Genomic DNA, 144,179 nt, shown 5'->3' with positions numbered 1-144,179 from the left:
CAAGGAGAGATCTCTAAGTCTTACTAGAGGAAGAGGAAGAGGAAGAGGAAGAGGAAGAGCGGATGTCTTAGACTCGTGATGATGATCAGGGTGCAAGAGAGGAGTCCCAGCATGTTGCTAAGCATCAGCATGATCGGACTCATGAGGAGGATGTGGATTTATTCAGGACACAGATGCAAAGTTTCATGAGTGCTTTCACGCAGTTCACACAGGATCCTTGCTTGCAGAAGATGCTGAATTCTGATGTGCATCCGAAGAAAGGAAGCCCGATGATGGGGACGGGGATGTTGAAGCTAACAAGAGACCACATATCAGCTTCCAGGATCAGCCGTCTCAAAAACTCTATGGTCTGTAGCAGCCCAATGCTATTCTGTGGCCAACTCAAGGTAATAATTTTCAGTCTATGGTTTCCGAAGAGCAAGGAATTATGGCAAACCCGGTGCAACCAGGTTATTTTGGTGGTGATTCAGTATTTCACGCCATGGTCAGCCCACAAGCCCAATTTTCAGGTATGCTTGCTAGTCAAACAGTTGGGTTTCATCCTAGTTTACAGCCCATGGGACAGAATATGATGTATGCAAATGTTGAGCAGCCCCAGGGATGCAAACAGGTATGCCCAGTGCAACATCAAGTAACCTTGGTTTGGGAAATATGCAAAATATGGATGCTGGTCTGAATAATACAGCTTTTCCCAATGCTGGTAGTGTGGGAGATAGAGTGAGTGCTGCAGTCCCTTTTGCCCAGGCACCTATATACGATAATTTGGCACCTCAAGGGAAGATGAAAGACTTTAAAGAGACCGGTGCAGCAATAAAATTTGAGACATTTAGTGGGGTGCAGGATAAACTTAAGGCCTTGACCTTTTTGCAGCAGCTTGATGCAGCCTACATAGGAGGGAATTTCATAAAGTCATTCAAAATACACAGGGCTGCAAGTTTTCTAAAGGGGAATGCACTTCAGTGATGGACCACTAGGCTTATGCAAAACACCGCACCAAACACGTGGGTAGGTTTCAAATAGGTGTTTTCAGCTGCGTGGCTTACCACGCCTTTTAAGTGGATATCATGATTGCTTGGCATGAGCTGAATTCCAATAATTGCCGCAATTTAGAAGAGTATATCAGCAAGTTTTGGGCAGCTTTGTTGCCTGATAGCTCCTACCGGATTGTTCCTTTTACTAAGCAGGTTGAGAAATATTGGTGTGGGCTGCCAGAGTTGAGAGACTACTAAACCAACACTAAAGTTTCCAATATGTCTCAGGTTATCGAGAATGCTAGCACGGCATATGCTTTGATGCAAGGGAGGACCTCTGGGTTCAAAGGTGGACAGAAGCACGAATCTAAGAAAGACGACACAGACAAGAGATCTGGATTCTGATTTTCCAAAATAGAGAAGAAAGCTGTGTTTGTTGCAGGGAGACGACAAAACAATAAAAAATCAGCTGCGTATTTGACTCCAGAGGAGCGAAAAAAACTCTATTTTAAATGCAAAGAACCAGGTCATGTATGTCGGGATGGCCCAAAGTGGAATGAGGAGAAGGCTGATGCAGGCAAAGGAGATCAGAAGGGGAAGAAACAGAAGATCATGGCTGGTTTGATGCCTAATGTGATCAGCCCCAGGGAGAGGAAACTGAGTTATGCAGAGCTTGGGGTAAGGTTCGGGATCAAACGGCCTTTATTTTCTTTTATCCACGTGCAAAGGCCAACTTTATTTCTCTAAAGATGGCAGCGAGATTGGGCATTCGAGCCGAGGACCGAGCTATGAAGCCGGTATGGCTAACCCGGAGTTCACCACTCCTGTCACACCTATTATAGGGAAGTTGTGCTTGCATATTCAGTCTTTCGTGGACAGCGAAGACTTTTATATTATGCCCCTTACAAGTTGTGACCTTTTGTTGGGTATGCCATGGATGCATCGCTAGGATGCGGTGATAGAAGCCAAGAAGAGAAAAATTACAGTTTCACGTAAGGGGAAGACCCATGTAATTGATGCAAAATTAAAAGGGGAGTCTGTTCTAGTTGTAACGGCTTCTGCCATTAATTCTATAATGTAAAGCCATATTTCCACGTACATGGTTTTTGCTAGAGAGATACCCCTCGTAAATGAAGAGCATACGGTTTCCCATTTGGAAAAGCAAAGGACTGTTTTTCTAACTGAATTTTCAGATTGCTTTTCTAATGAGTTGCCTAGTGAGCTTCCACCAAAAAGGCCAAAGGACCAGGGATTGACATCATATCTGGCAATAGTCCACCCAATAAACCACCTTACAGAGTTAGTGCGGTGCAGCATGAGGAGATCATGAGCCACATAAATGAACTTTTGGAGAAGGGGCTGATTCAGCCTAGTTATTGCTCTCCAGTTCTGTTGGTTCAGCAAAAGGATGGTCTTGGCGTATGTGTATTGATTCCCATGCCTTGAATAAGATCACCATTAAGAATCGCTTCCTTATACCCAAGATAGACGACATTCTAGATAGGTTGAAGAGGGGAGCTGTTTTCAGAGGCATTGATTTGAAGAGTATCATCAGGTTCGCATACATCAAGAAGATGCGCATAAGACAACGTTCAGGACTTCTTTTGGGATGTATGAGTTTTTGGTTATGCCTTTCCGACTCACCAATGCTCTTGCCACCTTCAATCGCATGATGGACAGGATCTTTCAAGACCACAGAGCCTTCGTGGGTATATTATTTGATGACATGAGGCTGTACTTTATGCTTTATCCTCTTGGAAACATTATCTTTTGGGAGCTGATTTTACAGTATAGATGGATCATCAGTATTTGCGCTACTTTCTGATGCACTCTAAGCTGTCCGAGAAGCACATGAGGTGGCCAAACTTCTTGTCAATGTTTCCTTTTCAGATTGTATATGTTGAACGCAAGAAGAATGTGGTTGCAGCTGCTTTGTCCAGGAAGCCACTCATCAATGCTCCTACCACCTTCAATCGCATGATGGACAAGATCTTTCAAGACCACAGAGCCTTCGTGGGTACATTCTTTGATGACATGAGGCTCTGCTTTATCCTCTTGGAAACACTATCTTTTGGAAGCTGATTTTACAGTACAGATGGATCATTAGTATTTGCGCTACTTTCTGACGCACTCTAAGCTGTCCGAGAAGCACATGAGGTGGCCAAACTTCTTGTCAATGTTTCCTTTTCAGATTGTATATGTTGAACGCAAGAAGAATGTGGTTGCAGATGCTTTGTCCAAGAAGCCACAAGTTTCAACTGTGACAATTGCTTCACAATGAGTTGGATGTAATGAAGGATTACTATGCGGAAGATGAGCAATTTGCTGAAATATATGACCAGCTTAATAATGGACAGAGACACGAGCATTACGTGCTTAAGGATGGGTTTATGATGATGCATGGCAGGTTGTGTGTAACTAAGCAGCTAAGGCAGAAGGTCATGAGTGAATGCCATGATCCACCGTATGCAGGACATCGAGGTATTGATGCTACAGTTAAGGTGGTGGAGCATTTCTTTTATTGGCCTACACTGCGTCCCGATGTTAAGGAGTATTTTCGCACATGCTTAACCTGTCAGAAGGTGAAGTATGATCGCAAGAGGACTCCTGGACTGTTTCGTCCTCTGCCCATACCCGATGGACCATGGGAGAGCATAGCCATGGATTTTATTTTTGATATGCCGAGGACACCTGTAGGTAATGATGGAACATGGACGATCATTGATCGCTTCAGCAAACAGGCGCACTTCATCCCTGTACGGAAGATTATTAGGGCTGATCATATAACAAAGTTATTTATGCAAAATATCTTTAAGTACCATGGTATGCCAAAGTCCATTGTGAGTGATAGGGACCCGGGCATGACCAGCTTGTTTTGGCGGGGACTTTTTGAGAATATGGACACTACTCTCCTATTTTCTTCTGCTTTTCATCCACAGACAGATGGGAATCAGAGGAGGCTAAATTCCAGAGCTCTAGATTTGCTGAAATTCTATGTTTCGAAGCACCAGTCACAGTGGGAGAAGTTTTAACCATTAGTGGATTATGCATACAATAACACAGTACATTCTTCCACAGGTAAAGCTCCATTTGAGATAGTGGAAGGCCGACAGAAGGTGAAACAAGCATTGCAGAAGTCACAGGAAAAGCAGAAAAAGGTAGCAGACAAGGACAAGCGTGACGTTGTCATCAAGTAAGGTGATTATGTCTTGCTGCGTTTTCAGAAAGCAAGGCTGAAAAGTACACAGGGTCGTACTCGGCTATTCCCTAAGCTAAGTATGAGGTACTATGGGCCTTCCAAGGTAACTCAACAAATTAATGATGTAGCATTTCGCTTACAGTTACCTGACCATTGGAAGATTCACAACGCTTTCCATGTGCCTACTGATATGCCTTCAGAGATCCAGCCAGAGGTGGAAGACTTAGATGAGATCCTTGTACCCAAGTAGATTCTAGCACATAGGGATAAGAGGAGTTGCACGATGCTACTTGGTGAAAGTCTGTAATTATTCATCATTGCATGCGAAGTGGATGGACGAGGAAGAGTTAGCAGATACTCCTCATGTGTTACAGCTTTACCTTGAGGCTTTCCAGTTGGAGCCCACTTTGCGTGGCACTCATTCAGGTTCAACAGAGCGCCAGGTGACTGTAGCATTACCTGATGCACAGGGGGGGAGTTAGCACTTTCATTCCTTTGTACAGACCCACTCATGTATCTAGAGGACACTTGGTATTGCATTTTGTTTCACCCGAGGTACTGGTTGCTGACAGTATCTTCGCGGTGAGGGCCTCTATGATTGGTCTATTAGTCACTTGGTTATGATGCGTCTTTTGTGCAATGTATTATGTATTTGTTACCATGGCTCTACAGATACATATTCATTGTTGGTTGCCCTGTTGGCGGCATTGGTACGTTGTCCTTCCAGGTTTGGTTGGTCTGTTGGGTCGCTCCCATTTCAGACTTGGTTGATCTGTTGGCAGCAATGTTGGTTGTCTTTCAGATTTGGTTATTTGGTTATTTTTATATTTCAGCTTTGGTTATTTCATTTGCTTTTGATTTTTCCATTGCTATTATTTCTTTTTGTTTGGTTTGCAAGCAATCGAGGACATTTGCCTTCTTTCAAGAGGGGCGTCTGTCACGAGGACATGAAATTACGAGACTTTCGATTTTCGACTCCCGTAATTTGAACGTGACTGCCTTGAGCCTCTAGGACACGAGGGTCCGGCCATGTGTGTGGGACTTGGGAAATTAAAATGCCCTAGTGGGCCCTTGGGAATTGTGAATGTGCGCCCAATGACTAGGCAATTAATTCCTAGGGCCAAAGTGTGCAACAGGGTGGCCAAAGGAGTGGTGCAATTAAAAATTGCTAATTTTAGCACAAGACTCCAAAAAGAGCAGAGAGCCCTATTTTTGGGGGCAGAAATCCAAAATCAGTTCCAAAGGAGCCAATCATCACTTGCGAGTTGCCAGAGCCTTCCAGGTGCTACTAGAGCCAAATCGCCATCTGCCAAGAGCTTTCACCCTGCCAAGGGAAATCGCCATCAACCAAGGCCATTTCCAGTTCATCCAAAGTCTGCCAGGAGAAATCGCACCTGATCCAAGAGCTTGTTGCAGATTGCAATTTCTGCCAGGGTGTCTTCTTCAGATTGTGATTTGATCTCCAGGTCTTCCGAGCTGTTCCAAGTGGCTGCGACTTGTTCCAGGTGATTGCAACCTATCTGGGTTGCTGTTGGAGATTGCGATTTGCTTTCCAGGCTGTCCAGGCTCCACAGGGAACTTGCAATTTGATTCTGGGGACCTTCTGGTTGCTGCTGCTGATTTTGGTAACTTTCCAGGCGTGGGCGCTCTCTTCTAAGCTGCTTCTGGGGCTGTGCCAGAGCAGAATCATCTATTCTCTGCAGGATCTAAGGGTTTTCTAGCCCCGGTGACCTATCTTCTATGGATACTGGGTAGAAGCAGGCTTATTTTTGCCTGCTTTTGCCATTCCCTGATTGGTTATTGGCTAGTTATTGCGTTTGGGTTTCTTTCCTCGCGAAGAAAGGCTGATCTATGTTGTTGGACAATGGCTAGAGAGGCGATAGATTGAGGCAACCTGTTTGGAAGTAATATGTTGATTGATTGCATCAGAGTTTGGCAGTTGAGGGCCTGTCTTCAAGTTGTACAGCTGTGTCTGGGTGGTTGGGCACTTGGCTCTGCAATTGCACGTATGGTGCAGACACTGGATGCTTTTGGGGTCTCTGTTGCATGCTTTGGTTGGCTAAGGATAGAGGGTTGTCTATGGTTTTCGGATAGCAAGGAATTATGGCAAACCCCGGTGCAACTAGGTTATTTTGGTGGTGGTTCACTGTTTCAGGCCATGGTCAATCCCCAAGCCCAATTTTCAAGTATGCCTACTAGTCAAACAGTTGGGTTTCAGCATAGTTTACAGCCCATGGGATAGAACATGATGTATGCAAATGTTGAGCAACCCCAGGGATGCAAACAGGTATGCCCAGTGCAACATCAAGTAACCTTGGTTTGGGAAATATGCAAAGTATGGGTGCTGGTCTGAATAATACAGCTTTTCCCAATGCTGGTAGTGTGGGAGATAGAGTGAGTGTTGCTATCCCTTCTGCCCACGCACCTGTATACGATAATTTGGCACCTCAAGGGAAGATGAAAGACTTTAAGGAGACCGGTGCAGCAATAAAATTTGAGACATTTAGTGGGGTGCAGGATAAACTTAAGGCCTTGACCTTTTTGCAGCAGTTTGATGCAGCCTACACAGGAGGAAATTTCACAGTGTCATCCAAAATACACAGGGTTGCAAGTTTTCTAAAGGGGAATGCACTTCAGTGGTGGACCACTATGCTTATGCAAAACACTGCACCGAACACGTGGGTAGATTTCAAACATGTGTTTTCAACTACGTGGCTTACCACGACTTTTGAAGTGGATATCATGACTGCTTGGCATGAGCTGAATTCCAATAATTGGCGCAATTTAGAAGAGTATAACAGCAAATTTTGGGCGGTTTTGTTGCATTTTAGCTCCTACCGGATTGTTCCTTTCACTAAGCAGATTGAGAAATATTGTTGCGGGCTGCCTAAGGAGTTAAGAGACTACTGCACGAAGACTAAAGTTTCCAATATGTCTCAATTTATCGAGAATGCTAGCACGGCATATGATTTGATGCAGGGGAGGACTTCTAGGTTCAAAGGTGGACAGAAGCAGAAATCTAAGAAAGATGACACAAACAAGAGATCTAGATTCCGATTTTCCAAAATAGAGAAGAAGGCTAATCGTCAGAAGGCTGATCGTCAGAAGGCTGCGTTTGTTACAAGGAGGTGACAAAACAATAAAAAGGCAGCTACGTATTTGAGTCCAAAGGAGCGAAAAACTCTCTATGAGAAAAAGAAATGTTTTGAATGAAAAGAACCGGGTCATGTATCTCGAGGCTGATGCAAGCAAAGGAGATCAGAAGGGAAACAAACAGAAGACCATGGCTAGTTTAATGCCTGATGTGATCAGTGAATAGCCCCAAGGTGAGGAAACTAAGTTATGCAGAGCTTGGGGTAAGGTTCGGGATCAAACCACCCTTATTTTCTTTGATCCAGGTGCAAAGGCCAACTTTATTTTTCCAGAGATGGCAGCGGGATTGGGCATTCGAGCTGAGGAGATGGGATCGAGCCGAGGAGATGGGACTGAGCTGTGAAGCCGGTATGGCTAACCCGGAGTTCACCACTCCTGTCACACCGATTATAGGGACAAGAGTGCTGTGTTGATTGATTGCATCAGAGTTTGACTGTTGAGGGCCTGTCTTGCAGTTGTGCAGCCGTGTCTGGCTGGTTGGGCACTTGGCTGGGCAATTGCAGGTGTGCCACAGACAATGGATGCTTTTGGGGTCTCTATTGCATGTTTTGGTTGGCTGAGGACAGAGGGTTGTCTAGTAATTGGATGCCATTCACCATTTGGAGTTGAGCAAGGAATTACAAGGTGGGCTAGACGGGGAGTCTACAGGTGTTGGTTTGTCTGTGGTGCAGCTTCCCAGAGACCTTTGTAATCAGCCACTTGGCTTTGAATGAATGTTAAATAAATACCGCAAGGGGCGCCAACATTTGGGGCCAATCGGTGTCATTGTATCTGAGTAGGAGCGCTCTAGCTCACCTGTGATCTGTGGTGCATAATTATTTGTCAAATTACTGTGTATGCTGTAATTAAGTGGATTCTACCACCCTTTACGTTGTTGAGGCTGGTTTCAGCAAGGCTCCTTCGCCTCATTGTGGCTTGTATGGGTCGCTCTTTGATTGTGCTTTGCCTAATAGGCTCGTGAGGCCCCTCAAAGACATAAACCTCTCTCTCTCTCTCTCTCTCTCCACACGAGCAATGCCTCTCTTTCTTTCTTTCTTTATTGTAATATCTGTACATATGCATTGCCGAGGCTCTTAATAGTCACCATGACATTAATAAACATCAACTCCATCGTTCAAAACAGGATAGGTACGATGACATATCCCATGTAATCATCAGAACCAAACCATATCAGATGCATGTTGATGCTTCTTTTGGCCTCTACAGCAGACTTCAAACCTGCTGGTCAAGTCAGCACTGCTAAAATACGACCCTGTGACAAAATCCCAAACTAAGAACCAATGTGAAGAAAACAACTGCCTCCTCCTCCTTCCCCCCCAAACACACACACACCGAAAAAAAAAAAAAAAAGAAACAGCATATTGGACAAGATGCCTGAGAAAGTTTTTAAAATAAGAGCAACACACAAACAAGCCTGAACTGAGAGGTCAATTTTTGAAATCGAGCATTCTAGAACAACCAATGGAGTATCTAACGCATCCTATTTCCACAACAATAACCTGTGAACTATCATTGTACAAGAAGTCTTCTGTAGTGCTGTAAATACTATAATTAATCTTCCTGCGAAGGAGAGGAGCTGTTGCATCCAACAAAGGTCAAAGAAGCACTTGACACATCATCACCAAAAGTCGCTCCACTCGCTTTAAATTATTGCTCACCTCAGTTTCCAAGCAATTACATGGGCCTAGTTATTCAAGCTCCTAAACTGGCTGGCACCACTTCTGACTTGCAGTGCAATATCGATTGTTTGAAAATAATTGTGCCGGTAACCCCCTTTCTTTCAGAAACTTGAAGGCCAACTCTCATGAAAAAGCATGCTGGCAACTATATCTTGCGAAATGCATGTCTGCCAGCAGCCAAACACAGGAATCCATGTGCTGCCCAACTGTAGTAACCTTGGTTCATCTGTTTTCGTAATACATTTTAGTAACACTTTTACCCTTGACAAGATCTAAAGTTGGAAATATATGCCGCTGAATTCTGTAAACTACCTGCCAACCATCTTTCTCTATCCAGTATATTTTCTTTTAAGCTGAGCTGGAGATGAAGCACTTGACAGGAGTCAAACTGATTGTCCTTTAGCAAAGAGCTGTCATCATGTCGCTCCTCTGAATCTTCAACTTATTTGACATCTTGTTTTTCAAAGGCATTTGATTACAAATACTCCAAGCTGCAATAGCAACTCTAGCCATCGTCCTCTACTTTTGTTAGTTCATTTTGTGGATCGATTGCCACTTCTGTCACATTTCCTGCAATGTTTTCCTGACATTGTGCTAATTGCTGCTGGAGATTCTTCACCAGTTCATTCAAAATATAAATCTTCTTCTCTTGAGACAGTATTATCTGAAGATGCACAGGACAAGCCATTGAAGAAATGTCAGATGCAAACCCCCCATAGTATGAAACAGACCTAAGTTGAGTTATCACTTCTTCACAAGTTCTTCATACACCTAGTCACTGCAGCTCTAATATCATTCCCAAAATAGCATCAAGTTCATCAACTTTTCTTGGCTAACAACATCGTGCATTCAGACCAACATTCTCTCAACAACCACCAAAAAAAGCACACCCGCAGAACAGATATGTCATCGCAGAAGCAAAGGAAAGGTGAGTGGGAAGCAACAGACTAAGTATTAGCCAAGCAACTGAGGAATTACTCCCCAGCTACCAACCAAAAGAGGGTGACGAACCAGCAAAAGGTGGCCAAACAGAAATAGAGTGGCCCCTTCTGAAACCTGACGGCACAGCTCACTTTTTGCCACAGGCAATACAGTCCAGGCAATCAGGTGCAGCATATAAGGGACAACTGTCAAACTACCAGTTGAGGAAATCCTAGAAGTAATGACAGCGGAGGGGAATATTGAAGCTTCAATTCACCACAGAGGCAGCACCATGACAAGAAGCCCATGGAGGTGGAGTAAGAGGTGGACAAGACTTAGCAGTGAAAGGGCCAGTGAGCCAAAAATGCTCAACTGGTGCGACTTTGATTATCAACATAAGTAATCTCGTGTGAACCAGACGGTAGCATTCAATACAAGCGGCAGAGTTTCCCTGACTATTGCAGTGAGGAGCTCTGTGAGATGCAGAGTTGTACCTGGCCATTTTTCATTGGCTGGGGCAGAACAGAAAGAACATTGAATGCAGTGACAGAGCCAAATGTCAAGGAGCTATTGGGTGAAGAAAAAATGGCGCCCCAATGCTCAAATTGGTAACCTCCAAAATCAAGGTGCCAATTTGAGCACCAAAGGCGCATTGGAGTCGCATAAGATGGTGGGTATTTCATTGCGTGAACAAAATTATTGGCAACCAGAGGAGCATTTTTTGCTAGGCATCCACGGTTGAGGCGTGGGCATGTTAGAATCGAACAAATACTCTAGGACAGGACAAAATGAGGCGCGTACACACACAAACAGGCCAATGTATGACTTGTTCTCATTTGGTTAGCCCTGAGGGGCAAACACACAAATGCTTATTAGGTTGTGGTTCTCTCTTTCGCTCCTATATTCCCATACTCCAGCTAAAATGATAGTCACAGGCATGAGGCCTGCACTTAATACCTACGGAAAAAAGTCAAGCAAACCAGTAAGAGCGCTGTATTAACACGGACATGTACTTAAGGAAAGCTCACGCACTTGTTCTTTCACAAGTTCTCGTTTGGTTGAAATCTGCTGCTGCTTGGAAACTGCTGCCGTGAGCTCCAGCTCATTCTTGGGTTGTTGCTTCCACTCAGATTGTGATGTAAGAATCAGGACTAGAAGTACCAAACCTAGAGCCATAGGCCTCGACATTGTGTAGCTCCCGAAAATGTCAAGTGTAAATTCTTTTGGAACCCCAACTCGCAGAACGTTAAGCGGAATAATAGCATACAAACCTATCTCTAAAACAAATGACAGGAAGACTTCTACTTCCCAATTTTCAATTGGATGCCTGAAAGAAGAAAGACTTGTGTCAGGCATTGAGTGTGCATACAGTGACAATTTAAGGCGACAACAACAATGGAAATAATCGTTGAGCTTTGTAGAAATACAGATCAAGATTCTCACAAGGGAAATTGCAGAAAACACAGAGGCCTGAAACTATTGATTGCGAAGAGTGTACAACAAACTCAAGGCAAGAAGGTTACGAGTGCCGTGATAAAATAGGCATTACCTTGAGGGTCTGTGAAACGGAAGGAGATCCAATAGCCAGAGCCTGAACCACGAAAGTATGTCATCAAGTGCTAGAATAAGGATGTGCGGAATTAGGGGAGGGTAGAAGCAGATCGGCAAATTATTACACATGAGCATTACCAAAAACTAATCAATTTCATGGTGTGGTTCTAAGGAGCCCGTCCCCCACCGCGATCGCAGCCGCATTCCTAGATAAAATGATCGAACGGCGCCTGTTCATCGCATCTTCAGAAAGTTGAATCGAACCGTACACGTATAGCGCCGTTCTAAGTCTGTTGTGGTTTTCCCGCTGGTTTGGGATTCAGTTTGCACGGCAGCGGTCTTTGTTGGCGAGCATTAAAGGTTTCGTTTGGGGCTGGTCGATTTGACCAATTGTTGGGAGTTTAATCGGTCATTTTGTGCACCATCTATTACCATGATGAAAGGTTGCGCATCGGCCACTAACGATCTATCCTCCACCCACTGCAGCCGTTGACAGAGTAGGGAATCGCATCCCCAAGGCGATTTCCATGAGGAAAGCAAGTGAACCCGTCACCGTTTGTTGGAAATCCGATGAACCGGAAACCGGCCTGGTAATTGTCGATTGCCAATCGTCAGTAGCACTGGGAGCGATCCGCCTAGCAAGGCGTCATGCGCACAGGTAGAGGATGGGGACATAGAGCTGCGCAGACTAGGACGACATAGGCTAGTCAACGCACATGCCGCACGAGCTACCAGTCAAGGGCTGCAATAAACGACGTTGATGTAAAGATGCAGGCTGAACTTGAACAAATGTTTCGTAAGAGTACTATTAGATATACGCAACAATTATGTAGCGGAACCAATAATGGAAATGACTTAAGTATTTTGGCATGACTTAGGACAATGAACTCTAAGGGATCCACTACCTCAAGGTCATGCACTAATTGAAATGGCTTGTGAATCCCATGTGTGAAGAAATATGAGTACCTCATGGTGTGCTTTAACTAGTCTACGATGGATGAATCCTAAGTGCACACATAACGAGGAGCTAGAATGAATAAGCATAAATTTAAGTTCAATGAGTTACAAGATTGAGACTTCTACTCGTAGAGAGACTTGAGAGCTTGAATATGTTATTGCTTGAAAGTGACCTCCTTTATAAGAGTTATGTGCAACCTTCGGTGCATGATTCGACCAAAATAGAATGTTGTAACATGCATACGCGACCCTTTCCATAATGCAAGCTGTCATCTATTGGTCTTCCTCGACAATAGATATTCTGTAAAGCTTGTGTGGCCAATAAATTGATCAAGTATATGTCAGTAAAGGGTATAGAAATATGTAGAGTATGAACTTTCTTGTAGTCAAGATAGACAGAGTCCACAATTTGCATAAACAGATTTGTGGATACTTGATACATTTTTCCACCTCACTTATTGTATTTTTCATATAGAGTTCGATCCTAGCCATAGCTCCCCTCGTTTCCACCCTTCACAAACAAAGGGTGTAGATTTTGGGCAATTTTAAGTCTAGGGCCACAACATGATGGAAATAGCTAGATTACATGTAAAGATGTAAATTCAAAATAAAAGTTTAGTGTTCCTTGTTCCTTTTCCATTCAATACTTATACTAAGACTTCATTTAGACTTGCAAGCATAGTAATTAAGGAAAGTAATAATGACTATGGATTCTCATGATAATATTGAGTAATAACTATGCACTCTCATGTAGAAACAAGATTAGCACATGTAGTTGATCCAAAATATGAAGAATCAATTTGCCTAGCCTCATGTCTAAAGGAGGGAAGCTTGTGAACGATCTTATTTGCCAGCTACTTTAAGAGGTGCTTCTCATGTCTAGAGGAGAGAAGCTGGGGTGAATCATCTTATTTACTAGGGACTCTAACAAGTGCTTCTCACGAATGACCTATATCTTCCTTCCTTCCTTCTAGTAGAAGGATGCTAAGGAAAACTCCGGCAACATTTTGAAAATTATACCTATGAGCCTTGCAATGAAGTCAAAATGAGTGGTAACCAATTTTATAATATTAAATTCCAGCCTAGTTGAGGTTGGATCAAGGGTAATAACATATATATATATATAATAAAGGTCCCTATTATTTTGAGATCGAAATGATCCCTACTTGATAACAATAGGAAAAGTTGGATTCACAAGGAAGCTACAACCTCCATCATCCAAATTGCAAGTCAAACAATGCCCCACTGTGTCTCCAATAAGAACTTGAGTGGACTTCTTTAGCAGACTGGATCATGCAAGCCTCGTGCTTGCGATACTGCAGGGTATGTGATGTCATGCTTCATGTGAGACAATAAAGCTCTTCACTTCTTACATAATTCACGGTGTGTATAGAAACCAATCACTCGATGTGGCCAATAGTTACTGGTGGGAAACAAATGAATTTTTAATAGCTCTTTGAATTATTGTCTTCTATAGAAGCCTTTTGTCAATGGCAGGATAATCATGAGTCATAACCTATGTAAGAAAAAGGATATTGAATTCCAACTAGATGGTAGCCTTTGCGTCATACGATACTCATGGATGCTCTGGTAAGGTGAAAAGCTATTTCTCACCATGTTTACCATCAGTAGGATTGTATTTACTGTTGGTAATATCCAATCTATAGATGGTAAATCATTTTTTGCTATATTAATAAATCTATTACTAATCGATAGTATTAAAAAACTAGCAGCAATAATATATTTATTTCTCATTTTTTTCGACCAAAAGCATTTTTTTGTCATTGCATGTGTGATTTTGCAAAAATGTATTCACAAACAAAATTAGTCCATTCCATTACACGTATGTATAATCTCTGAGTACACTATATTCATCATTTAACATTATTATAATAAATTCATATACACATTACATGTGATGAGTAATGTTGCAATCTTACTTTGGCATGTACTACAAGAGATAAATCTCTTTAAGAAGGAGTTTAGTTTTTGAGCATCAATAAGCTAGAGTTGAGTCCAATATCAAAGCTATTTGCTTGATTGAGAAACACTTTCCCTTAAGCAATCTGAATCCACTTACTTGTACACATATTGACTGAGACATCCATTGGAGGAACAATCCACAATGGACAAAATTTCTTCTTAAAACTTTTATGAAAACCTTAAAATGGATTTATCAAGCAAAAGGAAAAACTTGAGGAAAGTGCAATAGAAGGTTATTGGTGTAGGAGTCATTGGTATACATTACAATGTTCCTTGCACTGCATCATGGATCTTGCTGTGCCACTCCTTTGACATTAAGAACAAGGTCATAAGAAAGATGGGTGAAATTTCGAGGGGTAATATCAATAAGTTATGTATCCTAAATAACAATGATGTGCAAAAGTGGCCAAATGGAGAGAAACTACCAAGGATAGGTTTAGACTTTGACATAGGGCACAACCACATTTGTAGGACATTGCTTTTCTTTCAAAAGACATGTCATATTATTAGCTATTAGGGGGTTTATGTCAAGCAGTAGGCAATAGGGAGAACGTAAGTAAGCAAGAGTGGGAGTTCCCAAGAGAATGTGATCTACATATAAGATTCATACTTCGTAATTTAACCCTTGCATATAATTTGCTTATGGACCATTGCCACATATGACAATATTGTATATCCTTATTTTTTCTCATTGTAATACAAAATGTATAGAGCGTTGTGGGTATAAAAGGAACAATCTCAAGTGGAAATGCTCAATTTAAAGAGGATCACATTTGCTTGTGGTGGCATGGCAAACTCCTAATAAGATCATCAAGCGATGCTATATCTTCTTTTCTCACAACTAGATTATTATGGGACCATACCTCAACCATACGAGACATCTTTTAAGTTGGATATAGACAATTTGTATATATTTTTTTAGTGCAAAATATTATAGTGTTATCCCCACATGACAATGGTCCTAATGCTATAATGAGGGAAGATGGTATTGTCTTTTTTGCCATAGACTCTAGCTATAGCTAGGTAAATGAAATTGATGCTTTTATTCGGAATAATGTTAATAGGTACGTACATATGAATTAAGCTCATGACCTCAGTAGTTTTAAGTGTTTCTCATAAATGTATGATTATCATATTGTATAATGGTGTCTTTTCTGTTAAACATAAGTGATCTTTCATTCAAATCATTCTAATCCAAGACGAGCACATGGGTTCAAGTTGTTGCCCAAAATAAATCAATTTTTGAAGATAGAAATTTTGATGTAGAGGTGTTCATGCTTCCATTTGGTGTTCAAATGTTGTAGAATAAGATGGAGACCTTGATTCATCATCTTCTGAGAAAATCACATTTAGTACTTCTTCTAGTGCATCTTCTGAATCATCATCATCACCATCATCACCATCACCATCATAATATTGAGATTTGGCTACTATAGACCTCGATGATATAGGTGACTTAGGAATAGAACTAGATATGGACTTATTCAGCATGACGAACTTTGTTGAAGATGTAGGCCTTGATGTAAATACTTCTTCATGATTAACTTATCTCTAAGAGGGCTTGTCATTCTTTGCCATATGATATGTTTTTGTTTTATGATAATTCGTTGATATAATTATAAGTATACAAAGGTATATTAATCCCACATTGGATATGGATGTGCTCACTTATTTTTATCCTTGAAATGGTATAAAATTTCAGGCTGTATGAATTCTTGGAGATGTAAGATATTACTTTGGTATGTGTATCTAAAAAGAAATAAAATTAATGTCATTAGATTCATCGATAATATTGACTAGTATACCAACATATATAATGATAATAATATTGATGCAAATAACAACTACAATATTGACAGTTTTTTGGTGGCACAAATATTTTGGGATGGTTTGTTATTTGAGACAAATAAATAAATTCAAAAAGCCACAAAAGCATTAGAAGAAACTAACGGAAATGCAACCTTATCTAGTAGCATTGAGTCATGTTAGGTGAGTGATGCAACCCTCTTAGGTGAGTGATGCAACCCTCTTGCAATGGCACGAGAATGGCACTTGTAAAGGTGAAATTTTGGATGATTCTTAGTGCTATATTTCTCGAAATTCAAAAGGAAGGTTCATGATCGACCAAACTCAGAAAAGAACGAGCCGAAACTGAGCCAGACCACAGAGTTGAATTCAAGTCCTTAAAAATGAACTTAGGGAAACTCAAAACAATTTCATTACCACCAGCGTTAAATATAATGCTATTAAGGAGTCACGTTTAAGACACACGAGTCCTCCCCGAAAGGATCCTTATTAACTATCGGAGTTCACACTTGAGGTGGCACAGAAAGCTTTTTCGTCCGGTGCATGCAATTCCCTACACAGAAAGCCGAGACGCTCAAAACAAAAAAAAAAAGTTCACCTTTTGTTGCTCACGTTCATCGAATGTACAACATTCTTTTATATTGAAATATTTCGTGTAAAGTCTAGACAACCACAGATGATTGTGGCCGACCTATATCAGTCTGCCAGAAGCACCTGTCGGTCAAGCTGATATGTGTCCGTGAAGAAAAGATGCCAACTGACGTAAGTGGCTGCGACGCTGCTTAGAAAGGAGGCACATAGGAGCGTGTTCATTACTACGATTTGAAGGAGAATAGCATGGAGCGGTGACGCTCCAGCGAGCATCATTCCAGTCATTGCCCCTGGTAGACTTACCAGCCCAAACGTTTTTGCAGTGTCCAACACCGGAGCAAGGGCAATTACCAGAGCCCTCCTCACTTGATTTACGCTAGCTTGCCTTGGCGTTGCTCCTAATGCAAGAGCCGTCTCCACCTGCCACGAAGCACGGTGCCTCACAAACCGTGAGTTATACGCGTCAGACCCATGAAATATATTCTCTATCTCATTAGAGAAGACGTCCTCTTACCAGGTTTTGCTGCAGCCTTAAATCATCCCGCAGGCGATTCAAGGTAATCCCTGTCACGGTCATTGCCCGTCCAACTATCAATCCAGACACCGGAATCATGAAACGAGGAGTGAAAGGGAACACTCTCAAGAGGACGAGCAAGCACATTGTTATGGACGTCCCAGCAAAGATTGACGCTCCCGCAACATATGATGCATGTGGAACGTGTTTAGCTCGCTGTCCTGCAGTATACCCAGCTACAACGACCTGCACAAGCACCGTGATTCCGTTCTGTCAATAGGATACAAATGGATGTCGACACTTGATACTGCCCGCATCCATAAACTAATCATCGCGGTTCACATAAATAGTGCCTGTGTTCATAAACTAAAAAACGGCATCATCACGATTCGCTTTTATGTGAAATGAGAATAAATTCGCTGGCCAAGAAGACGTATAGCCAACAGGCCAACCATTTATAATTGCCGGCACCAATTTGCAGCTGCGGGTGTGGGGGTATTCGAGCCCTTCAACTTTGCACCTTCGAAGGGAATTCGGCAATCGAGCAGAGGACAGAACGACTTACGGTGAAAAGGTAAGGGCCCAGGATCCAAATGAAGTCCTTCTGGGAGAAGATGAAATGCAGCGCGAAACCGACGAGGGAGAGCTGAGACACGGGGCGAGCAAAAGAGAGAGCCATTTCCTTCTCAAGGCGTAGTTTCTGGTGGTAAGAGACAGCGAGGGCGACCAAGAAGACGACCATGGAGGCAGAAAGCTTGAAGAGGCCATCCTCAATCTCAGACCAGAGGGAGGAGGAGGAAGGATGGTCGCCATGGCCATGGAGCTGGGAGGAAGGTGGCGGAACAGAGGGGACCATGGCTATGGAGCTTGAAGCGTATGGCGAGTGATTTCAATGCAGGAATTGATTCATAGTCATGTTTCTAGCAAAGAAAGTTCGTCAAGTGATCGTCATCGTTAAGATCTCCACCACCCATCTCCACGAGAGGGTGTGGAGGAGGAAGGATGATCGCCATAGCCATGGAGGGAGGAAGGTGGCGGAGCAAAGAGGACCATAGCTATGGAGCTTGCGTATGGTGAGTGATCTCAATGCACTAATTGATTCATAGTCACATTGCTAGCACAGCAACTTCGTCAACCCATCCGTCATCCTCACCATCTCCACCACCTTGCTTGGTGGAAGCTTTTCCATAAAGTAAGAAACTATAACCATCACATTACATTTCATTCAATGCTTTGCTTTCTTATATAATCCGCATATAATCACGCTTTATAGCACACCCCTCTAGTGGCCCAAAAAGCAAGAGCATTTCGCTCCCTATTTCTTGGCCTTGAGTCCCCAAGTTTCATTAACTCCCCAAGGGTCCCACCTTAGAGTGGTTCCATGAGTAGGGGCTCCTCTTTGGATCATACATTTGTCAAATAATACTTAAAGCACCATATCTTTTGTGCTGGAGTTGAAGAGACAACCCCTCTGGTTGAAGAAAAAACCCCTAGTGGGATAACCTCTTTTTTTAACTGCTTTCTTTATCGAACATACATTAAAAAAGGAAGTTGTAATAATTTTTGCCTTCTCTTTCAGTGGGATAACCTCCATGGGGATAACCTCTTTTTTTAACTGCTTTCTTTATCGAACATGCATCAAAAAAGCAAGTTGTAATAGTTTTTGCCTTCTCTTTCGACTCTATCTGTCTTTCTTAAATGAGAATGTGTTATGAATGCTAAGTTGTTCCCAATGCCTTTTAATCATTCACGACTAAACATTGTAAGTTGTACTATTTAGCATATTCTTAAGAGATTATGCTCATTTATATACTTATGTAAATGAGAATGCAGTTATGATTGTCAAGTTTTCTCTGGTGTGTTGACTATTGTACTCTTCCCATAAATGATATCACTCTCATCATAGTATTCATAATCTAAAGCAATCTCCCTTTGAATAGACCAATATACACACCAAGGCCCTATACCTTAGTGATCTTAGACTAAGGGAAAGAGTTGTAGTGTCAAGAGAAAGAAACACTACTAAAGTTATAACATTCAAATGTCACCTTTGTAGGAAATCTCATATTGTCTTTGTACGTACATATGTTACATCCCTTTGCTTGAGAATCTATAGTTCATGCTATAATTTGGTATGCATAAGGGGCTCAATTCCCATGACATGAATGGCAAGTCAAGAATGACCAACACGAAAGTGGAGACCCACCGAATTTTCATATAGCACAAGTGGCAAGTTCAAATTAGAGATGGACCAACATAATCCGTGAATTTTTCCATGAGATCTTGAAAGTAAGGATATCTTGAGTTTTCCATGGGCTATTGAAAGTATCCCCACCAAGAATACCTTGAGAAAGTGCATCATATTGCCATTGGTTAAACCTTTCCATCAAAAGGTGACAATAGATATCATCTCCCATGATTTAATGAACCCTAGTACTACGTTCACGGATTGAAAATCGTTGATTTTTGCCTCTAGCCTCCATTCAGTCACTTCAACTAAGTAGACACATGAAGCTTTCAAAGGGATCTAGATACACACAAGCAAGAATACGTAATTGGATGGGTACATCAAAAATCAACATTTCCTCCTATTTGGGATGAGTCCATTGCTCAAATGATGATCTTAATCATGACAACTATGTCCTTAATAGCATATTTAAAATCATTATTCTACGGTAAGCTATAGTTGATCTATCCAATCAAGTCATAATTCCCCCATAGAGAATCATATGTCTTTCTCCTGAGCATATTTATTTTACAATGCATCCAAGATTAGGCTATATTGAAAGATATAAATAAGTCAAAGTCTTTATTGCATCATTCCATGCAGTTTAAAGATAGTATGTTACAATGCTTTGCTTTCTTATATAATCCATATATACTTAATTGTCTTTAGTGTGTATTAAGTGAGAACTATTGGGAATAACCCACATTTAAGATTCCCTCAAAATAGTACTAGGCTTTAACTAAATTTTAAAGTTGAGGTGAAATTTAAGGGTGGTAGCAAGCTAAGGGTGTCCACTTTTTGTTCACTCCCCAATCCTAAGGAGGTGGAAAAACAAGCTTTTTAGCACACAAAAATGCAAATCTCACCTACTTCCCTATGGATCTAGTCTTTGAAGTCTTCTGACACAACATCACACTTGCTATTGTGCACACAATCGTATAGTCTGATCGAAAATTCGATGCACACACAAAAAATTTCTTTGTGTCACACGGCATGGTTCCAGGGTGGTCACACGTTTGTCACGAACAAAGAGTGTCATATAAAATTCTAAATTTCTCACTCATTTTAGATTAAATGTTATTGAAACTTTGTAAGTGGTCTCTTTGCATTATGTAGAGCTTAACTTGATTTATTGGTAATTTTTTGAATGATTTATCTAATTATAAATAATTATTTATAATAAATAAAGTCATAAAATACATGCATTTTAGTAGCACACCACATTTTTTTAGTATTTTGAATAATTAAGCAAATCCAATTCGGTGGAAGGTTAGTAGGCACATAAGGGTGTGTGGTTGAATCATCAAATCCCAAATCCAACGGTTAGATTTAGGAAGATTGAAGTTTAATTTTTACTTTTACTCCTCAGAGGATCAACAAAGAATATTAAAAATAAATCTAGTAATTCTCAAACATAACCAAACATTTCAAAAATGTCAATATTTTTAGTCCTCTGCATGATGAATAAGAGGAAAAAATTTTGGTTAAATTTGAGTAAGGGAAACGTACGATATGGCCTCCAACAGTTAAATCTCCCTTTTGTGGGGGAAAAAGGGCCACCCAAGCCTAATACCAAGACAAGGTAGGCTTGGTATTAGGCTTGGTGAGGTAGGCTAGGAGCATCACCGATCCTAGTGGCAAGCCTTTGGAGTCTGCATGCTGCCCATGTGGAAGGCTGAGTCATCAAAACCATGCCACGTTGTTAGACCACGGGGTGCCATCTCATCAAGCAGATGTGACATCACTCCTTGCCATGTCACCTTACATTGCCACACGTGCTGCCACATGTGCCACCTCATCATTCCACATCATCAGCCATGTGATCACACAATGCCACCTTGGCATACCTCCTCAACCTTGCCACGTCACCAATCCCTCCACCTCAATTTGCCATGTCAATCTACCACCTCATGAATGCCAACTCATCATGCCACATCATGCCCAGTACCACATCATGACCATGCAGGAAGAGACTATATTACCACATCATGACCATGCATGGTGCCACATCAGCCAGATGTATACACATGACGATGTGCGATGCATACAATACCTCGATCGAGGTACATATGCTGGGTGAGGCATACAATACCTCGTTCGAGGTATGTGACCGAGGACACCTAGGGATACCTCGATCGAGGTTCACACATACATGCGCAATGCACTAAATACCTCGATCGAGGTATAAGGTCTGATCGCGGCTCTGGGCATAGCAGACCTCTCCACCAAAACTAAGCCAATTAGTATCAATCTTAGCACCTCTCCACCAATAATAATGAAGAGCAATCTAAGAGCAATCTAGTGGATGAGTTGAGGCTCTCTATAAGACACCACGTTTTGGTTCATTTCACCCATTCTTAGCCATTCTTGCCTCCTCATCACTTTGCCACACCTTCCATCCTACTTTCATTGAGAATGGGTTCTCAAAGCCGTAGAGCTAGTAGACGTGAAAGATGTAGGAACCCCCCCCCCAAATCTCATTGACGAGGAGCGCAAGCGGAAGGCTCGTGAGCGCAAGAGAGCCTCTAGAGCTCGAGCTCGCACTGCCACCACTGATCCACCTCCAGCTCTACCTCTACATCCCACCTCCACCCCCACCCCCACCTCCATTGTCCCCCCATGCTCATCCGCTCCCCTACCTCTAGCCTCCGCCCTTCCCCTAGCCACCTACATTTTGGCCTCCACCTCTACCTCTTCCCCCTCCACCCTCCCCCCTCCCCCTCCCCCTCCCCCTCCCCCCGCTCCGCTTGGCGCCTCCCTTCCCCCATCCACCCTACCATCTCCCATTGATCCCCTTGCCCCACCTTGCAGCAGTAGTGTTGCTTCATGACGTGACTTGCCGAAGTCCACTATCCGTCGTCGTACTAGCAAGATTGTGCAGTCTTTTTTTTGTGACCTCACGCCAGCTTCGCAGTCTTCTCTTCTTACGTCCCTGATTGATCACCCTGACTTGGTAGAGTGTAGGAGGCTTGCTGGTCTTGGTGCACGTAGAGATAGGGTTGTATCTAGCGAGGTCCTTAGCAGTGTTCGACGTTCCTATGCTTCTATTAAGCATAGGAACTCCAGTGATGCCTTGGCAGCACGTCGTGCTATTGTGGCTGCCATTAGTAGACCTCATATGATAGGCCATGTGCGTACCGCTTCACGTCTTCTTCAGATTGCACTGCGCACATTGCGAGCAGGCATCATTAGGAGGTAGAGTCTAGAGGATAGTGAGACTGATGCTCTTTGGGCTTCGAGTGGTCGTGCACCTCGCAGCGATCGATTGTTGGATGATTCCACTAGGTCCTTCATACAACAGTTTTGGGAGGAGCATTGCAAAGCATCCCCGGTGTTCAAGAAGGCATTGCGGAAGAGGGTGTCACGAGGTGTGTACATTGAGCATGGTGCATGTTTTTTGGAGTGTACCCAGACTGAGTTGTACACTCAGTTTGTAGAGGCGCACCCGGAGTTCAAGATTGGGCAGAGGTCATTTGAGCGATGCAGGCCATGGTTTGCGCGATGCTCTCAGGAGCGTGACACATGCTGTTGTCGCTACCATGTGGATTTTGGATTGATGTATGACGTATTCCGTTCCCTTGATGGTCATAGGGGAGTGGTTCCTACTAGCCCTCACGACTTCATTCATTCCATATTGTGTACACGAGATGGTGATGCTTTATTCCACTCCCTTGATTGTGTGGAAGGCACGTGTACTTTGTGTGGTGACTTTGCTAGAGTGCCACGAGTTGCACTAGATACTTGTGATGTGCAGATGGTTCGTTGGGAGCAGTATGAGTACTGTACCTTGACATTAGATGGTGGTGCACAGTCGAGGAGGTTGCAGCTTGTGGGGAAGGAGACACCACGTGTTGTATTCATTGACTGTTTTCGAGGGAAGCTGTACCGCTACATACGCCACTCGCACACTGCGAAATGGGAGGATCGTCAGTTTCGTGCATGTTTGAGGACATTTCCTATAGGGGTGGTTGTCTCAGTGGTGGACTTTGCGGAGAATTACACCTTTGCACCACAGCATGAGATCCAATCGGAGTATTATTTCTCCGAACAGGTGACGTGTGATTGAGTATTGATTTTTTCCCTGCCTCATTATATTGAATTATTTCAATAGTCATATTTTTTTTTCAATGCCATATTGCAGGTTGCTATATTTGTGCACATTAGCTATCGTCATGCACAGGCTCATGTGGATGGCATTGATAGCACCATGGACTCACGCATCATTGTGCGAGAGTATCACTTCTACATTAGTGATGATCGATCGCATGTTTATGCAGCATTGCTTCACTTTGCATGATAGTTTCTTGAGGGATCATGGTGTCACATTGCAGCGGCACTGGATCTGGTCAGACGGTTGCGGTGGTCAGTTCAAATCCGCTAGACAGTTTTATTGGTTCTGCAGATGGCACCGTGAGACAGGCATTCCGATCACATGGAGCTACTTCGAGACAGGGCACGGTAAGGGAGAGCACGATGGTGCACGTGCTTGCGTGAAGCGTGCTTTGCGTCGATACCAGTTGCATCACAGTGCCGATCGCTTCAAGGATGCACATGATGTGGTGCGGTGGTGCAGCCAGCACTTATCCACTAGTGCTACGTCCTCGTTTCAGTCGCGTGACGATAGGGTGGTGAGCCAGTATTTTTGGTGCGTGGACATTGGGAGTCTTGATCGGTCGAGGCCTTTTGATTGTCATTCTGTGCCTGGCACTCTTGATTTCCATTCCATCAGGAGCATAGGTGAGTCTCACCCCGCGATCTTTTCTCGACGGTTTGCATGTTTTTGCTCTGCATGCATTGATGATGATTGGGGAGGGTGCTCCATGATACCATGGGCCGATCCATGGGTACGGCGAGTGCTTTCTCCCTTCCAGCCTTGGGAGGAGATACATGATGATCAGGATGCGGGATTCAGCTCCTCTAGAGATTATGACCAGCTTACAGATATTTTGCGTATTGGTGATATCTTCACGGTTATTGCTTCGGAGGGCAATGAGGAGGGTGTGGATTATTACTTGTTGCGATGCTCTATGCTGAAGAGTGTGCTGAATGAGGATACAGTGGATGGGCATGGGATGCACTTCAATGCTCATAGCATGATCGTAGGTGGCCACTATTTTCAGCAGATACAGAGGCGTGGTCGCTATATTGAGTTCCAGGAGTACATGGTGGATCGGGAGGCATACATGTATTCTCATCTTGTTGTTGGGATCAAGATTACTTTGAGTCGTGTTCGCACTCGCAAGGCGATGTCCACTCCACGATGGCGCCTTGCAGTGGCGGATCACGAGAGCATACTTGCAACTATTGGCATGAGAGCTGATCCTGAGGAGTAGCACATTACATATCATATTTTTTGGGATCATCAGTTGATCAGATTGATTTTTATCGGGTATCACTAGTTGATTACACTTTTTTGTATTCGATATGTATAGGCTCACTGTGTGACCGTACCATTGTAATTTTCATGGACTCATATTTTGTATTTCACTATGATGGCTGTATACACGTTCATACACATCATTGTATTAGATTCTATTTTTAACATGATGTCCGATGTCTTCTCAATGGGATTTGTTGTGTTTATAATACAAAAAATTGTTTATTAGTAGTAATGTTGTAATTTGTTTTGTGCATTAGGACATTTTAAAAACGTGACTAAGAAAATTTGCACACGTACTAACGAAATACGCGTGTGGACTTACTTGTTGGGGATGAAACTTCGCACGACTCTTAGGCCACCCTAGACATACATCCACGCGAGATTTGGTCTGAATTGATTTGGTGTGCGCCACGTGGAAGGTACAATGCGTACATTTTCACAATCCCTACTAGCACTCGTGACTACGTATGAGCTATGGCGCATGTACTAACGAAATGCGCGTGTGGACTTATCTGTTGGGAATGAAACTTCGCACGACTCTTAGGCCACCCTAGACATACATCCATGCAAGATTTGGTCTCCAACTTATTTGGTATGCGCCACATGGAAGGTATAATGCGTACATTTTTACAATCCCTACTAGCACGACTACGTGTGAGAAATGGCGCACGTACTAACCAAATATGCATGTGGACTTATCTGTTGGAGATTAAACTTTGCACGGCTCTTAGGTTACCGTAGACGTACATCCACGCAAGATTTGGTGTCCAACTGATTTGGTATGCGCCACGTGGAAGGTACAATGCGTACATTTTTACAATCCCTACTAGCACGACTACGTATGAGCTATGGCGCATGTACTAATGAAATACGCGTGTGGACTTATCTGTTGGAAATGAAACTTCGCACGACTCTTAGGCTACCGTAGACGTACATCCATGCAAGATTTGGTGCCCAACTGATTTGGTATGCGCCACATGGAAGGACAGTTGCGTACATTTTTACAATCCCTACTAGCACTCGTGACTACGTATGAAAAATGGCGCACGTACTAATGAAATACGCACGTGGACTTATCTGTTGGGGACGAAACTTCACACACCTCTTAGGCTACCCTAGACGTACATCCATGCAAGATTTAGTCTCCAACTGATTTGGTATGCGCCACGTGGAAGGACAAATGCATACATTTTTACAATTTCTACTAGCACGACTAAACCCTAAACCCTAAACCCTGGACCCTAAATCCTAAACCCTGTTGGGCACGAAACTTCACACGCCTCTTAGGCTACCCTAGACGTACATCCACGCAAGATTTGGTCTCCAACTGATTTTGTTTGCGCCACGTAGAAGCAATCCCTACTAGCACGGCTAAACCCTAAACCCTAAACCCTGGACCCTAAATCCTAAACCCCGTTGGGGACGAAACTTCACACGCCTCTTAGGCTACCCTAGACGTACATCCACGTAAGATTTGGTCTCCAACTGATTTGGTTTGCGCCACGTAGAAGCAATCCCTACTAGCATGGCTAAACCCTAAACCCTAAACCCTAAACCCTGGACCCTAAATCCTAAACCCTATTGGGGACAAAACTTCACACGCCTCTTAGGCTACCCTTGACGTACATCCACGCAAGATTTGGTCTCCAACTGATTTGGTTTGCACCACGTAGAAGCAATCCCTACTAGCACGGCTAAACCCTAAACCCTAAACCCTAAACCCTGGACCCTAAATCCTAAACCCTGCTGGGGACGAAACTTCACACGCCTCTTAGGCTACCCTAGACGTACATCCACGCAAGATTTGGTCTCTAACTGATTTGGTTTGCGCCACGTAGAAGCAATCCCTACTAGCACGACTAAACCCTAAACCCTGGACCCTAAATCCTAAACCCTGTTGGGGACGAAACTTCACACGCCTCTTAGGCTACCCTAGATGTACATCCACGCAAGATTTGGTCTCCAACTAATTTGGTTTGCGCCACGTAAAAGCAATCCCTACTAGCACGACTAAACCCTAAACCCTAAACCCTAAACCCTGGACCCTAAATCCTAAATCCTGTTGGGGACGAAACTTCACACGCCTCTTAGGCTACCCTAGATGTACATCCACGCAAGATTTGGTCTCCAACTGATTTGGTTTGCGCCACGTAGAAGCAATCCCTACTAGCACGACTACACGTTAGCGTACCACCAAAGTCAAAAGAAAATAGTAAAATTAAATTGTGGTCTAACATGTCACACCTTCCTTGTACTCCCATACATGAGTAGAGTTTAAAAGGGAGAAGTGGGATTGTTAATATGTGTATATTTTTTTGGTGCATAGCCACAACAACCCTTTCTTTTTACATAAACCAAATACCAACACTTTTCCTTATACCAACCGCCAATCCTTTCTCTTGTACATAAACCACTAAATGCAAAAGAAAATAGTGAAATAAAATGGTGGGCTAGCATGCCACACCTTCCTTGTATTCCCGTATACATGCATTAATTGCCAATTGTGTTGATTTCTCTTCTTTATGTTCATTATCTTTTATACATGCATAATAATTAGATTGGTGCATTGGCAAATGTCATATTAAGGAAATTGAAATAGTCCTTAGAAACTTGGAAGGCATATGCGATTGTGATTTGGAAGGCACATGTGATTGTGGTTCGAATATGACAAATAATTAGGTCTTGTTTTCTTTGATCACCAATTAGCACAAGTATTGTTAACAATAAGAGACAAATTAAACACTGAGTCATAATAAATAACAGCAAAATCATGCAAAGGACAAGTCTAACTCCATTTTTGAAAAAAATCCCCAAAAAATTTATATTTTTTAAAAATTGTAGGGATAAAATATACGCTTCATGTCAATAATATTAAAAAACTAGAATTGTGAAAAAAGAATGCATAAAATATTACTTATATTTTATTGCAGAACCTAAAAATGTCTAGTATTATCATTTGCAAAAAGTATTCTCTCCTTTAATTTAAAAAACATGACAAATTGCAAAGGAGAAGAAACTGCTTCATTCAACTAAGAGAGTTGCTAGAGCTTTTTCTTTGAAATACCAATCGTTTTCTATGCAAGTGCCCATATCAAATCCATATACAAGAATTTCTACACCCTACAAACTAAGCATGTCCACACATTGGTGATTTCTCGAATTTTTTCCTTTTGTCATGTTGTTCAAGTATCTCTAGATCACACATTCCCTCAAGTTCATTGGTGTTGAAAGAATTTTTTATCAATTGATTTACACATAGGTAACAACATTGCCCTCGGAGTCATGGATAAGTTTTGTACCAATATACATTTCTAGAATACTTTTTGTAAATAGCATAAATTGAAAGTTGGTAAAATTGATGTTACTTTAATATCTAATTTCATTTGATGAAACAATTTTACATTGGGCTATGGCATTGTCTAAAAAAAGTAATTTTCTTTTTATACAAATTAGTTTATCAAATGGTTGAATTTCAACATATTTTGATATTAAGATCGGAAGGCTAGATTTGGAAGCATGAATATGACAATAGTTGTCTTTTTGAAAAATTGATGAAAATTTGGATTTTGAAACACACTTTACTGACAAACATGAATAGAATAAAATTTTTGTTTAAAAAATGAAAAACTTTTATCAGTAAAATAAAATTTTCATCCAAAAAAAGATGAATTTTGATATGTTTAATGTTTAATGTTTACAATTAATGTTTAATGTTTACAATTACTTCACATGGCATTCTTTTTTAAATACCTTATGTATTAAACAAACTATAAACTGAGATAAACTGAGATAAACAAAGTGTGAAGAACATCATGAAAGTACGAAAATGCTCATACATCATAAAAGTGGGAACAATATCATGAAAGTACCAAAATGAATCTGTACATCATCATCATCATGCTGCAAAAGTGCATCCCTATACAAGAAACGTGTGAAGCCTAAACAATCAATCTGAATCCGAATCTGATAACTCTACATATGATCCTCTAGTGGAACGCTGACGTGGCTCCTGTATGACTCGCTGCCCAACCGTCCGCTGTGTGCCCTCAGGCAAAGCCGGCTCAGATGGGCCAGCCTCATCACCTGCATGAGATGGGCCAGCCTCATCCTGATGAAGAGGAGGGCATGCTACACGTGCCACTGCTGCCATCTCTGCCTCCCTCACCTCCTCTATGTACGCGCGTCTCAGCTCCCATAGCCGTGCATCTGCGAATACTCGTGCCTCAAATCCAGCACGAGTAATCGTCTCTACATGTGAAAGACGCTGGTCTCGGCCCCGCCCTAGCTGTTGCTCCACCCACTGCTGCAATGATGTCTGCAGCTCTGCCTCTCGCTCAATCCGGCGTGCCTCCTCCGCTCGTGCCTCGTCACCTGGCATGAAATCACCGTACGAAAAGCGTCGTGGAATGCATGATGCAACCATCGATGTATCCGCACCCTCCTGCATCAGCAATGCTCTCTGTGCCTCCTCCCTGTAGTGCTCTGTCAAGACTACACGGGCGAATGGATCAACAGCTTGACGATGACCAGGATATAGATCATCCATGCCCAGTCCTCTGTATGTCGCCACATCAATGTCGGCAAAGCATACAGGGCACACTGAACGTGCCACCATGTGGCGGGTCATGCAATGGAGATGTGCGATGTGGCCGCACCCTAGTCCAAACCACCCTACGCTGTCAAAGTCCTCGTGGCAGAGGACACAAGTGGCAGTAGGAAGCCTCGCTACGACTGCTGCGTCTATGGGTGTCCTAGTCGGCACATCTACAGGGAGGAGCAGGGTATAGGGCCACACTGGGGTCGATCCTATGGCGCGACGGATCACGACTAATATGCCTCAACTGCAAAATATAGTGCTCTGCGCGATGGTATGCTATGCGTGTCCGAATCCTCTGCTCCTCCAAATCTGTCTGCAATAATCGTATGATAATCGTACGCGAGACTCCATCGGTCATATGTGACGGAGATACAAAAAATGCATGCCTCAGTCTCCTTTGTGTAGTGCAAATATTGTGGACACAAGTTCACGGGTGGTTCTACGAGGGTTCTACTCGCATCAAGCAACATTTTCTCAGAATTGGTAGTGACGTTGAAGCTTGCTCATGCACTCCATCTGGTGTTCTTCTGTAATGCAAATCGTATTTAGAGAAAGTGAAAAAAGTGGCTACTCCGACCCTGATAAGGAATCGTCCAAGTCCTAATGTGAGCATTGAGGTTGATGAGACTGTTGAAGGAGAAGCACCGATAAATGTGAGGGGTGTATCAATACATGAAGGTGATGTAGATTTACTAGCAAGCGGGTCGCAAGTGAGTTTTGATGAGACTAATGTCAATCATGCAAAGAAGAGAAAAAGGGGAGAACAATCATCTATGGAGGATGGTTTTCTTCAACAACAAGTGCATGAAGAGCACTTAAGATGGACAGAAGAATTTGTAAAAAATGATATACCATTCAATGTCATGAGAAACGAGATGTTTCGTAATGCCTTGAAGTCATGTGCTAGACCAGGATTTTTTTTGCCAGATTATAATAAAATGCATATAGATCATCTTGATAGAGTTAAACAGACTGTGGCGGACTGCTTAAAGAAAAAGATATTGGATTTTATTCCTACATATGGGTGCACTCTTGTTTCTTTCTACATTTTTTTAGAATATTGATGATTGCACAAGATGTACACATTTACTACCTGGTATTGCATACTGCGTCTTTTTCTCGAGCCAATTTTCCCATCATCTATCAGCAACAACAATCTTGACTAAAGCTTGGTGCACTTCCAACAATCTAGCAAGAACCAGAAAAGAAGTGGAAAAACTAGTTTGACAAAATTGCCTTAGTTGCTTCACAGAGTGCTCTTTGAATACTGCATGCAAGTATTGATGGCTCTTTACAAAACTCACTCTACAATGTAAGCATCTTGTAGCACTGGTTGCATAAATGGAAATCGTCCAATATCTTTCAACAACAAATTGTGAGTATGAGCCCCACATGGCACCCATGTTAGAGTGGGATACTTTGCCATGATCATCTCACTCATGGTCTTATAATACGATGCATTATCTGTTACTAATGCAGTAACATTTTCACTGCCACCAACTTTATGAATTGCTCTTTTGTATATTTTTACAATATATGCTAAAGTTTTTTCTTTTAGCGACGTATCAATACTCTCCAAAAACATGGTTCCCTTAGGAGTAATGCACATTACATTTATCAAGGGTCTGGCCTGCTTGCTAGTCCAAAGGTGTGGAGCCATTTGTGACAGTGTCGAGGATGGCCGACACTGATGCCTTTGTTATGGGTAAAGTGTATTGGAAGATGTCCGAAGCAATACGACAGGCTAAAGAATTCGTGCACATTGCACCTAGGGAAAAGCAACAAGTGGTATATTTGGCCAATAAGAGATGGAAGCAAATGCACACCCCTTTGCATGGAGCCATGTTTGCAATACATCCACAATATCAAATGCAACTTTCAAGAGGTTTGTAAGAACTTGCTTCTGGGAGATAATGCAAATTGGCCTACCAAGAACGAGTGAGCTATACGAACCGTGAAGGCTCTTTTGGAGATCCTTGGAATATTGATGCTATTAAGATGACGATTGCACCTACTTGGTGGAGGAATATGGTGGAGAGACATTAGAGTTGCTACATGTTGCAACACATGTGCTCTCTGTTGCTGCATCATCGATGCATGTGAGTGAAATTGGAGTGCATACGATTTTATTCATTCTAAGAGACACAATCGTTTAAAGTCATCAAGAGCTATAGATTTAGTTTTTTGCTTTGGGAATCTATGATTGTTGAAAGGGAATGTTGTGACTAGGGCAGCAAGCGAAGCCATTGTAATGAGAATTGTTGGGCAACGATTGACTATAAAAATAGTTGCCGAGGGTGCATTTAGCGAAGAAGAAGACGGAGCTTGAGCTACTCAGGGATAACATTGAAGTTGAAGAGATAGAGGATCTCGTACCTCTATTAAATACAATATAGAGTGTTGTATGTTACACATGAGGGGATGGATAGGAGAATATGTTAGGTGATGGAAGAGCCATATGCTCATATCCATCTCATCTCATTTTGTACTTGGAAGCGGTGGATGAAGCTCTAAATATGTAGGTTAGTATGATGTATGTGAGGGGATGGATGGGAGAATATGTCAATGATCGAAGAGCGCATATGCTCATATCCATCTCGTCTCATTTTGTACTTGAAAGCTAATAACATATGGGCTACGAGTTATGTTGTTGTGTTGTAATTATTCAGATTGTGGATGATTTGGTATACATAATAGCTAGAGCCAACCTTGTGACTTGCAAATACTTTTAAGGCAACGTTGAAGGCAACATCGAGAAAAAGGGGAGAATAATCAAATATGTGCAATCGAAGTTTATATTTTCATGTCATAAGGGTTGATCTAGCTATCATGTGCACTAATCCACGTCAATATATTTCAACATTTCAACATTAACTTTACAAGTCCACATAATCTAATTAAACCACTTAATCAATTCTAACCACTTAAACCACTTAGTTCACTTAAACCACTTAGTCCACTTAAACCATTTCATTCACTTATACTACTAAGTCCACTTAAACCACCTAATCAATTCTAACCACTTAAACTACAGTAATCCACATTATGCACTTAATACACATTAAATTTCAAACTAGCTTCACATTATCCACTTAACCCACTTAGTCCACTTAAACCACTTAATCAATTTTAACCACTTAAACTACAATAATCCACATTATGCACTTAATCCACATTAAACTTTACATTAGCTCCACATTATCCACTTAATTCACTTAACCCACTTAGTCCACTTAATCAACTCTAACCACTTAAACTATAGTAATCCACATTATGCACTTAATCCACATTAAACTTTTATTAGCTCCACATTATCCAATTAATTCACTTAAACCACTTAACCCACTTAGTCCACTTAATCAATTCTAACCACTTAAACTAAATTAATCCACATTATGCACTTAATCCGGATCATTATATTTGAAGAAGAATATTGCAAAGTTATGTACATAATTATGTACCAGGTCTCATGTCTGCTGTTCCCTGAGTGCTTGGTCCTGTAGCTTGTGAATCTATATTAGTGAGGTCCTCAAAATCAAATGTGTCAATATCTGCAACGGCAGTCTCCAAAAGTATCTCTATAGCACGCAAGCTCAACCTCCAACATGCATACGTGTTCTTGCAAGTCCTCAATCTCTTTGGCTTGAGTTGCAAGGCAAGCTTGTAACTCATCAATAGTAACACCCTGCTAACAGAGAGGTATGGTAGATGTTGCCAAGTCAACAAGGTCACTATGTGCCTGGGGAGTTAGCATGCGAGGCCTTAGATACATGGCTCTCTGTTCTTTGTTCTTCCTCGCTTGTGCTCTATAGGACATCCCTAGTTCTTGTTCCTAATAAGTGATGCTTGTCGTTCCAATCCATACATCGATGCAAAACGTCGCATACATATACCTATTGAATGAAGAACATGGGTATCTGTTGGTTGTTGGGAATGCTCCCTTCCACCTCTATGAATTGCTGGACAAGGATGTGGGAATGGGTTTTGTGCCACAAGTCTAACAACTTGGACTATGCATATTTGTTTCTAGCATTTTCGGATCGAAGAAACAAGGTATTTCTTACAAACTCCGATGGACAAAGCCTTTGTACTTGCCAAAGAGAGAGTGGGTCGCCTTGCATGGTGTTGTCATCCACTGGACCAGTGGCAAAAATACCCAACCCCTCCCTTCCCAACATCTCTCTTTGCGCTTACAAGATAGCTTGAGTCTCGGCGTGATTTAGCTAGTCCGCTAAATCGGCCTCTTGAGGCACAAATGAGGCTTCTGGACCCTCATGAATTGGAGGTTCCTCTAGTTGGGGAGGATCCTATGGGAGAACGTTCTCTCCCTCCTTGCTCATATTTAACCTTAAAAATGACAACAAGATAGAATTTTTTTATAACCCTAAATTAAATTAAACAAATAAATTCAACATGGATACTTATCACATCATTTCTTATACAAACAATATTTAAACAATATCTCATGAAATCCTACCAATTTCAAATATACAAACTTGAATCCTAGAGTGGAGACTTGGATGATATACAAAAAATAGTAATATTACAAGTAATCATGTTCAAAGATTCATATTACAAATTGTTCAAGAAAGACTTGATCATTTGCTAGTCTAAGTCCTTGGTGGGGACTGAGTTGTATGCTGCATCTGGGAGCACTATCAAAAACCCCACAAAAATCAGTAGTGCTTGGATGACTGTTTGGTTGTGCAGACTTTCCCTGAACTGCAAATTGTTCAAGAAAGACTTGATCATTTGCTAGTCTAAGTCCTTGGTGGGGACTGAGTTGTATGCTGCATCTGGGAGCACTATCAAAAACCTCACAAAAATCAGTAGTGCTTGGATGACTGTTTGGTTGTGCAGACTTTCCCTGAACTACAAATTGTCATAGCCGCCCAATTAGATCTTATGTGGGTTCAGTACTAGTAGATGGTGCACAAATGTTTATGATCTTCAAAGTTTGATGAGACATTACGTACACATCTTGTGCAACATCGAAAGGTGGGGGATTGATGCACAGGAAATTCGGAGTGACATGGCGAAATCTTGGAGAGGAACTCCGCACAGTGTTGGAACTATTATTGGGTAATGCTAGATGATCTTGCTAGTGCTTGTCAGTGTCATCATTCCCCAATCACAAATGCCCCGATACACTTCCTTAGATGACTTTAGAGAAATGTAGCATAATGTTTTGTTCATGCAAATCATTATGTAAGATATTATCTTGGTGCATATAACAAATAGTGCGAACAAGTGCACTTAAAATATCAAATACATGTTGATGGACCGGTGGAGCTCTAGTAGGCATTTTCGCATCATCTCTATGTCCCATCGGAGATGGTCGCTTTTTGTCATGTCTGAGGTAGGTCAGCCATCTTTCCAAATGATTTCCATTCCAGAACGAAAATATTGTCATTGGATTATCATTATGGACTAGACCTATAGCTCCGATGATGCCCGGATGTACGACATCGCCCAAGCACGTGGCATCCTCCAAGGCTCTTGCCTTCAATGTATCGGTAGGCACAGAATGCTTTAGCACCTTACATGCATAAATTGTGTGTGGATTAAATGGTGTGACAAGAAAGTTGCACATGTTGACAGCTCCGTGAGTGCCTGTGCCCACATCTGGACTGGGTGTCAACGTCACATCATTGAAGCAATATGGGTCGCATGGGTCTTGCCACTAGTGCACGTTCGTGCAGATCATGTGATGCAGGTAAGAATGAAGGCGAATATGAAGGTGAGAATGATAGAGAGGGCACCCTATCAACACATGTAGATAGATTGTGCATTCTTGCTGTAGGTGAGTATGAAGGAGAGGGAAATTGGTCAATGTGTGCGGTAGGAGGCACAAACGGAGATGCAAAAGAAGTTGCAAAATTTGGGCGTGCATGTGATGGGAGACGTGGACTAGGTGGAGGAATTGCTTGTGAGTACGGGAGAACTTAGGGAAAAGGGATATGGGAGAAGACAGGCTATGGACTAAGCGGTCTGCCGAAGCTGTGAGATGTCGAAATACATCGGTAGGGGAGCGTTCCGTCCTAGGGAGAAACATCAGCGCGAGCAGGTGTGGATGGATACATTGGTGCATATACGTGGTGTGGCTGCAGTGATGCTTGTGGCTGCGATGGATGCAATGATGCTTGTGACTGTGGTGGATCCAACGATGCTTGTGGCTACAGTAGTGCTTGGGAAAGTGGGTACATTGATGGCAGGGAGGACGAGGCAACTCCTTTGCCTTTGAAGCCTTGCCATGCATTCTTAATATATGATCCTAGCTTCTACAGTGCGACCCTCCCACTTCATGTCACAAGAGGTGATGTCTTGATCTATTTGACCAAGGCATCGTCGACTCTCCAAGGTGAAGTGGTGCATGAATTGATCTATAGAATCTATTAGAAATACATTTGGATATCGTTCATGCAGGGTCTTCACTCCACGCTTTGCCATTGTCCTAGCCAAATTTTGTACACCACTTTCACCATTGTTGAAAGTCGTCTCAATGATTTCCTAATCAACATTCATTAAGAAGTGCACATTCTTATTTTCCAGCACCTTCCTCTGAGTCTTACCGAGATCAGGATGCTAAAACTTCCTCTTCTCACCGGCGTAAGCCATCTAGTAACCAATAAGTTGCAACACAAAATTCAAAAAATAATTCAGTGCCAGGTGCGATAAAAAACTGATTAAGCCATAACAATTAACAATGCAAGAAACTCCAAAAATGACCTAGGTATAACCCCTCAACTTAAACTCAACTCATGTAATAGACTACAAAAAATCAAATGACAAAAAATCAATGTGTAACTCTGACTAACCGTGGTCTTCACATCTAACACTAGGCTTCAACTACAACACACAACTATCAAGGGACAGTTGAGTGCTAGACTAAGTGTCTATGAGCACATCGCATGATATCAAACTTAGACTGCATCACACAACTCTCAAGAGAGAGATGAGTGCTAGAATAAGTGTCTATGAAAACATCTCTAAACTTAGACTATAACACACAACTCTCAAGGGAGAGATGAGTGCTCGAATAAGCATCTATGAAAACATCACTAAGCTTAGACTGCAACACACAACTCTCTTAAGAGATATGAGTGCTAGCCTAAGAGTTCCTATAAACAAACATGTCTATACAAATTGAGACTGCAACACACAACTCTCTTAAGAGAGATGAGTGTCAACCTCATATAAAAAACAATTATATATATAGAAATTGAAACTATAACACACAACTCTCGTAGGAGAGATGAGTGCCAGTCTTAAACATAAATCAAAACAAACATTAAAAAGACTATAATACAAATAAAACATTAATTAATAAAAATAGATTGCAACACACAACTCTCGCAAGAGAGATGAGTGCCGGTCTAGACACTAAAATACAATACAAAGCAAACATTAACTAATAAAAAAAGACTACAGCACGCAACTCTCGCAAGAGAGATGAGTGCCAGTCCAAAACACAAAACAAAACAAAACAAACATTAATTAATAAAAAAAGACTGCAACACACAACTCTCGCAAGAGAGTCTCGCAAGAGAGATGAGTGCCAGTCGCAAACAAGGGTGAAGAAGGTACTTATGAAAGGTGGGTGAGCTGGTAGGTACTGTAAGCAAGAAGGAGGTAGCAAGGCTAGCAAGCAAGTAGCTAAGGTGGCAAGGAAGGCAAGTGGTTGTATTCATACAAATACCAAAAATGAGAGTGGCTATTTTTTTATACTACGTTTATTCATATTAATAAACAGTATTATTCATACAAATAGCCAATCATTCATACAAATAGCTTATTTGTACGAATAAAATGGGAAAAAATGTTCTAAATTGTAAAAAACATGAATTTAAGCGAGTTTTTTAAATTAAAAAAAAATGTGTGCGAATTAATGCAACTTAGATCTATAGCTTGCCTTACCCACTTGCCCAATTTCTACCTAATATAGTTGTCATACAATAGCGATCCCATGTGCCTAATAACAAAGTTTTCACACACACCATGTTTAAGGGCGATTGGAGATTAGAACACCCAACCACTAGCCACCCTTAGACACTTGAAATAGAAACTCATTATCACTTGAAAGGATGACTTAATGGGACAAAAACGTTCTAATTCACAAACCTTCAAGTGAGTGTAAAAAGTATCTTCCATCACTTGACCCTCCATCCAATGTACAATCTTTTCCCAATCGATGATATTAGATGCCTACTTTCATAGGTGTAGAATCAACCATGAAATCAAGCATGTAGTGTATTCCTTCAAGTCTATGTACATTAAGGCTCATGACTAAACCACTTTCAATGCACTAATAATTCACATAGCAATGTGGAATGACCATTGACAAGATACTATTGCTCTTATTGAAGACCTCTAATCCATGTGAGACTCTTCCATTAGTGATATGCTTTTTATCCATGTGAAATAAGTGCCAAAGGAGGGGAGGAATTGACATGGATATATTGTCGATTAAAACACAAGCCTTTAAGGGAGCATAAAAAGGATCGTCCATCAGGTAACCCTTCCATCTAATGTACAATATTTTCCCTATTGATGATACCTACGTGCATAGTTGTAGAATTAGCCATGAAATCAAGCATGTACTTTTATGCCTTCAAGTATGCGTGCATGAAGGCTCATGGATGCAACAATTTCAATGCACTTTTAATCACATAGCAATGTGCGATGACCATTGACAAGATAGTCTTTTCTTGATGGGAGACCTCTTTTCCATGTGTGACAAATCCATTGGTGCTATGTTTTTATCCATGCGGCATAGGTTCCAAAGGACAGAGGATCTTATGAGGGATATATCATTGATTCTTCCTCCATTAAAATGGGGACTTACAAAACATAACTCCTTATCTTCCTTCAAGTGTAATTGGATGAGTTAAATGCAATACCAATTAACAAAGATTGATGATAAAAACTAGAGGAGATGATCCAAAAAAGAATGCAAACCCGAAGCATGAAACAATGTTAAGCAATGACCACATGGAAGAATAAGATAAGGAACAATATTTGTTGATACAATGACATACATACCAAATGATATGAAACCAATGCAATCAAGATGAGATCAAGTAAAATGTCAAATAATAGCAATAGAAGGAGTATAACAATGACAACAAAGTCACCATTAAATTGTTCATTCAAATTGAAATCCATGGTCAATATTCCATGTATGTAGGCCTTTGATAGAAAGGGAGGCATGCATAATGAAGGAATCATATTATGAGAAAAAATAATTAAAATAGTTGACAATTGTTGACAAAAGTATGGATTAATTTACCCTATAATACACTAGTACAAGGATTGGTTCATGAGATAGGGTACAAATTTGATGAAGATATAAATAAGGTAGTTTAGGCTATTTATGCCAATGTGAGCGTTTCTAAACTTTACAACAAGAGGATTGATTATCATGAGTGATAGTAATAAGTGCATTAAATAGGCACCATTAAAGCACTAAATATCATGGGGGGATATATTTGTAGATATGGCACACTTTAGGGGAATCTGTAGGTGAAGAAGAAAAATGTGTTAACCCCGTTGTTTTTCTAAATGCTTGTTTATCTCTTTCCACTGACTTATAAAAGTCTTCATGAACAATGATGAGGTTAAAGGGAAGGTTTGGGATTGCACTTAAATTCTAGGTATTGCATAAGGTAGGTGGGATTGTGCTTGATTAAAGATGAAAGCTTCCTACACTAACAAAGAATAGTGAGATGAAAAAGTTGAGCTTATGTGCAACAAGAGCCTACAAATAGGACAAGGTTCTTCCGAATAATGTGGAGATAATTTCAACAATGTAGAAAACTTCAGTAAGGGATAGGACAAGTTTCTTTAGAATAATGTAGAAATAGTTTCATTAAATAATAAAAGAACCATGTCTAGTGACCTTGACATTCAAGGCATGTTGGATCCATGATTGCAAGGTGATTGACCATGTGCCATCCATCCATTCCCCATTGCAAATTAGACCATTTCCAATGCACAACATGGTTGATCTCCATCATAAAATATGATAGATCCTAACATGGGGTGCTTGAGCATGCTAACCTTGTAAACTCAACACCTCTATATATGTGCATTTACTTGATGGTGCAAAAGGAAATATATTCTTATCACTGGGCATTTTGTGCATGTTTGTTTATGTTAGGTCTCCTAGGGGTAATGCAAAATACAATTTGAAACAACAAAGTGTACAAGTCTCATACAAGTACACAAGCTTACAAATGAGTTACAAGTGAGAGACGGTACAGCTTCATGGATAGATATATACCGTAGGAGAGATGACCAAACAATGATGGTTACACAATGAAAATTCCCTTTGCCTTTTCAAGATATTTGATTAGCAAAGGGTACTACATGTTTATTAAGATCTTTGTAAGTGACCTTGAAAAATTGTTGCTTCGATAACCAAATGTGATAAATGGACCAAAGACATGTAGCATGCCCTCCAAATGTACAAGAAAACAAAAGTCCTTTAGTAGAGGATAAAGGGTGGTGAGGATGGTAAGAAATAAAGTGTCAACATTACTCTAATTCTTATATAGGCATGGCATTTTATGTAAAAGGTAATATACTATTATTAGTTCCTAGTGTCAAATTCCCTGTTTAAGTTAGGTTTTAGAATCAATGTTTAATAAACGTTGGGTTCTTAGTTCCTAGTGTCAAAATTCACTATTTAAGTTAGGTTTTAGAATCAATGTTTATTAAACATTATTCGCATACTAGTGTCATGGAGTAGGGTGTAAAATGAAGCTAGCTTGTCGCATAAAATACTAGCTCCTTAGTCATTAGCTATTCAAGAGCCCTAAACCACAACCTCCCCACATGCCCTCCACCCCTCCCCCCCCCTCCCTCCCTTCGTCCGTCTGTCCCTCCCACCTACCCTCCCTCCCTCCCCCCCCCCTCTCTCTCTCTCTCTCTCCCCCCAGTTTGTTCAGTCTATGCATAGACAATCTGGATTGAATGGTAATCGTTGTCTACATCTAAGGACTCAAATTTTGATGCCAATATCAGGTAGATACTTTACCCGGGATTGATATGAATTCTTAATAGCTCTTCTTGTGTTATTGCAAAGAAGGACAACACCTATAAAGGTGGATCCACTTAGTAGTCTTGTGCACTAACCCAATCCACTCAGTTGAGCTATGGAACTTCTTCATGTCATTGCTAACTTGTAGGCATGACTTCTAGCATTTTTAGGAGATTGAGCGATATTGAATAGGCCATGTCACATAGAAGCTCTTCATCATGGGCATAACCCATGATGAATAGGCCATGTCACATAGAAGCTCTTCATCATTGGCATAACCCATGCACCTTGAAGAACTAGTCAATTGTCACATAGAAGCTTTACATTGTGTGTGATAGAGTACCCTTTAAAAGTTGATGCCAAAGGTGAAATCTAACTATCATTTAGACACCTTTGCCTTACATAAGCTCACAAGGACTTGCATGTTTACATAGCCTAGTGGGGAGATGGAAGCAAACTTGGAAGCCCTTGCACGTGCTACATTCCTCACAAATGAGGTTTGATTTAGTAGTACAATTGAATCAAAGCCCCTCTATTGGGAAAGATGACTTTTCAAGCATTAAAATAATACCATGGAGGATGAGACACATGGCAAACCAATTGCTTCAAAGTAAATGCTGCCAAAAGAGATCTATTGCACCATTTCCTACTCCATGGGCCATTACTAAAATAAACAAACAACCTATAAGTAATAGTCCTCCAATAAGAGACTATGAGATCGAATAGTTGAAATGAGACCTTGAGACAATGGCTCTAATGGAGACATGGTCAAAGAGAGAATGAGAAGAGCTTCAAGGTAGATGGAGATGATCCATGTTGACACAATTGGAGGAGTGGAGAGAGAAAATGGTGATGAGAGTTGGAGAGCTTAAGATTATATAAAAACTTTAACCCATTTCCCTATTTCCACACAAGCCAAGTAAACCTTTTCATAGACCTATGGGATCTCATTGACATCACCCCTTAGGTCACTCACTGACATGACATCAACCACATCATCTCATCTATCCTAATTACTCACACTCATTCTCATCCAATCCCACATGATGTCTAGAGTCTCATGCTCTCACAAAGCACTCTGCCCATGCCACCACCAAGAGAGATCACATTTTCAACATTTGTCTCTATATAGGGATGGGAATTTCTTCATTTAGAACTACACAATGTCCTCTATCCAAATAGGGGTACTTGGCTTATAGGACCTCTAGTTATTTGGCCACTACCCTAATGGGAGTTTCTACTCTACACTAGCCCTCCATAAGACCTTATAAGAAAAGGATCAATGAAGGAATATTATTATTATATACATGGGTATGCATAGATTTCTATACATAGAACTTAGAACATTGATGGGTTGTACAAGGATCAAGAAAAGCTACAGTCTTACATGCAACTATAGGTAGAGATGATCATGATATCTACACATCTTTCAAGACACTTGATCATCACAAAGGGATGGTAGTGCATCTAGCTTTCAGTTTTTTAAGTTTCTCAAATTTGCCTCATCAAGATTTCTCTCTTTTAGGATTGAGCATTTGGGTTGATTAGCCATTGTCATCTTAGAGCCCCATGTATTAAAATGCATTTTGCCTTCCTTGAATCTTACTTGATTGTAGACGTGTATGTTATTTGTGGGCATTACTAAGCTATAACTTGATGTGTAACTAATTAACTTTTGTTGGATCAATGGTGGGTTATGCACTAAATTGTCTAAGTTTGTAGTATTTTAAATCATGAGTTTTAGTGAATTGTTTAAGTGCTATGTTTGCAATGTGTGCATCTCTATGTAGGAAGTGGTCTAGTGTCCTCATGGGCCCTAGCAAAGGGGGGTGGTGGAAATGGGTGGAGGCTTGTTGGGTGTTCATAGATTGGAGGGTCTCATTGTTATATGTAGTTTGCCTAGTAATCCTTTAGTAATCCATGTTCATTACTAGGTATGCTTGGTATGTAAGCTAGGCCTTGGCTTGAACTTGTAATTGCTCTCTTGAATTTGGGATGTGTTGGCATGAATATCGAGTTTTTATTCTCAGGTGAGGTTTTTATGTGGTTTGTTATTTCACTAGCTCACACTTCGTTGGCTATCCTTAAGCTTCTTTCTTCTATGTACATTTGTTAGGCCCATTACCTATGATAGTACCTTTAAATTGTTGTCTGTCTACTGTTACTCATGTTATGGTCAATGCTAGCACCTTTGCTCCTACTCAACATCTATTGGTCTTACTTTTTAATCTCTAAAGTTGCATTTGCATAGCTAGATAGTCTCATTATTTGCCTCTACCTATGGGTTGAAGTAGGTTGTATGAAAATCTACTTGCTTAGTTAGAGTGATATGGTTTCGCTTATGAAGAATGTTTATTGCCTTTGTATTTTGGTAGGTTGCATCTCTAGCTATTTTAGTATTTTGTGTCATTCTTGAGCTTTTGATGCCTGTGCGGCAAGATTATATGAAAGGGGCTTTATGACCCCTTTATGATCCCTCCTTTTGCTTCATTTTTTGGTTTCTCAGAGTTACAAACTATAGGTTATTGCAATAAGGTCTAATATGTATAGAAGGCATGGTAGGTGCTTGTTCCTTTGGGTACTCTTGCTTAATATTGTCATGTAATGATACTACTATGTTAAAATCTCATTTATTATTGTTTTTTGAAAGTACATATTTTTGGGTCCTTCAAGTAATTCCCTTGTTTCACTAGTGAGGACTTTAGTAGGATAGATTTTTTGGGTATGTGATGTAGGACTTCATGGTTTTCAGAGAAAGTTCTCTTTAGGGAGCCCTTCTACTCTTTAGGTCATATCTTGGGTGTTAGATGGATAGCACTACTCGTGGAAGTGAATCTTTTAGAAGTATATGTTTATTGACTTGATGAATGCTCTAAGTTTGAAAAGAGGCGTAGAGTGTTTTGGAGAGTGAGGGGTTTATAATCTTTAGTTCTTAATTGTTAGGGTTGGTAGAATAGCCTTCTATTCTTCTTCCAAGTGTTTTAATGTTTACATGCCTGTTTTTTGCATATTTGTTTTATGATTTGTAGGCTTTATGCCTCTATTTTGTTTTTTCTTGCTCATTTGATGCCTTTACTGGGGTCTTTTTAGTAGGCTTTCAACCTCTATTTCGTAGGCGTTATGCCTCTATTATTATTATTTGGCTCATTTGATGCCTTTATAAGTCTTTTAGTAGGTGACTAGGAAGCTTTCTTCTATGGTTTAGTTTTTATTTATGAGTCTTTCTGGTCGCGTGCAATTTTAGTTGTTAATTGTCCTTTTGGGTAACTCTCTCTTGTTGAATTGTGTAGATTATCTTGACCAATTGTTGCTTGATTTTTGCAAAAGTCTTTATTGTCTTCCAATCAAGTAAGGCCAAAAGTGCACTCAAACACCAAGTTGATTCAAAGGCGATGTCAACAAGCACCTTGGGTCTAGAACTTGAATATATTTTATAGTCTTGATACTCAAACATGATAAGCTAGGTTCCCACACATGTAATGAAACGAGGAGAGGAAGAATTGAGACATAGACCCCTTAGAGCGATAGATAGTTCAAATTATAAAGCTCTTAAGGGTGGACCCCCCTAGAACAAAATGGCATAGCATGTCTACACTTCCACATGATTAATGGGCATAAGCATTTCTGAAAGTGTAGAAGTTGAACACCAAATTTGAGCTGAGTTGAGATCGAGCTGTACATATTCTCACGAAAAAACTGGAATTTGAGCTGAGGAGAGAGAGCTTCCGTCTCAAAAGTTATCACATCGCACCATAGGATGGCTCACTGCCCCCCTTCTTCTCGCAAAACCATCCCCATCGTCTTATTCGGTTGTGGCGGCGTTGGCCAGCAGTTGATTTCGCATATCCTTGACACCCGCACGCTCCATTCAGCTCAGGTTCCGTCTCACCCATCGTTGGCATTGCTATGGACCTGAGTGATTTTGCTTTTCATCCCATCTTGCCAGTTGCCTCTTCAGCATGTGAAAGAATACTCTCACAGTTCCTCTCGTTCGTCGTCCTTACAAATTAGCGAGATGAGAGACTGAAGGTGTCTAAATTGTGCAAGGATCACAATGTAGTGCCATAGGCAGAGCAGAGGACGATTGCAGGCAGAAATTTCAAGAGAACTCCTACCGGCTAAACGAACTCTCAACTGGCAGCCAGTTATCGATGTTTTGAAAGGATTCTTCAAATGGAATATCAACTCAAAAACCCACTCAGTTTTCAATCTTGTGGGAAAGGGCATTCTTGACAGTGGACCTATCGGATGGATTATGGTATTCACGGCTCTAGCCAACATCAGACTCGGTCGCACGGTAGTTGGGGCCCTTTCTAACAAGCTTTCTTGCGGTGGGTCTTTGACTATGGGGCATGACCATAACCTTGCACCTTCCTAAGCAGGGTCCTCCCATAGCCAGAGTCTCCACTGGAGACACGGTGCAGGCTAGTTGGATTCAGGTCAATGATCTAACATTTCAGTGATGAATTACCACCTTGACTCTGCAAGTGTTTATACTATGGTCTACACCCACTGTTGGGCGCTGATGACGTCAGTGGGGATGCCTAAATATCTAGTCCCATGCCATGCGTGATGGAGTTTATGGTTTCCAACCTTATGAGTGAGTCGTGAGATTGAAACTGCACTATGGTGGTATTTTTAGAGGATGAGTTTGGGCATGTTCATTGATTCATCTAGTTATATTATATAAATATCTGCTAGTTGTCGCTCTGAGAATGGGATCACCTGCAAGAAGCTGCTGCTAGAGGGGGGACTCTGGCTGTAGTGTGTCTCTATTCCACCATTCTAAACAATAGGGGACTGCTGCAGTGATTGCATCTCAGTTTTGGTGGAACGCCAATCCGAGAGAACTGTCGCTATCAGCGTGCTGGGGGCTCCTTGTCCTTACAAAATTTTCCCTCCAGGCCTCCGGAGGGTGGCATTGATCTCTCCCATCCGTAGATGTGCGCCTCTTGATTGTGACAATCTGAGGAGTTTCTCGTTTGCTGGAAGCTGTACGGTCCAATTTCAGGCCCTCAAGGATTTGGCTCCCCCTGCGCCTCACTAATGTACTTACAATCCAACATATTTGTGTCCTAGTCCCAGAGCTCCCATTTACAGTGTGGGATGGACTAGGAAAGACCTTTCAGACCCTCATCAAGCTCTTGATCATCCATGAGTTCTTCTTGGTAAGCTGGCCTCAGAAAAAGAACTCTATGTGAGAGGGCTGCCTAACATAAGCTTGTAGGGCTTAGAGCTTGGAGAGAAGCCACAAACAATAAGCTTGCCTGAGAAGCTGTGCTTTGCATCTTTGGATCAATGATGCCTAGACCAGTCTTGGCTTAGGAAGGGACCACTGTTCACATAAGTGTTAGGAGTGCCAACTGATCCAGCCCACAAGAAGCTGTGTACCACTTGCCGAAGCTGCCTCCATGTGTCTGGCAACAAGACTCAGTCACCATTAGAGCTGCACACCAATGATCATTCGGAGGAGCTCCAATCGAAAAACTGTACCCTCTAGGACTGGCACTTGACGGAGACGTCAACACTCACATAGCATGTAAGTTATCACGATATTTGGTCTCTAGAAATCCACCTTCAATCCAGGGCCTCTCCTTATGCGAGAGAACTCTTTGCCTCTGTGAGATAGCCAACCGACTTGTGCTTGTGCTATTCATTTGAGCACTTGAGAAAGTCACCCTCTCTAGGCAAAATAACAGTCCCCTCCACACAAAGAGTGCTGTGTCATTTGCAGACTCAACATCCGATATGTCGTGCTGTTGGCGGATCTCAATCAGCCAAGACCCTTTTTGCCTCAACTAATACTCCCAGGGCCTAAGGTACAAAGAAGAAGAGGAAGAGTGCTATAGGGCACTCCCTATCCAACCAAATGGGAAAGAGAAAAGCTGTGTGCCCCCAAATGAGGAGCTCACTCATGGTTCCCTATGCACAGTGCTGAGATGCCTAAGATCCATGATTTTGAGAAGCATAGTAGTCCTTCAATAAAGCCTTGTCTACAATGTCATAGTCCTTCTCTCTACACCAAGAGGAGGAGGTTTGCATGCCATGGATGGGATGCAGGAGGAGAGGCCGTAGATGCAAACTCAAGACCTTGGCTAGGATCTTGTAGCCTGTGTCTTATTGGCTGCTATCAACGCATGTGAGTCCTATCCTCCCTTGGGGATGAGCAGATCTCGAGAGAGGGAGGGTGCATCATGTTGTTTCAACAATCTGGAATGCGTTGCGAAGCGCAGTGGAAACAAGATTACAAAATTCCATGAAGAAGTGGGTAAGAGTTCGTCCTCTTTGGGGAATTTCTTCCTCGGTCAGGTCTTCAAGGCTTTGAGCATCTTTGTATTGCCCTATAGGCCTCTTATCATCTTTGAGAAACCATTGGTGGGACTTGTGACGAAATCTCCTCTTGAGCAGCCTCCATTTGTGGGCGAGGAGGCAACAACTGATTGTAAGTCCAAGGCCCCCTAGTGTCCATGTGCATGTGGCCTTCCTCGTCTCTTAAGATTCTGGAGCTATCTCTCGGCTGATCTAGGTCCCATAGTCAAAAACAAATGACGTGTCATCTCATCCCTTTGTTGTGTCCAACGCACTTGAGAAAATTGAAAGGAGTACTCAGCTTGTTTGACCTAATTGCATGCAGCTCTACCTTCACACGTTCATACAGATCGTCGTAAAGGGGGAATTTAATTGCTCCTCCTTGGGGCTCTAAATGGATGGCAAAGTGCTCTCTTCCTCTCCTTGAGGGTCCTATGATGTTTGAGTGCTTGCTCATGCATCGTGGGGGGTCTAGATAGCTCCTTAGCCTCACACCTCACTAGGGAAGTCTTTGGTCGAAGCGAAGAACTGTAGGAGAATAATTGACATAGTCATCTTAGCGAGAATCTCAATAGAACCAGCTCTTTGTATGGCCCAATACCCCACATAATATGGTTAAGTTGCTCTAAAAGGTCAGTATTTTTGCGCTGCCAAATAGAGAATTCTATCTTGAATGTGAGAAAAGTCCGGCTCACAACTGGTCTCTTTCCATCGCTAGGCAGGGTAGGTAAGTTGGTAGCACAACGAGGCACGTTGTCTTGATTGTGTGGGAGTCCCTTGCTTTTGCCGGGGTCTGGGGGCCAGCGGCCCCTTTGGTGGGCGTTCGGGGGCGAGAGTCCTCGAGGCGAAGGTATAGGGAATATTCCATGAATATTCCATGGACGACTAGTCGGTTCCACCGGCTAGGTTGACTGGTCGGTTCCACTGACTACGTTGATCCGACTACCATCCTCATAGCTATAAAGAGGCGACCTTCCCAGTCCATTGGATTAGATCAGGTCAGATCAGATCTTCCAGCTAGTAACTCTTCACCTAGTATTTGTCGAGATCACCATCTAAGCTCCACTGTGGGAGCGCACGGGTGGACGGAGCCATCACCTGTACTACATCAGTATTGAAGGAAAATTTTATTCGTCTTCAGTTTGCTGTGTACTCTCTAATCTTTGTTCAGTTTCTGTTCCGCTGCGTCGTATAATTTAACATTTCATTGCATTGGTATCAGAGCACCTTCCTTGGGCCTTGTACTCCCTGCTCTTCCTTCACAACGTGAACTCCATTGCTGTGGATTGAAGAATTGTGTGAAGACCTTTCTGCAATCAAGGAGTACAGCTATCCACCGTATCTTGCATATTTTTGCTTGTCACGCTCAATTGCAGGGGTGTGTTTGTGAACAAGCTAATACTCGTGAAGCTCCGCTTGACGATGGAATACATGACCTGATGAAGTGCCTCCCTACATAAATGCCTTCCCTCACGAATTAGAGGAAGCATCGTCGCTTAAGAAGCCCATGCAATTCATCGCTCTCGTTGACGCAAATGCCAATGGACAATAGAGCCAGAAAATTGTTCGCACACCCGCCAGCCGCCGTTCGAATGCCTTGGACCAGGGCAATCCTCTATTAGAAGCTAACTCGGTAGAAGGACATTGTGTGTAAGAAATCCTAGATTTACTATATTTAGAAATGTGCTAAGGAACAGAAAGGAGACTGAAATAGCAGAGAACAAGGAATAATTGTATTGCTTGAATGTCTGTAGGGTGGATGTAGTGTGTCATCCATACAATTGGGCCTTTCTTATATAGAGAGTGAAGAGTCACACATGAAAAGGTGTGTATTCCAAAGGGTATGTGCATGAAGAGGTGTGTACCCCTTGTGAAGGGTGTGACCCTTGATGAGAGGGTACATTACAATAGAAATGTCTCTTCAATAGAGTGTCTCTTGTGAAGGGTTGTGCCTCATAGGAAGTGTCCCGTCGAAAGGGCAAGGGTTGTGCCTCATAGGAAGTGTCCCGTCGAAAGGGCATACCCTTCCACAAGTGTCCATTCATCAAACCATCCATAAGTCTAGAAATAGAGAAAGGAATACGTCACAGATCGTGACATCCCCTCCCACTCAAAATAAGACCCTGGTGGAAATAATGAACTGATGTAGAAAATATCACTGTAAATTCTGAAAATACTGCTGTAAAATGTTAGGGTACTGCTGTAAATCTTCATCAGATTGCCAAGTAGCGTCGGAGTCGTCCAGATCTCGAGCGTTCATGACTGGCTGAGTAAAGATATACTTTAGAGAGTGATGGTTTGTCTTGACCATAGAGTCGGCTCCCAGGAGGTAATGTTTCCAAGAGCGATAAGCATGTACAACGGCAAGAAACTCCTTATCATAAACCGGGTATCGGGTTTGGATATCAGAATGTTTATGGCTGTCAAAAGCAATAACTCTGCCTTCTTGCATCAAGACTGCTCCTGTAGCGAAGTCGGAAGCGTCGGTCATGACCTCAAATGGAAGGTTTGGGTCAGCAATAGCCATAACTGGTGTGGTAGTGAGTGCTTGCTTGAATTTTTGGAAACTATACTTTGTTTCGGGAAGCCACTGAAAAACTGCCGTGCTTTTCAATAATTCGGACATAGGAGCTACGATTTCGGAAAACTGATAGACCTTTGTATGGTAGAAGTTTGCCAATCCGAGAAAAGAGCGGACATCATGAACATTCTTAGGAGTAGGCCAGTTTCGGATTACCTCGACCTTCTTGGGATCCAGAGAGATGCCTTGAGCTGAAATAACATGTCCCAAATATTTGAGTTGGGTTTTAAAGAACTCACTCTTCTCAATGTTGATATAGAGAGAATTTGTGCGGAGAACTTCAAAAACTTGGTGAAGATTTTGTTTGTGCTCATGTAGGGATCTGCTGAAAACGAGGATGTCATCGAGGTAAACGATGACGAACTTATCGAGGAAAGGCCTGAAGATGTCGTTCATGAGTGTCATGAATGTGGCCGGGGCATTGTTTAACCCAAAAGGCATGACCAAACATTCATAGTGTCCATACTTTGTTCGAAAAGCTGTCTTGTACTCATCGCCTTCTCGTATGCGAATTTGGTGATAACCTGAACGAAGATCAATCTTTGAGAATTGTGTTGCGTGTAGAAGTTGATCGAAGAGGTCATCGATGCGAGGCAATGGATACTTGTTTTTGATAGTGAGCTTGTTGAGGGCTCGGTAGTCGATGCAGAGGCGCATTGACTTATTCTTTTTTTCCACAAGTAGTACAGGAGATCCGAAAGGGCTACGACTGGGCCGAATGTGACCTTTGTCGAGTAGTTCGGTGACCTGTCTTTGGATTTCTTCATTTTGAGTGTAAGAAACCCGATAAGGAGGTTTCGACGGTGGATTACTGCTGGGAATAAGTTCGATTGGGTGATCCACTGGTCGTCGAGGTGGTAACTGCTTTGGCAATTCTTGTGGAAACATATCCAGGTAAGGCTGGAAAAAAGGTTGGTTGAGGTATTCAGGAGGATGCTTTGTTGGTGTCTCCTCTACTGCCGTAACCAACGGAAGTGAAGTCTTTACTTGACGTTTACGAACCCACTTCTTTACTTGTAGGGCAGAGGCAACTGGGGTTGAAGGAGAGTCCCTAGAACTAGTTAGCTCAACAAGTTTTCCCTGGTGGACAAACTAGATAGTATGGCTGCGAAAACTGATTGATGGATCATAGTCGTAGAGCCACTGTTGTCCAAGTATGACATCGTACTGAGAAAGAGGCATGATGTCGAAGTTCAACTTGTCCGTATAATGTTGGATGCGAAAAGACAAGTTTTTGATCCTGGTGTTGCACAAGAAAGTAGTTCCATTTGCGAGTTCAATCTGATAGTCCGTGAGACTAGGACTGGTGGTCAACCGAAGTTTGTCGACCATAGAACTAGCTAGGAAGTTATGAGAACAGCCACTGTCGATGAGGATAGTGACCGTTGTTCCACGAATCGATCCTTGAACACAAAGTACTTGAGTGGTCAGGGAAGGTTCGGGGTTGCTGGCAAGGCTCAGGTGGATGGTATTTGCCATTCGAACAGCTTTGCCTTTCTTGTCTTGTGCTGGGGTAGCTTCTTTTGTTTGAGAAGTGCTAGGTTGCATATCGGAATTTTGCTTTGGTCGCTTGGGACAATCGAACCATCTATGGTCGCCTGTACAGATGGTACAAAGTCCCTTTGTGCTGGAGTTGTTCTTCTTGTCAGTGGCCGCACCTTTATGTTGGGGATGTTGGTAATGACTTTGTGAAGAAGAAGAGGCGCGATCCTTGGAGGAGTGCTTCTGTTGGAATCCAGCATATGATTTCTGAGACTTCTGGGGATCTTGAGACTGTCGCTGACCTTGATTACCGGAGTTTTTGCGAAACTTGGTGTTATCTTGAGGGCGAGCACCTTTGGCCATAGTAGAGTTCTGTGTGCGATTAGCACTCTGCTTCCCTGTGTTTTGGAAATCTGTAATGCGCTCTGCGTAAGCAATAGCGCCAGCTGTGGTGGTGATGTTTGCTTTAAGGACATCAATGCGTAACGAGGGATTTAGGCCTGAGATGAAAGCATGAAGGTGATCATCCTCAGTTAAATCATTAATCTCCAGCACCAATGTGGTGAACTGAGAGATGTAGGAAGACAGGGAGCCCGTTCACTCCAACTGTCAGAGTTTTGGACGTGCTTGGAAGTCCGCATTGGTAGGTATGAACTGCTTACGGAGCACGTGTTCAAAACGTTCCCATGTTAACACACTTTTGCCATCCTTTAAGCGTCTTTGCCACCATAGAAAAGCTGTATCCTTGAGGAGGGAGGCTGCCAAGGCGATCTTTTTGCCTTCAGTGAGGTCAACAATATCAAAAAATACATGCGCATTTTTGTGAGCCATTGGTCAACTGTTCGGCGATTGCGTTGACTAGTGTAGGCTTCCGGAAGTTTGATGTCAAGTCTTTTAGTTTTGGAAGCTTGAAGTAAACGGTAGAGGGCACGTAGTTCAGTGTTTTCTACCACTGGTGGGAATGAATCTGCATAGTCGTCTGGTTGCGTCATGTCATCCTCTGTATGTGTGGTACTGCGAGAATTTTGAAGTTGTTGGACTTTCTGGACCAAGTCGGAGATGCTGTCCTGAAGCTGGGAAATTTGAAGTTGCAATAGTGATTCGCCTTGTACGTTGACTTCAGGTGTCTTTTTTGGACTTGAGTCTTTGATCTCTGGAGAGGCTTCACGCGAGCGTTGCGACATATCGGAGATCCCTGTGAGAAAAGCGCGAACTTGCGCTCTAGTTTGTACCATTCCTGAAAGAAGATTCGGGCTGCTCCCTGAGGTTGCTCATGTTGGAGGGGGCAGGCGAGGCAGGATGGAACCACCCGTGGAAGTCTAGTAAAGGAGGTCCTGTCAGAGGTAACACTGGTGATGCCGAAAGTGGTGTTACTGCTCGTGAGAGGACAGGAATAGGTTGCAGAGTCCACGGTTCTGAGAAGGGATAAGGAGCTGCTGTCGGAAGTGGAGGATATCCAGGAGAAGGAGTGCCTTCAGAGTGTAAATACTGTCTTGGAGAAGGTACAACCTGTAGAGAAGGATATCTGGGAGCTGAAGGAGGTGGAGAGTATCCTGGAGATGCCGAAGGTGAGGGGTAAAATCCTCTCTAAAGATGGACAGCAAACTCTTGAGGAATATCGGGTTCTGGGTATCTTCGTGTCTCGTGGAACACAACCTGGACTGTGCTGAGGAAGTAATGTAACTGAGGTGCCTCACGCAAAAGGTATAGGATGTGGTCCAAATCACTAGGAGGGCATGTGACACAGAAGACCCACGATGCAAAAGCTCCGAAATGGGCTGGTTGTGCAATCTGAACACGATATTGTGTGGTAGATGATGCCTGAGGTGTCCTTGGAATGCCAGGTGAATTACCAGGGGTTTCCATGCTTTAAGGGAGATTCTTTCATTTGTTGTAATTGGAGAATGACAAGAGAATCCTTAAAAGCAGAATGGAAAGACTCCACCTGGCAAGGAGAGCAGGCTATCAATGGCGCAACTGGCTGTAGGTACCCGATTCTGGATCGCAATAAGTGCTGGCGCACCAGGCTGCTGCTGTCATGGCAAAAAAGCTGTTTGCAGGCTGTTTTTCGACTGAAGGGCTGGCTGATGCTGTGCTCCCGTTGCAGGCTGGAAAGGAGCAGGGCTGCAATACCAGCGGGGCTGTAAAGGGAAAGGACCGGGCAGCGACAGGGCTGGCAGCGAAAAGAAAGGCAGAGGGCTGGCAGCGTGATTCTGCGTGAAGGCTGCAGCAGGTGGCGTGGGCTGGCAGCAAGATGGCGAGGCCAGGCAGGGCAGCAAAAAGGGGCTGCACTGAGCGAAATGGCGAGGCTAGGGCTGCACAGGTAGGCTGCGATATGGCGAGGCTAGGGGCTGCGAACCTGCGTGGAGATCCGTACGGAACGGGGCTGATCCGTACGGAAAGGGGCTGAGGCGGGCTGCTGCGCGTGGAGATCCGTACGGAACGTCAAAGAGGTTCGCCTCTTTTCGTTGGGGCTGCCTAAGGTTGGGTAGTTGCCCAAAAATTAATTGGGGGGTTTAATTAACCCTAGGGTAGCTAGGGTAAACCTAAGGGTAGGGGTTGGGTTTATTTTTTTCCCTTTTTATCCCTCTAGGTACCCTTTTATAGGTGCTTGGTGCCTAAAAGGTGTGCCTATTCGAAGGGGTGTGACCCTTGGAATAGGTGCACCTTTTCATGAAGGGGTGTGTCCCTGTTTTTAAAAGGGGTGTCCCTACATGAATAGGTGTGTCCTTTTTTCCACGATGGGGTGTGTCCCTTGAGTGAGGAGTCGAGACTCTTCATCAAAAGGTGTGTCCGATGGTGGAAAAGGTGCGGCCCTTGGTTTTGGGACAGCCCAAGCACCTGAAAAGACACGATTTTTGTCGTGTCCATTCACATCAACTCAGTGGGAGATGGAGAGGCCATAGATGACTTTAGGCAGGGTTGGCGCTTAAAATTTTTACGCTCATCCTCTCCATCTCTTCCATGCACAATGGGCACGGAATATCCTTCTAGCGGAAAAGATGTATCAGATCGGCGCTAGAAGGTGGGGGGCATTTCCTACAGGCAGGAGCGAATTTTGCTCTGATACCACTGTAAGAAATCCTAGATTTACTATATTTAGAAATGTGCTAAGGAACAGAAAGGAGACTGAAATAGCAGAGAACAAGGAATAATTGTATTGCTTGAATGTCTGTAGGGTGGATGTAGTGTGTCATCCATACAATTGGGCCTCTCTTATATAGAGAGTGAAGAGTCACACATGAAAAGGTGTGTATTCCAAAGGGTATGTGCATGAAGAGGTGTGTACCCCTTGTGAAGGGTGTGACCCTTGATGAGAGGGTACATTACAATAGAAATGTCTCTTCAATAGAGTGTCTCTTGTGAAGGGTTGTGCCTCATAGGAAGTGTCCCGTCGAAAGGGCATGCCCTTCCACAAGTGTCCATTCATCAAACCATCCATAAGTCTAGAAATAGAGAAAGGAATACGTCACAGATCGTGACATCGTGAAACATACACAACCAAAACCATTCGTGAGCTGGTCCCGTCGTCTGTTGCCGTGAGCCTTCGTAGCTCCAATCGTGAGCAGCCAGTCCCGTTGGCGGTCGCGTAAGCCCTTTTGAGGAGCAGCCAGTCTTGTCGTCTGGCGACAGACATATCATTCCGTTAGCCTGATGCTTGCCCATGCCATCCGATTATTGCATGGCTCAGCCCACGCCCACGCCCACGTCGCCTTCTGCTCCGTTAACGCCACGTCGCCTTCGGATCCTCTGTCCCGCCGCCTTCTGCTCCGCCTACTGCGCGCCGCCTCTGCCTTGCCCATCGCCCCTGCAAACCTTAGACTACAAAGTTTAATTCCTAGGTTAGATTTTCAACAAGGTGTTAGTTTAGTCATTAGGTTAGGTTTAGGTTTAGGTAGTTTGGTTCTACGTTGGGTTAGTGCTAACTAGGGTTAACAGTAGGGTTAGATTAGCCTAAGTTAGTGTCCTAACAGTCCAAATAGTCTTAGGTTAGTTTTGTACTAATTGTCCTAGGTGACTTAGGACCCCCCTCCCCCTAAAAAGAAGAAGAAGAAGAAGAAGAGTAAAACTCAACTTTTCAGGCTCTTTTTAGGGGCCTTTCACAGCCTCGTTTGGAGTCATTTTGTCTCTGTTTCGAAGCCTCCTTGACGACCTTTTTCTTGAGCTTCTCCATCGGCCTTTTCTTTGTGGTTCTACACGCTATCTAGGGTGCTAGGAAATTGCTGTCCATTTCTCTTTGTCTACATTCGAGCTCCTCTCTCCAGGGCTAGCCGCCATGCCACCGAAGCGTGTCCCTCGTGATAGATTGCATGACAGTGATGAGGCTACTCAGTATGAGCAAGTGCCTGCCACAGTGGTTGCATCCACTGGTGGTACAGAGGCTCCTTCCACTTAGCCTCTCTCTCCTGCATCCGGGAAGCGCAGGCAGCACAGAGTTTTTGGATGCCCTTTCCTCTATGCTGCAGGGTGCTTTCCGCCAGATGGGACAGGAGTTCAACCGGCAGCTTACCACAGCTATGGCTATGCAAGATACTGCTCTTGCCCAGATGGGACAACAGTGTTGAGATCTGGTGCCATGAGCACATATTAGAGGCTAAGGTATGGTATAGGAATGTATTAAAGTAGTTTCTCAAGAGGGTAGCACTCCCCATGTTGAGGATTGTGATATGTAGAAATTGCTCTCAGAATTTATAGATGTGTTTGTTGATATGCCTTCACAGTTGTCTCCATGAAGAGATGTTGATCATGCCATAGTGCTTGAGCTTGGTACATAGTTCGGGGAAATGGAAACGGGCGAGAAACGGTGTTTCGGAGTTTCGAGCACCAAAAGAAACAGTGGTAACAGAGTTTTGGTTTTTAATGTTAATAAAATATATATTATATATGTTATTATTATTAATACATATGTCATTCAACAAGGCTTGGGAGGACAACAAGGAGGAGAGGAGAGGGCAAGGGCTGAGGAGAGCAAGGAGAAGAGGGCAACGGCTGAGGAGAGCAAGGAGGAGAGGAGAGCAAGGAGAGGTTGGAGAGGAGAGCAAGGAGGAGAGGAGAGGAAGAAGGCAAGGGCGGAGGAGAGCAAGGAGGATATGCTAGAGAGGAGAGCAAGGAGGAGGGCAGCGGGCTGAGAGGGGGGTTGTAGGATGAGAGGAGAGCAAGAGGAGAGGTTGGAGAGGGAGAGCAAAAACTGCCCTGCCCTCCGATGGGGTTCTAATTTCTTACTCGGTGGTTGAGGCGGGGGTGTGTGTGCTGGTACTTTTGCTTCTATAGCTGAGCATTGGTGTCTACAAGCTCTTACATTGCTGCTCTATATATACGTTTCCTTGGATAAATTCTAGAGGCACTGCAAAAGCACAAAACCTTTATTATTTTTATTTTTTTAAAAATTCAAAAATTTTTGCCTGTCAGAAACGCAGTTTTTGTTTTAGAAACGGCGCGGTAATGGCGAACCATTTTGGGTGCCCATAAATGCTGTTTTTGGGCACTATGGCCTGGTAGCAAGCCAATTAATAAGGCTCCATACCGTCTGTTGAAGGTAGAACGAGAAAAAGTGGCCACACAGGTGTGAGAATTGCTTGAGAAGAACTTTATCTCTCATAGCACTTCTCCTTTTGCATCCCCAGTTCTCTTGGTGAAGAAGAAAGACGATTCATACCGCATGTGCATTGACTACAAAGACTTGAATAAGGCTACTATGAAGAACAAGTTTCCGATCCCTAGGATAGATGACCTGTTGGATGAACTCAAGGGTGCTCGATTTTTCACTAAGATTGATTTGAGGTCAGGCTCCATCAAATAAGAATGAGAGAAGGAGATGAGCACAAGACAATCTTTCGCAGAGATGGAGGTTTATATGAGTTCAAAGTTATGCCTTTTGGATTGACCAATGCACCGGCTACTTTCCAGGCAGTCATGGATAAGATTTTGCAGCCTCTTCCTTACAAATATGTGCTGCTGGTTTTTTTTTATGACATCCTCATTTGTGCTAGATTCAAAGTATAAATGGCTGGTTTTGATAGAAATGCACTCATCTCCTACAGCAGGACATGCTGGTATCACTAAGACATGAAAGAATCAGATAGAGTTTCATTTGGGATGGCATGTGGCGGGATGTGGTTAAATATGCTTGCCTTGCCAACAGAATAAGGTGGACATCCAGCTACTTGCAGGACTCTTACAGCCTCTCCCTATTCCAATGGACTCATATCACTATGGATTTCATCATTGGTTTGCCTTCTACAGAGAAGGGATGGGATAGCATTTATGTGGTGGTGGACAGAATGACAAAATAGGCTCATTTCATATCCACTAAGATCCAGTATTCAGCATCACAGGTTGCTTGGCAATTTATTGAGCATGTTTTTAAGCATCATTGATTCCCTCAGGAAATCGTCAGTGACAGAGATGCAAAGTTTATGGGTCAATTTTGGCAAGAGTTATTTACAGCGATGGGTACTCTCCTCACACCTAGCACTGCCTACCACCCAGAGACGGATGGGCAGTCGGAGAGGATGAACAAATGGGTGGAGGGATACTTGAGGCACTTTTGTCATGATACATAGAAGTCCTAGGATAAGTGGCTGGCTTTGGCTGAATTTTGCTACAACAGTACCAAACACCTTTCCATTGGCATGAGCCCTTTTGAAGCAATGTATGGATGCAAGGTTGAGGTGCTGCCTTTAATGGCAGGCATAGCTGTGAAAATTCAGCAAGCAAGGAGTGACTTGGAAAGAATGGATGCCCTTTTGCAATTGGCTAAGAAGAATATGCAAGATGCCCAAGCCAAGCAGAATAAGTATGCGGATGAACGCAGGAGGTATTTGTCTTTTGAAGAAGGGGATTGTGTGCATTAACGCCTCCATAAGAACCGTTATGCCTCGCTGAAAGGTGACACCAATACGAAGCTTGCTCATAGGTATTACAGTCCCTACAAGATCATATGCAAAGTTGGAGAGGTGGCATATGAGTTGGAGCTACCCGGAGGGTCCCATCCTCAATGCCTCAGAGCACATCGTGGGTTTCAGAGACCATGTGCTCAGAAACAAGATCTGCATAGAGTGTCTTATCAAATGGCAAGGTCTTCTTGAGGATGAAAATTCATGGCAGCCAGAAAGCATTGTCCACGACTACCCCTATCTCCTTCTGGGCTGATTAGTAGTTGCTGTTTGCTGCACCGTTTGGACAGCCAGGATGTAAAATTTTGCGGGAAAAATTATATGGGAAGGGATGGCTGTAATGAAGGGGGGAAATGGGCTTATTTAGAGGCCCTTTAGAGGGATTTTAGGTGGGACATGTGGAGGGACTATATAAGTCTTGATCCACCACTCATTGTATACCTTTTGATGTGACATCTAATCCTATCTACTCCTTCCTCCTTCCTCCTACGGTGCTTTGGCCCGACTAGAGCGATATTGCATCCAAGCGCACTTCCAGGATCCACCGACGAATTGTTGGCTTTTCGACACTCTAGTGAGGTCGATTGCCATGCATGTGGCACCTTTTTTGGGGGGTGATCTTTCAGCAACAGAATGGAGGAGATTTTCGAGATCTAATCCTATCTACTCCCTCCTCCTTCCTCCTAGGGTGCTTTGGCCCGACTAGAGTGACAATGCTTCTAGGTGCACTTCAAGGATCCACCAACAAAGTGTTGGCTTTTCGACACTCTAGTGAGATCGATTGCCATGTATGCGGCACCTTTTTAGGGGTGTGATCTTTCAGCAGCAGAATGGAGGAGATTTGTGCGGCTACAGGTGATTATGGGCTCTAGGATGATTCGGAGTAAGCCCTCAGTCCCCCATCAGATAGTACAGGCAGAGTTTGCCATGACCCCTCTCTAGGTTGATGCCATTTTTCAGACAGTGACTCCCTCCACAGAGTTTGGGACATACCTCGCGAGAGACTTCCGAGGCTGGCACTAGAGTCCTCCATACAACTAGCAGAGAGGGGGGTAAGTACAGCATGGTTGGCTCTGCCAAGCATGCCAATAGTCTTTTCGTTCTTTTGCTCCCATGCTAATATCTTCTCAGTCCCTTGATTGTTGCTCGGCTTTTGTCTGTACTTGAGGCCATGCCGCAAAGACCTTTCTGCATGAATAGGAGTCGCACATCGAATTGCGAGGATGGAAAATTCTTCCCAGTGAACTTCGTGACAAATGATTTCATTGTAACAGGCTTCTCCATTCGAACTACACTCTGATACCAATTGTTGGAAATTGGAACCAAAGTTCTAACGCCCACAGTTTCTGTCACTCTCTCTCAAAATATATCAGAATAGCAAATGTCCACAAAGTGCAGGTTCGGGCAATTGAAAGAAAAACAGACTTTAATATTAAGCCTAAATTGAGCGCATCCCTATGGGGCTTGTTGCTTGATTACAAAAGATGCTTTCAGCGTAGCTTAAACTCTAAGCTAGATATTCAACATACTTATCAACCATATACTAACACAGTTGCACTAACATGGTCGCGGTTACTGCCCGACTCTTATTGAAGGCATTAACATATATAAACCCACACACACTGAATTGCCTTGCAGCTCGTCACTGCCTTCCCTGTGAATCCAAAACCTCTTCAAGCATATTGGTTTGCCATGACGTTGCATGAATTTCATACTGCCATGTTGCAAATGCATAGCCACCATCTAAACCTACCAAGGTAAGGGTTTTATTCCTGGCAAAGCCTTGGAGGGCAAAGAAGAGAAAGACATGATCGACAAGCTTAGGGATACTATTAGAAGGGAAGTACAATATTGGGACCCTTGGAGCTCTTATAAGTGCATCCCTTGTACGCCTTATTTAAGGACTCGAGAACAAGTGTGAGGCTCATTTTTGAATTATGTTGTGTTCATGCCTTGTCCTTGAGTGAGTGCTCCTTTGTCTTCTCTTTCCTCCACTTTTAACAGGGTCAAGGATGTGCAATATAGTATAATGATTCATTAAGCAGATATTATTTTGGATTATGTTAACTTTCCTGAAGTTCTTGAGGGCATGTTGAAGGGCTATCATTTTCCACAGGGAGTTTGTAAGGCAATGTAGTCAACACTAGACAAAAATACTTGAGGGTGGCGCAATCACATGGCAGAGTTAGGGCTGGGTTCAGGTTAGATTTAAGAGCAATGGCAACTCTAATATGTGTGCTTTTTACACACTCTCTTGGGCCCTCTAGCTGTACTTTTAGTCAGTTTTACAAATTTGTGTCACGTTGAGATTTGTTTCTAAAATTCTTCAGGTAGAGACGAATTTTTAAGGTTTTGTCTTTTGGTTCCAGTAAGTGACCTCTGAGACGAGTCTTGATTTTAGAACTTTCATGGAACTTGCTCTTATACCAGTAAGCAATGAGATGTGTTGTGTGCTTTATGTTGCTGTTAGCCTAAATTGAAACTTTCGTTGAGCAGTTAATCCTTGCATGTGATTTCGATGTAGCGGATATTGCCTTGAGCTGATGACTATGGCCATTTGCAGTACATGTTTCGGTCAAAACTTGTTGACTATTTGAATAACTTTCCGAATTAATCGTGGGCATTGTAACGGGGAAAAGGAAAGCATCATTTTCCTCTCAGTTACTAGGTTATGCATGATTTTGAGCTCTATGGTAAATCTCCCGAAAGCTGGAGGCATGTTCTGTGTACATCTATCAGAAAATGTAAGATCCAAATGGTCCAAGTCTGAATACTTACTTTCCCCCCTCCCGATTTTTGGTCATCTTACAGAGTAATTTGTGTTCTAACAGGGGATACATATTTCTGTACGAGCTATCTGTGACAGCAAGTCAATGGTAACGGGCAGAGGTGGGGGCGCTCCTGAAATAGAGGATCCTGTTCTCAGAGAAGTTGTTCTGGCAAAGGCTTCGGGATCTCCTCTTTCTAGCCTGGATTCTCATGGTGTGCAGCTTTCCCCCCTCTGAAACTAGCTTAGTCAGGCATCTCAGACTGCTTTGCACTTTGCAATTGAGTATTTGGAATCAAGTAATAAGAAACTAGCAATTAGTGACAAGCTATGCACCTTCACCTTGTACATATCTGGACTCTGGCAAGTTTTGTTGGCATCATACTTGTCTTGAAAGGTGATTGTTCCAATCATGCAGTAAATTTTCTGGGAAGTTAAATAAGGAGAAGGTATGCCTTGGTTGCATATCTGTATATGGTTGATAAGAACAGCTGATGTTCAAGTATGAAATCTGTAGGTTGTTTGCATTATATAAACAGGACTAAACATTATGATTTATTGTTATTCTGGATATAACAGCAAGTAAATTACTGCAATGCAAGGCAATCACATACGTCATCAAAAGCGTCATCAAAAGCAATCGTTCATCTCAAGCGGACTGATTACTGGTAAATCTAGAGATACAGGACTTATGATTCATGAACGGAAGTATAAGACCATAACTGCAGAGGAATGTTTGCCCTATAACAATTGAAATAATAATAAAGGATGTTGCAATCTATGTTCTTTTTTTTTCCCAAAGAAAGACTTCTATTAAATATGAAAGAAGCTCCAAGAGCAAAGCTCATGGGAGACATACATCATCGCAAGCCATGAGAAAAAACACTCTAAAAGGGCAAAACCAATCTCTTACAAGAGAGCTGGAAAAAACCCAAGGTTGAGCCTGAAAGTGCCACCTCAACCCGGAGGAGGACTTTTAGAAAAATGGGGAGCCACTCCACTCCCTAAGGAAAACATCCTCTTGGTAGAAGCTGCCTGGGAAGATACTTGCATGCTCACCTTAATGGTCATCAAGGTGTGTACAACATTTGTCCAAATACTGGCCGATATGTGTGCAGGTGGACTTGGGAACGATCCAAGGTCTCTATGCATCTGGATCTTCAAATATGCTACACTGATATACTCTCAGGAAGTATCCATAGAGGCATGGGCCGGTCTGTAAAGAGAACTGAGAACATCATCTAAAGAGCATGACTAAACCAATTTTCGTCAAACTGAGAGAGCCCAAGAAGAGTCTTGTCTCTCATAAAAGACTTGAGGCCGCACCGAAAAAAAGAGCCAAGCCACTAAACCCTAGGTCATGAAGAAGGGAGAAGAAATAAATGTGCTCAATAAACTAGAAATCCCTTTCTAGATGATGCTTGCCTGATTGCAGTCCCATAAGCAATGCTGAATAGACTCTTCAGCAGAAAGTAGAGTTTGCCCCGAACATGGACATCCAGTGGATCACTGCAATCCCTCCACGAATAAAAGCTAAAAGAAAAGAGTGTTTTTCCGCTTCTTGAGGGATCCTAGAGCCTCACAAAAAAGAATTCTTGCAAGTCAACAGAACTTCAAAAATGTAGCTACTCATCTGATGCTTTGCTATATTGATCATCTTGTGGCCACGGATGTCTTGCATGGGCTGCAGATACAGGGAAGAAAGCCCATGATTGCGCAAGCTTATGCTGATTATTCATTCTTCACTTCCATGAATACACAAACTGATCTTTTGCAGGGTAAGCTTTCAAAGTCCAAGCTTCTGCATGTACATGCTAATGATTGGCATAGCTCTTTGTGGCTGGGGGAAATTGTTTTGCCTAACCAGATTGCTCGACATCTTGGCTATCCTTTGGGATGGACCATCACTCGCCGTCTATAAACAGATCGGGTACTTGTAAAGCTCAGGAAGAAACTAAAATATCGGAAGTTAGCCACTTGGCCTCTTCATGTTCTACTCCAAATTGTGCGATCAATTTGGTGGCTTACACTCTGTTTTTCTTGGCTTTGATGATGTTTCATAAAAAAGACATCTCTTCTTTCATGTCTGCTCTTATGGAGACTTTCTGGTGCTCAAAGCATGGCCGTAAGAGTATTTGACTACTCTCTATGGAGCATCTATGTTCCCCAAAGATGCATGGTGGCTTGAACATATTAAATATTCATATTCATACAAGGGAAAAATGATGCTGCAATTTTTGCAGGGTGATCAGCCTTGGGCTGCCATGATGTCTCATTTACTTCTGCAATTCGCCACTCCTGCTTTTGGGCACTGGCATCCCGATCCATGGGACTTCATTTTGGGTTATATTGATGGTACGGTTAAAAGCTGTCCTTTTGTTTCTAAAATGTTCTTGGCCTGGAAGGAGATTCTCCTCTCATCTCAAATGGCATGGTCGTGACTTTTTGGATGGGAATCCTCGCGTGGTGAGAACTTGCATTGGTCAAAGGCATTTGACGATGCCTTGCTTTGCAAGAACCCAGGCGGTCATATTTTATTTCATCCAAAGGAATCACACTTGTTGGTGATGTACTTCATGATGACGGTACTCTATTGCCTTTTCCTTTGTCGGCCAGACAGTATAGATTGGGGATGCATTATCGACCTCTTTGGCATTACCTTTCTCATAATTTTTTTTCTTTTTGCCAGTACCCAGGTTGGAACTTATGTATCGCCTTACTGATTGGTCCTTGCATCGCTAGGGTTCTTCTACTTGCCCATTACGCCTGGCTGGTATCTCAATGGCTGGTTTATATAGGGTTTTAATGCCTCCTCCTTGGATCGCATCATGCGAATCAGATTTGGTCTTTAAAGCGTAATGCCAAATGGTGCATAAAAGATTGCAGCAGCTCCGGTCTTGCAACCTTGCACTTCGCCAACAGGTTTTTCTATTGCGAGTGATGCTTGGTGTTATTCTTTTAGCCAACTCTTGGCATGTAGACATATTGCTCATGCTCTATGCCACGAATGTTTGGTTCCCGGGGAATCCTTGCTCCATCTTTTTGGAATTGTCCTATCACCGGTGATTTCCTACTATTTCTTCAGCAGCGCCTCGAGGCTCGCTTTCCGACTGCTTCCTTTGGCAAGTTTTTTGGATCTTTGGCATTCACCCACATGAGCGGAGTTTGATCTATTTTTCATGTGGGTTCGATATTGGGCACTTTGGACTCTCTGGAAAGACAAGAATCACGAGTCTTTCAAGAGCCTACTTCTTCCATGTTCTACTATTTCCGGATGTCACTGAGGCAATCCTTTTATTATTGCATGTCTGCTCGTCAAATAGATTACAATGTCTACTTGTCCTAGAATGAAATTTTCTGATCTTGTATTCGCTGATCCCACTTTGGGACAACCTCTTTTTAATATAAAGATACATGGATTTCACCAAAAAAAAAAAAGGTGTGTAACTGTCCCACTCTGGGACGGCTATGAATGTAAATGCTTTTTAAATGCAAAATTTCTTTTACAAAGCAAAAGGAAGTGTGTGTGTGTGGCAATCGCAAAGAGCAAGGCACGAAGAGGATAGATTTGACGAACAAAGCCCAAAGTCCTTGAAGAAGAAAGAGCATCATATTAAAGGTAAGAAGTTGTGGCAGCCTCATAAAGCCAATAAACCATGTTTTGCATCCTGGGACCAAAACCCAACTACTGCATAAAGGAGCGAATTTATTCAAAGGTGCCACAATCCCCTTCTGGACAGCCATGGCCTCTCTGCAAGTCTATAGGCAATGCTGAATGGAACTCCTCAAAAGAGAGGCAATGGGGGTATGAAGAGGGCGTCCCAAACCTGGACCTCCACTGATGTACTGCAATCCCTCCACGAATGGAAAGCTAAAAGAAAAGAGTGATTTTTCTATTCCTGGGAAACTCTCAGATCCTTCTCCAATTTTTTTTTGCAAAATCTAGAGAAATCTGAAACAGAGGCTCTAGAAGGCTTCCAGCCCCTAACAATGAGCTAAAAACACGCGGCATTGCAAACAATGTAGTGGAAAAATGGGAGGCTCCTCTCATGGTTTCATGTATCAATCCAATTCTACTCCCTATGATTCTTCTGCAAGTACTTTATGGTGACACCCTCATAAAGCCAAACACTCCAGGAGCCTAGGCAAATCTCCTCTAGATGGGGTTCTAATACCAAGTAGAAGCCAAAAAACACTGCACCACGTGCCTCACAAATGTGACTGGATCGAAACATCCTTTTCATGAGGGTATCCTCATATCCTTATCTATGGACGTAGATAACCTGCTCTGAGAGCACACATCAAAAGCCAAGGCATACTCATTTGTATCTCTTCGAGGACCGATGACCTAAAGCGGGATACCTGTCCTTGAAAAATCCCCCATCCATCTAACATGATTCTGCCATCTCTCATCTGTATTGCAGAATATTGAGATCAAAATAATGGACAAATTGAGCGTATATCACTTTAGGGGTTGAAATCACTATTAATGCCAAAGTTGCTAATTGGTTCAAAATAGTGATTGATACAAGGGTCTGATGAGAAGGGGGTTTGCTATACCATGTTTCCGGATCATGGAATTGCTAGGGAGACATGGGAACCGGTGGATTCCTTATTAGTTTAATAAAGAGACACTAAGAGAGCCATCATGTTTGAGGAAATTTTGAAAGTGGATAGCATCATTTTAAGCAGTGGATAAAATTTCAGATACTGATGATTAGGTGGTTACAAGATGTTGAAAATACAGGCCGATTTTTAAGAAGGCAATTTGTAGCTCAATAAGTGGAAACTATGTTTGCTGTTTTGTCAAGTGTTCCAAACAAAAATTTGAGTGAGTAGTTGTGATGAAGGAAATTTACAATTCCACAAGTGGAAACTACATAGACTGGTTTGTCATGCGTTCCAATAAAAACTTGAATGACTAGTTGTAATGAAGGAAATGTACAATCCTGTAAGAACTACGTAGGCTGGTTTGTCAGGTGTTCAGGTGAAATGTTTAATGAGCAGCTGTAAATAGGTTGGCTGATTGCTGCTGTAAGGTATTGTAAAAATCTTCAGTTTGACCTACCATGTTGTGCTTCTCAGCTATGGTTGATAAATGGAGCATCGATGTTGTAAATGGAAGTTGCGAAGGTCAGAATATAGAAAGCTACCTTCAGCAGTGGAGCAGCTCTGCAGGTATATCTTATGTTTTGGTCATATGTTTTGGTGTACCTTTTTAATGCTTAATGGGCAAGCCTGCTTCAAAGTTTAAATGAGCATTTATTTTTACCAACTTTTTATAGGGGGTGAATGAGGAGACAACCCTAGAAGGATTTGAAAGTTTGACCTACTTGTTGGATCGGGCTGATCAAGAAGACGAGGAGGCTGTCATTTTGGATTGGATGGGAGCCCTGGGCTCCTTAGCGGTCAACATGGTGGAACTATGCCAACAAGAAGATCAAGAAGAACACCTACTTACAGTATCAGAAATCCACCCAAAACGACAGGGTCTGGCTGAACTAGTTTACGAAAGGATGCCCTTTGGACTTTGCAATAGTCCACACATGTATAAGAGAATGGTCACTAGGGGTACTACAGTGGACACTACTGATCGTACTGAGGACAATGATGGTACTGCAGTAAACATTGAGGATCGTCCAGTGGCCGACATGGAGGACATTGGTCAAAATGATGCTGACAATACTATAGGATACAATGAAGGATCTACTATGGACGAGGCTAGTACTGCACAACCCACCAATGGTACTCCAGAGTACAATCATGGTATTACGGTGCACAACCATGGTACTACGGTGTACAACCATGGTACTGCTGAGTGCAATGATGGTCATACAGAAGACAGAAACACTAATGAAGACGAGACTGATGGTGATAGTGATTTAGTCTCCTAGCAATACTTTCTCTCTCCACCCTTTGTCACACTGGCGATGCACGTCCAACCTATTTTTGGCACTTAGCTAAATGTGGCAAATATGCTAAATTTGGCAAATAAGCTAAATTTGACGAATATGCTAAATTTAGTGGATATGCTATTTTTGGTGGATAAGGTTAAGTTTGGTGGATTTGCTTTTTGGCTCTCTCTCCCCTCCATCGGTTCTCTCCACCCTTTACACACCACACTCAAAGCGCGCTGGTTTGGTGGCCAACTATCCTCCTCCCAACTCTCCTCTCCTTGGCAACCAGCTCTCTCCCTCCTCCTTGGCAACCAGCTCCTCCTCTCAGCCCTCCTCTCCTTGGCAACCAGCTCTCTTCCTCTCCACGCAGCTCCCTCTCCTCCCCTTCTCTCCCTCTACTACCCGCCACCCTGCCCCTCTCCCCCTCTCCTGCGCAACAGCCCCCCCCCCCCTCTCTTCCTCTACTCGCCACCCTGCTCTTCCCCTCTCTCCTGCGCAACCCCTCCCTCCTCTCCCTCCTGCGCAACAACCCCCCTCTCTCCCTCTACCTGACCTCCCCCCTCTCCTGCACAACAGCCCCCCCCCTCTCTCCCTCTACTCGCCACCCTGCTCTTCCCCTCTCTCCTGCGCAACCCCTCCCTCCTCTCCCTCCTGCGCAACAGCCCCCCCTCTCTCCCTCTACCTGACCTTCCCCCCTCTCCTGCGCAACAGCCCCCCCCCTCTCTCCCTCTACTCGCCACCCTGCTCTTCCCCTCTCTCCTGCGCAACCCCTCCCTCCTCTCCCTCCTGTGCAACAACCCCCCTCTCTCCCTCTACCTGACCTCCCCCCTCTCCTGCGCAACAGCCCCCCCCCCTCTCTCCCTCTACCCGCCACCCTGCCCCTCTCCCCCTCTCCTGCGCAACAGCCCCCCCCCTCTCTCTCCCTCTACCCGCCACCCTGCCCCTCTCCCCCTCTCCTGATCAACAGCCCCCTCCCCTCTCTCCCTTTACCCACCACCCTGCCCCTCCCCCTCTCTTCTGAGCAGCCCCTTCCCCCCCCTCTCCCTCTATCTGCCTATGTCCCCCTCTCTTGAGCAACTCTCCCCCCTTCTCCTCCCTACACCCTCTGCATCACCCCCTCTCCCCTCCTTGTTCCAGCCCCCCTCCTCCCCCCTCGTCACCCTCCCTTCCCTATCAGTCTACATCCGCCCTCTTGCTCTCCCTCTCCACCGACACCCCTTCCTCACTCTTTTCCTCTCCATACGAAGCATGGGCCTGCACTGGTGGCTCTGCTAAGGAATTCTCTCGTAGCAGATTCCAGGCTCCTCTCTTATTAACCTCGACATCAACACCTCCTCCTCCCTCCTTGCCTCTCCAGACCTCGACATCGACACCCCCTCCGCACTCTTTTCCTCTCCATATGACGCCATCGTTCATGCCTACCCGTGCCCCTCGCCACAAGTACAAACCCAGATTACCCCGCGATACTTTATTCGTTGACTTCCATCGGGCTCGGGCAGGCCACAAAATAGGATCGGGACCATCTTTCATGGCATCACTTGGCAAACGCACCACTGATGACCTGGTCTACACCATAGAGCACTTCCAAACGACCTCGAGCAGCTGCAGATTCACCTCCCTCCAACAGGATCACTATCATATCAGATGAAGAGCTATCCCCCTTTTCGAGTTCCTCTGATTCAGATCATGGAGGCTCTGACTATTTGCCCCCCACAGGTACGATCAAAACACCATCCAAGGCATCCAGTGGGCACAGTGGTCACAGTAACGGTGGCGGTGATTTGGCCCCACAAAGTACAGCTTATGATCTTCCACCCGTGGCTTCATCCTCCTCGATCATTCGGGTGGTTTTCAAACCTTTCCTCGATCCCACACTCAAGCTGTCTAGCATCTTGTCACCTGATGAGATAGCCCGCATGTCTCTCATGGAGTTTGATGATGTCACACTTCCCCAGGTGGACGTCCAAATGTGTACTGCGTTCATTCAGTCTTATGACTTTGCAACAGACACATTCGGATTCTTGAATTCCCGTCACATGTTCACTCCTAGTCTCGTATCCACATATCTCCGTCTTCCCACACTTCCCTTTTTGCCACCTCACACCGACTCACCCACATTCCTGTCCTTCTTGTCTACCTGTAAAACTCATCGCAGAGGACATGAGTGCAAGAAGGTTCTAGAGGGAAACGGCCGAGAGGCGCTTCTAGCAAGGTATTTGTTCACGCACTTCTACTCTGCCTCAGGCCACTTCTTCATCACCAAGGCGATCCATTCTGCCTTAGACTCCATTCTCTCGGTCACTCCCTATGATTTCGCCTCACTCTTCTACTCTGCCTTTCATAACACAGTTCGCAAGCGTCGGGGCACATATACCTGTACTTGTGGGCCCCACCTCACCTTCTTACTTCATCAGTGGAAGGCCAACCCTCCTTCCATTTTCACAGGTCGCCTCCCTTCATCATCTCTCTCCCCTCCTGTCACCCCCTCTTCCACATCGTTCACTGTCACTTCCAGTGTTCCTTCCCTCGGGACTGCCTCCTCTCCTCTTTCGATCAGGAGGACACCTCGGTGAGCACCACCTCATGAAGTCTGCACCGGAGCTTCTTCAGTATATTCTGTCACCTGTGCCACAGGGTTCCCATCAGTGACATGTCTTGTATCTCCATCAATTGTGCCCGTGCCAGGACTTGACTCTCCATCAGTAACACTTGTCCAGGCTTCTCCAGGGATCTCCAGACTTTCAATGGGAGGGATTGCACTAGGTACACCTCTTGTTGTGCCAGTGACGACGAATGTTGTACCAAAGACTTCCTCGAAAGGTGTATTATTACGAAGGACTGTAGCTGTTTCATCTTCACTCCCTACCACTTTCACCGATGCAGTCATCACCACAGTTCGGGCGACCTCTGACCATGTTTTGGACCAGGTGTTGGACCTGAATCTTAGCTTGGGACCTGACTCCCACGGGCTCTCTCAGGAGATGTCATCCCAGGGTGTACTTCACATTTCGGCCTCCCCACCACGACCACCACAGGGCAGAGATAGGAGCAGAGACCGGAGTGGGAGCCCCTCTCGAGGAGATCCTCCATCGGCCACTTCAGCATCAGAGGAGGTATTTGAGGGAGGGATTCTGCCCCAATCTGTGGATTGCCCACCCCTTCATGAGAATGATATGTTCACAACTTACATAGCTGCTTCATCGGGCCCACCTCTTTCAAATATTTCCATGGTGGAAAAACAGATTACAGCCAACTACTATCTGTCCTTCACAAAAAACGCTCACCAGTATGTGGGGAAGAGGAGGATCTCAATCAAATCTTCACCATTCCCTTGCAGGACTGCCTCGCACAGAACAAAAAGATCTCCAGGGCCCCGACATGTTTTGTGCACTTGGACAAATTGGCACCTATAGGAAACCTGTCAACCGAGGAAGAGGGAGCTCTCCCCGACATGTTTGAGGAATTGGGGGCTTCACAATAGATAGCCAAGACCCCTCTAACCATCTCAAGGGCCACGCTTTGATCCCTCCACATACAAGGCTGTATCATCTTCTAACTCTGAGTCCAACAGCTCCTCCTCTCGAATCGGGAGCCTCATCCTTGTGAGGTCTATTGCTTGAGAGCACAGAAAATAGCCTAGCACCTCCGCTACGAAAAGAAAGAGGAAGGGGGCGAGGGGCGAGGGGGTAACCCTGCCAAACCAAGCGACAAAGAGAAAGGCCTCGCTCATGTGTCCCCTAATGATCACCTGACTTGAGCTCCTTACATAAAGAGCTGAAACCCCTCTGATCCACCTCTCCGAGAAGCCTATTCTTGGCATGGTGCCCTCCAAGAAAGACCACTCCACGTTGTCATACACCTTCTCGAAATCAAAGAGAAGGACAGCAAGAGACAGTGATTCCTCCCTGGCCCAATCCACTGCCTCCCAAAAGGTGAAGATGTTGTCCAGGATACAAGGTTCTTGAACAAAACCAGTCTGCGTGTCATGAATGGTATCGGGCAAGGGTGCCTCAACCGCAAGCTCAAGACCTTGGCCTGGATCTTGTAAGCAGTATCTAGTAAAGTGATCGGTCTCCATTGACAAATGTTTGATCTTTTCCCCCCCCTTCAAGAACAAGAAAATCCAGCCTCGGCTCAAAGACTACGGAAGGGAACCTAAGTCGAAAATCTCCTAGCAAGCCAACCTAAGCGGGGTGACAATATGCTCGCAAAAAGACTGAAAGAAACTCAAGGTCAGGCCATCTTCAGGATGAATTACAACGACAGGTATGCGTGGATGAAAAGGTCCCTGCATCTTGCTCAGCGTATCATGGATGACACCTTCACGCAGCTTGGGACAGCGGTCTTCAATTCCACAGGTTATGCTCATAAGCTCCTCTCTCAACAGCAACATTTGAACTTAGAATTCGAGAGAGCACATGCAGCCCAGCAGCGCGCCACCGACGTGACACTTCGACAACAGGAGGAAAGGTGGCAGAAAGAGAAGGACTCAGCAATACATGAGCATGACATCGCTTGGAATATTCAGCAGGCTGCCCTTGAGGATCGCCTCCATAATCACAGGCAGGAATGGGAAGCAGAAATGACAACACTACGCAGCCAACATGCAGCAGCTCTGGCAAATTTGCAAAGCCAGCATGTCACAGAGGTGACCAGATTTCACCAGGAGATTACACAGTTAAAGGAGTCTTTGTCTTCATCGGAGATTGCCAAGGAAAAATCAGAATCCAGAGTGGCTGAATTGGAAAAGAAGCGTTCATCCATGGAGGAAGAATTCACAGATCTTCGGATGCAGTTGGCCACCCTCCAGACTTCCCAGTCCACCTTGCAAGGGCAAAAGGATCATTACTACCGGCGATACCACCGATATAAAGCCAAGTATGAAAATCTGAGAAATGTGATGGACACGCTTGAGTGTGAGGAGGAAGCACCCCATCCACAGATACATATGACTGAGCCAGAGCAAAGGGATGAGCAAAAGGCCACAGAGCCAAATACGAAGGCGGAAGAGGAGAAGGCAGAGGAACAGGCTGCTGATTATAGCCCTCAGTAATCTCATACAAGGGTTGATACATGGGTGTTTGGGTTTTTTTTTTGTGCACTGTTAGATTTTGCCAAGTTGCTTGGGCCTCACTGTAAATATCAGTGTTTTACCTCTAGATGTACTCAGTAATTTTGCAATTTTCCATGCTGTCCCTTATCATGCAGCAGTTTGTTTTTCATGTTTCAACTTAATACAAATCTTGGATTACTCCCACGGCCAACCACATGGTCTGTACCATTTCCTTTTCCTACTCCATCACCATATCAATGGTTTGTAAGTTCATTTTATTTTTTCTTTGACGGATTCGTCCTCCATTTCTATTCACCGGGACGGTGAATGATCGTGGCGGGGGAAACTGTTACCTTATCACACAACGACCACCTGTCGACAGGCGTTGACCACATGACAACATCTGTTGACCACATGTTGACCATGTGTCAACACAAGTTAGCCACGCGATCACACGGGTTCATCCAGGAGTACTATCCGAGGCTGTCAACCACAGGTCGACACATGTCAACCACAGGTCAACCAGGAGTATCATGTCCAAAGTGATCTCATCAAGAGCTGCGCACATGGAGAGTGAGCTTAGCACATGGAGCAGTCAGGAGTATTTATATTTACACAGTGGTTCAGTGATACAGTGGTGCAGTGGTGCGGTGATCCAGCTCACCTGCACATGGAGAATTTACACCATCAGGCTGGCGAGTCAGGGAGTCAGGAAGTTGCTGTAGCCATCAAGAGAGCCAGCGGCACAACGGCTATCCTCAACAGCTAAGGAGATAAGAGGATGACCAATGGAAAGAAAGAGGGGGATTCTCAGCGAAGAAGGGACCCTCCAAGGCGGGGGATGAGGATGAAGGAGAAGGGGAGAGAGGAAAATGGATTCGGCATTCGGCACTGGAGCGAAAGAGAGGAGAGTGAGGAGAGATAGAGGCTAGAGCTACGAGCTCGCCAAGGAGAGAATGTGGAGAGACTTGTGTGTACCCTCTGTCTACTATGGGGATAGACCTGTGTATTCTTGTGACTTGCGACTTGTGACCTGGGGGCACTAGCCCAGTCATATGTACTTTGGCCAACTCGGTCACTTTCTCATCTCTCTTGTCTCTTCGCAATATGGGGATTGTTCACCAGTGTAGGATTTTCTTATTTTGCTTATGTTGTGGAGTTCGCCGGTGATTGTCATTTAGCATAGTGCACTCGTACGTCGTCGTTCACTGCAGTATAGCATACGACACTCGCACACTACTGCACGGTGCGCTCTGCGCGATCCATTGCATTAGAGCATTGCAAAACTCATGCTTCCCACGCCAGTGGCCTTTGGCCTCCGGTAACACCTCCGAAAGGATAGGAACCCCTCCCCTCAAACAACATGCAACTTCTTCTAGTGATATAGATATCATTGGGTTCATATCCTTAACCATTCATGCATTTAAAACAATAATCAAGCTAGGACATCAGACTTCAGTTCAAAAAACGGTGAATCTTTCAGAAAACCCCATGAATCGCTTGACTCTTGCACCGATTTTGTTATGACAGACGGTTGATTTTGTCTACACACAAATGATGGTCAAAATTCTTGTGTCCCAAGTGGCTTTCATAACGAGTTGTCGATATGCCGTAAATGAATTAACTCTCCGTAGCTCGAAATCCAATAGGTCCCCCAATGGAAAAGAGTTTAAAATGTATTAGTTAGTGGAAAAGGGAGGAGGGGTGGGGTTATAAAGGCAAGGGGTTGTAAAGAGGAGAGTGAATAATGAGAGCGCCCCTTCATTTATGAGGGACGAGGCTTCTCCTCTCGTATTTATGAGGGCAATACTTTAAAACCCTCATAAAAAATTTTTACACAACATCTCATGTAGCCTAGTGTAAAGACCCTATGAGTCAGCTATTTGCCAACGATCCAATTCACAAACCCTCAATTTGATTGTGCATTTGATTGAGTTCAACACTATCATTGTAGCAATGTTGCAAGTATGTAAAGATAGAATAATTATGACACTATCCTTGCAACCAACATAGAATCCAACCAAGCTTGGTCCCATTTAGACCTACAAAGCCTCACATTTCTAATATGTCGAAGTTCAACTACTTTCCATGCCCCAGACCCATTCGCAATTAGTTAGAAGGTGAATATTAAATGCATTTTTGGAATTAGTTACTTTAGTAATGAAATATGCAGAATTATGGTATGCAAGATATGGTCATGTGAACTATGGCAGTTTATAGTTATTGCAGAGACGTGGGATGGTACTGAATATGCGTTGGAGACTCCTCCTAGGCATATTTGTGAAGGGTGCATTTAGGGAAAGATGCTCAAGAATGCTTTTCAATTGCTCCTTATACACAGTGATGTGTGTGGTCCTATGAGGACACAATCTTTGGGACAGCATCTGCTTTTGTTACCTTCAAAGATGATTTTTTCAGATTCTCATGGGTATACCCCTTAAAAGAAAAAGCAGATGTCTTTCAATGCTTCAAGCAGTTGTGGCTATGGCGGAGAATGAGTTAGGGTGCAAAGTGCAGGCTTTTAGGACAGATAGAGTATATGTCCATTGCCTTAAAAGATTTCTTGAAGGAGAGAGGCGTTAAGATTCAACCTCAGCGAAATGGTGTTACTGATACAAAAAACAGGTCTTTGATGGAAATGGTCAGTTGATTAAAGGGAAAAGATTGGCACACAGGTTTTGGATGGAGGCATTAGCCCACATTTTGAACAAATTTCCAACCCAGGCCTTTAACAATTACTTCTTTGACACTTGGTATAATAGGAAACCCAAGGTTGACTACCTCAGGGCGTTTAGCTACACAGCCTATGCACATATGCCTAGCCAGTTGAGAAGCAAGCTGGATGATAAGGCCATTAAGTACACTTTTGTTGGCTATAGTAGTGAGAGCAAAGCTTACCGTCTCTACATAGTACAATCCCCAGAGTAGAAGGATTTTTGTCAGTCATGCAAACTGCATAAGGCACTTTATGGGCTGAATGCTTCAGAAATCTCCCGCAAATGATGTTTCCATGTCCATTGCCAATGTGGGTGTCGCTACGTCAATGCTGCACATACACAGATCCTCAACACCGCTATTGCGTAGGTAGCCTTCTCCTCATGCTAGAACTTATGATGCTCCCATACATCAAAGAACTAACCGTGTAAGCATTAACCACCTAGCCATGGAAGTCATTTAGGGTTGGTCTAGTAGCTGCCCTTGGGTGCACCTATGTTGCTACCCTATGCCTAGTGGTCATTGGTCACCTTCAATTTGTATACTGGCTCACTAAGAACACCCAACACACCTTTTTTCTAGAGAAGAACACCTAGCACGCTTAGGGCACTAGACTAGTAGTAATTGACCTAATTGTCTTAATCACACACTTCTAGCCTACAATGCTACATAAGCTCTTCTTACCAATGACTGTTTTCTTGTGTTTGTGTTTGTGTTTCATTTGTTTCTTATATATACTTTGGTTTATATTTGTTCCCTTGTGTTAGCACATTAGTTGTTCCTTCTTTCTTCTTCTTCTTCTTCTTCTTTTACAATATAAAATGTTTGGGCTAGGTTGGGTTGTGATTGAACAATTTAACCTAATTTGTTTGTTTGGGGTTTCCACATACTTGGACCATTAACACTATCTCACCCATCCACAAGGTAGAGGATCCCATGAGCTTGGAGAACTACATGACCATTATGATTGGACATGTTATGTATGCATCAGTACTTGACTCCAAGGTTAGCAGACTTGCAGAGTGTTGAGGACTTAGAGCAGCAAGATAGGCTGGATTCCGGCGTGATCATGGAACCATGGACCACATTCTCACGCTCAGATGTATCATCGAGGAGGCGAGGTCATGGAAGCAGAGGGTTTATTATTGCTTTGTGGGTTTTCGCAAGGCATTTGACATGGTTCCGAGAGCCCGCCTCATACGGTGCCTACAAGACTTGGGTTATGACCAGGAGATCATTTGGGGTGTCATGGCACTTTACGAGAGAGTTTCAGGCAGAGTTTGGGCAGGATCCGGGTGGACAGACGAGATCATGAGCACCATCGGGGTCAAACAAGGGTGCCCTTTGTCGCTTACCTTGTTTGGCCTCTACATTGATGAGCTTGAGATAGTGATGTAGACACAGGGGGTTGTAGGTTGCTCTCTTGCGGGCACGCTGGTCCAGATATTACTCTACGCAGATGACGTGGCAGTCTTCCTCAGTAGAGGGGCTTCAGAGACACCTAGACGCACTATAGTACTTTTGTGAGTCTCATGATTTGAAGATCAACTTGGGTAAAACCAAGGTCATGATCTTCAACACATCTTGAGCCATCATGCGTCAAGAGGAGTTCACATTTGAGGGGTCACCTGTTGAGATAGTTTCATCATACACTTATCTTGGGGTTATCTTCTTCGGACCTAGCTTCACTATGAGGCCCGCGATGTAGGCACGCTTGAGCAGAGGGTATGCTTCGTTGGCCAGACTAGAGAGGTAGTGCTTCCGCTCGCACTTTCAGGATTCAGGCACCAAGGGGTTGCTTTTTGACTCCTTGGCTCGCCCAGCGGGGATGTACGGCAGCCCTTGTTGGGGGACAGACTTGTCGGATACAGAGTGGGCCTGTGTGGAGCAGCTACAGGTTCTTAAACCCCCTTCGTTGAGGATCTCTCTTGGATAGTTTCGGGTCTCTTCACACAGACTTCGCATCGAGAGCGGTAGAACAAAGCGACTACCGAGGGAGAGGCACATATGCACACTGTGTGACATGCAGGAGGTTGAGACAGAGGAGCATTTCATCTTTAGGTGTCTTGTGTACTATGAGATCCGAGGGCATTTCCACTACCTCTTCAAGGATAGTTATGGGATTTTGGCCCGTTTTCTCTCCTACCCAAACTAGTGGTGTTTGGCAGGTTTCATTCATGAGGCATTTAGACACCGCGAGAGGATACTCCGGGCACGGAGATAGGAGCAGATTTCTTTCTGGGCTGATCCCTCTCAGAGCTCTATCACGGAGTTCTTTCAGCTAGTTCACATGGATCCCCACGAGATGAGGCCTCGACATGACGGTGATCCGGAGACTATGACCTGACAGCTCAGACAGAGGGTTGACACACAGATCACACTTAGGGACATTCCCTCCTTGTTTAGAGTCGGAGCCCGACCGACAGGGGTCATAGTAGCCCTGGTCAGACGTAGAGCTACGACCAGGAGAGTTGCCAGGACCGCACCTCTGAGTGGCCGACAACACTCTATTGCCGACTTCATGCCTCCATTGCCTCATCCATCCTGATATCTTGCTGTTGCCAATGATGATGCTGAGATTGATATATAGTCGACCATCGACATGACTATGTTGTACTTAGGAATTAGTGCTGCTATTCTGCATTTTCGCATCTTGCATTGGTATGGATGCTCGTTTAGTAGCTCCACTACCACAGCTTGTTGTATCAGGATTTTCACAGTCTCATAGACCCATCGGTCTTCCGAAGACTTTAATAAACTTTCTTTCTCTCTCTCTCTCTCTCTCTCTCCACTTTTCTTCTTCTAATTTTCTGCTTTGTTTCTTCCTTTTTGTTATCAAAGTTTTTGTTGTTTGGTTGCGATTTCAAAGCTTAGTAAGCATTGGGCTTACCCAAGAGATTTCAGAATCTTTTGAAACTGTGATGGCAGCTTATGCTTGGGTACTGATGAGCATATAAGTGTTAGTTATTAATATATTTTATTTTTCTCATTTACTCTTAATTTATTCTAAAGTAGCTTACGAACTCCCTTCTTTACTTTGTTCTTTCTCTTGTTCTATAAAAATTTTAATTTGTGAGAGTGGCTATATTCTAGTCTTATGAAGGTATATCTACTTACTAATGACTTGTATCTAGCCTCGTGGTTTCCTAACCCAAGGCGACGTCCTAGGGGAAATATTAACCCAACCGTACATTAGGGGAGAATTGGGGTCTCAAAATGGCCTCATAAGGAATGGGTTAAGAAATGGATTAGGCCTAATGCAAGCCCTATTGTGGGGTCCAAGGGAGTCCTAACCCCCCCTACCTAGGTGGGTTAAGCCTAGTTGAGCCCACCTCTTACACCTAGGAGGGGGCCGCCTCTTACACCAAGGAGGGGTCAAAATTTTGAATTTTGAATTTAAATTCCCTCTCTCCCTCCTCCCCTGATCATCTTGGTGTTGTAACAATTGGGCTTTGGGAATCCATGTGCGCTGCCCCTTAGATCATCGATGATGACTTGGTGGATGTCTTGACTCTTGCTAGGCCAAGGGTAGAAAAGGAGTGAGTCCTAGTATGGGGGGACGTGATCAAAGGACATGCCACAAGAGTGAAACCACATGGTTTCCTGAGCATACCAACAATTCTCATTCCAGTTAGTGAACTGCTTAGATGGTGAGAGGGACCGCCATGTAATCTCTGTCTTTCCCATTGGTTTGGAATGCGATGCTTGTGTCCCATTAGTGAACTACTTAGATGGTAAGAGGGCCATCCATGGTTATCTCTATCTTTCCTAGATGAGATGATGATTTGGAGCGATATGTTTCTGTGTCCCATCAATTAACTGCTTGGATGGTCAAAGGGCCTTCCATGGTAATCTTTGTATTTCAAGAGAATCCTTGAGCAGCTATTGTCAAGACAGGTGGACATGTTTGTCATCTCACCGCACATCGCCTGGGGCCTCGCTGCCAACTATGCAAGTATGATATCATTGGGATGCATCTTCCCTTGAATCATGCACGAGAGCATCATGAGTTGTAGTGTCTCGAATCCAACCCTCTCAGGAGCCTCTCTGAGGATTATCCCAAAATGCCTTGCATATAGTAAGGATGTCCGGCCGCTTGAGCAGAGAGTGAAAGGGGAGGGACTTTATGTTGAAATTGAGCTTGAAAGCAATCTCTCCCAAGTTTGACTAGTGAAGCACTCTCTCCCAAATTTGAAATTGAGCTTGAAAGCATCTCTGCGAAATTTGATTAGTGAAGCAAGTCCTTTGGTTAGTTGGGCATGAGCAACCCAGTTCCATGCTAAACCTAGGTCCCGTGAAGATGGGTACACCCCAATGACATCTAAGATGCGACAACGTACTTGGTACTCTTGCTAGAGTGTATGACTCATGTCAAAGGCGGGTATTACTATTGTTGAAGCTCATGACCTTGTTTTTGCCAATGTTAATGTTCATGTCCTAGTTATTAGAAAATGCTAAAAAGATGCCAGGAGTCTCTGCAAGCCTTTGGTGTGTCTCAGATCAATACAAATCATCGGCATAGTGAAATATAGGAACAAGAGTTGGTGGTGTCCCTATAAGCCATCTACTGTGTCTAGATCAGCACCACATCATCAGCATAAAGCCTTTTAGGGATGAGAGTCGCTGCCAATGCTGAACCTTGACCTCCTACAGTGACTTGTCAATGTAGAGCCGAACGACGGTAGCCGCGATGGTATTACTCACCTCTTTTGACATTCCCTATCATGGTTGTCAGAAACGTCAGGTACGAAACGTTAGGTATGTTTTAGGGTCGGGTACCTAAGGTACCTAAACTTAAGAAACTTTAGAAACGTATAAATAAATAAATAAATTATATATATATATATATAAGATATCTTATTAGTTATTAGTAATTTATAGTAGATACTGAGATGCATCATGCTGCATGTGCCATGGCGGCCCATGCACATTGCACTTATTACTAGAACATACATGATACATCATACAATATACGATATCCAAGGCAAGTACTCAAAACTTCGCTGAGGGCAGGCTGAAAGCACATAGGGCTCCAAGATCGACGCACGGGATTGCAAGATTCATGCGTCGAGCAGCTCGAGGTGTTGGAAATGGCGCCGTACGACGTACGGCGGTCGACCTTAACCCAAGGTGCAAATTTTGGGCAAAAGCCCTAACTTTTAAGGCAGGTTTCTAAAATTTCTAAAGTTTCTAACGTTTCTAACCTTTAGAAACACGTATCTATCCAACCATGTTCCCTATGGAATGCAGACTGTACTATTCACGGTCTTGTATAAGGCCACGACTGCCCAATGACATCGTCGGTGATCAAAATTTAAGATACAAGGTGACTGGCTATCTATAGTAAAAGGTCTTGAAGGCATATTGAGAGTCAGCACTTGCCAGCTGGCTGCCTGAATTGATGGTAGAATGCGTAATCCTAAAAAAAACCTGAGGATTATTGGGCTGAGTAAGGGCTCATGTGAGCTCCCGTTGTCCAAAAGTTGAGTGAAACTTCTACTGGCTGAGTGCTGGTCATGTGGCTCTTGCTGTCCAAACTTAAACTTGAGGGAGTTCCAGAACATGAAAAATTAGCCAGAATGAACTGAATGCCATTTGATATGCCTTTGTATGGAAAGGACTTGGAGGCATGGTGACACTTTTGTGTGATTTGATGTTGCATAATATACTTATCTGTCGAGGAAATGTTAATCTATGTAGGTCTTTTCTGCAGGTTTGGTGGTGGTCGATTGCACTGCAAGTGAAAAAACTGGCCCAGTTCTCAGCACAGCAGCTGATATGAACCTTTGTATTGTGCTGGCAAACAAGAAGCCTTTGACATCTGCTTTGGTGATCATAATGTGCTTTTTTGTCTTTGCATAATGTAATAATGCTATATGTGAATTGGGATGATCCAATAATATGGAATTACACAGTATTGATTACGAGTGGCTATCCTTTATGACAGTGCAATTCTTAGTGCAAATTATCATTAAACGTGGCATTCTCAATGTTTCATAGGAGCTACATGATAAGCTATCAAGAAGACGAAGACAGCTACGATATGAATCTACGGTACTGTAAATCCCCAACATAAAAGGTCAATATTACTAGAAAGATTGTGAATGGGTTTCTGCTGCCATTATGCTCAAGTGAGATGGATAACTCGCATGCCCTTCCAAATAGTGCAGAGTCTATACCTTGATAATATGTAAAGACCCAATGATGTATTGAGGCTTTGTTATACAAAATCCTTTCTGGTTTGGTCCTTCTACACAATAGACTTCACTTTGGACATTTAGAGAGATCCACACAACAAAATCAAGCTTGCAAACCTCTCTTTTAGTGGTTTTATGAGGATTGTAATTTATATGCTTATGTTTTTTATTGCATGATTGTAATCTGGGATACAAATTTTCAATTGTTATTTCTGCTGATGATATGACTGGCAGGTTGGTGCAGGCCTCCCAGTCATCACTGCTTTGACTCGTTTTTTGACTGCAGGGGATCCGGTTTATCGCATTATTGGTGCCCTTAGCGGTATGCCTTGATTAAGTGCCAAATGCAGTGGTCTCGAACAATATCTGTAATATGATTGCAATTGATCTTGTAGCTGCTTTGTGCAGGAACCTTGGGATATGTTATGAGCAGTTTACAGGAAGGACAGTCTTTAAGTTCAGTGGTGCACCGGGCCAAACGTCTTGGTTATACAGAGCCAGGTTCTATGGCAAGAAATTTCTAAGGCATCCTTTTGGAATCACATGAATACTCATTTCAGTCTGTTAGGACAGGAAAGTCCATTTACAGGATTGAGATTGTTCTGTACCATGCAGATCCACGTGATGATCTAAGCGGCATTGATGTTGCTAGGAAGGTGAAGGTTTTCCCTACAATCCTAGAAAAGGGCAGGCTAGAATTTTCGTTTAAAGTTTGCTATTCTGTTAGCCTTGGTTACAGTCTTCAGTGTTTTGTTTTTCAGGCACTTATTGTAGCACGCCTGTTGGGGTGGCGTATCAACATGGCTGACACAAAGGTATCTCCATCTCAAAACATATTCTTAGATGCTTTTGAGAAGGGTATGCCAAAGGATTATATGGTGCAGCACAGTTTTACCTACCATATCCAAAATAAATTAATCGAAATGCAAGAGATGTATTGCATAATGCATTAGTGACTTGAGGATATTCTTTGCTTCATGCATTGATTTGCATGTACATTCTATCTAGAAGTGGGTGGGTCCCAAACTTGGATATGAATCTTTCCTTGCTAATGTCCACGGTTTGGTTTAGTTGTGATCTTGATCTCCTATTCATGGGAGTATCTTTGGATGGCTATCATCTATGAGGAAGTCCCATTTGAGTTTAACTGTTCTGAACCAATAGAGATCTAGCAGGTTTGTTACACACAGGCATAGTCATGAATGTCATGAATGTGATGGTCCATTTGTATCCCCAAGGCACTACAACCATTTCTTCTTTCACAAATGCATGGGATGATGAAAGATGGATGTATGTCCTTCGTGTGGAGACCCATGGAAATCCAGTCTTTCAGAGTGCAAGCATGAATGATGATGATGTTAGAGGGGACAATTAGTCCAACAACAAGAAGCAGTGTTATGCGCGAGCGGAAGATGAGGTTCGATCCAGAGAAAAGGGATCAACGTGAGGAGGAAGAAGCAAGGAAGGGGTGCCATTTGGGGAGGTCATTCTTCCTCTTGCTAAAATGACAGTTTAGAAACTGAATTTGAGGAATAGCATCTAAGCTAGAACTGAAATTTGGATGTAAAGTATAAACTCCACATCATGTAACTACAGTTTCTAATACATGATAATTTCTCGTGATTAGCATTATTTTCAGGTTCAGCAATCTAATATTACAATGTTTTTATTTAAAACCTTGTGTACAAATGTTTCAGATCTGTGGTTCTCCCTCACTAAATTTTTTAGGGCATGCAACACTTTGAGATTCGTTCACATAAAATTTTACTTTACATTCATTTATTGAACATGGGATTTGTGGCAAGGAATCTTGATACAAAGCTTGTTTGTGAATTCAAAACCATATTATGTCACAAAACTTAAAGACAAGAATGCTTGTTAATCTGTAATGGACATAGACTTTGACTTCACTTGAAAACATTTGAAGATGTAAGATATGGTTGTTACATGGAGATAGAGGCCTATGTCTTTTACATCAATGCAAACTTTGTTGATCACTTGCAATCTCAGTTTGTGTTTAACCAGTGAGGTTATTTTTCAAATAAAATTCTACTTTACATTCATTTATTGGATGTGTGAATAGATCTATACATGGGATTTGTGGCAGGGAATCTTGATACAGACCTTGTTTGTGAATTCGAAACGATATTATGTCACAAAAATTAAAGCAAGACCGATTCTTACTTTGTAATGCACATAGGCTTTGACTTCATTTGGAAACACTCGAAGACGAAAGATATGGTTTAGTGGAGTAGCCTTACTTGGAGGCTGATGCCTATGCCTTTTACATCGATGCAAACTCAGTTGCAATCTCAGTTTGTGTTGCAAGCGCAAGCAAGTTTGATAGCCTCACGTTCAATGAAAGCTAATCCATTTCCAGAAAGGGGAGTTTGAATGATGCCGTATTGAATGCATCCTCGGTAGATGCACATAGTTTGGTGTGAAAAGCGTCTTGTCTAGCCACGTGAAATTATCAGAGATAACCTTAAATGTCTATGCACAACCATTTAGCAAGTCTCAGATTTGCATGGCTTCGACCTCTAAGATTTGGTACATGTTGTAATAATGGTTCTTAGCCAGCTTATAGTAAAGTCCCTGCAACATGCTTGCACTGTGTACATTGGTCCTCTTAGGGTGATCGGTGACACAACTCCCTTTGTTGTATGACTTTCCTTGTTCACATGTTGGATGCTTGGATCGACCTCAGCTTTGGGCTCATCTTTTGTGAGGTTGACTGCCTAAGTTGCCTCTTGTGCTTGTTGCTATGCTACACGTTTGCTACTCCATCAAGACTTCATTTGCCTAGTTCGTAGGATGGGAAAGATGCTGCGCGTCCCTCCTTGTGACTTTTGGGCAATGTAGGGGTTTGGTGGGCCGAATCGGTCTTCCCTGCGGAGGTTGCTTATGCCACATTTGCTGCTCCTCCAAGTGCCAAATCAGGACCTAGTCGTTTTTCCATAGGGCATCGTATCTAGAGGGCTGGGATGGCTTGGTCAACAGTTGCAACAGCTCCTTCACTCTGGTTTGCAGCTCCTCTATTTGTTGTTGAATGCCCTCGAAGATTTTGGGGGCCTCATTTGTGAATTTGAGTTGTACCTCCTCAAGCTTAAATCAAGAAGTTGCACTTTGTCCGTTGCTTGGTTCGCTTGTGCCTCCAAACCACCTGCGCCTTGAGATCAATGTTTTCTTTGCTCATTCGTTTGGTTATGGCTTCGGTGTGGTGCTTCTGCTTGGCTTCGGCCAGTTTGTCTTTGAGTGAACCGATTTCTCGGTTCGCTTCTTCCTCCCTTTGTTGTGCTGGAAGATGGCTTCTCATGCTTTTCTTTTGTCTTTCTTGCATTGGGCCCTTTCTATCTCTAAGGTGGCACACATAGCCTCAGTGTTTGCATGTCTGCCTTTGCCTTCGGTAAGACAAACTCCATGCTTCCAGGGGCTGAAAGTTTTTCTAGACATGGGTGATGACATTGATAGCTTATTGGAAGACATGGAAGTGGGCATGGCTATATTGTTTGAGATCCTGTGCTGTTTCCTATTGAGGTCGATTTGGGAAATTGGTGCCAAGCCTTCTCCTTCCTAGGCCGGTTGTAAATACCCATCATGTGCTTGGCTCTCCTATTTGGCTTCTTGGATCGGTTGCTCCCCCTTTTCATTTGCTTCCTATTGTTGTTTTGGCAGCTGCTCTTGCTGTGGCTCTTTAGCCACTTCTTTGGTCGGTGCAGGCTGCGTAGATGCTTCCTGTTTTGTCTCCGGCCTAGTCAACAGTTGCAACAGCTCCTCCACTCTGGTTTGCAGCTCCTCTATTTGTTGTTGAATGCCCTCAAAGATTTTGGGGGCCTCATTTGTGAATTTGAGTTGTACCTCCTCAAGCTTAAATCAAGAAGTTGCACTTTGTCCATTGCTTGATTCGCTTGTGGCTCCAAAACTTCCACCTGCGCCTTGAGATCAATGTTTTCTTTGCTCATTCGTTTGGTTATGGCTTCGGTGTGGTGCTTCTGCTTGGCTTCGGCTAGTTTGTCTTTGAGTGAACCGATTTCTCGGTTTGCTTCTTCCTCCCTTTGTTGTGCTGGAAGATGGCTTCTTATGCTTTTCTTTTGTCTTTCTTGCATTGGGCCCTTTTTATCTCTAATATGGCACACATAGCCTCAGTGTTTGCATGTCCGCCTTTGCCTTCTGTAAGACAAACTCCATGCTTCCAGGGGCTGAAAGTTTTTCTAGACATGGGTAATGACATTGATAGCTTATTGGAACACATGGAAGTGGGCATGGCTATATTGTTTGAGATCCTGTGCTGTTTCCTATTGAGTTCGATTTGGGAAATTGGTGCCAAGCCTTCTCCTTCCTAGGCCGGTTGTAAATAACCGTCATGTGCTTGGCTCTCCTATTTGGCTTCTTGGATCGGTTGCTCCCCCTTTTCATTTACTTCCTCTTGTTGTATTGGCAGCTGCTCTTGCTGTGGCTCTTTAGCCACTTCTTTGGTCGGTGCAGGCTGCGTAGATGCTTCCTGTTTTGTCTCCGGCCTGGTCAACAGTTGCAACAGCTCCTCCACTCTGGTTTGCAGCTCCTCTATTTGTTGTTGAATGCCCTCAAAGATTTTGGAGGCCTCATTTGTGAATTTGAGTTGTACCTCCTCAAGCTTAAATCAAGAAGTTGCACTTTGTCCGTTGCTTGATTCGCTTGTGGCTCCAAAACTTCCACCTGCGCCTTGAGATCAATGTTTTCTTTTCTAATTCGTTTGGTTATGGCTTTGGTATGGTGCTTCTGCTTGGCTTCGGCCAGTTTGTCTTTGAGTGAACCGATATCTCGGTTCACTTCTTCCTCCCTTTGTTGTGCTGGAAGATGGCTTCTTATGCTTTTCCTTCGTCTTTCTTGCATTGGGCCCTTTCTATCTCCAAGGCGGCACACATAGCCTCAGTGTTTGCATGTCTGCCTTTGCCTTCTGTAAGAGAAACTCCATGCTTACAGGGGCTGAAAGTTTTTCTAGACATGGGTGATGACATTGATAGCTTACTGGAACAGATGGAAGTGGGCATGGCTATATTGTTTGAGATCCTGTGTTGTTTCCTTTTGAGGTCGATTTGGGAAATTGGTGCCAAGCCTTCTCCTTCCTAGTTGTAAATAACCATCATGTGCTTGGCTCTCCTATTTGGCTTCTTGGATCGGTTGCTCCCCCTTTTCATTTGCTTCCTATTGTTGTTTTGGCAGCTGCTCTTGCTGTGGCTCTTTAGCCACTTCTAGTTGGAATATGGAAGCAAGAACTAGAAACTAGAAATGAAATAACAAGATTGAAAGACAAGAAATACTTTGAGAAGAGTGTAGACAAGACACAAGCTAGACTGATAGATTGCAATGATGTGACCCATGAATATATGGGCCAAAGTACAAGACATAAAGCAAGAGTGCTTATGGGATAATTGTAGAGGTGCCACATGGCACACACTCAAGACACAAAGACTAGACTAGACTTAGACAAATGTAGACTAGGAAATAGTACACTTAGTGTGCAGTTATCTCCAACACCCTCCTTAAGTGGACACTAGGAGTAAGACAGAAAGACAAGACTAGAAGATAGACATAAAGACTGATAGACTGAGAGACAAGATAGAAGACATGACAGACAAAGATCCTGAGACACCCTTCCTCAAGTGATATCCTCATATGGGTCCACAAGGGTAGGGACAAGATGGATCTAAAACAAAACATAGTCAGATTGAAAGACAAATAGATTGATAAGACTAGATAGACAGAAGACTGACTGTAGTCAAACAAAAAGACCAAGGCACTAGAACCCCTTGACCTACATCATCGGTGGTCAAGGTGGTAAACAAGAAATAGAAGTAATCAGAAAGCCCACTTCTCATCATATGAGGAAGGAACAGCAGGATCTGTTGATGGAGATGCTGCAGCAACATGGGCTGAGGTAGATGCAGGGGCTGATGTAGAGGGTTTGGAGTAGCAGTCCCTCTCCCGGTGATTATCACGGCCACAAATGGTGCATGGATGAGCCTTGAAACAGTCCTTCTCCATATGATTAGTTTTGCCACAATGAGTGCAAGGCTTTCTTACCTTAGAACTTCCTTTCTTTGCTAAAAATGCAGTGTCAGTTACCTTTCGTTGTTGAGTTCTTTCTTCCTCTTGGAGAGCATTGATGATACCCTCAAGAGAAGGATTATTGTGATACTTGAAGGTAGTGACAAGAGTAGCATAGGTGTCAGGTAAGCTTTTGAGAAGCACAGCAATAGCAATATCTTCGGAGATGGGAGACTTGACTGACGCAAGCTGAACCATAAGACCGCGAAGATAATTGACATGAGAGGCTATAGTAGCTCCTTCCTGCATATGTAGATCAAAAAATGAGATCATAAGTGCAATCTTAGAGTTTTTAGATCGAGGTCCAAAAAGGGTATCCAAAGTGATCCATGCTTGAGGAGCAGACTGTATGTCGGAGATGTGATGAATGTAATCATCTCCAAGGCCGAGCAAGATGATAGCATAGGCTTTGTCGTTCTTGGCAGTGACAACTTGCTCAGTGTCGGGACCTTCGGGAGCAGCACGGTGAACAATGTCCCAAAGACCTTCTTTCATAAGAGGGCACTTGATTTTGATTTGCTAAGTATGAAAGTTGGACCCATTGAATTTGTCGATAGATACGAGAGAATGAGAAGAAGATGCCATGTGGGAAGGTCTTACCTCTTGCTAGGATGCAAGGGCAGTGTCTATTCCCTTACAATATTGCAGAAATAAATGAAAGGAGAGATCCAAGAAGCCGGTTCTCTCACCACTTTGTCAAGGCCATAGCATATGACAGTCCATCGAAGCAGGAGGAACCAGCAAAAAAAGAGAGACCGCTCAGCAAACTGAAAGAGGCAAAGCACAGTACCTTAATCCCAGGCAAAGGCAGAGGTGCAAAAAGGGGCGCAATCCAGGAGGTCGAACAGATGGCGTAGATCTCCGTGAAGATGGCGTAGATCTCGAACAGCAGCTGGAGAAGTGCGGCCTGTGCAGGTACGGATTCTGTACAGTCGTACGAACTGTATGGACAGCATGTACGGATTTCGTACAATCGTATGGGCTGTACGGACACTCTCGTATGTTGATGCAGGTACAGGAGTGATAGCAGGAGCGGGAGCTGATGGGCGCAGATCTGGAGCTGAACTGCGCAGATCTGGCAGAGATGGTGCGCAGATCTGGAGCGGAATGGCGTGCTGTGATGGCGGGGCAGAAAGAGGCGGGCAGATCTGAGCAGGAACGATAGCAGCGTGAAGAAGACGAGCAGAAAAAAGAGATGGCGACCAGCTGAGGGGAGCAAAAGTCTGAGAAGAGGCAGCTATGGCTACGGCAGACTGAGGAGAGAGAAGAGGAATCTACATGGCTCTGATACCAAGTTGGAATATGGAAGCAAGAACTAGAAACTAGAAATGAAATAACAAGATTGAAAGACAAGAAATACCTTGAGAAGAGTGTAGACAAGACACAAGCTAGACTGATAGATTGCAATGATGTGACCCATGAATATATGGGCCAAAGTACAAGACATAAAGCAAGAGTGCTTATGGGATAATTGTAGAGGTGCCACATGGCACACACTCAAGACACAAAGACTAGACTAGACTTAGACAAATGTAGACTAGGAAATAGTACACTTAGTGTGCACTTATCTCCAACACTTCTTTGGTCGGTGCAGGCTACGTAGATGCTTCCTGTTTTGTCTCCGGCTCTGCAGGTTATTGCACTTGCTCAAATTTGGTTTCTTCTTCTGGGCAGATATGCGCCCTGACTCGGCATGCCGTCTGTGTGCCTTCCTATAGCTTTTTCACTTGGTAATATTTGCCGTGAGGACCCTTGCTGGGTTTATTTAAGGAATGTGGAATGCAAGACAAAGTGTTAATAAGCGTTATTCTCCATGATTGTGAAAAAGATGCATGCAAATGCGGTGAGTTTAGGTTACCCCTCTGCGACATGCCTTGCTCATTCGATCTTCTCATGGGATTCCTTTCTTTGTAGCATAGTGGTCTTTTAATGCTTCCAACTTTTGAAGAAGCTTGGCCAAATTTAGTGCCTTCCTCTTCCATGCTCATGTCCCTTCATGCAGTTAAATTTTATTTGACGTTTAGCAGCTAGTTGCCAGCTGTGCCCATTTGGTTGAGTTTTGTGGGTTCCTCCTCCACCACAACGAATTGTGCTACGGGTTGATCTTCATGCCATTGACTAAGTAAGCGAGGTTGTCAACCCTTGTACACCAATCTGGGCCCAGCGCCTTCCAAGAGCATGGATTAGGTTAGACATGTGAGAGAGACTGTGTGGAAGTGTACTATCCACATGGATTGTAAGACATTGAGTTCTTATGCTGAATTAGGAATTCCTTTGTCATGATTTGTATTATTGAGTTGATGAAGTGAACTCGTTGATCCGACATGATTTCGATCGGGCAACTAATCTGCATATGATATTCTCATACAAGAACTCCTCAGCCTTTTGCTTCGGTCCATTTGGTAACATGGTTGCCACTGCCATGTTCTTATAAAGTCTAACTCCCATTTTTGGTAGGGTTCCCATAGCTATGCAGTGCCCTGCTATGTATGCATACATAATACATTGTGCTGACCTCCCTAACTTCTTGATGTGCTTTGGCCATTACTATCTCCCTATCATATGGAAAGACACATCTCCGGAGTGTCATATTCATATCATAATACCCACCTTTCTTCATAGATGTCTGGCGATCAATGTATATTTCTAGGATTCGAGTGCAAGCAGCAATCCTTTGCCTTTTTTCTGTTGACATGCCTTCTTGGAATGTGGTTGCAGAGAGGTGGTGCAAGGTCTATTCGTGTTTATCTTTGTACATTGAGACATTGAACAATCTTGCATGGGGTAGCTCATAGTCCATTTCCTCTTTAGATCTTTTTCCTTCAGCATGAGACAAATAATCTACCCCATAGTGGGACGAACTAGGTTTATGAATGATCTTGAAATTGAACTCTTGCAGTAGAAACATCTATCGAATTAGTCCTAGTTTCATGGCTGTTTCATTAATCAAATATAGCAATGCTTGGTGATCCTCAAAGAACACAAAAGGTTCAGTGCTGAAACTTTTGAACATTGTACACCATTCCCAAGGCCTCCCTTTCTGTGGTAAAGTAATTCATTTCTGCCTTTGAGAACATTCGCCTTTTTGTGGTCAAGTAATTTGTTTCCGCCTTTGAGAACATGTCGGCTTGCATAGAATATGGGAAAATCCATGTTCCCTGTCAGGTTGAGCCAAAATTGACCCAATTGCCATTCTTGACATATCGGCATGCACGTCGAAAATCTTACTCCAGTTTGGCTTAAGCGATTAGGATCATTTAGTACAACAGTATGAATGCGATACCGAGGCAAACCCATTGGAAAAGTGTATCGGTGCCTTCACCACCACTCTTGCAGAATCTGAAATGTTTCAGCTCATTCGGCATTCCATTTGAAACTTGATTTCTTGCCTTGTAAGCTGACCTAGGGGTTTGGCCACCCTAGCAAATTTCTTGATGAATCTCTCGATAGAACTTAGAAGTTCAGAAACCCTACAAAAGAGTGAACTTATTCATCTTCTAAATGGCGTCAATCTTTGATTTCTTTGTCATTATCCCTCATTTGAAATGGTGTGCCCCAACAATACTTTGAAAAGACATAGAATATGCACTTGTATGGGTGGAGGGAGATTTGAGACTCCATGTATTTTTGGAACGCCTTCCTCAGGCCCTCGTAAGTGCGTCAGCTTGGTATTGTACATTGAAAAATCGTGTGAAAACATGCTTGAAGAAAGGTTTCCATTGTGAACCTCTAAAATGTGGTTGGGTCTTTCTTCAACCCTAATGGCATGACCTTGCTTGACTATGGCCCACATTCGGTAATGAACATTGTCGTTTCTCTATCTTCTTCGGCCAACATGATTTGATTGTACCCTCTGTATGTGTCCATGAATGAATACATCTCGTGGCCTGCCTGCCACTTTGTCTAGAATGTTATCGGTGAAGGGTAGTGGAAAAGTGTCTTTTATGGTTTGTTCTTTTAGCTTCCTATAGTCCACAGCCCCCCTCAACTTTCCATTCTTTTTGGGCACAATGAGGATGGGGAAGAACTATCTGCTTCATTCCACCACATGGATGAATCCTACCCGAAGTACTCGATCGATTTCAGCTGTAACCAGCTTTGCATAGTTTGGGTTCATTCAGTTTCTTTGTTGCCTGATTGGCTTTGTATACGGGATCAAAGGGATTTGATGTGGAATCAAAGTTGGTGGTACACCCTATTGGTTTGTGTATTCCCATGCAAAGACACTTTTGTATTGCGAAAAGAGTTCTTGAGCTTCTCATTGCTTTGTATCAGCTTCGGCCTTTTTTGGGAATCCACTTTAAGTTCTTTGATGGCTGACCCCTTAGTAATTCAGCCATTGCCATTGATTCTGCTGATGCCATGCGTGGGCTCCTCTTTGATTTCCTTCTCTCCTCCTCCATTCGCTCCCCTTCCTTCATTGGCATTTATGTTGCTACTCTCATATTGCCACCGCCACAACGTTCATTGTGACTAGCTTGTCTTCTATGTTTGTTGCAAATGCTTCCTCGAATTCTAAGCATTTAGGCTTGCATTCTTTCATGATTGTGATTTTCGGCATTGGTATCCGCTCCTCCTTGCCTTCATTCTCAATTGTGACTTTTATGCCTGCCTGCCCAACAGCATGGGGTATCCCTGCTGACTTTTCATCTTGGCCATGATGAATGTTGAAGGAAGCCCCGATTATCTCATACGTCCTTTGCTTACACCACTGATCCATTGTATGAATCTTGAAGGGTGATATTTTCAAGCTCTTCAACTTAAGTTGTTGTTGGACTTCTTCTGACAGATGTTGACTGCGGAGCCTTCATTAAGGAGGACTCTCCTAATCATGTGGCTCTTAGCTTGACGTAGGTCATTTGAAATTCTTGGTTTTAGATCTTTGTCTTGGTCACTTCCACTCTGGTGGTTAAAGTCTTTGCCATTGATTACTTGCTTGCTGGGTGAACTTAGTGCATTGGGGAAAAATTTCCAACAGTTGGCCTATTGAAATCATTACATTGAATTCATGGAATTTCTCCCATGTTGCATTAATTTTGTTCTGCTCCAATGGAATGTCTTCTATTTCATCATCACTTTCTGGCTTGTGTTTGCTCAGTGTGGTGCCTGACTGTTCTCTGTATTCTGATTTGTTAGCTAATTGCATTCAAGTTCTGCTTTCAGCTCTAGCAAAGGCTCCTTCTCCTTCAATGCCTGTGATTTTTTAGTTGCCATCCTTTTTTATTTTTTCCCATGAAACCTTGACCACAATCACTTCGATATGTGCCAAAACTAGGCTTGTAGATAATGCTTGCTCATCTTGGTCATATGCCCTTTGCTGTATACCTAGTTGCTTTTTCACAGTTTTTAGCCCTTCTTCTATTGACCTTCCTTCCTGTAGAAGAAACATGCAGTGTTGACATTGTTGAGTCTTTCTGTTTGATAGGGCCTTCTGCCCTTTCTCTACTTGGTGGGCCTCTTTGGTCCGTTTACTTTTGTGGGACCAACACTGCTGGTCTGCAGTATCGTCTCAATCTACATTCGTTATTGGTATGCCATCCACTTTGTACTTGGTGCACCAAACTTCTTTTTTTGGAGCTCCTCTTATTTCCATCTCTTTGAGAAGCGTTTTCAGCTCCTCTCTTTCTATCTTCTTTGAGTCCTTTTTGGCAACCAACTCTTCTTGTTCTTCCTCGTCTTTGTGGATAATTGGTGAGCACCCTCGCTCGGGCTGCATAGTTGTACCTCAATTCTCTACATTATTTCAGCTTGATTCTATTGAGCTTCAGCATCGCATCTTCCTTGCTGAACTCATTTTTGAAACCTTTTCAAGAAGGCTTCTTCAATGCATTGCAAGTGATGGAATGAGTCCAGATATTGGTCGAACCAGTTGATGGATTGTCTACAAACGTCATCGGGAAATACACCAAATACTCTTCCTTTGTATTGCATTGCAAAATCATTGCTATTTGCAAAAACCTTTGCAAATGGGAATGAAGATTTTCACTCTCTCGTCCCTTATACTTTGAAATTAGATCTTCAATTGAGTCCTACCATTGCTAACGGATTTGCCTGTGGAGTTATTGGGGGTTTTGTGATGAATCCGCCATTCTGCAGATGTTGAACTTGGATCCCTCCCTTGCCTTGGTGCATTTAGTGGCCTATTGCTTCCCGGTCTTTTATGCTATGATATGCGTGGATTTCCTTTGGAGGTGGAGCCTTGACTCTCTTGGCGTTCTTTTGCTCCTCCTTGTCTACTGTCCTTGGAGTCTATTTGGTGTTGAAGTTGCCCACTTTTTCCCCCGGCTTGGATTTCCCTGTTGTTCAGCAACAAGCTTCCACGAGTTTGGTTATTCACTCCTGCCATGCACTCTTCTTGCTGATAACTTTGCCCCAAAAAAAAAAAAAAACACTTTGACATCGATGAGCCTCCTCTACGCCTGACATTCATTTCGCATTGATTTGCACTGCTTGCTTTCGTTTTCAGCATACCTGTGTACTTGATCCATAGAGCATCTCTTGGCAATTGCATCAGTGCCAAATCAATGAATTAATAGGGGTGCAAGTAACTTCCCTTTTACAGTTTGATGTAGGCCCAGAGGAAGAAAAAGCAATGAAGTCTCACTATTCTCCTTCTTCCCCTCAAGTCTTGAGGCTTGTATTGGAATAGAGTAGAGCGGTCATAAAGATCCAAGAAGGAATGGCCAGAAGGCATCCAAGACATCACAAGTATTCCTTCTAATGCAAAAAAAAAAGGAATTGTCTGTGAAAGCCCATCAAGTGAAGATCTTCAAGCAGCCCTATGACAAGAAAGCCATCAAGTGTGCATCTTCAAGCATCCTATGACAACTTATGATACCCTCAAAAACCTCTGATTTGGATTTATTCATTAGACCTACTACTAATTAGTTGTGCCATAAGCCTGAACAAAATTCGTATTTAGGCCACCTGTGGTAGAGCTTCCTCATATAGGTTAGAAGCTGTGGTTTTTACTAGGATAGAGCGACGGATAAACATGCACTTGGCACACATAGTTTGCAAACACAGAAGCTCTCGCTATTTCGAAGGATGGATTTGGGGTGCTCACAATCTCTCAATGCGGAATGCTCATTCGTAAGTAAGGTAGTACAGTAGATGAATGTGAATTCATAAAAGTGCATCAACTGTTAGAGGAGAGACGGATGGAGTGCTGAATTCTTATTTGCCGGAATCTATCTCATAGTAATTTTTTTCTTTTGGCCAGAAAAAGTTTGTAATATATTATATCAACAAAGATATGATCGATACATAGTCTTTAGAGTGGAAAAGCCAGCCCCCATGGGGAGAAGTTACATCAGCAAAAAACTTTTGACAGAAATTGAGTTTGTCACAGCAGCAGACTTAAAAGGAGGGTTCCTCTGTATCATCATTAGTAGAGTAGTATTATCAGAGTCATCAGAGGCCGCATCATGAGCTTCATTGAGGGAAATTGGTTCCTTCTTCACAATTGGAGCTTGGATCTGCCTAAGAAAACAAGCAAAGTCAGCAGGGATTTCAAAGGGGGTAGTGTTGTCCATCCCAAAGCATCTTTGTCCATCCCAAAGCATCTTTGTACATGGTCTTGAAGGTCAACATTAAATAGGGCAACATCAGATCTGAGTTGAGTTATCAGCTTTGCAATTTTCCTTGTTTGTGTGCATCCAGTTGAGAAAAAGTATATCAGCATGCAAATCAAGTTGGTTAAACTGAAAATTGTTTTTGGCTATCCAAATAAACCACAGTGCATGTGCTCTGATGGGTGCCCATATCTCTTGCTTTGTCTTTGAAGAGTCTCCTAACAGAATAGCTTTCCAATTAATGGGCCCTCCTGTTTCATATTGTACTATTTTCCAAACCTTTCTAGCAGTAGGACAGGAAACAAAGAGGTGGAAGACATCTTCCTCTGAAGAAGGACATCTCATGCACTTGCCATTTCCCTTCCCAATTCTCAGTCCTCTGCTGTTAGTCCAGCTTTGTGCATTATTAACCAAAGTAGGACAGACATTTTATCAGGGATTGAGCTTGACCAAACGCAACAAAATCTGAATTTTCATGTGTCCCTAGAATCCTGCAAATTCCATTTGGTATTAAGGACAATGAAAAGATCCTCTATGTCCTTGGATGGGGTAGGAATAGGAAAGAAGGAAGTACTCTCAATCCAATTGAACTCTCTGCTGTAGATAAAAAAAGTTCCACCTTTCTGTTAGAATTATTGATAAATTCTAGGCAGTGACCAATGTAAAATTAATAAGTGGGTTAGGGGTACTTTTCCCTCTTTTAGAGGTTTTTTTTCCTAACCACAGTTAGTTCACTAACTACGGTTAGTGAAGGATAAGGTTTGTCACTTAGACAAAACCTTATCCCCTCTTTGTATTGCTTTACTCAATTCTATTGCACATTCGACGTTCTGCTCACTCTCTCTGGCTTCCTGCTCTCTATCTCTCATTTCTATCATTTGGTATTAGAGCCTACCTTCGCTTCTGGACCTAGAGCCCATCGTCAAACTCCTGCCTCTGTCCCTGGACTTGTGTTCACCGCCTGCTCCACACGGGAATCCGTATAAAGCCTCGACCTGCTCATCCGTACAGCTGTACGTCAGTCGTACTGTTTGCCGCTATACATAACGTACAGGTCTTGTGCCACTCGTTTGTACAACATGTCACATTCTTTTCGTATAGCAAGAGTTACCAGTCCGTACACGTGCGCTCAAGCAATCGTATAGCGTCCGTATGCTGTACGGATTTTGAATATGCTGTCCGTACAACAGTGTCGTAGACGTTTGTAGAGGTCTATTACACGATCGTACTTTGTTTACAATTTTCCCGTAAAGTGGGTGTCCGTACATCGTACGGTCGATCAGCAGCTGGTATAAGCCGTACAATACTTCTTGCGTCAGTCCATACCTGCTTTGCCGTGCAAGAAGCCAGGACATTATATTGGAGAATGCAATAAGCACATAGCCAAAGAGAAGAAAAGGGATTCCGGCATGGCTGTGTCAGATGCATTAGCTCCACATTCTCATGATGGGGGAGATGTTGCAGCCAACTTTGTGGAAGAGCACTATGCCTTTTTGTCTTGCACTAGACAAAACCTTATTCCCTCTTTGTATTGCTTTACTCAATTCTATTGCACATTCGACATTCTGCTCACTGGCTTCCTGCTCTCTCTCTCTCTCTCATTTCTATCACTTTCCATTGCTTATTACCCTCCCAGAGGTGAATTCTGTTCATGATCAAAGCCTGGTTCTGATTATTTAACCTGAATTCCCTCCTGATCTCAATCCAAGTTTTCCATCTGAACTCAACTGTGCTCCATAGCTAACCGCAACACTGTTCATGATCAAAGCCTGGTTCTGATTATTTAACCTGAATTACCTCGTGATCTCAATCCAGGTTTTCCATCTGAACTCAACTCTGCTCCATAGCTGACCCCAACATTGTAGTCCTTTCTTGAAGAGCTCAGAAGCCATATTAAACTCTTCATCAGAGAGAAAAGTCTCCTTAAAGATAACAGAGATCCATGTTAAATCTAGTGACATAAAAGGCCCTTTGCCAGAGAAGACAATTTGGCTTTCAATTCCTTCAAAGGCTGTCCATAGAGATTGCCAAAGCTGATTGCCTTTGGCTTTGCAAGGTTCAGGATTACAGATGGTTGACAGCATGGGATAGTTTTTTCACTTGGGAGCTCTTAGAGATCTTAAAGATCTTACATTCCTAAGAAAGAGTTGAGCCCAGTCCTCTGGAGGATGGAGAATTTTTTTAATTATCCAAGTTGAGGATAACTTCAAAGAAGCTTATTCTATATCAACCACCCCTAGGCCTCCTTCTTGCTTGGGTTTGATACAAAATTCCCATCTGACCTTGGCTATCTTGCCCCCCCAAAGGAAGAACTTGCAAATTCTGATGAACCTGTCAAGTCCTATTCTAGAAGGGGACCAAGAGATGAGGTAGAAAATGACAATTGGGTAGGTGCAATGGTTACGAACCATTCTCCTTCCAACTCAACTGGCCTGGAAACCTCTCTATTTCTCAATCTTGTTTTGATTGTTAAAAACCCAGTCCCATCTTTGCTTGAGGGAGATGCCAAAGCCCGTAGGGATATCCAATAATCTGAACACAGTACCATGTTTGATTCTCTGGCAACCCATTTTCTCCAAGACAACCTGCTCATCACCTTTGAGAGTTGCATACCTAGTTTTGGAATGATTGATTTTGGATCTAGAAGCTTTACAAAAAATGTATAAGCACTCCATAACTTTTTAAATATCCTGTGCCTTATTCCTGAGGGTTAAATTTGTGTCATCAGTAAACTATTGGCATATAAGGTGTTTGCCAGAAGGTAACTCAGTGACTTTTAAATTTCCATCTTGGCTTTGATGTTGAAGAAGCCATCCTAGAGAGTCTACATCAATTGCAAAGAGTAAGGGAGCAATAGGACAACCCTGTCTTATAGATCTTTCAGCAAGAAGGGTTGACTTATGGTACCATTGACATAGACCTTGGATGAGGCATTGGTGAGAAGAAGTTTGATATAGGAGATGAACAAGGGGCCAAGTCTCGTATTAGAAAGCGTATGAATGATGAAATCCCACTCCAATCTATCATATGCTTTATCAAGATCAACCTTCAGAAAGCAGATATCTTGATTTGATTTCGTAGTGTATTCACAGTCCTCCCAAATATTAATGATGGCTTCCAATAAATGGCTGCCCTTTATGAAACCCTTATGTTTTGGTAGTATCCACTTAGCCATTCTATTTTTGACTCTCAAAGCAAGGGCTTTGGCAAAAATCTTGTAACTGCAATTAAGCATGGTGAGTGGCCTCCAATTTCTTAATTCCTCCTTATCCCCCCCTTAGAAATTAGTTTGACCCCCATTGATATGAGTAGGTAGATTCCCACTGTTAACACTCTCTTTCCATAAAAGAAGGAGATAGGGACCAACAGTGGACCAAAATCTTTTGTAGAATTCAATAGGCAGTCCATCTTCTCCTGGAGTTTTGCCATCTGCCATTACCTTGACAGCCTCATAAAGTTCATCATCAATAGAAAGAGGTTTGTCAAGGTATTTGTTATCAAAGCTGAGTACAGTGTTCTTTCTAGCAAGCTTACAGAGTTCCCTGGCATTACTCACATCAGCATCAACTTGTATAGTGAAGGATAACAAATTATGAAAGTGGAGATGAATGAGATCTATATTCTCTTCAAGAGAGGAGACACGAGAATTGTCAGCTTTTCTAAGGAGGGGAATCTCTTCATTAGATCTTTTTCTTCTAATAAGCTTGAAGTATTCCTTGGTAGGTCTCTCAGCTTTGCCAGCCCACCAATCTCTGAAGTATATTTTGGTATCATTAAGTAAAATCTGTTCTTGTATCCTGAGTTCTTGCCTTTTCCCAACCAAATCAGCCTGGGTATGTAAGTCTCCCTGTCTGGCTAAGCCTTCCAAAGAGACTATCTTGTCTTGAATAATGTCCATTCTCTTGGCCCTTATTTTTGCTCTATCTTTTCTTGCTTTTCTGAGTAATCTTTGGGTCTGTTCCAAAGCTGTACACTAGGAATCACTGGCTGAGATAGTCTCAGAGAAGGCCATCAGCTAGATTGTTTTTATCCCTTCCTGAACACTTTTAAGGTCAAGGAGTTTAGGGTCAGCCTTAAACCAGGAGGTGGTCTTTTGTCCTAGGCCAAAGTCACATTTGAGGAGCACAAGCTTGTGGTTAGAGAAAGAAAGAAAGAAAGAAAGTTTATTAAAGTCTTCGGAAGACCGATGGGTCTATGAAATTGTGAAAAACCTGATACAATGAGCTGTGGTAGTGGAGCTATTAAACAAGCATCCACACCAATGCAGAATGCAAAAAATGCAAAATGGTAGTACTAAATCCTAAGTACAACCTAAGTACAACATAGTCATATCTCAACTGTATATATCAATCAATCTCAGCGTCATCGTCGACATCATCATAACCATCATCATCATCATCATCATCATCATCATCATCATCATCATCAGCAGGATATCAGCAGGATGGATGAGGCTGTGGAGGTGGAGGCATGAGGTCAGCAATAGAGCGTTGTCGCCTCCCCCAGGGTGCAGTCTTGATACGTCTCCTGGTCGTAGCTCTGCATCTAACCTGTCGGTCGGGCTCCGATCCTAAACAAGGAGAGAATGTCCCAAAGTATGATCTGTGAGTCAACCCTCTGTCTGAGCTGTCGGGTCACGGTCATGTCGAGGTCTTGCCTCGTGGGGGTCTATGTGATCTGGCTGAAAGAATTCCGTGATAGAGCTCTAAGAGGTATCAGTCGCGGGAGAAGTCTGCTCGTGTCTTCATGCTCGAAGTATCCTATCGCGGTGTTTGAGCATCTCATGAATGAAACCAACCAAACATCGCTGGTCTGGATAAGAGAGGAAACGGGCCAAAACCCCATACCTATCTCTGAAGAGGGAGTAGAAACGCCCTTGGATCTCATAGTAAACAGGATATCTGGATATGAAGTGCTCCTCTGTCTCAACCTCCTGCATGTCACACAGTGTGCATATGCGTCTCTCCCTGGGTAACCGCTCTGCTCTGTCGCTTTCAATATGAAGTCTGTGAGAAGAGACCCGGAACTGGCCCAAGAGAGATCCTCAGCGAGTGGGGTAGGTGAATCTGCATGTATCTTGGTGGATCAATGAAACCCTCCCCTATGATATGTAAGAAGTGATCTCTGTAGAAGCCCAGCTTCACTGGAAGATCACTCGGGCCCAACCAAGTCCGGAATGTGTCGCTGTAGTAGATCCTCACGGATAACCTGGTTGACCGCGTGTGATAGTAGGGGAGAGAAGGGAGCATCCATGCTGTACTAGAAAGGGGGTAGTCTGTCCATGTGGAGCCCTAGTCCTGCAAACCATCTCTCTGTGCGTGCATACCAACACCTCTGGTCTCTCCTTGCTGCAAGTGCCATAGAAGAGGACAGTGCTAGCCATGGTATCCTGCTACGCTCGGATGTGTAATCCCCATACTCCCTGACTCGGTACAGATACGTAATGACCTGAAATGCAGCATCTAGTTGTAATGGGGGTGACCCAAACTTTTCTCGGATGATCTGGTGAGGGACGGATGGCTTACCACGGATCATCCGTGATAACATGAGAACTTGTAGCCGCTCCACCTTGGCCCACTCTGTATCCGACAAGTCTGGCACCCAGCATGGACTGCCATACATCCCTGCTGGGCGGACCAAGGAGTCAAAAAGCAACCCTTTGGTCCGTGGATCCTGAAAGTGAGAGCAGAAGCACTGCCTCTCTAGTCTAGCCAATGAAGCATATCCTCTGCTCAGGCGTGCATGCATCGTGGGTCTCATAGTGAAGATGAGTCCAAAAAAGACGACCCCAAGATAAGTGTATGATGAAACTACCTCAACAGGGGACCCATCAAATGCAAAATACTCATCACGCATGACGACTCGAGATGTGTTGAAGATCATAACCTTGGTTTTATCCAAATCATGAGACTCACAAAAGAACTGTAGTGCATCAAGGTGTCTCTGGAGCCCTCTGCTGAGGAAGACAAGAGAGCCACGTCGTCTACGTAAAGCAATATCCGGATCAGCGTGCCCGCGAGAGAGCAACCTACCCCACCTTGTGCCTGCATCACTGTCTCGAGCTCGTTGATGTAGAGGCCAAACAAGGTAGGTGATAATGGGCGCCCTTGTTTGACCCCGATAGTGCTCATGATCTCGTCCGTCCATCCAGATCCTGTTCGGACTGTGCCTGAAACTCGCTCATAAAGTGCCATGACAGCCCAAATGATCTCCTGGTCATAACCCAAATCCTGTAGGTGACGTATGAGATGGGCTCTCGGAACGGTGTCAAATGCCTTGTGGAAATTCACAAAGCAGCAGTATATCCCGTGCTTCTGCGCCCTCGCCTCCTCGATGATAAATCTGAGCACGAGAATATGTTCCATGGTCCCATGATCCCATCTGAAACCAGCCTGTCCCGCTGCTCTGAGTACGCGACACTCCGCAAATCTGCTGACCTCAGAATCAAGTACTGCTGCATAAATCTTGGACATGACATGCCCAATCATAATGGTCCTGTAGTTCTTCGGGCTCAGGGGATCCCCTACCTTGTGGATGGGTGAGATAGTGTTGATGGTCGAGGTGCGTGGAAACCCCAAGCAAACAACTTCATTAAACAGCTTGGCTAGGTTAATCCCATATGCAATGAACTCAGTGCATAGTCCCTCATGATCCTTTGCTCGGCCATTATGAAGTTTCATTACGGCATCCTTTGCCCCCCCCCCTAGTGAAGAGGGTGCAAGATGTGGGGCGTGGCATATGTGATAGGTTAGGGGCCGGCTGATTTGGAATATCATAGAGCGTGCGTGCATAATCAGACCATACCTCAGTGTCAGTGAGTGGTGGTGGGGACCGTCCCTCTAGAAATCTCCGCCAGAAGTCCTTAGAATGTTCAGTAGCTCCTCCTCATTCCGATGCACGAAGTCTAGTTTCTTCCTATGTATCAGACGATGGTACTTGCATAGCATCGCTGGTTCGCTCAGAAGGCTGTTTTTTGTTTCGAATATGAGCTGACGGCGTAAAGCCTTACACTCATCATCGTACCAGCTATTGCAGGGTACGGTCCCAGGTGGTGGTGGGAAGGTGGAGCGGGTGGTGTGAGGGAAGGCGTGAAGAGCGGCCTCGTGTAGTGAGCAAGTGACTAGGGCAACACGATCCTCTAATAGGGGTATAAAGTCAATGTATGCGAGAAGTATGTACAAACGGCTAGAGTAAGTAGGTGAGTGATCGCGATCAAAGTGTATATCATGGTATGTGGAGTAAGAACTCATCGGGGTAGAAAGTGTTGTGCGGCGGGGGGTAGAAATGCTAAAGAAAAGATATGTATGATCAGCCCCTGGAGGGAGAGGTGCCACGGTAAAGTCAGTGATGCGAGATGTGAAGGCAGGGGATCCCATGATGTAGTCCACAACACTGAAGCCACCCCCATGTGGAAAGCAAGTGAAGCCACTTGAAGCGGGCCATCTATCAAGACCATTATAGATAATGAGATCATGCATCCTGTCGAGGTCTAGTAGGGCTTGCCCATAAGATGTGAGCGGTCCTCGTCTGTCAGCCAAAACTCGTAGCATATCTGCCTCCTCAAGGTCAATGTCTGGCAATAGATGGAATCATCCCTGAAGTCGAGGAGTGGTGCCTGACGAGCGCCTGTCCTCGCGTTGAAGTTCCCAACTAGGAGGACTTCCCCGCGGCTGCTAGAGAAGTCAACAATGGATTGATAAAGAGCAGCGAATGGTGATGTCTCATCCTCCCCTCGAATCTCTCTGGCGAAGCGGGAGGTCTCGGGGGGAAAGTAGTAAACTGCAATAAACAGATCTCGGCTATCCATGTGTCGAATCCGGATTTAGAGAAACCTGGAGTGTGGATCTCTCTGCTCCACTGAGATGGCTCCTAAAAGTGTGGATCTGTAAAGGACTGCGACTCCTCTTGACCCTCGTACCCCTCTTGTATCCCTCGGCTCATCTCTGTAGCAGACTCCCATGTATACCTGCTGACTACTGGTAGTGGGGGCGCTCTGGACTCTCATGTGTCTCTGTGTAAAAGACTATGTCGTGACCTGTATAGGATTCCGAGAAGTTCCCTGGTTCTGACCATAAGATACCATTACAGTTCTAGATGGTACAGGATAGGGTCTCGGATGTCTGGGTCTCATAGACCTTGCCCAGGATAGGGTCTCGGATGTCTGGGTCTCATAGACCGCTATGCGGGAGGAGAGGTGGGTGCCCGACGGGGGCGTGTAAGGAGTCATCCATCTCATACTACTGCCTACTTCCCCTCCTTGCGGGCCTGGTCCCGCTGCTACAACAGAAGACGCCTCTCCTCAACCTGTAGTGGAGTGAGGTCCTCATCCATGGAGATCGTTGGCTGGTCTCGTAAGGCTGACCTACGACGTAAAGCCGAAAGTCGTGCCTAGGCGTCATGGAACCGTATGATAAGGGACTGCTGTCGGTTGGGGTCTCTCCCAACCCGCCATGCTCTCTCAATCCTGTGCTCAGTCACCCCTAGGATAGTGGTCACGAAGGCCTGCGCCTCTGCCATCGGTGTAGCCTCAGTGCGGGGAATCCCACGTACTCTGATGTTTAGAGCCTTGTTGGCTCTGTGCTGCTGCTCCAGGAGGGTAGCCGAAACGGTTACCCTTGCAGGTTCCCGTTTGGCTACATCGACCTATCTGGACGTCTCCTCGATGGCAGATTGCATGCTCGCAATTTGTGCATCCACAACTGGGGTGCTCTCTGGGACTGTACGTATAGCAGTGACCTCCTGTCAGAGCTGTGAGATCTCTTGTCTAAGCCCCTGAATAAGGTCAGCCTGGTCTCGGCGGATAGCCTGAGACTGCTCCTGTATGAGATGTGCTTGCTTCTGGGTGAAGCATGTATGCTCCTGTGCGAAGTGTGATAGCTCCCTCTCATGCTCTCGGATGCCCTAGACCTCCATCAGCAAGTACTCCCAAGCCTCTGATGGTTCAGCTCGTCCGTGCTCCAACGGGAACTGAAAGGGCTGTGGCTTGAAAGTGTGAGGATGAGATTGGAGGCTGGGTGATGATTGGATGAGATGGGTGTGGTATGGAGATGATAGTGGCTTGGAGGCGATCCCAGCAGGGTGTGGGAGTGTGGGCTGACTAAGAGGCAAAAGGGAGAGGAAGGTCGAATAGTGCGGAACAGTGTATGACCCCTCCAAAGTAGGTGTCATAATCGGAGAGAGAACTGTAGCGGGAGAAGAAGGGAGAGATGGTGTCAGTGGCAACCCCTCTATCCTAGGGGAGGGTAGAGCAATCGATGTCATGGGTAGGGGTATATCAGAGCCAGTAGCTGTAACTGCAGAGGCTGTGGGCGTAAGTGGAGCTGTAACTGTAGCTGAAACTGGAACTAGTGCTGGCGCTAAAGCTGAAGCTGAGGCTGGCGCAGAGGCTGAGGATGAGGATGTAGCTGAGACCGAGGTTGAGACTGAAGCTGAAACTGAAGCTGAAGCTGAAGCTGAGGTGGTGGGTCTGGCCTTTGCTTTGCTGTCCACTCCGAGTCTACTGCGGTTGTAGCGTGTGTTCACATCTTCGAGTTTCAGTTGTGTTTGTTTCTTGGCTTTATTTTCGTCTTTCTTGGTGGCTTTATCCGTATCCTTGCCACCTTTTCCCATTTCGTAGGATAGACCCTTGTCAGACTAAGTCTTTTTGCAGGAGCGAGAGTGGGAGCGGGAGCATGTACCCCCCCCTCATGACGAGAGAACCCCCAGGGGATTGAAACGAGGCTGTCGGGGTGGGCGAGGGGCTGTGGGAGGGTGTAGGCGGGGGGGGGCTGAGGGGGTGAAGCCAAGAAGGAGGGAGGATGGCGAGGCCGGGCGGGGAGCCAAGAGGGTGGAAGAAGGAGGGTGGAGCCGAAGCGGGGAGAAAGAAAGAAAGAAAATTTATTAGAGTCTTCGGAAGACCGATGGGTCTATGAGACTGAAAGAAAACCTGATACAAATCATAGTAAGGGTGGAGCTACTAAACGAGCATCATCACCCGTGCTGAGTCCTAAGTCTGATCATACATAATCAAATACATCTGGGTGTGACAATGAAAAGAAAAAAGACTGGAGCAGACCGGAATCCTCCGTATGTCATGTCGCCCTGGTTGGTGCATAGCCGGTGATGGGACGCTGGCGTCCGGCGGGATGCCATGTGTCGCGGTCTCCTGGAGGAGGCTCGACGCAAGACCAGAGCCACCGTGACTCTCGTGGGACGTGTCCCGGGTCAACAATGATGCGAGGTCTCCCAGAGTGATCTGTGTGTGCCCTCGACGCCTCGTTTGTCGTGATGCAGTTGTCGGGTCAGGGTCTCTGTCATGTTTGCGGCTAGAGACTAAACGATCAATGTCACTCGATGGGAAGAACTTTGTGATCCTGCTCTGAGAGGTGTCTGATGGTGTGGCCAAGCCCCGTTGCCTGAGTAAGTACTCTTTGTGTCGGACCCCCTCGTGAATGAAGGCCGCGAGGCATCTCTGATCTGGGTAGGCAAGGAATCTGGAAAGGTGCCCGGAGCCATCTCTGAAGAGTCAGTGGTAGCGACCTCGGATCTCGTAGTACACTGGGCACCTGAAAATAAAATGCTCCTCCGACTCAACCTCCTGACAGTCACACAATGTGCATATGCGATGCTCCCTAGGGATCCCCTCTGCTTTGCCGCTCTCTATGCGGAGGCGGTGTGATGATACCCGAAACTGTCCGATGGAGATCCGTAGTGAGTGAGACATATGAAGCTCAGTGTACCCCAGTGGTGTGATGAATCCCTTTGAAGAAATACGAAGACAGTGATCTCTGTAGAAACTCAGCTTTATTGGAAGCTCCCTCCAACCAAGTCCTAAAAGGTGTGTAGCTACAGGAGATCCTCTCGAATGACTTGGTTGGTGTGTAGCCCGATCGGTATGGTGGGTGGGAGTACCGGAGGGGCATCCAAACTATACTGAAAAGGAGAGAAGGCAGCGGAGGGAGGGAGGGGCAGCGGAGGGAGGGAGTTGCAGGTGGGCGGGGCTGCAGGCGAGGAGGGCAGTAGGCACGGGGGGGCAGCGGGGCTGCAGGCGGGGGGGGGGAGCAATAGGAGCGAAGGAGCAGCGGGGGGAGGAGCAGGAGCGGAAGGGCGGAGGGGTTGCAGGTGGGGCTGCAGGCGGGGCAGCAGGGGTGGAGGAGCAGCAGTGGAGGAGCGGGGGCGGAGGTAGCAAGCGAAAGAGGGAGCTGTGGGGAGGGAGCTGCCAGGAGGAGGCAACGGGCGGAGGAGGGAGCTGCGCGGAGGGGGGAGCTGTGAGGAGGAGGCAGTGGGGGAGGAGGGAGCTGCGGAGGGGGAGAGAGAGAGAGAGAGAGAGAGAGAGAGAGAGAGAGAGAGCAGGAGAAGAGAAGACTTGAGTCTGAAGAAAACTAGAATGACTTACTAGCTCTTGAGATGCATAAAGCCTATCCAATCTGGCCTCTCTTCTGTTGACACCAACTTGATTGTTGGACCAAGTAAAAGAACCTTTCATCCCCATGTGAACAAGGCTTTGGGCTTCTTTCAGATTCTCCCATACAGTGAGTTCACTACCTCTGATTACGGTACCTTTTCCAAGCCATCTGCCAGTGGAGTTCTCCACCATGTTGAAGTCCCCCACCACAAAACACTTGTTGCCTGCATGAAGTAAAGATTCCCAACTGACCTTCCTATCCTGTATACTGTTAGGGGCATACATTGAAATCACAGTGAAAGTCTGGCCCTCTAAAGAGCACTTGAGCATAATCCATCTGTGTAATGCATCCAGTTCAACACTTAAAATTCCATGGGAATAATTAGAAAGTATCCCAACTGCCACACCACCCTTTCCCTCCTCATGTTGGGTGAAGAACGAGTTTCTTCTCTTATCAATAGTTTTAAGTCTATTTTCAAGAGAGGCTCAAGAGACTTTGACCTCTTGTAAGGTAAGAAATGTAGGAGAAAGATTATTGGCTCTTAGCCAAGAAGCTACCTCTTCTCCTCTACTAGAGTTAGTGAGACCTCTGACATTGAGGGAGAGAATGGCTATTGATTTATTTACCATTCTTTCTAGTCCCCTTTCTGGCCCTGGGGTTGGGGCTATTGACTTGGGAGGAAGCACCTTTACCGTGGGAGAGCTTTCTCTTTTACTTTGCACTTGAGTAAAGGTCTTTCCTTGCACCGGAATATCCTTTTCATCAGCAATGACAATGTCTTGGTCATCTTCTAAGTCCTCCTCACTAAGCGTGGAAGAGGTCATCTCATCATCTCTATCGATGTCCTCTTCAAAGTCTTTTGACCAGCGTGGCTCTACTTGAGCATCCAAATCCATATTCTGATTTTTTTTAATCCACTCTTTTGTCTCACAATCAGCCAGGGCATCAAAGGTATTGTTCAGCACTAGAGAGTTATCTATTTTCCCTTTACCTTTGTCCAGAGAGGGTTTGGGCTTGGCAACACCTTCAGTGAAAGGAAGGGACTTTTCAATAGTGGCAGGGACCTTCGAAATCCATTTCTTAGTCTGTTTTTGGTTGGTAGGTGCAGGAGGGATGCGTCAATTTTACAAGCAAAAACCTATGAGCAGGTTTATACGAGCGTGTTTTTCAAGAGATTTTAAAAATAGTATTTCTTTAGGAAACATGGTTTTAACACTTTTATTTTCATTAGAACTAGATCCCTTTATCATAAAAATATACAGACTAGCACTCATTCATTTTTACATAACGTAAATCTTCTTATTCATAGACATCCCTTTGTACCCTTGTTATTACCTTAAAAAAGTATTGAAAAATAATTCATTTAAGAAACGTCCCTCATAATCACTCTTAATATAATAATATTATACATAAATAATTACTTATTAAACACATTTATATCATATGGCAATATCTTTCAAGTGTTTTTATAGTATTAATAACAAGATATTTATGGACATGTTTCTACAGAAGTTTAAATTACTGTAAATAAGTATTAACTTGGGCTTATATATCACTTTCATAAAATACATGTAATATTTAATACTATATATGCAAGGTTTTCCAAAATATAACCCCATAGATATGCTCAAATGGGGTTTTCCGATCAATTTGAGTGGCTGAATGACTATATTTGGACATTGGATGTGAAAGTTGTCACTTTTAAAAGTGTTGCTCAGCTAGTCTATAGAATTAGAGAGAATGTCCTCGTTTAGAAAGGCTGCAACTTGCTTACCTCTTGTAGAACCTTGACTCTCACCAGGAGAAGTCTTTTTCTCTTCAGCGTTCTTTCTTTCCTCCAGATGGGTTGTTGGCGGTGGGGGCCTGTGGGTCTTCCTTTACGGTCTCGCAGTGAAGATTCCTTGCACTTCTTTCAGTTGCTTCACCAAGTCTGCTTCCTTCATCGATTCTTGGGTCTCTTTGCTTGTCTTAGGACAATCCTGCGCTTGACCCATCTTTGGCGACGCAGCTTCCATCACGAGACTCTCCACCGTCGTTGGCTCTTTCTTTACTTCTTTCACTTCGAACATAGTCTTGAGCTCGTTGTTGGAGATCTCTGGCTCCCTGATGGCTTGCTTTGGAGCTGGCGAATTGTTCAATGTCATCGGACTCAGTCCATGCTGGAATTCCTCCGGGGTTGGCAAAGCGAGAAGGAGAGTCCTTTCTCGCGGGTGTCGAAAAGAACCCTCCTCTATGATTTTGAGCTGCAGCCGCGTAAGATACCGTGGCCCCTCCCCTCCTGGATAATTATGGTCAGATTCAGGATAGAAATTTTACCTAGCTCTCAGTCCAACAAGTTAACTTGAACTAGGGTTGAAGATGATTGGTGGATCCAAATATGGAAGACTGTCTTGTCCATTCCTCATGCACATAATGCCTTTTTGAGATGACGTGGAACTTGAAGCATGGCAGTGGTCAAGACAATATTGTGGAGATGAACCCCCTGGTTTCTTTGTTGGTGTGGCATGCAACGGTGGAAGAACACAGCTTCTGGGCAGAACTTCATAATCCATGAGGCTACCTTGTATCTCCAAAGAGTGCTTGGCACGCTTTGCTGACAAATGAGGACCAGGGTTCATGTGTGAACTCTTTCTTTTTTTAGCTCTATATCATGCTAGTGTATTGGTAGTGTAGTTTCACAAATGGGCAGATAACAGCACTGCTGACAGTATGGCTTCAAAAGTAAGGATCAAGGCACTATTTCAAGACTGTAGGGGGGGGATGAAAGGTCATTGGATGGATATGGAAGCTCCTGTCTGTTTTGATTTCAGAATTTCTTGATATCATCGGGTGCCAAGGCTTGGTTGACTTAGGAGCATCTTACACTTTCATATGAGGAGGAGTCTGATGGGGTTGTTAGGTCTTTGCAGATTCATGGGGCCCGGGATTTTGGGTTGCATTGCCTGCCTTTGGCATTATTTCTCCTCAGCTATAGCTGTTGTTAAAAAATGGAAACTGAAAATTTTAAGCTCTCGAAACATAGTTATGAGAGCTACACTGGCAAGTCCAAATGTCAGATCATCATGTTGGGAGATCTAAAGCATCTTTCTAAGACAGATAAGAGACTTTTCCCTGGGTGTGAGACTGTGGCATTTTCTTTTGGTTCAACAAGTATCGTATGAGAAGACATTATGTTCCTCCTGATTGTTGGTTCTTGATGTCGCATTGTTGGTTCTCCCTCATGAAGTAGATAATCGTCTCACTTGTTGATGCGCATTCATCCCTTTGTTTGAATCTTAAATGTAATACATTTCTCATCATTCCAAACATATTTATCTAGACATGAGAAATAAAAAACCTGAAATTGTAGAACCAAAACCGATTCTATATTCTGATCATTATTAATGAGTCGATGAGGTGGATTGAGCAAGTGAATGAACAATAGTACAAATCTCAAAGCAAAGAGTCGAAGTAAAGAGTCAAGAGTCAAAAGAAATGTCACGGACATCATGTCATATGTGATGTCAAACTAAAATAATAAATAGTGAAACTCTTTCTACTGTCATAAATGTAAATTAACGGACTATTTTCCAACTGGTTTGGCCAGCTTGCTTCTACGGTTTCCGGAATAGAAAGTTTGGCATATCTTTGAGGATGGATCCAGGTCTGTGGTTAGTGCTGGTAAGGGGACTGCCAAACTATAGGCCTCCACTTTGACCATCTCATAGGGTAGACACACTGGTCTGAGATGGCACTGTTAAATTCGGAGGTACAGAGGCTATAAGTGAGGTAGCTTTTGTCCCATTATGAGAAGTGATAGTACAAACTTGTACTGGTAAATCTTACTTGCTGTATATGTTTTCATCATGAGCACTGGCTTGGTTTGCCTTTCAATTTTTAGTTGTTTTAGATATTTGTAAAAGTTGTTCCATGTGATCAATCTTCGATTTTCATCATGAGCCTGAACTCTGATTTTTCTGTTGATTGTTCCTTGCATGGTCAGATCTTTCCTGCTTGTTCTTGGTATACGGTTGAATTTTTGGCCTGGTTTGCTTGCTAGAAAGTAATACATCAGGTTTTCCTCTTATGTTTCAAGGTCGAAAGCCTTTTTCCAGAGCACTTGGGTCCAGGGAAAATGTCCACAGAGCAGTTTCTTATGGAAGGGCTTTGTACTCTTGATATGACGTTCGGACAGCGTGTTCAGGCTGCACAATCAAGAGGTTGTGTTCTACGTTATGTTGCAACCATTGAACATGGAAGGTTTGTTTCTGTATTGTCTACCGACACAGTGTCTGCTGAGTGTCTTTGCACATTGTGTCAAAATTTTGCATTGGACTAGATAGAAACCAGTGAAGAGGCTGTAACTTAAAGGAAAGTGGTCAAATTTTGACCCTGCTAATAGGCTACATCTCATCTCTGTGCTGTGATACTCAATCTGGTCATTAACAAAAGTTGGGATGTTAGTTTAGGCAGTTATATGTTATAGTATAGACTACCTACACAGTCCATGTGGCATGTGTCCTTGTAGAGAACACCGATGTGTAAATAAAATAAGCTTGCAGAAGTGTGCTATACTCCATAAGACTCATAAATTTTCCACTGCTTCTGCTCCCTCTCCTCTCGCCCCCCCCCGCCCCTCTCTCTCTCTCTCTCCCGTCCTCTCTCCCAGCCCCCTCCCTCCCTCAGCCCCTTGGCGCTGCTTCTTGGCAGTGTGGGACTCTCCCCCCGCCACTGCTGGGAGGCATCTCGCACCTCGCACAGCTCCTAGGAGCTGGCGCAACTGAGGCACCTTCCCCCCTAATGAGCTGCTGCTGCCTGGTGACCGCTCTGGACCCCCACAGCTGCTGCTGCTGCTGTTCACAACCCTCTTGAAGCCCCAAAACACCTGAAAACTGCCGCGCCACCTGCGCACAAACAGCGCCACTTGTTTGCGACCCCTTAGGAGGCCTGTTGTAGGCTACGGGGGGGCTTCCAAGCTTTGAATCTGCTGCCACAAGGTACGAGAGCCTGCTACACCAACCAAAACTTGCAAAGAAGAACCTAACCAAGATTCATGGAAACTTGAAGCTGCAGCTAAACCTGTTAGCAGAACATAAAAAAACATGTATTATCATTACGAATAAAACATCAAGCATATGAATGTAGGGGAATACAATTAACATAACCTTTCAAGTGGAATATCAAGGACAAAGAATTGTACGGAACTACGATGATATCATGGTTCCCAATCATGTACAACATTAAAGGAAGTTGGTTTATCTCTATACCAATAGGCAAAGAAAAACTCCAACACATAGATGTATGTCATAGTGATTGGTGATCTTGGAATAAGCACGGTCATCTCGCTTACTTCAAGATGCTTGATATATTTTGAACAAGCTTGCAAAATGCCTACCAGGGATGCAAGCTCATTCAAGAGCTGAAATATGAGAATGAGAAGCTTTAAGAAGGAAATGGTAGATCTGCAAACAACTATGCAAGGTAAACATGCTGAAATTACACAGCAGATCACAAAGAGGAAAGCATATATCTTGGCATGGAAAGTAGTCAAAAAAGGCACAGTTGCACCCAAAAAAGAGCTCATATTTGAACTCTAGAAGATGAAAAGAGGCGGAACAGAAAAGCATTAAATGTGCTGGTCAAAGGTCTCATAGTTGGTGATACCCCCATGGTAGATGCCCAAGGCCTTTTTACCAGATGGGAGTCAACCTTACATGTGAAACGGCATGGAGAGTGGGTAAGGCAGTTGCAACGACGAGGTCCATGGTAATGAAACTACGGACAGCCACAGATAGATCCACCCTCATGAGCATGGGGGCAACATTGAAGGATACCATGATTTACTTGGATGATGATCTCACTCTTACTGCAAGAGCATAGACGGGAGGCAATGGTGCGAGTAATGGTAGCAAGGCAGGAAGGAAAATGGGTAGCCTACAAAGATGGCAAAGTGATCATCCGAGAGAGGGCAGCAAGGGATGAAGAGGAAGAAGGGAAATACGCAGCACATGACGGTGTCGCGGACTCACGGAATGACAAAACAAAACAAGTTGAAGATGGCAGTGTGGAATTGCAATGGCACTCTCTGGTCCAACCCTGGAGGCTTCACAGAGACCTATACCGATAGAGATATGATATTCTACACTAAGACACGAGAGCCCGGAGAGGGGGCTGTCCCCAGTGACAACGTTCACTTGGGAGGCAGCATACAAGATAGAGATGAGGAGGGACAGTGGGGTGCGCGGCTTGGGAGGTGTAGCAATTCTCTTGAGATCTCAACTGAGACCACTTATATTGGTGGTACAGAGAGAGGAGCATGCATGACACATGTTGATACGAGTCAAACCATCGAAGGCACGCCCGATCTTCGTTGCAGTGTTTTACTTCCTCCATCTTATGCACATGAGGTCGCCACAGAGGGACATAGTCCATATGAGAGATATATGATGACATCATGAAGTCCTCCAGATAAGGGGATATCCTCCTTCATGGTGGCTTGGATACACGTACAGGAGATAGGCAGGTGGGTCTACTGGATTTTGAGGACGACTCTCTCATAGTATCGGAGCTATAGATCCAATAGAGCTTGGGATAGTGAGACACTCGGTCGATGCACCACATGTGACAGGATACCCATCTACTTGAGCTGGGAGCTGTCTCTACGAGTTGATTATCTATAACGGTCTCTAGAGATGGCCATCAACTGGTAGGCTCACTTGCTTCCCACATGGTGGAGGGACCAGTACAGTGGATTACTTGATGGGTCCCTTTCGATGGATACATGGTTTCACTGTGCCTCCCCCCCCACTCGGCGCTGACCACTCATACCTAGCGTTTAGCATCTCAGCTACCATGCGAGCCACAGGGAGAGGCCCCTCCATACCCACCGGTGTTGAGGTCCGGCCGCTCTTGATCCAGTCTATGTGAGTCATCTAGCGCATGAGCTCGCGGACCTACTTGGAGATGATGCAGACCTCACCCGCTCTTCGGATATCCTTGCCTTAGTGGTATAGGATAGCTAGATCCTTCCCAATGACCCGATCTGCAGCACAGGCCCTAGTTGAGACGATGCCTCAGAACCTTTGGTATGATGACGAATGCAGACATATGAGATCTTATCTCACACGTGAACGAGCCTTGGGCCATCTTGCGACACATGAAGCACATCACATTGACGATTGACACGTCGGAAGAGGAAGATGTTCCTCACACACAAGATGGAGGAGGTGATCCGATCTTTTCAAGGGAGAGACCGTACTGTTGGATGGGGGCTCTTGTCTACTGGATCCCATCACGGGGATCCAGGGATTTGGTACACTTGTGCGAGTTCACTCTATGAGGTCCCGATGCAGACACCACCTAACATGTCCTCTATACCCAGGCCCACCACATGCCACTTGTTCACTACACAGAATGTACGGGATGCGCTCCGTTGACTTCACAATCAGAGAGCTCAGGATCATAAGGGACTACGGATTGAGTATTTCACACATGGGCAAGAGGTTCTAGCTCCGATCTTACCGAAGATGTTCAACCATGATGTATGCCACGGCTTCCCATCTTCTAGGAGGACTACCACCATTGTGCAACATACACAAAGCAGGAAACCCCATGGACAGTGGAAATTACCGCACTCTTATGATTGGCCACACTCTGGCCAAGATCTATGGGGTCGGTATTAGAAGGGAGATCAGTAGTCACACTGAGGCACATGGGCAAGCAGGCTTCCGACGATAGTACTCCACCCTTGACCACATCTTCTTTATGAGGGCCATCATTGAGGAGGCACGATCGGGGCGTGAGAAAGTCAATGCTTGCTATGCTCCCGTATGATCAGGAGGCTTTAGTTGCAGATTCGAGAGGTTTTGATTTGGGGAGCGATGAGTCTATACGAGTCCATCAGAGGGAGAGTTCGGGGCGTGGGGGTCTATCATACTGGGTTGAGAGCACCATCAGAAGCAAACAAGGATGTCCTCTTTCACCGACCCTCTTCGGGCTCTACATTGATGAGATTACATCCTTTATTGACCGCTTGGGAGGCGAAGGATTACTGCACGCCGACTTGATGATACAGATATTGCTATATGCGGATGCCATTGTCCTTATATCAACTTTAGTAGAGGGGCTGTAGAGACATCTGGAGGTGTTTTACAGGGAGAGAGAAAGAAAGAAAGATGTATGTATTAACGTCTACAGGAGGCCTCACGGGCCTATGAGACAAAGTACAAAAGCAAAAAGTAACTCATACAAGCCGCTATGGACTGAGGCAAAGGCTCCAGTAAGGCCCTTGCTGAAAGCTAAAGTGCTAAACTAGTAAGCAAAATAGTAGAAGAGTATCAGGTACTTAGAGCTAACACTCCTAGTACATGCCCAGGCTCCATATATCCAGGTACCCTGGTGGCTCTCTGAAGGTATGTGAGGAGCTCTCGTATCTGGGCCTGTCGAGCTGTCTCTCGATGCAGTGGAGGGCGTGGTCTCCTCGATCTCTGTATCCGATGGGCTACGTCAAGGGTGTTCGTGGCGGGGGTTGTGGACACCTCCCAAGCTGCGGCTTGTGTCGTGACAGGCCAGGGAGCTAGTAGAGATAGTGCAGTCCTACACATACTTGGGGGTAGTCTTCATAAGGCTAGTTTATAGGATGACAGATCCAGCCAGAGCATGATTCACACACGGACAGGGAGCTTTGGCCCGACTAGAGAGGTGGTGCTTTTAGGCGCACTTTCAGGACCCGTTGACAAAGGGCTGGCTTTTCGACACCCTAGTAAGACCAACTGCTATGTACGCAACACCTTTCTGGGAGAGCGACCTCTCGGCAACAAAGTGGAAGAGATATGAGCGGCTACAGGTGATTATGGGCTCTAGGATGAAACCCTCAATCCCACATCAGATAGTATAGGCAGAGCTCGCAATGACAGCTCTCTAGGTTGATGCCATCTTCCAGACACTTACCTCCACTAAGTACTGACCTTACCTTATGGGAGACTACCGAGATTGGCAATAGTCTTCCATACGCCTAGCAGAGAGTGAGGTCGATACATGGTATGCACACGTCTCCACATGGTTTGCTAGCCACGGTATCCAGTTGGATTGGCTGTCCCCCTTCTAGTACAGCTTGGATGCACCACCCGAGTCACTCCCTCAGGATGAGCTTAACCGTATCAAACAGTCATACTGTTAGATCTCCTCCAGCTCTATACATCCCGGACTTGGGGAGGGGATTTAGAGTTCCCCACCAAGATCTAGTTCTATTGCAATTATGGAGGATGGACTCATCATCATACCCTAGTATCTTGAAGACAGAGGAGTCTCACATGCACTGAGGATTGCTATTGGTCAGATGCGAGCCTTGTCACATCAGCTGGTGATCGAGGTAGGGAGAGATGTAGGCATACCTAGAGACCAGCGGATCTGCAAATCATGCATGCACACTTTGGCTGGCTAGTATTTGGACAGACACGATACACACTCTGATGGCCATTTGGTTAGCATGCAGGAGTCTTCTCGGGCAGTCTCGGCCAGGAGGTTTATCTCCTAGCATGAGGGTTAGAATTATCAGATTAAGCCTCCCACATTCAAGGGCACTCTCGAGGTTTATAGACTTTGCAAGTGTTATGTTAAGAATCAGCCATAAAAAAGAAGAAGAAAAGAAACCCTGTTTAAACAAAAAGGCAGCTGTCTGCTTTCACTCTGGCTGTGCAGATGGTCTTAATAAATACTTATTTGCGGGTTGTGTTCGCAAGGAGAAAGAACAGGTTTTAAAATTTGTAATAAGGAGAGAGGGATATGTTTTGTTGCCAACTGAAATTGAGTGAGAGGTTGGATACACAAGTTGCAGGACATGGAATAAACCACCTGGCTAAAACTTTAGCCCAAGGGCACATCAGGTTTCTATTGGAGGTGTGAGGTAGCGGAAAAAGCTAGGGTCTCAGCCCCTCCTATGTGGCACTTACATGTTGTGCCCAACCAAACTGCATCAAATCACATGCATATGTGGCAGTTCTCGCTTGATGGCTACCCTAGAGTGTGTGTGGGGTGGTGGGCGCATGTCCCATCCATGGTGGATGCATGTGGGGTTATGCTACATCATGTGGCCCATTTCATGACATGGTCTATCCTAGGCCCTAAGGTCCAACGTAGCATTCTAGGAAGCTATCCATAATCTTAGCCACCTAACCACCCTATTGATGAACCAATGAACTAAGTCCATGTCCATCACTCACATTTCCAACAAAATAAATGGGAAAGACAATAATACTCAAGAAAATGTATTGTAACTTCAATATCTTTGAATGAGTTTGCTTGCCCTCCCTTAATAACTTCATAAAATCATGAAAATGGGTCTAGACATGACATTCCCTAGAGCTATGAATGGCTGGTAGTTCAATCCATCTCCTCCCCCCAAATTTTTCCTCTTGGTGTGTAAATAATGGCCCCCATCATTAGGTACTGATGCAGAGACAAGAAAAGGCAAGGGTATAGTTCATTTGTGTATGCAGCCTTGAGCTGGATTTTGAAAGTTAGAACATTTACATTTATCTTTCGAATTTCAGTTGTTTATGTTAGTTTTGAGGTAGGGGTTTGTAGCTTTTTCTCGAGGATGTTGAATAAATAAATAAAAAAATTCTCGAAGATGTTGAAACTTGAATATGCATGATTTTAAATTTCCAAAGGGTTGATTCTGTTGCCACTTTCAATTGATCTTTCATTGAATTTCGTTTTTGGGTGCTTGAATGGATTATAATTTTTTGTGGTTGAATTCTATGATTTGTTGCTTTCTGTTAAAGCTTCAGATCAATGCTTTTGTACGAAGTTTGTTTATGAATTAGTCATAATTCTATAGGTAAGAATTGCTGACAGCCCTGCACTCTTTAGATAAAAAAATCACAAACTAGCATATTACTCATTAGATCTAAAAATCACATAGTAGCATATGCTCTTGAATTTGCACTAAAAATTCAATTAGGCATTTTGGTGCTGTCTTTGTAGGCTTTTCTTGAAACCGTTTCATTTTTGCCGTTTATAAACTGTTTTGTTTCAGAACTGAAATCATTTCAGGTAACCTGGCTGCTGCTAGCTTTAGTCTGCACATCTCTCCATCTTCAGGAGAGCAGTTTAGTTAGCACATGGCATTTTCAATATGCAATAATTCATCTTATGTGTGTGCATCTAATTCTACCCATGTGTGGGAAGTCACGTACTCTAATAGGTCTCCCTGTGTTTAAATCAACAATTGTTTTTCTTTGGTATCCTTGAAGATGAGCGTCTAGGAGTAAAATAAGAATATAGGGTGTCTCAAACTTACACATGCACCAGGAAAATTGGATGTACAAATCTAGGATCAGGAGTGGAATTTTTACAATTTTAATTTATTTGTCTTCCAGTGTGATATTGTTGTTTCTTGTTTCTAGATGCAATGTTGGGGTTGTGGAGGTAGCCAATGATTCAGCTCTTGGACAGCTCAAGGGAAGCGACAACTTGGTACTCTCTCTCTCTCTCTCTTTTTTCTATGTAGCTCACCTATAACAGCATTAGAGGGTTACACAATACCCATTCTAATGTTAGATTGAAAAAGTTTGGTCAACAATAACCCGAGGGAAACTGTGGATTTCTATCAGTGTCGACAATTTCTTTCCTGGGTCCTCAGAAACAGCAGGGTACCTTCTTTCTTTCTTCTCTCTCTCTCTCTCTCTCTCTTCTATGTAGCTCACCTATAACAGCATTAGAGGGTTACGGAATACCCATTCTAATGATAGATTGAAAAAGTTTGGTCAACAATAACCCGAGGGAAACTGTGGATTTCTATCAGTGTTGACAATTTCTTTCCTGGGTCCTCAGAAACAGCAGGGTACCTTCTCTTAGTTTATTATCTTTTGAATTAAGTGGGGGAGCATACATTCTTGGTCTGCAGAATCACAAGAAGTAGTAAAGGGGTTGTCACAGGATCAAGTGCTCGCCATGTGCATAGGGGAAATGAACGTGAACTGTTTCCGAAACACACCTGACAGTATGTTGTAAATGAACCCATAGTAACACAGATATGCAGGAGATAAAACAGAAAAAACTTTGCAAAATATTCAATCTATTCATCCACGGATGTGAGAAAGCAGTAGCTCAAGGATGAGCACAAAACCTCCAGTGGGTGCTGGTTAAAACACAGCCAGGTATGGCTGTTAGAAGACTGAGAGAAGAGGAAGGCTGTTGCCGTATGTGTATACCTATGTACTTGGTGAAGAGGGCTTCAGTAGAATGCATAAATTGCGACAAGAGCCTTGCTTTTATAGGACATTTCAGCCGTAAACTTAGCCGACAAGGTTTACGAACAGCCAACTAGATCTGGACGAAAATCCAGCCGACCAGAACAGGTAGACCTGGTCAACTGACTTGGTCAACGCGATGTTCACCCGACCAGGTGGCCGACCCTACTTGTTAGTTTTGTTGATAAACATGTCAATCTTGCACGCCTTCCAAGTCCCTGCATCTCAGCAAAGTTGCTCCGGATCTGCTGCTCCCATTGGTTGTAATCTGCAATCCTAATTCGCTAGCAGTCACGTCAATTTGAGGACTGCAACAGTTGCTTGACCTGCCTAACCTACTGATCTATCTCCCCTTTGTCCTCCTCATATGGGGGCTCACAGGTAGGGTCAGTGATCTCTAACACCGTACAACTCTGAGAAGCTCCCTGGTTCTGACCACAATTTTCATTGTAGTTCCGTTTCAGGTCTCATAGACCCCGCCTTCATAGCACATCAACAGGCACACGTCTAGCATTAGTCAAGAATCGTTCCTTCTGGACCACTGTCCACTTCCCCTCTTACAGGGACATCCCAGAGGGTCCATCTCTCCTCTACCTGCAAGGAAGTAAGATCCTCATCCATTTGGACTTATGGGTGATTCCGAATAGCTATGCGCTTGTGCATGGCCGCCAATCGAGGGTGGGTATCTCTAAATCGTACTTTGGTGGGGTTGCATCCTAGATACCAGGCTCACTCACTCCATGCTCTGATACCCTTAGAATGGAGGTCGCAAAGGGAGTGGCATCTGTGACGACGCAGAGTGGTGCGGGGAATCCCATGGACATTGATGTTGAGAGCTTACTCGCTGTATTATTGCTCAAGTAAGGTGGCTGAAATGATTGCCTTTGTAGGCTCTTGTTTTACGGCATCCACCCACTTGGAGGCTCCTCCGATAATAGACTCCATTGTGGCAATCCTCTCATCTACAGCTTGGCTGCTGGTGCATCAGTGTGAGGAGCTACTGTAAGAGATCCGAGGAGGCCAGAAGCTGTTGTGGTGCATTTTCATACAATATGGAGGTGGATGGCAAAGGGTGAGCTGGAGAAAACCCATCAAGGAAGTCTGATACGGCTTGGGTATCTAAGGGGGATGGGACCTAGGGGGAAAGAGAGAATCCACTGCGTGACAGGGAGAGGGGAGAGAGTTGGAGACTATGGTGAGCCGGGGGGGGGGGATCATTAGAAGGCCTAAATGCTAGAGGAGTCTCTAGGAGAAGAAGAAAGGGGTGGGGGCGGGGGAAGGGGGGCTGAGCTAGACCAGCAATTGACCAGTCACATGGTCACGTAAATCCACAGAAAACCAGCATATCTGTCGAACACCCACACACATCAAAGCATAGCCACAGCTGCCATGCTCATCAAGCAATTGCACACACAAAGAAACGTCTGATACAAGACCATCCTTCTAGGCAAGACCTCCGTACAAGAACCCGTGAGTCTTGTAAGCTATCACATCGACCAGCCACGAGATCACAAAATAGCTGCCAGGTCTCAACAGCCGACAACATGCGCAATCAACCTCTGCAAAACGTCTCGTATGGAATGCTTCTCCCATCTGTTGACGCTCACTCCCCTAGCAATCGATTTCAGTCCGTTCTCTTGCCCACCATCCCTTCTCCAAAATCTTTAGGAATTGCAACTTCACATGCCATTGCCATGTCGCTATCGAGAAGCGTGGAGAATCACGTAGCCACCTTGCATGCAACAAGCACGTTGTCCTGATTTCCAGCCACATCACCGCTTCTATTCTACCACTCACCAATTCCTTTCCCCCAAATCGTACACCAAGGCAATTAATGCCCAAATTCCCAACTTCAGGCACACTTCTTGCACAAAGACTGGGTGCAGAGCTTTCAATGCATTCATACCACTTATAAGCACACATAAAACAGCCAGACCCACTCAGAGATGCCCACATGAGATGATGACGACACATGAATCACTCATGACCATATGAACACATGGCAAAAGACAACAATGATAAACATTGTCATTTACAACCAATGCCGAAACATACGGGATATTGTGCTCTGGAGCACTTGTGCACCCACACTGCATTTCATCACTTCCTAGGAGTCCCTGCAAAAACACTTTTTTTAGTATCTTTAAATACAAAGCCAACCTTGTTACATGTGATGCTAGGCAAAACCAAACACCCCCATACCTATACAAATATCTGCATAGTGCCTACCCTCATATAACGTTGAAGTGTGAAAAAATATTTACAATTTTCCTCCAATCACCGATGCTCTAATGTCTCAGCTCATCATCTCCCAAGCCATTACTATGGGGCCCAAGAGGATGAAAGCAGCTGGGGGGGGAAGCTGCTGCTCCTCCCCGACCTTGCTGCTGCTCCCCCTCTCCTCAGCCGTACGACTGACTGTATGGCCCTCTCTCCCTCTCCCCTCTGCGCTCTCCTCTCCCTCCCGTAGCTCCTCTCAGCCTCGCCGCCCTCTCCTCTCTACCTTGCTGCTGGCCTCTCCTCTCTACCCCGTTCTCTCAACCTCTTTCCCTTGCTGACCTCCTTGCCGTACGGCCGTATGGCCCCCTCCCCGCCTGCCCTCTCTTCCCTGCTTCACTCCCCTAGCCTCTCCGCCGTACCCTCTCCTCCCTAGCCCTCTCTTCCTCTTCGCCTACCCTCTCCTCCCCCTTCCCTAGTCTCTCCGCCCTACCCTCTCCTCCCTAGTCCTCTCTCCCTCTCCACTTACCCTCTCCTCCCCCTTCCTTCCCCGCCCTTCCATCCTGACGCACTCTCCTCTCCCTCACTGCTGCCCCCCTTCTTCCCTCGCCCTCACCCTCTCCCTCGTGCTGCCCCCTTCACCCTCTCCCTCTCCCCCTGCTGTCCCTCTCCCTCCTGCTGCCCCTTCTCCCCTTAGCCGTCGCCCTCTCCCTCTCCCTCCCTGCTATCCTCTTCTTTCCTAGCCCTTCCTAGCAGCACTATTAGTCGGACGGAGCTTTTTGTGTTCGAGTCGGCCTTCACACCTTGATTGACGATGGCCCAACCTTTAGCCAATCCTTGCCCGCTTCCACCGGCCGCAAAAACCATCACTTTCTCAAAAGACGAGTTGCAGCAGCTCAAAAAAGATACTAAGCAGGAGAGCTCTACATCGCTCTTTGCTCGCATCCATGGGTCCCACCCTTCCAGGTTACAGGCTAGGGACTGGACGCTCGCCACTCCACCTGGAGACCTCGCAGGGCACTTCACAGATGTTTGTCTACTTGGGCAAGGTTTCTTCCAGATTGTTTAGACTCCTCGGAGGTAGCATGTATAGTGCTGCACGCTAGCCCGTTAGCACTGGGCTTCAGGAGGATTTTTTGACTTCTTTTTCTTTGGGGTTTGATCCTGTCGAAGAGGACAGCCGGATGATGTCACTCTTCATCAGATTTCCAGGCATTCCTCAGGTGTACCATCAACTGCTACATTCCATTGGAGCCGCCTTTGGAGTGGTTACTGAGATCCCCCCTCTCCCTAAGATGCCTACTTCAGCAGCAGAGGCAGTCAGGTCCGATGGGGTACTGCATGTTAGGGTCATTGTCTCTGACCCTAACATAACCACATTATGCTTTAGCGTCCAGATGGCTCTTGAGATTGCAAGGCGACAGGATCAGTGTAGGATTTGCAGGACCCTTGGGCACTTTGCAGAGATTGCCGAAGGAAAAAGAAAAGACCAAAAAGATCCACGGGTGCACCTCATAGCTTCACTCAACCTGGACCTTCATCACGACTAGTTCCTACCGCCTCACGCGCTGCTAGACCTTCGGCTTCACAGCCAAGACCATCAGCCTCTCGTTCTGGTACTTCTATAGCGCGGACATGATAGTCAGCATGTGCTTCGGTCGTCCACCGTTGGGTGCCTGTTAGAGTTAGGGAGCCAGTATCTCAGGCTACCACTGATGGGGTCGTGGACCTGTCTCTTCAGGCAGGAGACATTCCTGTCCTGGTTCCATGTGCAGATAAGACTTCTCGTGCCCCCTGTTCATGTACAGGAGCGCTCACCTAGGGAGAACCTTTCTCCAGATACCCGTGCCTTACTTGAGAACAATGCTGAGGTCATGAAGATTCATGCAAAGGTCATGGAGCGACAACCCCCTTCGACTCCTACATGTCTATCTTCACCTGACAGAGGTAAGGGGGTTATTGGTTCCATTCCTCCTTTCACAGGGCTCCTTCGCACTCTGCGCGAGAGGTACTTCGCAGGAATTCATTTTTAGTTCTGGCAGACTTAGTTGAGTTTGAGGCAGAGGAGGAGTTTGTACCCTCTATGCTCGGGGAGCACATCTTTCAGACATCCGTGGACAGAGTTTCCCCCTCAGCAAGTGTGGGTGTGCTTTCCCCAGCTGACTTCCCTCCTCTTGATAGGAGAAACTTTTCGCAAGAGAGGGCTTTCTCTACAACCAGGTTGAGTAGGATATTCCATCTAGCCTCCTCCTCTCGTAGATGAGGATTGTTAGTTGGAACATTCAGGGTCTCGGGGGTGTACCTCATCGCTGCCGCAGGCAGCTGATTTGAAACCAACTTCATCAAGGTGTTACTGGGGGTCCCATGGACATTCTCATGATTCAGGAACACAAATTGGATGTCAGGGATTGTGCCAAGTCTGGTAAGCTTCTTTCAGGCCATACTTCTTGGTCACCCGCCTTGGGCACCAGGGGAGGTACTTGCATTTATGTTTCTTCTTCTATACTCCCCTTGGTGATTGGACATGAGATCACAGTCCCTTCCAGAGCTCAGTGGATTTTGCTTTTGATTGGTGGACATAAGGTTGGTCTTTTAAACCTGTATGCACCCAATTCTAGATGGGATTGTGTTCTTTTGTGGAAAGAACTGTTCTCTTGGTCACATATTGCAGATGCTTGGATTATAGGGGGCGATTTCAACATGGTTGAAATGCCCTCAGACAAAAGTGGTGGTAGAGAAGGTGGCATTCACTCCCTAGAGAGAGCAGCGTGGGATGCCTTCCTTTTTCAAAACAGTGGCAGGGATGCTTGGCACGATGATGCTTTTCACATTGAATCACTTTCTCTCCTATTTTCTTGGTCAAACAGGAGATTGCAGATGCCTACACATGCACGGATTAACAGATTTTATATGGATGATTGGGCTCTTGACAGAGGTGATACTGTTTGCATTGCAGCTGGGGTGTCCATTTCGGATCATTTTCTAGTGGTTTTGATGGTCTGAGATCCCCATGTGAGGTGCCGCTCTGCCAGTGGTAGGATTCCAGATTCTTTTTATGCAGAGGAGGGCCTTACAGAGAGAGTGTTGAGGACTTGGGTATCTCATTTGCAGGATGGGCAGCTTTTTCCTTCAAACGTAGCTGCAGCCCTCTCTAATATTAGTGACTTTTATCTTTCAGTTGCTCGTATCAGGAGGGGGTGAGATCCTCATGCGTGAGATAGGTATCCGTCAATAGTTGGCTGTCCTCCAGAGGGAGGAGCAGAATAGGCCTACAGATGCTTGGATTCAGGAGCACCTTGCTGTAGTTTGCTCTGTTGGAGAGTATCAGGAGGAAACTCATCTTTTGGAGTTTAGCCAGACTTGACCTTGCATCCAGAGTTGTGGTTGTGAACCAGGTCTTCTTGGCCACTGCCACCTGGTTTGTCTGCTCATGTTGGTGCAGATCTAGAGGTTGTATTGCTGAGCTCATGAGACCTATCATGAACTTTCTATCGAGTGGTTTAGATGGCACCTCAAATGTTGTAGCCAGGGTGGCTTGGGAGACCCTCATTCGCCCCACAGGAGGAGGTCTCAATATTTTTGATCTGAACTTGCAATGTATGGCCTTACTCTGCAAGTTTGTAGTACGTGGTTTGATGCCTAGAGAGGAGCCCTTGAAAGATTTTCTCTCTCGCAACATTCAGTCTTGTGTCCCTTCTCATGGGGGAGATTGGTTGGACAGCAGTAGATGGATCTTTACATCAGCCCATCTCAAATCTCCCCCTTTCCCTGTCATGGCTGCTATTTTGAAAGCTTGGGGCTGCTTCAAAAACACACTTCGCAGAGTTCCACCCAACTCTTGTGAAGAAATTCACAGGCAGCCAGTCATGTGGAGTGACTCGATTTTGGATGATCATGGCAGACCACTTGGAGTGTCACATTATATGCAGTTGTCTAGATGGAAGAGGGGACCTGCCTCTACGATACGCGCTTGGCAGGCCTTTATGAGACGTCCAGAGGATCAGAGGCTTTTAGCAGTTGGCCACCTCAGAGGGAGTGCACTCAGGATACAGCAGATACAAGCAGCCATTCCGCCAGGGTGGATTGACAGAGATGACATGCCGCTTACAGAGTCCACTTGGTGGGGAGCATTCAGGGACGGGCATTCCGTTACAGATCATTGCATTGCAGGATGCACATGAGGATACCCTTGTCTTTGATGTTCAGTCGGGAGGCAAGCTTATCAGATCTCTGATGATATTCTTTTGGAGGTTGCATTTCAGCCTGTCAGGATTGCAGGATTCATGGAGTGGGACAGGGACTCACAATGGTATCTTGAACCTGATCCTATTCTTCTTGCGATGGGGTCTTGGAGACTCTGGCTATATGGTGATTCCCCTGTTAGGTTCTTGTAGTGGGACCCAGGGGAGTGGGAATGGATTGATGAGGGGTACCGAGAGAAGAGCTTCCTGCTCTTTTGCTACACTGTTAAAAATGACCGGAGATTTCAGCTTGGCAGTAGAGGTTGGAGCCCTCCAGAGCACCACATTGGGATATTTTTCAGATTTTCACAGTTGTGTGGAAGAACTTTTGGCGTAGGCTTTGGAAATTTCTCAGGAATAGAAAGATCACTCTTTTTTTTTGGCTTTCTATTCATGGAGGGATTGCGATGAACCTGTGGAGATCCAGGTTCTATTCATGGAGATCCAGGTTCGGGGCTGACCCTACTTGTCCTCATTGTTGTATGGCAGTTGAGTCAGTACAGCATTGCCTTTGGGAGTGTAGACATGCGAGGACAATGTGTAAAGGTGTTGCTAGGATTTTCAGCATCTTTCATAGATCACCTTTCTATATGACCTAGGGTTCAATGGCTTGGTTATCTTTTACTGGCCTACAGGTGTTTTTCGAGGGACGTGATCTAGATCCATCTTTCATTGTACGGCGACACTCAGTGGAGTCTTGTTCCCTTCACTCCTTTCAGAGTTGCTCATGCCTCAGTAGACATGTCTTGGGAGATTTTGGCTAGCATTGCAGCTCTACATATTTGGAGAGCCAGGTGTACAGAGGCGATGGAGGGTATCCAGGTTCACCCTTCCCAGACTATTGCCAGTATTTGGACCGACACAGTACACACTCTGATGGCCATTTAGGCGAGCATGCATGGATCCTCTAGAGCAGCCAGTGCCATGAGAGTTACTTTTGTCAGAGTTTGGAGAGGGATCTCCTTTCTTTTTTGAGTCTCCTTCAGAGTTGAGATGGCATTTTCAGCCTCCGCCTTGGTTCTTTATTAGCTCATTTTGAGCTTTTTTTATTTTTCCTCATATATTGCATGACGTACTCCCGCATTTGAGCTTGCTCTCGCGGTTTTCATTCATACTTAATGAAGTAATTTTCTTGCAACAAAAAAAGCAGCTGGGGGTGCAACAAGGGGGAGATAGGGCAGCCTGAAGAAAGAGCAGGGCTGCTGAGGTGCAAACAGTAGGTCGTGGATGAGTATCAGGTCTCGTAACAGTTCAGTGACGGAGGGAGAGTGCAGCGATGGAGCAGCAGCAGTGGAGCGAGGGTGCAGCAGCACTAGAGGGGAAGTGCAACAGCCAGGGCAGTGATGGAGAATCAGCAATGAGTACTGCAGGAAGGAGATGAGGCCAATAAGGGTTTGAAAAGGCAGAAAAACAGCAGACTGGTGGAAGGGAGGAGGCAGGTTGAATGGAAGGAGAGGTGAAGTTGGACAAGGGGGTGGTGTTAATGACAAGGGAAGGCTGTTCTAGCAGATGGAGAGGCAAACTGAGGTGTGTAGAGGTGTTGACCATGAGGGAGGGCAAACAGCCCAAAAAAAGGGCTGTTTTCCAAGTGCATCTCTTGTTGAGCAGCCCTATCCCGCTCTGTGATATGACGCAGAAGGGTCTCTCTGACGTCTCATCTCCATTTGATAGAGACCGATTACTCAGACTTGGTCTTGGAAGTGAATCAATCTAGAGAGATGCCCGAATCCAAGGCCCTCCTGGATGAGGTATTGATAGCGTCCTCGGATCTCATAATATTTTGGGCAGGTACATAAGAAATGGTCCTCCGTATCCATCTCACCCAAGGTGCACAGTCCGTAGATCCGCTACTCCCTAAGTGTGCGTGCAACTCTCCCTACCTTAATCCTCAGCTGATGGGATGAGACCCGCATCTATCCAATGGCAATCCTAAGGGCATGTGAAACTCGCATGTCCTCTAGATACTGGGGTCTGATGATCACTCCATTCTCTGACACTCTCAAGAACATGGTTGCGATAGAATCGGGTCTTCGTGGAGAATTCTTAGTCCCCTTCCCATCTTCGTGACGTATATAGCTGGAGTAGGTCTAACCGTATGATACGGTTTATCTCATCTCGTGGGAACATAGGATCATGAGCATCCAAACTATACTGGAAGGGGGGGAAATGATCCATTTGAATGCGATATCTGTCAAACCATATGGAAATGAGTGCATACTAGGCCATGCAGGCCCCACTCTTAACCATTCGCATAGATGACTCCAGTGCCACTCTCGGTAGCCTCTCTCTAGGTAAGGCTCAAACCCTGTGGAGGTAGGTAACTGCCGAGAAGATACAATCAAATCATAGCGGTGTCATAGCAAACTTTGCTTGTATGATCTAGTGGGGGACCGAGGGCTTGCTTCAAATCATCCTGGATCCCATTGTCACCTAGTCACTGCCAAGTCACATCTCTAGAAGGGTGCTGCATACATGGCTGTAGGTCTCACTAGTGTGTTAAATAGCCATCCCTTCGTCGGGGGGTCCTGAAAATGCGCCTGAAAACACTATCGCTCCAGTTGAGCGAGAGCTCCCTGGCCTTGTGTAAGACGTGCCTTGGCTGCATATGTCATCGTGAAGATTGGCCTTGCAAAGATTGCCCCTAGGTAAGTGTAAGACTATAAGATCTCCACTGGCTCTCCTCGATAGGTAAAACTATGTCAATGAAGTGCTACCCGTGAGGTGTTAAAGATTCTAACCTTGGTTTTACCAAGGTTAATTGTCAGATCCCTCTCTCTACAGAACACCTCTAGGGCATCTAGGTGTTTCTGTAAGGAGGACTATGTCATCTGTGTACAATAATATATGTATCATCAGATTGGCTAGCCATGATCCTTCGCCTCCTAGGCAGTCAAAGAATATCGTGGTCTCATCAGTTTCACCCCTATCGAATGAAACGTACCTAACTACTTAACTAACCAAATCACAGGTGGTGGCATCAAGAATATCCACCCAGCCAACCTTTGTCAAAAGCAAGCGCAACAGATTCCAACGTGATTTCATTTTAGCAAGCCTTTGCAGAGCCCTCATCTCCCTAGAGGAATCTGGATGCCATGTGTAATCATTGGAAGCTCCTAGCATGCACCCTTTTACCCTATCTTGGGATAACATTTCAAATTGTTTGTGTATCTTCTACACGATCTCACAATTTATTTCATCATTTGCATTTATGTCTACATTTCAAATTGTTTGAGTCAAGAATCACAAGATCCTTGAGGGTCTTCCTCCAAGTTTGTTGCCAATATGACTATAGGAAACAATGATTAATTATGCCTCTAGCTTGGAGAAAACAGTTGAATGGGATTCTTTGAAAGAACATGAAAAGAGGATTGATCTTCAAGATAACACTTATAGAATCATGAAAATCTATCTTCCTTTTATCCATCTTTTGAATCCTCATAGGTATTTGGATTGCTTTCATGGTTGTTGCATTTTGTTTGGTACAATCATTCTTTTTCATTATCTTTTGAACAAGTTTTTATGAATTTTGCCTATCTACAAGCTTGCTTCATGGAAAGCAAGGTACTACAATCTTTCCACCAGTTAATTATAGTGAGAATAAGGATTCTTGGAGTGAATCTTCACTTTTAATGTCTATTCCTCACTTTTGATGCCTATTTCACACAAGCATTATAATCTCTTCTCAGTTTGACAGAGATTCAGATGGATTTAAAATGTATGTTTCCTTACTGTCTTTTATTTTCTATGAAATTTTATTCAAAATAGGTTTCAAAATATTTTGATCTGGCGGTAAACCAGAAGGGAACTCATCCCTAAAACAATCAGAGAACTCCTGCAATTTGATTAGCCAACTTGGCCATCTCCTCATCTTGGATAACATCAGTGCTATTCGTTGAGGAACCATCAATCGACTCTACCGATGCAGTACAAAGAAACAAAAACTCTTCTTGAGTTTTTCGAACTTCCATTACGGAAGCTAATGGTCCCTGAGGTAAATCCTTTTCGCCTCGCAAAACACATACGGCACATTGTTCATCTTGAAATGATAAATGTGCTCTTCCAATAAATGGCTGGATTCTTCTTAGAATGCCAAGCCTTTAAAGCCTATGGCTATATCTGCGTGAGCAAGCGTGGTCATTTCAAAATCCAACTTCTCTGCATAGTCCTGAATTCGAAGTTCCAATTGGGTAATCCTTTGGTCCCATACCTCAGTTGAACTTCCATCTACCATCCGGACCAAATATGCATAGTCAAATGGACTAGTCTTTAATTTCATCCTCTTTACAAGCTTGGAGCTATTTACATTGTGTATTGATGCTGATTGGCTAGTTGCCCTTTCATCTAGCAAAGGGATGGAGTGGCATCCACTACTTAGGAGGGGTTCAAGAAAGAATTTAGGAAACACTTCTTACCTCCTGATGAAGCATCCCGAAGCTTGGGACCAGTATAGAAACCATCGTTAGAGAAATTTATCAGTGGTTAAATACATTGATAAATTTAGAGAATGTTTAATGAAAGTTTATGAACCTCTTCCTTAGTCGGTACATGATTTTATTTTCGGACTGAATGCTAGAATCAAGATGGCTAAGTATGTGAACACTCTAGATGAAGCGATTGCTATAGCCAACTATGAGGATGCCAAAGATAAGGGACCAAGTGCAGGCTGGGACTCGGTATGAGGATCCCAATAAAAGTGGGTTTAAGAAGAAATGGGTTAGTAGGGTAGTGGCCAAGCCAAGCAGGCAAAGCCAAGTACCTTACTAATTGATCTGCTTGAAAGAACTCTGTGATCATGCTATGAGATTAATCTGCTTACATGCCCTGTCCTTGTCTCTGTAATCTGAGTTCTCGATGCCTAACTGCCTCATGGATGAAGGCGGCTAAGCATATGTGATTTGGATAAGAAAGGAAGTGGAGAGCTGTCCGAAGCTATCTCTAAAGCATTTCAGGACCCTGAAACGGCAGGCTGAAACATTTCAGCCAGCTTGAAGTGTGTTTCAGGGCATAGAAACGGCTTGTTTCAGACAACAAAGCATCTAGGGTCTCCAAATGTCGCGAAAATCCACCACGAGCCCAATTTTGGTCCTTTTGATTTCGATTTTGGCCTCTTGTGCGATGTTTCACTCCTTCCACTCCTTCAGCCTCATACTCTCTCCATCCTCAAGGTTTCCGAGCCCTCCTTGAGCCCCATTCACTCCTTTGCTCTCCTTTCTCTCCTGTAGGCTGCTTCAGCCCTTCATCATCATCTACTCCCCTTCAGCCCTCCTTCAAAGCTCTAACTCCACTCCTTCAGCCCTCTTTCAACCCTCCTTCAGCCCCCTCTTTCAGCCCTCCCTTCAGCCTTCTAAGTTAACTTCTAAGTGACATTGTGGTAAGTATTATGCACTTAATTTTAAGTTACAGGTAGGTTGTTGGCTGTAGCAATCTAAGTGTGTGTGTTCTCATCTCAAAACCCCCTTTTCTAAAAACCCCTTGTTGAGGTGGCGTTTCCACGTTCCAGCCCTCCCAAAAATCCTGAAACGTTTCGTTTCCATTTCCATTCCCTGTTTCCCTGTTTGTGTTTCCCCTAACTATGCTCTAAAGGGACCATAGTTACGGCCTCCAATTTCATAGTACACTTGACACATGAAAATGAAATGCTCCTCTGACTTGATCTCTTGTAGGTCACACAAGGCACAAATTTGCCTTTCCTTGGGTATTCCCTCAGCTCGTCCACTCTCAATGTGGAGTCAATGTGATAAAACCTAAAATTGCCCAATAGAGATCCTCTATGAATGGGGGAGATGAATTCAAGTATATCCAGGAGGATCAATAGAGCCCTTATTGGAAATGCGCAAACAATGATCTCTGTAGAAACGGAGCTTCATTGGGAGCTCACTCGGTGCCAACTAGGTCCTGAATGTGCGTAGTTGTAGAAGGTCCTCATGCTTGATATCCAAGTAGGGGAAATGGCACTTCAATGTTGGGGGTAATTTGTCCATGTGAAGCCCCAATCTCTCAAACCACCTGCATGTGTGTGCATACCAGCATCTCTGATCACCCTCACCTACTAAGGTCATGGAAGAGGATAGTGCTAGCCACCATCCATAGTCTACGCTGCCCTAAAGTGCAATCGCCGTATCCTTTGACCTAGTATAAATAAGTGATGACTTGGAATGTTGCATCGAGTTGCAGCAGCGACGATGACTCAGTGTGACTATTTTGACAACCAAGGGGAAGCAAATGCACGTGAATCTTTGCATATCATGGCTGGGATGCTTGCTTCAATCTATATAAGGGCTTATGCAACCGGCAAACCTTATTTTCAGATACCTTAACCTCAAGCCAGGAGGTTGGCTGACATATACCTCCTCAAGCAAGTCTCGATGAAGAAAGGCAGTCTTAATGTCGAGTTGATGTACTTCCCAATGCGTATGGGATGCAATAGCAATGACACAATGAGCCATTGATTGAGAGATAGAAGCCAAGTTTGACTCGATGAAGCTCGTGATCTTCCCTGGTGAGAATTTTCCAGCGTGGCAATTGAGCCTTCACTTGTACTACATGGAAAGAGGCTTGTGGTCTATCATTGCAGGAACAGGAAAGAAGAGATGTTTGACAAGGGCACACAATGATAGAGGAGGAATGAAAGAGCTCTTGGGATATTGGGGAGAGCTTTAGGTCCTAAGTTCAGCCATCATATCGACTTTACAAACTCAGCAAGTGAAAAATGGACCACCATGGAAGATTTATTTGGATCTCGTTTGAAGAATTTAAATTATATATTGAGGCAAGAGCTTTTCAACTTGAAGATGGTAGTTAATATCACTCTCAGAGAGCATCTCAACAAGATGAGGTTCATTTTGCGACAAAATTGCTTGACCTGAGCATGAGAGTTGAGGATGATGACAATAAGGCTGTACTCTTGACAAGTCTACCTCTTGCATATGACGGTATAGTAAAGACATTTCTTTTGAATGGGGATTTATCCCTGGTAGAAATAATCACGACCCTCCTTAAAGAAGAACGTTGTCAAAAGAAAGAACAAGGATTTGACATCGAGCGTGCTTATGCTTCAAAGGTTTCAATTCATAAAACTAATGCAATAAAAAAGGAATTGCAGTGCGGCTTTCTGTAACTAGAAGCGAGAGGATACTGAAAAGATGAACAAACAAGCCGATAAGAAAAGGAGACAGCTTAGTAACAATTGAGGAGTTTGTAGGGTTGTGCATGACTAGACCTAGCTTCGAAGATCAGTATGCAAGCAACTTTGCTATCACTGTAGAGCCAATAACTTCAGCCAATCCTCGACCGCTTCCACCGGCCGTGAAAACCATTACATTCTCAAAAGACGAGTTGCAGCAGCTCAAAAAAGATACAGAGCTAGAGAGCTTGACATCGTTCTTTGCTCACATCCATGAGTCCCACCCTTCCAGGTTACAAGCCAGGGACTCGATGCTTGCCGCTCTATCTAGAGACCTCGCAAGGCACCTCACAGATGTTCGTCTGCTTGGTTGAGGTTTCTTTCAGGTTGTTTTTGATTCCTCGAATGCAGCAGATACGATGCTTCAAGCCAGTTCTTTAGCACTAAGCTCCAGGAGAATTTTCTTAACACCCTTTTCGCTGGGTTTTGACGCCGTGGAGGAGGATGGCAGGACGTTTTCACTCTTCCTTTGATTCCTCGGCCTCCCTTAGGTGTACCATCGACTCTTATCTTCCATTGGAGCCGCTTTTGAGATGGTCACCAAGATCCCTCCCCTTGTTGGGATGCCTTCTTCGGCAACGAAGGCAGTCAGGTTGGATAGGGTACCACGTGTTAGGCTCATTGTCTCTGATCCTTACATCACGGATGATCACATCATGCTCCAGCGTTCAGATGGCTCATTCTTGAGGCAGAGTGTCGAGATCGCTGGGAGACGGGATCAGTGTAGGATTTACAGGACCCCTAGGCACTTTGCCAGAGATTGCCTAAGGAAGAGGAGAAGAAAAGGCCTAAAAGGTCCACAGTGTAGTGCCTCATAGCACCACCTCGGCTGGACCTACCTCACGTTCTATTGCACATCGTACTGCTTTTCCCGCGCTGCTGGACTTTTCACCTCTCGCCCAAGATTGTTGGCTACAACCTCTCGTCTAGGACCTTCGTTTACAGCGCGAATGGGACCTTCTGCACATCCTGTTCTAGTCGTCCTCCGTTGGGTGCCAGTAGAGTTGTGAGCCAATTCCACATCAAGAGGCTACTCATGGCGCCACGGACCCTCCCTTACAGGCAGGAGATATTCTTGATTTAGTTCCTTGTGCTGATGAGGTTGCTCCTGTCCCTTCAGATATTCATGTGAAGGAGCTTTCTCCTACGGAGCAAGTCGTTGCTGAGGCTCGTGCCTTACTCCAAGCTAATGCTACTCTTTTGGTTGAGATCCATCAGCAACAGTAGCCCCCTTTCTCTCTTGTTCCTACTTCACCTCTTGACAGAGGCAAGGGGATTATTGCTTCTACTCCTTCATCTGCAGGGATCCTCCGCACACGTGCGCCAAGAGCATCATTTAAGAATTCTTTTGCAGTCTTGGCAGACATGGCAGAGTTTGAGTTAGAGGAGGATTTTATACCCTCTACCCTTGGGGAGCACCTTGTTCAAAGCACCATGGATAGAGCTTCCCCTTCTGTAGGTGTGGGAGTACTTTTCCCAGTTAACTTCCCTGCTCTTGATAGGAGGAATTTTTCCTAGGAGAGGGATATCTCCGCTACCAGGTCGGGTAGGGTTTTTCATCCGGCCTCTTCCTCTGGCCGATGAGGATTGTCAGTTGGAATGTTCAAAGCCTCGGAGGTGTACCTCACCGCCACCGTAGGTAGTTGATTCGTAACCAACTTCATCTAGGTGTTACTGGGGGCCCCATTGATGTTCTCATGATTCAGGAACACAAACTTGATGTCAGGGATTGTGCCAAGTCGGGTAAGCTTCTCTTAGGGCATACTTTTTGGTCAACCGTCTTGGGCAGCAGGGGAGGTACTTGCATTTCTGTTTCTTCTTCGATGCTACCCTTGGTGATTGGACATGGGATCGTAGTTCCCTCTAGAGCTCACTTTTGATTGGTGGGCGTAAGGTTGGTTTCTTTTTCATCCGGCCTCTTCCTCTCGCCGATGAGGATTGTCAGTTGGAATGTTCAGAGCCTCAGAGGTGTACCTCACCGCCGCCGTAGGCAGTTGATTCGTAACCAACTTCATCCAAGTGTTACTGGGGGCCCCATTGATGTTCTCATGATTCAGGAACACAAACTGGATGTCAAGGATTGTGCCAAGTCGGGTAAGCTTCTCTCAGGGCATACTTTTTGGTCATCTGTCTTGGGCACCAGGGGAGGTACTCGCGTTTCTATTTCTTCTTCGATGCTACCCTTGGTGATTGGACATGGGATCATAGTTCCCTCTAGAGCTCACTTTTGATTGGTGGGCGTAAGGTTGGTTTCTTAAACCTTTATGCCACCAATGCAAGAGGGGACCGTGTTATTTTATGGAAGGAGCCGCTTTCTTGGTCATGCATTAGATCATCAGGGGTGGTTTCAACATGGTTGAAATGCCCACAGACAAAGGAGAAGATAGGAAGGTGGTATCCATTCCCTAGAGAAAGCAGCCTGGGATGGCTTCCTTTTTCAATACAGTGGCAGAGATCTATGGCATGATGATGCTTTCCACACTCAGTAACAGTCACTTATGTTTTCTTGGTCGAACAGGAGGTTGTAGATGCCTATTCACGCGGCACAGATTGACAGATTTTATGTGGATGATTGGGCTTTGGACAAAGGTGGGACAGTATGCATTACACCTGGGGTGTCCTCTTCAGATCACTTTTGAGTTGTTCAGTTTGTTTTAGATCCTCATGTGAGGAGTCGCTCTCCCAGTGGTAGGATTCCAGATTCTTTTTATGTAGAGGAGGGCCTTACAGAGACAGTGTTGAGGACCTGAGTATCTCATTTGCAGGATGGGCAGCTTTCTCTTTCAGACTTAGCTGCAGCCCTCTCTGATATTAGTGACTTTTATCTTTTAGTTGCTCGTATCAAGAGGGGTGAGATCCTCAGGCGTGAGATAGGTATCCGTCAGCAGTTGGCTGTCCTCCAAAGGGAGGAGCAGAATAGGCCTACAGATGCTTGGATTCAAGAGCACCTTGCTGCAGCAAGGGCTCAGCAGCAGTCACTTTTAGATCAGAGAGCAGAGTTTGCCGTTGATGCCGGAGAGTCTACTGCATAGGCACTTGCATTTCGGTGTTTCTGTGAATCTGCAGCTGCTCTACGATCCTGTTTTGAAGCTGTTTTTGGCCGTTTTTCACACGTGAGTTGCTGTTGCTTATGGACAGCCATACAGCCTGTACGAAACTGTCAAGTGCATTCAAGTCTGTGTACGGACTGACAGCAGCAGGTATGGAGCATTAAAGACGGTGTACGGACTGACAGCAGCAGGTACGGTGCATTAAAGCCTGTGTACAGGCTGACAGCAGTAATTACTGCTGCATTAACTGCAGTATGGCATCCGTATAAACATTTCTGATGCTGTACATACTGTGTACGGAGGTTTTGAAGGCTGTGTAGTCGCATTAAAGTCAGGTCACTACAAATGTGTGGTCCATATTGTTTCATGTTCTAAGGCCAAGCCTACACGTACTGCAGCTTTTGGTGCTACACCTACCGCCTCTTGTGCTACTTGAGGTGATGGGTCTTCAGGTGATGGTTCTAATGCTACTTCTAGAGCACCTGTAGCTACAGGTACTTTGCCTCCTACACAAGAGCAAATTCAGTTGGATGGTCGTGATGCCAAAGCACATGCCTTGATTGCTCTTTCAGTGAAACGGGTTATTATCCCTCATATCCGGTCTTGCAAGACAGTAAGAAAGCATGGGATCAGCTTGCATCTTTGTATCAGGTGCAGAATGAGGCGAGGGTTGCCTATCTTCGCTGCAAGTAGTTGAAGGACTTGAAGCTTGAAGAGGGTGGTAACATGGATGCCTATCTCACTAATGTGAAGGATTTGAAAGAACAATTGGCCAACATTGATGAAATTATGCATGTTTCTCAGCTGGGTTGCCTGATTCTTATCAGAGCTTTGCTACTACATTGAGGTTGGTTGCAGGTGGCAATGCCAACCATTTCTCATTGACCAGCTGGTTGCTCTTCTTCTTCAGGAGAAGAAAAGTCATGCAAATCCTCTTCCTTTGATATGTAAGGAAATTTTTCCGACTTCCTTTGCCATGGAAATGCAGCAGAGCCATTTGTTCTTATTTTCTAAAGTTCTCAAATCTATTATAATTTACCAACAAGACCATACATATGTAGCTTTGAGACTGAGTTGATTAGAGCACCAGCATTGTAGCATTGGGTCCCATAGACTGTTTAGCATAGGTAATACAAGTTAAATAGAGTATTTTTCGTTATTAACAAGAAGTCAAAGAGAGTGACACATTTAACTCATGTGTTTTGGATTAATGAAACATCTTGAACATAGCAATGTTCTAGATTCACTTTCAATTATTTTTGTGAAAGAGTACTGATGCCAACTATGTACTTACCTGTCAGTTTAATTGAGCTTTTCGGGAAGGCTTTTAAAAAATAGTATAGGGTGCCTTTCAAGAACTACCTTGAATGAATATTTACCTAGAACTGTTTACTTTCCTGATTGTCAAAGGTGGAGGTGTACAGCCGATGTTACAAGGTGTCTCCATTTGTTATTCAAGGAACTGGAGCAGGTAATGACACAACCGCTGCTGGCGTCCTTGCTGATATACTGGATTTGCAGGACCTGTTCTAGAAGTTATTTCGTCTGCAGTAAAAGGATTAGCAAGATGCTGCGTTGGTTGACTGAATCTGTGATTTGGATGGAATTTAAACAATTATGCTGGTCTCAAGCATTTGACAGCCATCATTTCTTTTATATGGTAGAGCAATATATAGTGTCTGTAATACAATGTGACCATTGTGGTTGTCAAGTATCTACACTCTGTAAATTGTTTTCCTTTTGGAAGTAGGTTTTGCTAAGACTGTGTGTGTGTGTGTGTGGATGCCAACTGCTACATGGTTTTGTTTTATTAAGTTAATTCTTTAATAAAATAGGGATTCCTAACTTTTTCATTGCTTACCATGGTGGTTAAATTTGATTGTGACAGCTTATGGAAATTACCAATCAGATAAGTGAACAAGTGATAGTATAAGGTGGTTTCTTTTCCAGAGTGTTTTTTCCTTTGCTGCCTTTCTCCCATTTACTTGCTGCTGCGGCTTTCTTCACCTTGAATTTTTGAGCCTAGGACTTGCGTTCCTCTGCCTTGCTTGCCATCCCACTATGCATCACAGTTCTTGGAGATTCTTTGGATCCTTTATAGCCCCTCCCCCTTTACTATCTCTACAATTAGACCTTGCCCTTTGTCCTTTGTAGTTATTTATTACACTACTAGATGTATTGCCCTTGTCATCATAACCGTATCCTCTTTCTAATCTTGCTATCTTTTTATATGGCTCTTTCTAATCTTGCTATCTTTTTATATGGCTTCATGATTGTTGAATGGAGCATAAGTGACCAAGAGACCGGATTACCAATGCTCAAAGGACTGGAGTGCTATTGAATAGTCTCTAGAGACCTGCGTACGAAGAGACCCGAGTACTAGTGATCAGGGGAGCGGAGCATCAGTGACCCGGAGACAGGAGTATTAGTGACTAGATGACCCAAGCACCAGTGATCATGGGACATGACCATCAATGACTAGAATATTGGAGTAATAGTGACATCAATGACTAGAATATCGGAGTATTAGTGACTAGATGGCCGGTGTATCACTTCACCCACATGACCGGAGTGTTAGAGCATTGGAGTATTAGTGACTAGATGATCGGTGTATCAGAGCATCGGAGTATTAGTGATATACATGACTGGTGTATCAATTCACCCACATGGCCATAGTGTTGAGCAACTAGAGGACCAGAGCATTGGAGTTTAGTGACTACATGACTGGTGCATCAATTCACTATCATGACCGAAGTACCGAGCAACTAAAGGACCAGAGCTATAGGCAACCAAGGAACTTGGGTACCAATTGACCAAGGAACAAGGGTACTAGGTGGCACTAGGGCTTGGGATCATTGCGCCACAAAGTAGGAATCTTTGGTTTTGACATGGACGGTTCCTAGTTGGTGGATGGAGTGAGACCATCTTAGAGTTGCACATGGTGAGCTATTAACCCTTCCATAGGATTGCCAGGTGAGGTGAACTGTAGATAATGATGGTTGAGGACATAGGATATGTAGGCTCCACACCACCAATGGAGAAGAGGTGAGGGGCCAAGCGGAGATGTAACCAATTGAAGAGAGGGTGAAGGGAATGGCAATGGGAGAGGGGAGAATTCATCCATCATGAGAGGAGATTGTGAGAGGAGAGAGGCTTGAGCTATGAGCTCACCCGTTGTATTAGGGTGGTGTGTGATCTGTGTACCATTCGAGAGATGGATCTATGCACTTTGCTCAGCTTGGTAATACGTGGCAAGTCCAGCTCTCGTTGTGTCTTGCGCTCATATGCACATCCTTGGTTGCTTCTTGCAAGCATTCGAATAGATCTCTCCTTGTGTTTCCATCCATCTCTCCTTTTGGTTCACATACATTATTTGCTTTATTTGACCAATTACACTATAATGTATGAAGCCACAAGTAGTGTTGCATCAACACTTGTACTCACAAGCTTGACACACCTCTTGCACCTTGCACCAGTGGCCTTTAGCCTTGAGTAATACCTCCGGAAGAGATCGGATCCCTCCTTAGACAATGAGTGAACTTTCATCACCAACTTGCTTGTGGTGTTTTAGCATTGTAGAGGATTGTCTAGCTCTAGCATGCCTTGGCCAATTTGCTTCCTTCTGGAAGCTTTTTCCACTCTTACTCTTTCATGGTTCATGTGGTGATAGTTTTGGGATTGTGTGGTTGCTTTGTGGTAGTTTCTGTGTGTTTTAGGTGTGTTTGCCTTGTGAGTTTTTTTTTCCCTCTTCACAAAAAAAAAGTGAGTTTTTTTTCCCCCAAAAAAGACTTCTATTAAATATGAAAGACCCTCCCTAAGAAAACTCAAGGGAAAAAAAACATCATGCAATACATGAAACACACCCTAAATTGGGCAAAAATAAACTCCTAAATGGAATGAAACAACCAAGAATGCCATCTCAACACTATGGTGACTTCAAGAAAAAAAGAGAGCCACTCCATTCCTCGAGAAATACCGCCCTCTTGGTAGAAGCTACCTATGAAGACCCCTACATCCTCACCCATATGGCCATCAAAGTATATATTGTGTTTGTCCAGATACTGGCTAGGGTAGGGTGAACTTGGGAGTTGTCCAAGGTCTTTATACAAGTTTAAATGCTCGCTAGAATCTCCCAAGATGTATCAAATGATGCATGTACAGGTTTGTGTGAAGTATCGTAACATCATCCAAGGAGCATGACTCAACTACATGTCGTCGAACCAATACAGCCCAAGAGAATTTATGTCTCTCGTAAAGCACCTGAGGCTCGGAAAGGGAAAGCCAAGCTAGTGATCCACAAGTCAAACAGAAAGCAATCCCTTTCCAAATACCTTTCCTTTACCTTTACACACTCTCCTTTCTGTTTGACTTGTGGATCACTAGCTTGGCTTTCCCTTTCCGAGCCTCAGGTGCTTTACGAGAGAAAGCAATCCCTTTCCAAACAGAAAGGAGGTGCTCAATAGCTTAGCAATTGCTTTCCAAATAATCTACGCCTGTTTGCAGTCCCAAAGACAATAATGGACTTCTCGGTAAAAAGGCAGTGACTACAAGTAGAATCTGTGTCGAACCTTGACCTCCATTGGTTCACTGCAATCCCTCCATGGGGTAGAAAGCTGAAAGAAAAGAGCGTTCTCTCTATTTCTAAGGGATTTCTAGAGCATAGTAGGCCCAAAACGTGTTTCGGGATAGCAAAACGTACTAAAAGTTCAAAAACGTTTCGGTTCTGAAACTCGTGTTTCGGGACTCCCAAAAAACCCCCAATGTTCAAAAAATCCCAATTTTGGGAAATCTGGTATTGCGTTGCATTTTTGCCACCCATACTCCTCAAATTTGTGCCCATATACTGATAGTTATAAAAGGTAAGGTAGGTTTTTCTTTTAGCTTTTAAACCTTTCTTCCTATGTTTTTTTCCTTTAGCCCGTCCAAGTGCAGCTCGGACATAAATCATGATTCTTGATTCCATGTATCTTTTTCAATTTTGAAATATGACCATTGATGCTTGAATCTACAATGATGTGTTGTTAATGTTTTGATTTAGGATTTAGTAATATGTTTCAAGCATCCAATTTCAACTTCTAAGGGACATATAAAATGTATATTTCATGAGTTTTTTTCAAGTAACGGACTTCAGGTGGGGTTTTATTTTTTTGGAATATATATATATATATATATATATATATATGCACGAAACGTTTTTACAGACGTTTTGGGTTTGCCTCAAAACGCTTCCGAAACACTAAAACACGTTTCAAAACTTGGCGTTTTGAAACTCCTCGCCTACTATTACTAGAGTCGCTTCCAATCTTTTTTTTGCAAGTCAGCAGAATTTGAAAATTCTCCCAAAGAGGCGCTCTGGTAGGTGTCCAATCTCTCAAGCTGAGCTAAAATTTCCTGGCATTACTCACACTGTGTCAATAGAAGGGGAGGCTCTTCTCTCAATGTCTTGCCTCAATCCATTTCCACTCCCTAGGATCCCATTGCAAATACTTAATTGAGACCCCTCCATAAATCCAAAGTCTGAAAGAGCCACTAGAATGTGATATGAGTTAGGATCTAGATACCATCTAGAATCCAAGAAACTTTTCTCCACATGGCCTACAACCTTGACAGGCTAAAAAGGAAAATGCATAAGTATATTATCCAATGATCTTGACAACCTGCCCCCAGAATCAACATCAAAGATCAAGGCATCCCTATCTGAATGTAAAAGTCCTATGATCTGAAGAGGGATTCCTGATCTCGTAAAGGCTCCTAGCCAAGTAGTAGGAGAATGGTATTTGTCATCTGGGAGCACCCGATCCATAGGTACAACATCTATCTATCGAATCTGCACTTCCTCTAAATTGGCTTACTGATTGAGATTGTCGATCATTTGGGAGTCTTTTGAAATCCTTCCAAGAGCCCATCGAGGAAGCATGACCTCTCTCCCATCTAGACCACTACATGGTAAGGGGAGCTCTTCGGAGAGTACTTTTGAAGATGGCTCAGGCTTTCAAGATTGTAGCCATAAGAGGGGAAGAGGGGGCCTTGAGACGGGCTAAGGTGAAAATCTACTTGGTACTATCCAAGCAATCTCCATCTATGGAAGGAGAACAAGGTTGTATGCATCGAATGAAAAAATCCTTCCAAGGTTCCTACCTTGGTATAAGAACTTTGACCACCATCTTGCATAGTAGAGCTCTACTTTGTAGGTCTAGGTCTATGATATTAAGGCCTCCTTCCCGTGTGGGAAGGATTAGGGTGCCCAAAGGCACCCTAGCTCTAGTGTTTGCCAAACGATCTAAACCACTCAAAAGAAAATTCCTTATCGACCTTTTGAGTTGAGTGATGCAATCCCTGGAATGGCACCAACAAGAGCACAGAAATCAAGCCGTGGCCACCAGTATCCAGTTGACTATTACCACCTTTGAATGAGGTAAGATTAACTGGAGTGGCATCCAAAAAAATAGTAATATCATCAACCCATTCACTATCTAGAAGCTCCTTATTCTGTCTCAAGGGGAGTCTAAGCCCAAGAAATCTATTCGAGCTCTCAAGGGGAGTCTAAGCCCAAGAAATCTATTCAAAAATAAGCTCATCGCTTCAACCACAAATAAGTAAAGAAAGGGTGCAAGAGGGCCTCCCTATCGAACTAATATCGAAATCTGAAACATCTCCCCCTTCACTCCTCTCCCCCTCCTCTCCTCCTTTACTTCTCTAATAAGCATCTGTGGGATGATTTGTACAAAAGGAGACCCCTCTTAAGAAAAATTTCTCTGTGGTTCATTCCATTCTACAAGAGTTACTTCCATATGTGATTCTTAATGGTGATCAAATTTGTATGTGTTTCAAATCATTTCGATTTACATAACCTTGTGTTGAGTGTGATAAAATCTTGATTATTGTACTTATTTATAAAAAAAAGTTGTCAACGTTTGTTATTGATGATGATCTTGTTTATTTGATGATCTCTCTCTCTCCCTGTGTGTGTGTGTGTGTGTGTGTGTGGATATGAGTCTCGCTGCTTTTCCCTAGACACGTCATCATATGCCCATGAGGTCACTACAAAGGGACACAACCCATTTGAGATGATGCATGATGACATCACAGAGTTCTTCAAGCAGGGAGACATCCTCCTTCTGCGGGACTTCAATGCAAGGACGGGAGATAGACAAGTAGGCCTAGTAAGAGAGATCCCCACACGGTTCCATAGCTAGATGTAGCAGAGCTCGAGATCCTAAGACATTTTGCAGATGCCTTACATGTGACATCATACAGGCGATTTTTGCTTGCGTTGGGAGCAATCCATGATCTCATAATCTACAATGGCCTTCAGAGATGGCCATAATTTGGTGCTTCACTTGTTTCCCACATGGAGGGGGGACAAGGACAATGGACTACCTACTGGGCCCATTAGCTTTTGCTTCATGAATACATGACTTCATAGTACCCCCTCTCCCACTCGGAGCTGACAACTCATATCTGGCATTCCATATCTCTGCTACTATGCCAGTCACAGAGAGAGCTCTTGCCACGCTTGCTCGCACCCAGATCCACTTTGATTGTGCCCTTGATTGAGTATATGTGAGTCACTTAGCTAGAGAGCTTCCGACCCTACTGGGAGATGATATAGATCTTGTCCATGCCTCGGACACCCTTGCCTCAATAGTATAGAACGCCGCCACTAGATTCTTCTTTACGATTCGATCCACACGGGCCTAAGATATGACGATGCCTCAAAACTCGTGGTTTGATGATGAGTGCAAGAGGCGCGAGCGCACCTCACACAAGAGCGAGCCTTGGGTCAGTTGACACCATCTAATGCACAACGAATCTTTCGATGGTTGACATGTCGCAAGAGACGGGTCTTCCTCACACACAAGATTCCAAGATGATTCAGTGTAAGCCCTTAGTCCCACACGAGATAGTATAGGTAGAGTTCGCCATGACACCTCTCCAGGTTGATGCCATCTTTCAAATAGTGACATTCATCACCACAGAGTTTGGGATGTACCTCACCGGAGACTCTTGAGGTTGGCCTTAGAGTCATCTAGACGACCCGTAGAGGGCAAGGCAGACACATGGTATGCATGTATATCCACGTGGCTTGCTAGGCATAGTATCCAAATGGACAGACTTCCTTCCTTTCATTACAGCATGGATGTGTCTTTTGGTCGATCCTAAGTGATGAGATCAACTGTATCATATGGTTAGATCTCCTCCAGTTCCATACATCTCAGACTTGGGGAGGGGACCAGGAGCTCCCCACCAAGATTCAGTTCTACCGCGTCCACTTCCTGAGAGTATCGAAACAGTAGAAGATTTGCATGCTATGTATGCTAGGTGTAGTTGAGACAAAGGAGCATTTTCTTTGCACTTGCCAAGCCTACTATGAGATCCGGGGACACTACCATTGTCTCTACCTAGAGGGGAGTAGCTTCGGTCCACTATCACGACTGATCCATTTCTATGACCAGGCCTGCATTGGGCTCTATTTAATGGAGATGCGTCGGCACAAGGAGATACTACTATGACAGATCATAGAGTAGTAGGAGGTGGCTAGACCATAGGACATAGAGGTTAACCGAGCATAGTGATGTGTCACAGACTTCTATACATATGAGTTAGCTCCAGGGCACAGCGGAGTAGAAGAGAAGGAGCTAGTTGATATGAGGGCAGCTTGGATCAGCAGAGAGAGCTGACACGGTGCCACCGAGAGAGGGATGTAGAGACCACACATGAGACAGAGAGAACACTCTATTGAGGTTCGACCTATCACAACTTTCCTCAGGGGGGACCAACAGACACAAGGGGTCACACTGGACATAGCCCAGAGAGTTCAAAAATCGAGGGGATCGTGTCCCTCGTCGTAGCACGAGACAGCTTCACAGCTCACCAGAGAGCCATCACTATTGTGGGCTTTAGTTTGAGTCCCAGCTCTGAGATTGACTTAATTTGATTCAACTTGTACTTGATTGATTATGATTTTGCTAGCATAGATTAGTACTCAGCAAGGGCCCTAGCATGCCCTTTGCTCTAACCCACCACTGAGGCTTGTATGAGTCTACTTTTTTGCGCACTTTGTCCCATAGGCCCACGAGACCTCCCGTGGACGTTAATACATCTTTCTTTCTTTTTCTCTCTCTCTCTCTCTCTCCCTTGATTTTATAATTTCTTTATTGTAAAAATATCAAGAATATCCTATTTACAAGATACACATACTTGTTAAAATCAAAGCTTTTAAATAATGCTTTTGAACATTAATTGTCAATTTCGTGATACATAAGCTATTCTTTGTTGAAAATTATGTGTAATGCACATAAATCTTAATGATTGATTGACATTTATTGGTACTATTGAGTGAACTCTTGCGCTGATATTGATCTTTCCTTGACTGAATGATTGCTCACATTTTAAATACCATCCTCGAAGTTGCTCACCCATTTTTCAATTTATCACAAATCTTGCATGCGATATTCTTTGCTTTGATGATGTTTTGAATTGCAAAATTATTTTATATAAGGTTGACCTTGGAATTATGCTTTGATCCTTGTCTTTTAAAGTTTTGTTAATAGTTTCTAGCACAACCTTCTTTGTTATTCCTAGAGAAAGATCATGTTGGCATACTAGACTTCTTTTCTACATTTGATAATAATATGGACTTGTCATTATGAAGTACTATGCATTGCATTTAGATGATGTCTTCAGATGTCAACTTAATACCTTTGTCATACAAAGGAAGATTTGAGCATAGCCCTTGAATC

At 44.1% G+C, this 144,179-nt stretch overlaps 3 protein-coding genes across 5 annotated transcripts; 1 reads left to right on the top strand and 2 right to left on the bottom strand.

Moving 5' to 3' along the window:
• Positions 1-8,743: 8,743 nt before the first annotated feature.
• LOC147893684 (uncharacterized) lies at positions 8,744-11,750 on the bottom strand. Its single transcript, XM_087386069.1, has 3 exons — positions 11,473-11,750; positions 10,956-11,250; positions 8,744-9,666 (listed from the first exon to the last, which is right to left on the bottom strand). The coding sequence occupies exons 1-3, from the start codon at positions 11,607-11,609 to the stop codon at positions 9,508-9,510; spliced, it is 591 nt and encodes a 196-aa protein (XP_087242195.1). The 5' UTR covers positions 11,610-11,750; the 3' UTR covers positions 8,744-9,507.
• A 5,166-nt stretch (positions 11,751-16,916) lies between these two features.
• Positions 16,917-18,261, bottom strand: LOC147893683 (protein ALUMINUM SENSITIVE 3-like). The gene is made up of 3 exons (XM_087386520.1): positions 17,891-18,261; positions 17,326-17,571; positions 16,917-17,231 (listed from the first exon to the last, which is right to left on the bottom strand). The coding sequence occupies exons 1-3, from the start codon at positions 18,179-18,181 to the stop codon at positions 16,917-16,919; spliced, it is 852 nt and encodes a 283-aa protein (XP_087242646.1). The 5' UTR covers positions 18,182-18,261.
• Positions 18,262-44,149: 25,888 nt separating this feature from the next.
• LOC147893682 (Glyceraldehyde-3-phosphate dehydrogenase-like family protein) lies at positions 44,150-136,209 on the top strand. 3 transcript variants are annotated; one of them, XM_087385753.1, is made up of 12 exons: positions 44,150-44,447; positions 60,670-60,820; positions 65,691-65,783; positions 79,984-80,099; positions 80,271-80,324; positions 80,702-80,789; positions 80,876-80,968; positions 81,083-81,123; positions 81,229-81,282; positions 109,588-109,751; positions 116,900-116,969; positions 135,847-136,209. In XM_087385753.1, the coding sequence occupies exons 1-12, from the start codon at positions 44,328-44,330 to the stop codon at positions 135,967-135,969; spliced, it is 1,167 nt and encodes a 388-aa protein (XP_087241879.1). In that variant the 5' UTR covers positions 44,150-44,327; the 3' UTR covers positions 135,970-136,209. The 3 variants fall into 3 exon arrangements, with proteins under 3 accessions (XP_087241879.1, XP_087241882.1, XP_087241881.1); XM_087385756.1 differs by having other exon boundaries at positions 109,588-109,711; positions 135,847-135,987; XM_087385755.1 differs by lacking the exon at positions 80,271-80,324.
• Positions 136,210-144,179: the final 7,970 nt, after the last annotated feature.

Source organism: Dipteris shenzhenensis, chromosome 15 (assembly GCF_047967505.1).
Source record: "Dipteris shenzhenensis isolate YYH24624 ecotype China chromosome 15, Dip_SZ_1.0, whole genome shotgun sequence".
NCBI classification, from domain to species: domain Eukaryota; kingdom Viridiplantae; phylum Streptophyta; class Polypodiopsida; order Gleicheniales; family Dipteridaceae; genus Dipteris; species Dipteris shenzhenensis.
This window is presented reverse-complemented; position numbering and strand designations above follow the sequence as displayed.

Bases quoted from the DNA above. Each gene is read 5' to 3' on its own strand.
- LOC147893684 (XM_087386069.1), bottom strand. From the start codon at position 11,609: ATGCTCATGTGTAATAATTTGCCGATCTGCTTCTACCCTCCCCTAATT. The intron at 11,251-11,472 runs GTAATGCCTATT...TTCTTCTTTCAG, and splicing joins CCGTTTCACAGACCCTCAAG to GCATCCAATTGAAAATTGGG. The intron at 9,667-10,955 runs GTGCGTGAGCTT...GTGCATCTTCAG, and splicing joins GAGAACTTGTGAAAGAACAA to ATAATACTGTCTCAAGAGAA.
- LOC147893683 (XM_087386520.1), bottom strand. From the start codon at position 18,181: ATGGTCCCCTCTGTTCCGCCACCTTCCTCCCAGCTCCATGGCCATGGC. The intron at 17,572-17,890 runs GTAAGTCGTTCT...GTGCTTGTGCAG, and splicing joins TGGGCCCTTACCTTTTCACC to GTCGTTGTAGCTGGGTATAC. The intron at 17,232-17,325 runs GTAAGAGGACGT...GCTTCGTGGCAG, and splicing joins TAAGGCTGCAGCAAAACCTG to GTGGAGACGGCTCTTGCATT.
- LOC147893682 (XM_087385753.1), top strand. From the start codon at position 44,328: ATGGCTCACTGCCCCCCTTCTTCTCGCAAAACCATCCCCATCGTCTTA. The intron at 80,100-80,270 runs GTGATCATAATG...AATGTTTCATAG, and splicing joins AGCCTTTGACATCTGCTTTG to GAGCTACATGATAAGCTATC. The intron at 80,969-81,082 runs GTTCTATGGCAA...TGTACCATGCAG, and splicing joins TCTTGGTTATACAGAGCCAG to ATCCACGTGATGATCTAAGC.